Consider the following 141,525-nt stretch of genomic DNA (forward strand, 5'->3'; position numbering starts at 1 on the left):
AACATTTCATGTGAAATAAAATCACACACACAGAGACACCCATTTTCATGTGCAGACTCATGTTATGGGATTTATTATATGAAAAGTGGAGCTGTACAAGAATTGAAGTACCCCAATGGAAGGATGCAGGATGACGGTCTCAGCGGATTTTCTTCCTGTGTGAAGACAGAGTGAAGTGAGGACCTTAGCCTTTGATTTCAGCAACTGTTAACTAATGTAAACATGAAGAAAAGCTTCAGTGACTGTCAGCTCAGATTTATTGTGTTTTGGATGACTGTATATCCTGGTTTAAATGCTTTGACTTATTGACATATTAACACCTGGACACACACACACACACAAACAGCTAAAAAGAAACATGGTCTGACTCCTACCTAAATATATAAAGAGTAACTGAAAGTTAAATGCAGCTAACATGTCTTGTTTTAAGCCAGGCACTTACACCTCCCCTCCACTGCATCTCAGCCACCATCGCGCTGGCAGTAAGGGCGCTAGAGCCAGAGTAGGGGAGAGGCGAGGTGGAACAAACCATTTTGTTGGGGGGGGGGATATCTATACTTTTGTTGTTAAAATATTACCTCATATTTTTAACAGTGTGTCACACAAACAGCACATATGTCCAAAAAAAAGTAAGAAATCTTTGGGGATGCTTTGATTCATTTTGGGGGTGCTGAAGAACATCCAGGTGCTAAAAACGCCACTGGCTGAGAACCAGTGTCACGGCCTTTAAAGTTCTGGCATTTATTTCGTGGGAAAAAAAACAAAAAACAACCCAATAATTTCTTACAACTTAAACATAAACAAAAGTTAACTTAATCTGATTTAACAAGTTCTAAAAGTGGTCAAAAATCCTTTTAAACCCTCCCGTTGTCCTATCTGACATTTGGCAACTAAAACATTTCCACTACACCCCTCCAGGGTTCTCTTAATCCCTTAACTATTGGAAGGGTCCAAAAGTTAACAAACTAATCACTTTTACAAACCCTTTCCAAAAGCAAAATTAATTACAAATTTAGCAAAACTAGGTAAGCATAGTCTTACTGTTATAACAAACCCAACTTTTTAACAAATGTGTATTTTATTGCATGGAATAGGTAAGGTTAAAGTTTAACAACAAACACTGAGCCTCACTTTTGATATTCGCAGACAACATGAAAGAACGGGGATTCAAACACTGTCATGCAGCCTTTTCTATTAAAATACCTCATATAGCACTCAATCTGGTACCTGAACACAGTGAAATATCTTCATTTTTAACATATTTATGGCTGTGATGAACCAGCATCTCTCTCATGTGTTTTAGTACCTGTGACATGACGGTCATGAGTCTGCACACAGACGTCGTGTTGAACAGATGGTGCTGTGGTGAGGTCAGAATAACTAAGAGCTCATTACACTCAAAACTGAGACTTTTTTGTCTGATTGTAAACAGCCTTGAAAGTTACATGTTGCTATTAGGGGCGTCATAGTGGAGGCAAAAGTGATGCTCAGATAAAGACACCCAAGTAGCCAAAGGAAGGAGGCAGCCGCAAGTCTCTCTCTTAAGCATGTAACACAAGATGAGCTCATACAGTGGCAATTAAACGTATTTAAACAGCAAGTAGCTTTTATTGCTGTGGTTTGCTTTAAGGTGGATTTAAAAATTTGCATTATTTTCTAAACAGAAAAGAGTTCAGTTTATTTCAATATATAACACAGAAAACCAAGACATAATTTTTTCAATAATCTTGGAGTGGCCAAAAAGACGTGACAGGCCGTGACATCACAGTCAACACAAGTCCATAAAGCCAGGTGAAACTGCACACTGGACAAGCACATTTCTCACCTACAGTCACGATCAATTTACTGGATGAACTTTTGTTCTGCTACCCTCAGTCGTATCTGAATATCTGATTCATTGTAACACTGTAGCTTTGGTTTAAATGTCAAAAATGAGCAACCAGACAGGAAAACCAGAATTTGTGTGCACTCTGCCAAAAAGTACACTGGATGACCTTATTCAGGTTAGGGAAGTCTTCCAAAACACCCTGTCTGAAAATCAACTTTTAAAAGAGGATACAAAGTCAGCCAGACAGCAAATCAAACAGCTGATGCCCCAAATTTCACTGATGCGTGCCAAGCTGGACCAATATGAGATCCAAGCTGGAGAACTCACCGATGAATCAGTGTCATGCAAAGTGGAAATGAGCAGTGCCACCAAAGAAAAAGGGGATCAGACTTGTTCAGGTCAGGAAAAGTCCAGAAACTTTGAAGTTGAGATGAACCATCTGAAAGAGCAGCTTCAGCAGAGGGACAGCAAAATCCTGATCCTGAAACAGGAGAAGGACAGTCTGTCTGCCGAGCTCGCACAGCTTCAGAAAGACAAGAAACCAGAGTTTGTGTGCACTCTGCCAAAAAGTGCACTGGACGACCTTATTTGGGTTAGGATAGCCTTCCTAAAAACTCTGTCTGAAAATCAGCTTTTAAAAGAGGATTCATAGACAGCCAAAGAGCAAATCAAACAGCTGATGGCACAAATTTCACTGATGCGTGCTAAGCTGGATCAATATGAGATCCAACCTGGAGTAGAAAAGAGGAACAGACTTGTTCAGGTCAGGAAAAGACCATCACCTTTGACCTTGAGATGAACTGTCTGAAAGAGCAGCTTCGGCAAAGGGACAGTGAAATCCTGATCCTGAAACAGGAGAAGGAAAGTCTGTCTGCTGAGCTCACACAGCTTCAGAAACACAAGGCCTCTCTGAAAGAAACTATGTGGAATGAGAAAACACACAGAGAGAATCTGGAGCAGGAGAAGACAGTCCGTGAGGAAGAAAATAAGAAAGTCCTGGAAGAACAGAAAGTGGTGAAGGACACAAAAGAAATGCCGAAAAAACTGGATGAGCAGACAAAAGAATTTGCGGAGGCTAAGACAAAGACAGTAGAGACTCCAACCCCAGAATTGTCCTCATCAGAAGTCTATTACATGTCCTCGTGTATCAGAGCGCAGAGAAGAGCGGTTTCAAAACACCACCAACAGATGACCAAGTGGAAAAAGCACTCAAAAAACAGACAAACTATACTGAACTCGCAAACAAACAGTGCGAAGAAGCAAAAAAAAGCGCTGAATGAAGTGCAGACAGCACTGTCAGTGAAGAAGAAATATGTTTATGAGGCAAAAAAAGAAATGCAACAGTCAAAACAAGTGTTAGATGGAGTGCAGATAGTATTTAAAGATGAGATCAAGAAAATACTGGAGACAAAGGCTGAAATATCGACACTGGAGAAAACACTGAAAATGGGGGAAAGGTTGTGTGTCAACAGAGTGATTCAGTTGGTGGTTTCACAGGCCAAAGAAAAAGTCTCCTCTAAATACAAGCTCTTCACAGAGCGCCTCACTCTTGACTGCATCAGCGATCGTCTGATTGAGAAAATCTGGCCTGAAATTGAGCTAAAACATTTGGATCTGTCCCTAAAATGGCGGAAAAATCTAGACAAGGCCATTCTCAAGGATCTTTGCAAAACACACAACTGCAAGGAAAAATATTTGATTTTTAATCTGAGGGAACAGCTTGATATTATTACCGTCCCAACCTTCACCAAAAAGCTGTTGTCATTACCAAGAAGAGTCCTCAGTGTCTCTAAAAACAGGGAAGAGTACAAGGAAGTGGTGAAAAATGTCACTAAAGATCTGGTAATGCACGCTATGAGCCAAGAAAATGAAACGACAACATGGCATCCAGGAACATCAGATTTTATTATATGGAGGCTTTCCCAAAATTTTGTCCATAAACTACAAAATGTCCTTAGAGAACATTGAACAACTCAGCCTGACAGTATACAATGAACTCCATGACAGGTGGGATTCTCCAGTAGTCTTAATGAAGTCAAGCAACCCAGTAGTTGATGAAGCAATCGTCAAAACCTTCAAAAACCATGCCATGTGATTATGTGACAAAACTCTTAAACTGGCTTAAAATATTCATTTAAATTGGGCATCTAAATTTAATTTTAAAACCAGAGTGGTTAGAAATAACCCCTCTTGTTCTCCCAACTTCCTTCCCTCATTACCAACTGGCTGAGGCAGATGGCCACCCTATCCCAGAGCCTGGTTCTGCTGGCTCTCTTTTAAAAGTGAGTTTTTCCTTCCCACTGCCACCAAAGTGCTTGCTTGGAGTTTTTGTGCATTATTGTATGGTCTTAACCTTACAATATAAAGCACCATGAGGGAAGTGTTATTGGAGTTTGGTGCTGTTACTTAACTCAAAATGTCCAATTACATTTTGAGTTAAGAAACAGCACCAAACCACAAAATAAAATAAAATAAAAATTAATAATAAAAAAGATCAAATAAAAAATGAATTTGTTAGCTGGTTACATCTGTTTAAATATTCTATTTCCGTGTTCCAGATCCCCAGAATTTTCTGTCTGCCAGTGTGTCATGCAGTTTTCAAGATTAAAGACCTTGGCAAAGAAAATAAAAGTTCCCCACTCCAGCTCTTGGAAATGCAGATAACCTTCATCAGTGGCGGTCCTAGCCTGTTTGGCGCCCTGGGTGAACACTCCCTCTGACGTTCTTGTCAATTTTCTTGATATTTATTTATAATCCCCTCCTATAATCCTTGATATTTATAATTGAGTGATCTGTATATATTAGTGCTATTTCTTCAATGTGTAAAATCTGTAACCTAATGTATTGTTTGGAGTTTAGTCTGTTACTGTTACTATTTTTACAATTTCTTCTTGGAACAACTGTAACTCGTATTATAGTAGTATTCTGATTCTGATTGTTTCAGGATGACCTGCCATTATCCAATGACACATCTGCTTACCTGTATCATTTGCTGGTTTCTCCTCCTCTTCTTTTCTATTTTTTCTAAACTGAACCCCTGATGGCTTTGAACTTTTCTTGTCCATCTTCCATTGGTTTTAATTTTGCACTCCAGTATCAACACCCATCCTCCAACCCGAGGATCACCACAACATAACCTGTTAGTTCACAGATTCGCTTCTGGGATTTCACCCAACCCAGGAATCAAATCATGAATACATAATGGGCTTGGGTATATGGAATGCCAGGACTGCCATAATAAATTAATTAAATACACCATTAAATAATTAATTAAATGTGCCAATATCTAACTAAAATAGGAAATAATTAATTAAATAAATATTATTGACATATTTAATTAATTATTTATTTATTTCACATTTTAATTAATTATTGACACATTTAATTAATTATTTAATGGTGTATTTAATTAATTCATTATGTCAGTCCTGGCGTTCCACAGGATTTACAGCACTATGAATGAAATGTGCTCTATTTGGAAGCAGCCCCCCCCCCTACCCCCCTCCCCTTTCGATGGGTTGTGTGCCAGACTTTAAATCATCAAACTGTAAATTTTAAATTGTTATTGATCCCTTTACCCCTAGTTCTAAAGTGTATATTTATTTTCTTACTCTTCTTATATTTATTATTTGTTTGCTTGCACAGCTGTGTCTCGTCTCTATATAGCGGAGATGACAATAAAGTTTTCTTTGACTTCAGCACAGCAGCAAGAAGGCGCACAAATTATAAATCTGTATCATAATGCCTGGTGTTTTCGTGTTCGTTGGTTTGTTTTTATTTTGTTTTATTTTGCGAGTTGGTTATTAGATGCCGCTCCAGCCAGCCAGAGAATCCCCCGCCGCCCCGCCCTCTCCTACTTGTGCCGCAAGCAGCAGGCGCACCTCGTAAACGGAGGGCGCCCTTACTCCCAGCAAATGGGCGATAGAAAAGCGATCGGTGCCTGTGCCATCCCCAAAATGCGCTGGCATGATGTCGGGCCAGCAACCTGGTTTTATTTAGATTTATTTAGATTGTGTTCACCCTCAGACTGACACATCTGAATTAAAACTGATAAACAGGATTTAAAAGGAGGCGATGGACACAGCAGCAGATCAGTGCGTGTAGGAACAGGACATAAGTTTAAGTAAGAGGGGGGATAATCTGATTGTGATCATTTTTGATCTGACTCAGTGGTGCTGGCTTCTCTCCCGGACACATCTTTCCTTTACATGCGGGTCACTGATGTAGAATAGAATAGAATAGAATAGAATAGAATAGAATATAACTTTATTAATCTCTATGGGAAGGTCAATTTATTGTTCATTCTTGAGGATGTGGTTTCTGTGTCTGTTCTTCCCATCCTCACATACAGCTCAACTTTAAAAGCAGTGCAGCTGCATGGTTGCAGATGTTTGTTCCACATTGTGATGGCTGCAATTACAGTTTACAATTACACAAACATCACAGTGCTCCAATAGAGACTTATACATAACACTACACTAATATTTTGCTTTTCTTTAAACATAGGATTCAATTTACAGGGTAGTAAAGAATTGTTTTGGTTTAGAATTTATTTATTTATACAATCACGTGATCCTGTATTCTAAAATAAATGCACATATTTTACTTTACACTGTTATGATTTAACCTTTATTTGCTTTCTCAGTTACCTGGGTGGCAGTTCTTCTAGTCCCTTGGTTGATGAGCTAAGAGGTGGAAAAGGAGCGGAGCAAGCCTATATGGAGACTTGCAAACTGGGTCATATTACTCATATTTTCCTCACATCGCCCAGTCCTAATTTCTAGCACACACTACAACAGGCAATAGAGTATAGTATACAGAAACATCCGCTAACCAGCGGGACGTAGTCATACAAGCTAACCCTCCCGATTTTTCCGGGAGAATCTCGAATTTCAGTGCCCGTCCCGAAAATCTCCCGGTGTCACCATTCTACCGAATTTTTCCCGATTTTCCACCCGGACAACAAAATTGAAAAACCATATCCCAGATTGGCCCAGCTAATTCCAGCTTCCAACTACTACTACTACTACTGCAGCAACTCATTTTTAATATTACTCTTATTACTCTTTCTGGGTCGCAAAATAAACTATTAAGATATTTTCAGGCCAGAACGTAGACTTCAAATATGCTGGCGTCACCAGCAGGCCCCGCCCTTGAGCTGTGACACGTGACCTCTAACCTTCGGTTTCACGTGGTTGAATCGAGGAGGATAGAAACTCGTGGAGCGACCGGAGAGGAGCGATGAAGAAAGCGGCGGGGAAAAGAGCGTTGAAGAGGAGTAAAGAAGAGGAAGAGGAGCAGAACCAGGTGAGCCACACACACAGGAGGAAAGTGATGAAGATCTGGTAACATGCTAGTAACGAGCTAGCATGCTAACACGGGGCAGGCTGCTGTTTAGCTCTCAGAGCAGACACAGAGCCATGGGACCGGACCGGGGCGTTGCTGCTTCTATAATAAACACAGAACTATCCTCTGTGCACATGTGTGATGTCAGCCTCGGGTTAGCGCTCCATTATAATGTCGGAGTTTTAAAAGGAAGACCTTCTCAACTCAGATTTTAACTCGTATTGTCGGAGCAACCTCACCGACCCAGAGCTAACGATCCAACATGGAAGCAGTGACGTAAATGGCAGTAAAACTGTGACGGAACGAGTCAAAGGAGCTTGCAAAGAAAAGCGTCTGGACTTCTTTAAGTTGTTTGAAGACGTTTCACCTCTCATCCGAGACGCTTCTTCAGTTCTAAGGTCAAATGGTCAAATAGAACTGAAGAAGCTTCTCGGATGAGAGGTGAAACGTCTTCAAGCAACTTAAAGAAGTCCAGACGCTTTTCTTTGCAAGCTCCTTTGACTACGATCACCTGGATGACTGAGAACCTTCACAGACATACTGTGACGGAACGAGCACTGCAGCAGGTAGTGTGTCAGAGTGTACGGTTAGGGTTGCACAGAGTGACGTCAATCCTGAGTAGAGTACATAAGTTTATCCTGATTTGACATGTTTTGCTTTTAGTTGCTGGTTATTGTTTGATTTAAGTGTGTGTGATCACTCACAGAATCATTAGCACATGCTATTAGCTTGTGCGAATGATTCATAGGTTTTATTTTTCTGCTCTTTAATTACACTCTTCTTGGAAATCTCAGCAAAAAACTGATTTTTTTTTTTAATTGAGTAAATCTGTGTTTTCCTTCTCAGATCTTCAACTTTAACAGGAAACCTGCTGATGAAGATAAGGATGATGATTTATCAGATAGCGAGGACAGTATCTACTCAGGACTGGAGGATTCTGGGAGTGACTCTGAGGAGGAAGAGGGATCTGATGACGATGAGAAAGAGGGATCTGATGACGATGAGAAAGGGGGATCTGATGACGATGAGAAAGGGGGATCTGATGACGATGAGAAAGGGGGATCTGATGACGATGAGGAAGGGGGATCTGATGACGATGATGACAAGTTAAAGTGTAAGCAGGTAAGTCTCTTTGTTGGTCTGACTGCTGATTGGTTGCTGTTAAAAGTGTCCTCAGTGTTCTGCTGCAGAACATCACCTGAACTTTGTTCCATCTGTAGATGAAGGAAAAGAAAGAGGGAGAAGTGAGTGAAGAAAAGAAGAAAGATGAGTATGAACACGATTCTTCAGATGAAGAGGTGATCTAAACTTATTCATTTGTGTGCTTGTCATTACTTTTCTTATGCTTGTGTCTGGTGTATTGTATGCAATTTTAGCCACATGTACACTAATAAAAAGCTGGGAGATTTTTGCTCCTGGTCAAGCTCAGAGTTCTCTGTTTCACCCGATGTTGACCTTTATTAGCTTGAAAAAGCTGTGATGAGAATCAACGTCCAACGTCATGGCCCTCAGTCAGAAAAGGGTGGAGTACCCACTGTGGGTACTGCAGTTTGTGAGTGTGGCTAGGTCTGTGTCTCTGGCTCACTGAGCCTTGGTCCCTCTGGACATTGTTTTTTGGGAGGGGGACGGGCAGGCATTCCACTCCCTGTTGGTCATTGGAGGGGGGCTCTCTGTTGCACGGTGGGGGCTCCCCCAGGTGTCGTGCCGTTCTCAAGGGGTCTGGGATTTAGGGCCCACCCATAGCTTGTGCTGGGGGGGCCATCCACCCGCTGCCTCTAGCCCCTGTCACACCTACCCTTGACTGTGGGAGCTCTGTCCATAGTTCCTTGGTTGGAGTAGACACACGGTTGTCATCGGAATGTGTGGCCTTGGGTCTTCAGCAGCTTTCTTCTGTCTTTTACCAACCTGGCCTTGACCTAACATAATATCCATAAAAATAATACTATTAATACTAAAAGAAAAACGATTAACAAGAGAGCCTTCAGAGAATCCATAGTGCTATTTTTGTGAAAACAAATGTATTTGGTACAACAACGCATTCAGATCATGCCTGCCAGACAGGACCGGTGTTTTACCAAAACAAAAAAAAATTATGTCCTTCCTGCACATTAAACACTGCTTTATTCAATAGCTCTAACATTAGCAACATCCTGTCTCAGAGTGATGCTGAAAAACTAGTTCATGCATTTATTATTTCTAGGTTGGACTACTGTAATTCATTATTATCAGGATGTCCTAAAAACTCCCTGAAAAGCCTTCAATCGTTCCAAAATGCTACAGTAAGAAAACTGACAGGGACTAAAAAAAGAGAGTATATTTCTCCCGTACTGGCTTCTCTTCTTTAGCTCTTGTTAAATCCATAATCAAATTTAACATAATCAACATTTGCCTTGTGATATATGTGAGCATAACTAAGACAAACCCCTGTCAACGTTCCTGTTAAAGTGGCTACAATACAACATGTTTTGTACAGGATACATGTTTCTTTACACATGTTCTGATTGGTGCATTTGCTTCTTTTATGTTCCCCTCTTCATCCTGTGGTGGTTTCTCATGCTCACATTGTTCTTCAGGATATCAGGAACACAGTGGGGAACATTCCTATGGAGTGGTACAAAGATTTCCCTCACGTTGGGTACAATCTGGATGGGAAAAAAATCTACAAGCCAATAAGGAACAAGGATGAGCTTGATGACTTCTTGGATAAGATGGAGAACCCGGAGTACTGGTGAGCAGTTAGCATGATGCTAACTTCTTCATAGGTTTGATAGGGAATGCTGATGAAGCTAACGGGTTGCTGTCTGCAGGAGAACGGTGCATGACAAGCAGACAGGAAGTGATGTTGTGCTGTCCGATGATCAGGTGGAGCTGGTGAACCGTCTGCAGAGAGGACAGTTTGGAGATGTCAACTTCAATGAGTACGAGGTATGCCCTCACAGAGTGACACCGGGGTTCTGTTCACTAGCCTCGCATTTACCTGCTTGATCCACCCTTTAGTAACCACATGTCCCAGACCAGCTAGCAAGAAGTGAGTGTGGCTTAAAAATGTAGAACACGCTGGCTACCTGTCTCTTTACCCCTCTTCCGCAGCCAATGGCAGAATTCTTCAGCAGCAACATGATGATTCATCCCGTCACCAACAGACCTGCAGACAAACGCAGCTTTATCCCCTCGCTCACAGAGAAGGAGAAGGTAATGCACCTGACTCACTTGGCTTACCTGGCTGTTCTCAGCTGTCTGTAACTCACCTGTCTGACTTGCCTGTCTGCAGGTGTCCAAACTGGTCCATGCCATAAAAATGGGTTGGATCAAACCCAGGCGGGTAGAGGATGATGGCAGGGGGCGGTATTACGACTTGTGGACCAGCGAGGACTCTTCCATTCTGGCCAGACATAGGATGCACCTGCCTGCCCCCAAAATCCCTTTACCTGGTCACCATGAGTCCTACAACCCACCGCCCGAGTATCTGTTTACTGACGAGGAGGTTTGTCAATGCGTTGCCTCACCTGGTTTCTGTTCAGAGGATAGATAGAACTGCATTCAAAGACACATTTTTCTTCCCTCCCGTCTGTCTGTCCTCACTTGCCTCACCTGTCTGCAGCGAGCACTGTGGGAGCAACAGGATCCAGCAGACAGAAAGTTGCCGTTTGTTCCAAGGAAGTACTCGAGCCTCCGTCAGGTTCCAGCATTTTCTCATTTCATCCACGAGAGGTTTGAGCGCTGCCTGGACCTTTATCTGTGCCCACGACAGAGGAAGATGAGGGTAACCTTTCTCAGTCTGTCCTACTACCTAAAGCTGGAGCTTCTCTGTTAGGCATGCGGTTTAAATAATTTACTGTTTGTCTGCATGTAGGTGAATGTGAATCCAGAGGATCTGATTCCCCAACTTCCCAAACCAAAGGACCTTCAGCCATTTCCCACCACACAGTCGCTGGTACAGCACACACACCTGAACACATGCACACAAACAAAGTGGCGAACCCTTTCTCACATCTTTTATCTGTGTGTTCAGGTCTATCGAGGCCACAGCGGTCTGGTTCGCTCTATCAGTGTGTCTCCATCGGGACAGTGGCTTGCCTCAGGTAACCTCAGCTTGTCCCACTCACACATCAATAGAAACTGTTGACATCGTGACTGAGTGGTGTAAAGCTCACAGTGAGAGTCAAGTGTTTGATCCCAGGCAGGGTTGTTGACCGACCAGTCTACACACCTGCACCACAGAGTAGGGCTGCACGATTAATCGTTAGAAAATCGCGATCTCAATTCATAGTTATGTGCGATCTCATTTCCAAATGACAACGATTTAAAAAAAAAAAAAAAAAAAGATGACGACGATTGTACCGCATTTTGATCCGGGGCGGTATCTGCATGAAAACAAGCGCTCACTCTTCCTGCTCAACAAATGGGCGGAGCCTTATACCATGTGATGCAGAAGCTGTGCCGTGTGATGCTAAAATTGGCAGGGAAAAAACAACGGAGAGCACGTCAGGGATGACGAGAAAAGTGACTGGAGAAAATCCGTCCCCGTCAACCACCCAAACATCAATAACGGGAACCTTATACAGCGCTTCCCTATACCCGTCGATCTCCCGCAGGCACAATGAAATTACGGAGGCTATTACTTATCACCTGACCAAAGATATGGCTCCATCAACACTGTGCAAAACCAGGGATTTAGGAAAATGATCAACACCCTAGACAAACGCTACACAGTGCCGTCCCGCAACTATTTTTCTATTGTTGCACTACCTGCTCTATACACGCAGTGTCGAGCAACGGTGGAGACGGAATTTCAAGCAGTACAACATTTTGCGGCAACCACAAAACGTGAGACATTTGTTGTTTTTATGTTTATTTATTGTTTTTATGTTCAGTCTCAACTGTTACGAAGTTGATGTGCAGTTAATAAGTGCAATAAATATTTATACTGGAAAAGAAAATTGTGAGAGAATCGTGATCTCATTTCTAAGCAAAAAAATCGTGATTCTCATTTTATGCAAAATTGTGCAGCCCTACCACAGAGTGTGTGTAAAAGATGCAGGCAGCTTCATTGATTGAGTCTCAAGATGAGCATTCTGTTGTTACTGTTTTAAAACCAGACATGATGACAGTTCCACACAGAGACCTCAGCCTGATAATCTCAAATTGTGTCTGTGCACAAAGCAGCTTTATTCTGTGTGGTCTTATCCATTTACACTTTCCTTGGTGTATTTATTGGAAAGGCGGAGTCCAGTCGTCTTTGAATTAGTATCAGGAAATAAGTATTTGATTCAGGAGTCTGTGTTTTGTAAAGACTGACTGTACTGCCACAGAGTATCCATGATAATGCTTTCCACGACTCTGTCTTTGAAATTCTTCCTAAAAACAACCTGCTTTGGATATTTATTTATTTTTAAACTCCATATTCATTTTTATCTTCTTTTCTTTGACTTTTCTGTGTTGTGGTCAGAGAACTTACTGAAAACCCAGTTTGAAGGTGATGTTTAAATAAAACATGCATCCTTTGGATGAGTTCATTGAGTGTGGGCGGGACTGTAATCTCTCTCCTCCCTGTTCACAGGAAGTGATGATGGCTCTGTCAGATTCTGGGAGGTCTGTTCGTCTCGTTGTATGAAGACGGTCCAGGTGTGCGGAGCTGTGAAGAGTGTTGCCTGGAACCCAAATCCGTCTGTCTGTTTGCTGGCTGTTGCCCTGTGAGCACCTCTCTGACATCGCTTTGTCTCTTTGATATCTTCCCATCTCTGTCTCTCTCTCTTTCTCAGTCTGTCTGTGACATTCAGTTTTATTTGTATAGCACAACATCACAACAGCATTTGCCTCATGGTGCTGTACATTCTAAGGTAAAGATCCTACAGCAGCAGTGGGGGCAACTCCAGGTCCTGCAGGTTTTAGATATTACCCTGGGGCAGCACACCTGAATCACATGATTAGTTCGTTCTCAAGCCTCTGGAGAATTTAGCCATTTGAACCAACTGTGTTGGATCAAGGACACATCTAAAACCTGCAGGACACTGGCCTTCGAGGCCTGGAGTTGCCCACCCCTGTCCTACAGTAATACAAAGAATATCCCATCAATCACATAACCCCTGGAGCGAGATGGGGATAAATATGTCATATGAGGAAGAGAGCATGTATTAATAATTTAATTCAGTGATTTCTAATGATGGTTTAAACTAGGTTTTTTGTTGTTGTGGACATCCAACTTTATGAGCACGATTGCAGCGCAACTAAGGAAGGATTCAGGGTCACCTGATCCAGACTTAACTATATGCTTTATCAAGAAGAAAACTTTGAAGCCTAATGTTAAAAGTAGAGAGTGTTTCTCTCTCCTGAATCCAAACTGGGAGCTGGTTCCACAGAGGGAGATCTGAAAGCTTAAGGCTCTGCCTCCCATTATACTTTTAAATACTCTAGAAACAAGCAGGATTTTAAACTCATCCCTCCCCTCCCACTGATGTGATCCTGTCCCTCTGTTTCTCTCTGGTTTCAGGGACTCTGTGGTCTTGATCCTGTCTCCCTCTCTGGCAGATAAACAGGTCACCTTGTCGTCAGAACGACTCCTCAGTGCCCAGCAGGAGGGGGAGGAGCCAGCAGAAGGAAATGGGTCTGTTGTCTGGAGCGAGGCTGAGGGGGAAGAGCTAAACCAGGGGCTCCGCCTCAAAATCCAACACCCCAAAGTGAGAAAACCACCTGATTGGTTGATTTATTCATTTGTTTTTAAAACCCCCCACTCTGATCCACATCTGGCCTAATCGCTGTTGATCTCTGCAGGCTGTTCACCAGGTGGTGTGGCATGCTAAAGGAGACTACCTAGCATCAGTGATGCCAGATAACACAAGCCACCTGCAGGTGTATATCCACCAGCTGAGCCGGAGGCGGAGTCAGAACCCCTTCAGCAGGAACAAAGGCCTGGTCCAGTGCGTATCCTTCCACCCAATCAGGCCCTATTTCTTTGTGGCCACACAGCGCTCGATCCGCATCTACAACCTCGTCAAACAAGAGATGACTAAAAAACTCCAAACCAACTCCAAGTGGATCTCCAGCATGGCTGTCCATCCAGGAGGTAACCACACCCCAGTCCCCCACACACAAGTCTTAAAGGCTCCAATAAACCCGCCGCAATGGTCGTTTCGCTCACCGCAGTTGCTTTCGTCCTAAAGTCATCTGTATTTATACGAGCAGTATTCTCTTCACAGCTGTCCCACCTGTCTGTTCGTGTGTCTGCAGGTGATCATGTGATCTGTGGGGGTTATGACTGTAAGCTGAGCTGGTTTGACCTCGATCTGTCAACTAAACCCTACAAGATGCTCCGGTACGTACCTGCCAGTCACTCTGATCATCTGAGTTTAACCCTTTTAGACATGAGCTGTCAACATTACCGCTTTGTTAATTGTTACAATGGAAGCAATGTCTTGGTCAGCTACAGGTGACCTTGAGAGCTCCTGTCTTCGTTCAGACCTGATCTCCAGAATGGAGGTCAGGGTTTCTTCAAATGGTGGCTGTAACTCTCAAGGTTACAAATATTGCAGGTTTATGCAGTCCCCTACAGATGGTGGTGTTGTTAGAGTGATTATCTAACACAGCTAGACTAGACTTTGTCAGAAGTTATAAATTAAGTAGATTCACAGACAGCTGCATCAATGCTGAGTAAAGGGAAAGCACAGGTGGGTTAAGAGTTAACATGTGAATATTTATAAGATTAATCACAGATTTGGAGAGATTGTGGCTGAAGAGCCTTTTGGAGGAGGCTGATTTGGGTTTGGTTGGGCAGAGGTGGCAAAAGTACAGACATTCTGTACTTTAGGAGTACAGGTACTAGTATTTAAAAAAAGTACTCTTGTAAAAGTACTGATTCAACTTCTTTATTCAAGTAAAACAGAAAAAGTACAGGCTCTGAAAAGTAGCTCCTTAAAGAACATTTCGACAACCTATTTTTCTGCAAAACTAAATAAACCCTTTGCTATATTAATACAATACTAAAATAATATTACTAGATGGGAATACAAACTTCATGTTAGTCTCAATTTTAATAAATGCGCTCAGCTTGAATCAGTTAAATAGAACATAAGCAGAGGAATAAGAAGGGGGAAAATTGCTCTATTTTCTGTTGTCTACGTTGTAGAATGTGACTTTGTCTCTAAACAGAAAATGAGTAAGGAAGATGTTAAAGTGGGAGGCACATAGAAAGGCCCAAATTAGAGGACAACTAGCAAAGCGCTTCAAAGTAGTGCAAAGAAAAAGACTGAATAGAGTCCATGTTTGAGTGGCCTGAGTGATGGGGGTTACTGAGACCATAGCTCACATTGGTGAGGTGGGTGGTTAAAGGCTTGTTGCAGTAGTTCAAGTGAGAGGAAAACAATCACAGTTCACGATAATTTCTATTGAAAGCTCCAGTAGATTTTCTTAGTCCACAGGCTGTGATCAGCTGATCTGGGCTACTGCTGCTCTGAGGTTTACTGCTCTTTACACACCTAAATTTAACAAGTGTTTTGTGAGTTTGAGTTGTCCTGGGTAATTACCATCACTGTTTATGCTCTCTTTATATTAGACACTATACAGCTGGTATGAAAGTGGAATTCAGTGCATGAATCTAAAATAATTCATATCTGCTACATTTGATGTGCCTAACTCTGACAATGAAACCACAACCACTGCGCAACAGTCACACAAGCTGTGACTGTTATGAAAATCACAATGTCACATGTATAGACCTAAGCACTCAGCTGGCAGATGATACTACAGTTTTCCTCAAAAGGTCAGAACAAATCCCTCTTGTCATCAATGAAATCCACATATTTTCTGAAGTGTCTGGTTTACATTTAAACCCTAAGAAAAGTGTGAATTACTCTCTATTCAGAACTGCCATGTAGTTTATTTGTATGGTATCCCAGTTTTAAAATGATTATAGCTCTTTATTTTATTTTATAATGCTCCCTCTTGTGTTCAGCTTGTATTTTTCACATTTTATACATTGCTGCCAACAGAATTTTGCATAGCCAGAGCTGATTTGTACATAAAGCAGCATTGTTTAAATTGACAAAAAAAAAAAAAAAGAAAGATCTGCAGTGCCTTCACAGCCCAGCAGGTGCAGCAGTTCAGGAAATGAGATTTCAGTCAGACGTGCACCAGGAAGGTGAGGAGTTTAAATCCTGCTGAGCAAACAAAGACCTTACCTGAGTCTCACCTCAAACAAATCAGAGCTGTGATTGGTTCAGAGTGGTCTCCAAGCATGTTTACTCAATCATGACGCTGACATTGGTGTGTCATCATTGATTGTAGAATACTACATATTGATCAGATGTTGTTTTCTTTTGTTTGTTTTTAATCATTTATCATGTGGTATGGATTACCTTCTCTCTGCAGACACCATAAGAAAGCGGTGAGGGGTGTGGCCTATCACAGACTGTACCCGCTGTTTGCCTCGGCGTCTGATGATGGCTCAGTGATAGTCTGTCACGGGACTGTTTACAAGTAATACACACACACACACACACATTTATTTTTCCTCCTCTCAGTTACACTCTAACCCCTCCTTTCTACCTCCACAGTGACCTTTTGCAGAATCCACTCATCGTCCCAGTGAAAGTCCTCAGAGGTCATGTGATGACTCATGATCTTGGTGTTCTGGATGTGACCTTTCACCCCACGCAACCCTGGGTCTTCTCCTCTGGTGCTGATGCTACTATCTGCCTCTTCACATAGCAACATGCTTAGCAACCACAGATGCCGTTTTTCTAATGTTTTTACTTTCAGACACAATGTCTTAACATGTGACACCATGAGTCCTTGCCTCACTTTTCTCCTTGCTGTGATGTCAGTTCCTTTTTGAATAAACTGAACTGTTTTTGAGTGTATGCGTGTATGCTGTCAGTCTGGTGAAAGGAGCTGATATTGATTAGCAGTGTGACATCCCTTTCCTGTCTAGGGCCATTAAAGATTAATAAAAACATGCATAATTGGCTATTTGTGGGTGATCGATCAGGTTTAAGATGTTAAGTTCAGATATCAGATGTCATATCATGACAGCCATATTTACAGAGTTAGCTGAGGAGCCTGGACCCCCTGTAAACTCCGCCCATCTCACCACAGTTATTCTAGTTTTAGATTTGCTCGTTAGCTTGTTTTGAATTAGTTTCTGGAGTGATGATCCAGATCTGTCTGGGTTTTATTTATATTTCAGTGAGAAAATTTCACTCATGTAGTTTTTAGTTCACTGTATAATCAATTTGATATGAACAGATTTGTTCAGTTTGATAAAGTATTTTATCAAAAATCTAATTAAAACTTGCCAAATTTGCAGTGCAGATGTTTACAAAAATTAAAATTTCTAAGAGAATTAATGAAAAAAGTCTTTTCTGATGATTTATGGTGCTGAGCAGGAGGAGTTAAGCTGAGTGAATGGGGACTGTATACTGCTAAAGTAGTTATTCTCTGAAAATCTAAGCTAGCTAACAGGTTCAGAGGTCAGTTTGTTTCTCTCATAGTGCTTTGCTGTTTCCCTTTATGAAGGATGCAGCGTCTCTAATGTAGGAGGTAACTAAGGGAGCACTGAAGCTAATTTCTTGTGGCGGCAGCAAAGTGAAATTAGCAGTTGGACCCCAGTCTTACTGTTACTTTGTCGATGCTTTTAATTTGAAAGTCCCCTTTCCTTAGCGGATTTGGCGTCAGTCCGTTTCCCTTGGAGCTCTTTCAGTGTAACACCCGATCATGAATCGGAGACTCGTTCCGATGCGCGAGGACTGCTTGTACACGAGCTGCTACTGGTGAGTCCCGACATACCTGCAAGAGGTGACGTGCAGGCTCTGTGTCAGAACATTACTTGGCTCCTGAGAATTGTAAACACACGTCTGGTCAAAGCAGCTGCAACTACAATGATTGGCTAGTTCAGATTTCCGTTTAATTTTTAGCGCATTTTCTTTAAATTTGTCAGTGAGAGAATAAAAATCACAAGATCATTGTAAGGAATAATAATCCTCCTTTAAACAGTGTTAATATCAGGTTATCAACAAACATACAACCGAATTGTATCGAGGCTTCGAAAACATCTGAAACCCATGTCCACAGTGACATCTGCTGGTCAGTTTGACTATCGCCCCATCTTGTTTAAAGGCCCTTTCATTTATTTTTTATTTTTTTACAGGTCAGTGATCAAACCTTTATCAATATGATTGTTTTCTGCAGTAAATTGCTATGGTAACATACAAATCAATCAATTTACATTAAGAATGAATACAACAATCATACTAACAACTTTCTTCTTATATGTGTATCTGCTGCTGTGTGTTAGTTGCAGAGCTATTGCTGAGGTAAAAGACAATCAGCTGACTCCTAGCTGTTGGGGCTCCTGGTAGGCTGCTTCTTCTAAGATAGGCTGTGACTTCTTGGGCTTCTTTAAGAGAGCCAGCTGATCTTTGACGTCTTTAGCCTGAGTCCTGGCCAAATGCAGCTCCTTCCGCAGCTTGTTGATTGCAGCTATCAGAGTCATGTTTCCTTCATGATTTTGGTGTAGACCTTTTCGTGCTCCTCTGCAGATTTGACCAGCCTCATTTTGAGGCCATTTACTGTCCTCTCCTGTCGATCACACTGGTGACGCAGCGCCTTCTGAACAGTATCATCTGCATTGGTTCCCTTTCAGTCTGCTGGACATATCGAGCGTATATCATCTGTATGTTGTCCTTCAGGGTTTTAGGCTCCTGGATGAAGCCGACACAGTTGTCCAGGTCTGATTTCAATCGCTGGAGACGCGTCTCCAAATCTTTGACCTTCTGACTCTCTTTGCACATCTCTTTGTCTCTGGTCTTCAGTTTGAGCTTCAGCTCAGAGACAGTGAGCTTCAGCTGAGCATTGCTCATGTCGGTTTGTATCAGCTCTTCCTCCAGCTGACTGATCCGCTCCTTCTTCACACTGATGTTTCTGATTCTTTCTCTTCAAACACGAGATAATGTGATCCTTGTCCTGACTGGTCTTTTCATGTCCAGAGATCTGCCTCTTCAGGTCTTCAATGTCACTCTCCAGGGAGCGGATCAGCCCAAGCAGCCTCTGCCGCTCTTGCTTCAGTTTGTTTATATCAGCGCTCCTGTCATCTTAAAGGCCCTTTCATGCTAACTAGAGTGCTCACTGCGCTCACTGCTAACTAGAGTGAAGGACCCAAAATTTGTGTTGCGCTGGCTGGCCGCTGCGCTCTGCTTGTACGTCATTTTTGCGGCCGCCCTACGTGTACTAGATGCGCCTGTTCCTACTCTTTTCAAAACATGTATCTCTCTGACTTGTCCATATGAACATAATACAAGACAAACCTCACTATGCTTTTCACTAGACAGCAAGAGTCAACCATCTGGAAAATCTTGTCTTCGTTATCATTTCCCTCATACATTTTTATTACTCAGATTTCAGCGTTTTTGGCCTCACAACTAAAGCGTGCAGTTTACTTTGTGTGTACTCAAACAGAGTCGCGTCAGCTAGCGCCACCTGTGGCCAAGTACCATAGCCAAATCCAGAGTAACTTGTGACACGCATCTGCACCTGCCTCTATCACCACGTTTTAATTCCTGTTTCATGCACAATACGTTTGTAACTTTCAATGTTTTCTGTTCTTGTGTTTTGCACATAAACCATTACTCTAAATGAAATGGTATTGTGTGCTTACTGTCAGCCTACATCGATAAGAAATGTCAAATTATATACACAAAGTTCTAGAAATCATTGTTATATTGTTCTTGATAATTTTAATGTTTTTTTCCACTACAAAGACATATGTATTGAACAAATATTGCATCTTGTATAGACTGTATATGTCTACCAACTTTGCCAGCTCTGTCAAGCTATTATCTACTAGTGTTCATTTCGAGAGAAAAAACACAGGTGGGAGACAATCTATTTTATTGTCATACTCAGCATATGACAATATATTAAAAATTGCAGTAATATCGAATAGTGAACAAAGTATTGTAATAATAATAATGTATCATAAGGTGCCAGGTGATTTTGACTTCTAGCTGATATACAGTGAGGTCAAATATATTTGGTCACTGACAAAAGTTTTGGTTTTTTACCTGTTTACTCAAACATATTCCAGTTATAGTTATTTAATGGACATGGACATAATGTGTAGATTCCCAGCTGTCATTTGAGGGTGCCCACATTTAATTTGGATGAAGGGTTTTGGAGTTTTAGCTTCTTAACATGCGCCACCCTCTTTTCAAAGGGCCCAAAAGTGGAGTTGATCTAAGGTGTGGTGCTTCCGTTTAAAAGATTTTGCTGTGAACAGACAACATGTAAGAAAAGTGTCTGGACTTCTTTAGAATAGAATAGAATAATCCTTTAATTGTCCCACAAGGGGAAATTTGGTTGTAACAGCAGCCAAAAAGACAAATATACAAACAAACAGTACACAGGACACAGAACAGAAACATACACAATTTTTCTTACATATTTACATTAAGGACAACGGTTACTATAAACAGAGAGAACTGTACAGTTATTAAATTAAATAAAAATAATTACAGGTAAGAGGCAAACCAGGTTGTAGTGCGAATCGGTTAATTAACTTATTGCAGTTACAGCATTGATGTAAACATCTATGTTTGTTGGGAGCAGTTCTGATTGTACAGTCTGACAGCTGCAGGGAGGAAGGACCTGCGGAAACGCTCCTTCATGCATCGAGGATGCAGCAGTCTGTCACTGAACGAGCTCTGCAGTTCAGCAACATCTACATGCATGGGGTGGGAGACTCTGTCCATCAGAGATGTTATTTTGGCAGAGTCCTTCTGTCTCCCACCACCTGCACTGGGTCCAGGGTGCATCCCAGAACAGAGCTGGCCTTCCTGATGAGTTTATCCAGCCTCTTCCTCTCAGCTGCCGATAAACTGCTGCTCCAACATACCACACTGTAAAAAATGACAGATGCCACCACAGAGTCATAGAAGGTCTTTAAAAGCGCTCCCTGTACTCCAAATGACCTCAGCCGCCTCAGCAGGTCGAGTCTGCTCTGACCCTTCCTGTAAAGAGCATCAGTGTTGTGGCTCCGTTCAGTTTATTATTCAGGTGAACACCCAGGTACCTTCAAGCAACCTTTAAGTTGCTTGAAGACATTTGGTAAATGGTAAATGGACTGATTCTTACATAGAGTTTTTCTACTTTCCCAGAGTACTTAAAGTGCTGTATACAACATGCCAGATTCACCCAGTCACACAAGCACTTTCTCTATACTTAGTGCTTTCTAACTACATTGACACACAAATTTACAAATCTCAGCCTGGCTTTCGTAGAACCCATTCTACTGAAACAGCCCTTCTTAAGGTCTCCAGTGACATTTTGATGCAAAACAATGCAGGAAAATGTTCTGTTCTGGTGATGTTGGATCTCACATTGGCCCTTGACACTGTTGACCATCACATCCTACTTGAAAGGCTGAAATACTTGGTCGGTGTATCTGGATCTGCCTTAGAGTGGTTCTCATCATATCTGTATGAACATTACTTTTTTGTGGCAGTTTCTAAATACAGGTCATCTTCCACATCCCTGTCGTGTGGTGTGCCACAAGGCTCTGTGCTGGGTCCTTTATTGATCTTAATATATCTACTTCCCCTCCAGCATATTTTGAGCCCCTTTGAGGACATTTGCTACCATTGCTACGCCGACGATATTCAGTTATACATTTCTTTCAAGCCCCAAGATGTTTCTAAGCTGCAGATTTTGAATGAGTGCTTAGAATCTGTTAAAGTTTGGATGGCTGACAACTTCCTCCAACTTAACGAAGGAAAGACTGAAGTCCTTGTATGTGATCCTGACAGACATGTACCTAAGATAATGAATGCTCTTGGTCCTCTTGCAACATTTGTGAAATCATCTATCAGGAACCTAGGGGTAATCTTCGACCCAGCTCTCACTTTGGATGTTCACGTCAAATCTTTGGTTCGGTCCTGCTTTTATCACTTAAGAAACCTTTTTTCAAACTAAGCCCCATTGTATCTCTCACTGAACTGGAGATTGTCATTCATGCTTTCATTTCATCAAGACTGGACTACTGTAATTCACTGTTTACATGTTTAAACAAAAACTCTTTGGAGCGTCTGCAGATTGTTCAAAACGCTGCAGCAAGACTTCTGACCAAAACATCTAACTACTCACATGTGACACCGTTGCTCATACAGCTGCATTGGCTCTCTGTCGAATTCAGAGTCTACTTCAAGATTCTGGTACTGACATATAGAGCTCTTCATGGTCAAGCTCCTGCCTACATCATTGAACTTCTACAGCCTTATGTTCCTAGCAGGTCTCTTATGTCATGTGACCAGGGTCTACTTGTCATTCAGCATACAAGGCTGAGAACTAAGGGAGATAGAGTTTTTGCCACTGTGGCTCCCAGACTGTGGAACTCTCTCCCATTGAGCTTAAGGTCTCTGGACTCAGTAGCTTCTTTCAAAAAACAACTAAAAACACATCTTTTTAGAATTGCATTGCGTTAACTGTTGTCTGTTTTGTTATCCTTGTGTGAAGCACTTAGTGATCTTTTATCTAGAAAGGTACTATATAAATAAAGTTTTACTTACTTACACATTCATACTCCGATGGATGCATCGGAGAGCAACTTGGGGTTAGTATCTTGCCCAAGGATACTTGGCATGTAGACTGGCGGAGCCAGGGATTGAACCACCCACCTTCCGATCAGTAGGTGACCTGCTCTACCTCCTGAGCTACAGCCACTCCACCTCTCATCCGAGAAGCTTCTTCAGTTCTATGGAGAAATGGTGGAGAGTCCCAGATTTAAGCCCTATGGGAGTATCCCCCCCCGAGAGGGACAGTAGACCCCCTTGTGATCCTCTACCTAATCACATGAGCCAAGGTGTGAAAACGGCTGTAGGTCACAATCAGCCAAGGTTTTGGGTGAGCTCAATGTGAAACCTAGCCCCACCCTATCATGTGATTTCCTGAGGTCAGATGGCCCAGGATGTGAGTGGGCATTAAGGCGTCTGGGAAGGTCTCAAAACTTGATTATAGATGGCAAACAGTTGGTGTCGTAAACCACCGCCTCTGTTCGAAGACGGTCACTCACAGTGGACATAAATGGCTTGTGTTACTCCTCTTTCAAACCATCTGTCTTCTCTGTGCAAAATATGAACATTTGCATCCTTGAAAGAGTGACCTTTGTCCTCTTAGATGCCGAGTCTTGTCCCGTGGAGGTGGCTCTTCTATGTTGTGCCATGCGTTTATGTTAAGTGGCTGTTTGGTCTCTCCAATGTAGAGGTCTGGGCATTCCTCGCTACACTGTACAGCATACACCACATTGTTAAGTTTGTGTTTAGGAGTTTTGTCTTTGGGATGAACTAGTTTTTGTTTGAGTGTGTTGCTGGGTCTGAAGTAAACTGGGATGTCGTGCTTGGAGAAGACTCTCTGGAGTTTTTCTGATACACCGGCTACGTAGGGAATGACAATGTTGTTGCATTTTTCTTTCTTATCCTCCCTAGCTGGTGCCTGATCTTCTTTTTTGTGCATCTTTGCAGACCTTCTTCTTCTTTTTCCTTCAGGCTTAGAGGGAACATTTTCTCCCCGGTGGCGTAGGGTCCTGATTACTCCAAATTTGTGTTCCAGAGGGTGGTGGGAGTCAAAGAGGAGGTACTGGTCCGTGTGTGGGGGCTTCCGGTAAACTTCAATGTTGAGATTTCCATTCTCTTCAAAGCGCACGGCACAGTCCAGGAAAGGCAAACAGTCGTCCTTTGTGTCTTCCCTGGTGGACTTGATGTTTGTATCCACAGTGTTAATGTGCGCAGGGAACGATTCCACTTCTTGTGTTTTGATTTTGACCCAGGTGTCGTCTATATATCGGTACCAGTGGCTGGGTACTCTCCCTTTAAAAGAGCCAAGAGCCTTTCTTTCCACTTCCTCCATGTAAAGGTTGGCTACAATAGGTGACACCGGGGAGGTCATGGCACAGCCATGTTTTTGCCTGTAGAAACTAGGGGTGGGGGAAAAAATCGATACTGTGTAGTATTTTTAATATTTTGTTTGCTAATAATGTATCGATACAGGGACAGCAGAAATCGATATTTTGTTACAAAAAAAGTTTTTGTGGACTGGAACATGCTCTGACTTCAGAGCATGTTGATCCTTTTTCTGAGCAAGAATCCTGACATTCCTTCACTGTCCAAATGTGTTTAACTTTTTTTATGGCAGCAATAAACACGACAGTTTACTTATTTTCATTTAAGACATGTTTTATTTTAATTAAGTTTAAAACTTTTTTATTTAATGTAAAATTATATTTTGTTTTAATTTACTTTCAAATTCTTCAGTTGCTGAAGGGGCTGCATAGTTTTCACAAATTTCATAGTTCAGAATAGCTATAATAGTACCAGATGGTAAGTTGGACTAGACTGTAATACAAACCGTTCAGTTTGTCAACAATAAAACTGACTGAAATGAGAGAAAGACTGAGTGTGAGACTTTGATATTAGATAAAATGAATATTGATAAAGTTTACCTTTATGTACAGAATCTGAATATCGCAAAATATTTTTAAAAATTTCAATAATATTGGATTGTGCGTTAAGTATTGTGATAATATCGTATCGTGGGTTGTATGGTGATTCCCACCTCTAGTAGAAACCCTCGTTGTATTTAAAATATGTGGTGGTAAGGCAGAAGTCTAACACTGTGCAAATCTGATCGGGGGTGAAGTTGGTCCTGTCTTCCAAGGAGCTGTCTTCTTGTAGTCGTTTTCTGACAGTCTCCACTGCCTCCATGGTGGGTATGCATGTGAAGAGAGAGACTACATCAAAGGACACCATGGTTTCATCTGGGTCCAGGGTAAGTTTCTGGACCTTGTCGGTGAAGTTCTTGATGTGATATGGGGTGGTCCCCACCAGAGGTGCTAAGATGGTAGCTAGGTGTTTTGAAATGTTGTAAGTGGCTGAGTTTATGCTGCTAACAATGGGTCTGAGTGGGACACCTTCTTTGTGGATCTTAGGAAGTCCATAAATGCAGGGTATGGCATCCCCTGGGTATAGGCGATGATATAAAGGGCGGTCAATGATTTTGTCCTTTTCAAGGTCTTGAAGGCGAGCTATAACTTTCTTTTTGTAGCTGCTTGTGGGGTCTCGCTTTAAGGCGTCGTAGGTATTTTTGTCACTCAGGAGAGTAGTGATCTTTGTGTGGTAATCTGTTGTGTTTAGGACCACGGTGCACCTTCCTTTGTCAGCTGGTAATATGGTGATGTTGTGGTCTTTGCTCAGGGAAGCGACGGCCTTCTTTTCTTGTATTGTGAGGTTAGACGGAGGGACTTTGGCACTGGAGAGGGTGGCTGAAACTTTCATCTTGATTTGCTCTGCTTCTGTTTGTGATAATTTATTAATCCGTATGGCGGTTTCTGTGGCTGTGATGAGGTCCACTATGGGCAACTGTTGAGGAGAAATGGCAAAATGGAGTCCTTTGGCTAGCACTTTCTTTTCAGGTTCAGTGAGATTCCGGTCTGAAAAGTTCTTCATCCATTTTTCCTGACTGTCCTCAGGTGTGTGGAATTGGAATTGGAGTTAAAGACTTGGTGAAACATTTTCTATTAGCCATCAATAAAAACGATCAGATGGATCAGCAGGACACACTAATCCTTCAGAACTTTCAGGAAGTCCTACAGGCTGACTGTCTGTTGCCCTTCTGTCTGTTCTTGTTCTGCAGTGAAGAAAATGTCTGGAAACTCTGTGACTATGTCAGAAAACAGAGAACCGCACCGCTGGAACATCTGTTTGTGATCTTCATCTCCAATGAGACGAGAACGGTGAGAACCAAATGCCAGTATAATGTCAGATTTAAAATGAAGATGATGGATTTTGTAATTGTATCATCAGATCTGCTCCTCTATGTCAATTAATCACCGTCTGGTGGTGAGTTGGAGCAGGTGGTGGGGAAACATTTTATTACAGCGATTGGAACATGCTTGTAGGTATTAAACATAATGCGCAGCAGTGGTTTGAATCATATCTATGTAATAGATTCCAATTTGTTTATGTACATGGACAGTCCTCTCCACAGACGTCGCCAAGATTAATCATGGAGTTCCACGGGGTTATGTGATAGGAGCATTAAAAGGCATAGCATATATTTTCACTGCTATGCAGATCACACCTAACTTTATCTACCCATGAAGCCAGATAAAACAGACCAATTAGTTAAACTGCAGGAATGTCTTAAAGACCTGGATGACCTCTAACTTTTCTGCTTCTGAATTTAGATAAAACTGAGCTCATTGTACTTGCCCTAATAATAGAAATATGGTATCTAACAATATGCTTACTCTGGTTGGCATTACCTTGGTCTCCAACACTGTGAGGAATCTTGGAGTCGTTTTTGACCAGGATATATCCTTCAGCATGCATATTAAACCAATACGTAGGACTGCTGTCTTGCACTTCAAGAAGTGGCTAAACTAGCTGCTAAATGATGATCTAGAGTCTTGATTGACGCAACAGCATACGGATACACGGGATTTCTGAGGGGTCTGGAAGAAATGACAGCATAGGATTTGTGACAAACTTTTTTTGCTCATTGCTGAAGATTGCCAAGAATGTAAACACACACATTGAAAGGGCCCACTGAGCTATTATTGTTTGCTTCCTGGAGTACCAGGTTAAAAAGCACATAATATGGCAGGCATAGAAACAAAAAGTAACATATGAAGGCTGGACCGTCTTAAGTTAATCACGACTATACCAAAGAAATACAGAAAAAGAGGAAACCGGTCTGAGGGGTTATGAAGAAACTATTATTGTATATACTTTACAATATAAAGTGCCTTCAGGCAAATGTTGTTGGGATTTGTCACTATATAAATGAAACTGAATGAAATACGTCTCCTTCAAAGAGTTGCTGGGCTCTCTCTTAGAGATAGAGTTTGGTTATTCGTGAGGGACTCAGAATACAGCCAACTGCTCCTCCACATTGAAATGAGCCAGTTTGAGGTAGTCCGGGCATCCTGTAAGGATGCCTCCTGGATAACTCCCAGGTGAGTTATTCTGCGCATGAAATGTTAGGAGGAGGCAAATTACATTTCAGAGCTGGGTTAGAAACATCTCAGCATCCCCCTGGATAAGCTAAAGGGGGTGGCTTGGGTGAGGGCTTCTCTGTTCAGACTGCCGCACCATGACCCGAATGCGGATAAGTGGCAGAAAATGGATTAAAGGATGGTTCTGTGAAACACCTGTCATGTTCTTTCAGACATCTGTCATTTAAGTTTTACATATATAGCTCCAAATCGCAACAAAAGGTGCCTTCAGGTGCTTTATATTCTTAGGTAAAGACCCTACAATAACACATGAACTTCTGTCACATTCTAAAAACATCCACTTGGTTTTTTAGGTTTTTTGAAACATCTCAGGTCATGTTCTAAAGCTGATGTTCTGTATTTGTTCTCCTTTGAGGTTCCTCTGTGGAAGCAGAAGTCTGGACACGGAGACCTGCCGGTTATCTGGGTTTGTGATGTCACTGTTAATACTGTGAGAGCACAGACATAAACACAAATGTCAAAATGACATTAAAGATAACATCGTTGTGTTTCAGGACTACCATGTGATCCTGCTGCAGGCAGATCAATCGGACTCTCTAGTGTATGATCTGGATTCAACGCTCTCGTTTCCCTGCAGCCTGAAGCTTTACGCTGCCCAAGCCTTACGCTCAGAGAGTGACATCAAACCAGAATACCACAGGTAAGACACAGCTGAGCATCATGACAGGAAACTACACACACCTGAGTGACATCATAGTTACAATTTCCCCTTCTGTCTGCCAGGAAATTTCGTGTGGTTCCTGCTGACAGCTTCCTGTTGAACTTCGCATCTGATCGATCTCACATGAGGAACTCTGATGGATCGTGGAAGATGCCTCCCCCTACGTACGCCCCTATATGCACTGCAGGTCACATGACTTCCCAGTTATTAGCGTGTGTAATCGTGTGTACCATGTAGTTATGATGTCATCATACTGGACTGCGTTTTCCCCTCAGAGTGCCAGATGAACCTAGATGGTTTCATCAACATGGACCCTGCCATCGGCTGGGGTGTGGTCTTCAGCCTTAACCACTTCCTGCAGAGATACATTGGAAGCACCTCATCAGCCTCATCCTCTTCTTCATCAGCAGCAAGATCGTGGTAGTTGTGGTTTTGAGGGGTTTTTTTCGATTGTGGGCTCCAGATGTTTGAAGTGGAATGAAGAGTCCTCCTGCCAGTTGCTGTCCCACATGACCATGTGAAACGAAATTGGTTCTTGTAACTGTGTAAGTTCACCGTTGTCCCATCCCCTTATAAAATGCAAGATATTTTGATAGTTGTTCAGCCAAAAACCATTGATGTAATGAACATATTGATCATTTGATGACTTATTGGTGAACTTGTTGATCAGAAGAGTGCTTTCACCCCGATCAATAAAACTCTCCATAATGTCTTTGAGCATCTTCAATTCACTGTTAGAATTTAAAAATAAGGAAACACTAGTAGGGTTCTGTTTGTTTGGGGTACAGTTGGTATGTTTGGTTTAACATGATTGTCAGTTTCCAGAAATAACATCAGAGGTTTTTGACACCTGCTGCGCCGTTGTCAGGTAGACTAGTGCAGGATTTAGGGACAGCGTTGATGTAGTTCATCACTTGGGCCGCTACAACGAAAATCAGAAGTCAAGGTTGGTTATCATTCGGTTTTCAACAAGATCAGCTTGCGACCAGATCTGGAGAAAAGCTAAAAAACGACACCTTCCTGAAGAAAAAACTACCTGAGAGTCACTGAAGATGTGTCCTCTGCTGACAGAGCACTGCAAGGAAAGAAGGAAAAAGAGCTCACTTTGCCGGGGTCCGTGTGATTATTGAGGGAAAGGAGGTGCACCCAACGCTCACTTCGCCTGAGGATCAAGCAGCACCTGCGCTGATGAGGTATAAAGTTACAGCTGTCACATAAGGGATTATCTACAATTTTGAGGTTCAGGCTAAAAGTTGTTAATGTCAGTACTATGTTCACTAAGGGAAGTAAACTGTTCATTATTTTGTGTTAAGGCCACATTGTCTATATCATTTTTTTTGTCTCATTGTCAGGTGTTTAAGAGACACTGTTAAGCGTAAAGCTTTGTTTTTGTTTGCAAATCAACAGAATACTGTCTTTTTTTATTTATCTTTTTCAAGAATCACACTCTGTTTAAAAGGATACTGCTTTTTGGAAAATGCAATGGGACAATGACCTATGGTTTTCAAATGGATCAGAAAGATCGGCAGGAGTTATTACTCTTAAGAACAAATTTAATGGAGGGGGTAACTCCAGCCGGACAAAAACATCTTATTGGATTATTTGCTGATGATGTCATTGTTTTCTTACGAGATCCTGACAAGTGTTTTCCAATTTTGATGCAACTATTCCATACCTTCGAACACTTATCAGGCTACAAAATTAATGTATCCAAAACACAAATTCTATCATTCAACTATACACCTTCTCGAAAGATTAGAGATGAATATAAACTAAAGTGGCACTTGAATACCATGAAATATTTCATTATAATACAAAATCATTATCTGCTATGTTTGACACAAACTACAATCATGTGGAGGGTAACAAAAAAGACTTGACGGTGGTCAACAATACCTACAAATTTTTTACTCTAGAATCCAAATAATAAAGATGAACGTTCTCCCAAGATTGCTATACATGTATCAATCACTCCCACTTCCTATACCTCAAAGTAAATTTAAAATATGGGATAAGATGATGTCAAGGTTTATATGGGATGGGAAGAAGCCCAGAACAAGGTTAACAACATTGCAACTCCCGAAGTGTAAGGGAGGGATGGCTTTGCCTAACCTAAGGGAATACTTTTACGCAGCCCAGTTTAGACCTCTTGTTTGTTGGTGTAGACCAGATTATGAGGCACGGTGGAAGGAAATTGAGAAAGAAATTGAGGGAAACAAAATTCAAATTTTTATCTCTGACAAACAATTAATGACCTCTTACAAAAGTAGAATGAATCAAATTGTGAAATTTACATTAGACATATGGCACACAGTAATAGAAAAACATCAGTTAAAAGAACAATTATTTTTGCTGAGATGGTTTAGACACGATAAAAAATTTAAGACGGGACAAATGGACCAAACATTCAAACAATGGGAGTTAAAAGGGATTACAGCAGTTTTTACTCTAATGAAAAATGGAACACTAATGAGTTTCCAACAACTAAAAAATAAATACAAATTGGAAAATAGAGATTTTTTTTTAGATATCTGCAAGTAAGGGACTATTGTGTAAAGCAAATAAAGACTGACTGGCTTGAAAAACCATTGGGTGTTATTGGACTAGTAAAAAATTGCTATGAACATAAACAATTCAAAGCAATTTCCACCTTCTATAGATCATTAGAAGAAGATAGACAGGACACAACGTTTTACCTTAAAAAGAAATGGGAAGCTAAACTGGCCATAACTATAACAGAGAAGGAATGGGTCAGTATGTGTGAAATACAACACAGCACAACAAATTCGCCGTTGTGGAGGGAATTTTGCTGGAAAAATTTGACGCGTTTTTTCATTACATCCAAAATTAAAAGTAAACAGATCTCAAGTCCACAGAAATGTTGGAGACTGTGTGGAGAAACAGAAGCAGATCATTCACATGTATTCTGGAAGTGCAATAAAAGTATTGGGAAGACCTTAAAATGACCATAGATAATATTCTGGGTTATGCACTCCCAAACACCTGTCAAGTGATGTACCTTGGAAACATAAAGGAACAGATACAAAAGGAGGACTTATATCTAGTAAAAATAATTCTAGCCGGAATTAAAAAAGCAATCACAAAGAAGTGGTTACACCCAGACCCTCCTACTCAACAAGATTGGATTAGGATTGTAGAGGGTATCTCAGAGATGGAAAAAAATCACATTCAATATTAGACTGATGGGATGTAAATATGATAGACAATGGAGGAAGTGGAAAGCATTCCAAAGTGGCACCAAAAACACAACATAAAAAGAAATGTAAACTCCAGACTGCATATATGTTCGTTTGTTTGTAATTTTCTTTACTGTATCGTTTTCAATGTTAACTAAAACTAATAAAAATTAAAGTTGAAAAAAAAAGAAGAACAAATTTAATGAGAATGTTATACACTCTGAAGTATACCCCAGTAGGTCGTTATGTGTTAGAATTTACCATCAGTGTTGATAATGTCTTTCTTCTTGCCAATCTATACAGTTTTAACTCTAAGTCAGAAAAATACTTTTTGTTGGATGCCCCAGAAACATGTTTTTTTTTCTGATTATCAAATACCCTAATCTAATAATAATAATAACTCTCTGCTATAAATACATTTATGCAAAAAATTATTTTAATAGACATTTGGAGAGTTAAGAACCCTAAAGCCAAACTGTACATGGAATAATAAATCAAATCCCGTATTGATTTCTGGTTAGTCCCTGATTGCTTAGATAAGAATAACATAATAGTCAATATAATGCCAACTCTGCTTACAGAACACAAAGCGGTATCACTTCAGGTTTCTTTAAGTCTTCATGCTGCCCAAGCGCGTAGGAGCTGCTACTAGAAACGTAATAATTCCCTTCTAAAACATGAGACAGGGATTGAAGATATTCTGTTATTGATTAAATGTTTCTGGGATAAATCCCTAGCCAGTCATGTTTACTGTCAAAACTGGGAGCTTTTCAAATTTGAAGCCGCTAAATATTTAAGTGAGTATGGCTTTTCAACAGCAAAACAAAGGAAAACTGAAGAAATTAACTTAGTTACAAGGATAACTGGCCTGCATTTTGTATAGCGCTTTTCTAGTCCCTGAGGAACCCAAAGCGCTTCACACTACATTCAGTCATTCACCCATAGGCGATGGCAAGCTACATTGTAGCCACAGCTGCCCTCGTGCCCACTGACACAGCCGAGCCTGCCGGACACAGGCGCCACCGGGCCCTCTGGCCACCACCAGTAGGCAAACATGGGGTTAGTATCTTGCCCAAGGATATTTGGCATGCAGCCAGGAGGCAGCCTGGGATCGAACCACCGACCTTCTGATTAGTGGCTGACCTGCTACAGCCATCCAACTGCTCCAGAACCTATCGGAAGATGATGAGATTGATTTAGTTTTGCAACAGAATGAATTAAATGACATTTATAAATTGAATGCAGGAGGCTTTATGAGATCAAGGAGATAGATGGTGGTTAGAAGAAGGCAAACAACACTCATCTTATTTTTTTAAACTAGAGAAATCTCTGTTCGGAGACTTAATATTGTTCCAAATTTTATAAAGCTTTATACAAGTCAGATTATAATGAGAGTGCTGCTCTGAACTTCATGGGACAACTCTCTGATTCGCAAACTATAAAGGAAGATAAGACGAACTTCTGCGATAGGCCAATATCTGTTGGTGAAGTTCTACCTGCTATTCAACGTCTTAAACTTAATAATTCCCCAGAAACAGATGACTTAATCTCTGAATTCTACATTACTTTTGCAGATCAACTAGGCCCATTTCCTCTTAATGTGTACACTGAAAGACTCATAAATCAGTCTGTCCAACCCTCCACTTTATCAGAAGGTCTGTTAACACTGATTCAAAAGCTAAAGAAGGATCCTGTTTATTTTGACAACTGGAGACTGATCTGCCTTCTTAACAATGAGTATTAGATCCAGCACAGATCTTTGCCAAAAGACTGAAAGCTGTTTTGAATTATATTACTGATGAAACTCAGACTGGCTTTATGGCTAACAGACACATATCCAACAACATTAGACTTATTCTTGACCTCATTGATTATGCAGATTTTTGTAGGGGTGATAGTTTTATCTTATTTATAGATTTCTGTAAAGCGTTCAATACTATTGAACAGTTTTATTTTTTAAGCTTTGGACAAATTTGGTTTTGGCCCTTATGTTCAGATTGCTATTTAAACAATGTACAAAAATGCTAATTGTTCCATCAAATTACATGCAGGTACATCCTTTAGGTTTAAGTTGAACCGTAGTATCAGGCGAGGTTGCCCCATCTCCCTATATTTGTTTCTCATCTGTGCTCAGCTCCTCTCTGACTATATTAAACGTAGTCCCCTGAAAGGCATTACAATTGCAGAAAAGAAAAATTCATTAGTCAGCTTACTGATGATGCCACCCTCTTTTTAAAAAGTGCTTCACAGGTGAGATAGACATTAACACAACTGATGCTTTTTCTGTAGCTTCAGCACTCCACTTAAACATCGGTAAATGTGAACTGCTTGCCCTCAGAAACTCTACCAGTCCCTCTACTGCTGGCATTCCAGTGAAAGAGTCGATCACTTACCTTGGTAATTAATAAAAGTCAAACCACCAGATACTTCTTCAATTTCAATCCAGTTTGACATAAAACACAACAAAAAAACTAAATTCTTGGCTCCAACAGGATTTATCTCTGAAAGGCTGAGTTTTACACACCAAAGCGGGGGGATTATCTCGATTGACTTATGCTGCTTTGTCTCTTGATGTAAATAAAGAAACCCTGGTGGATATTGACAGACTCCTTTATAAGAATAGAATACATTATATTAAAGGAGCAGTTTATCCAACTCATACCAACATGGTGGCATAAACTTTCTTGACTTTTCTACAGTAAACAATGTGTTTAAACTGGATCAAACAATTTCTCAGGAACCCAACATCAATTTGGAACTTTATTCCAAATTAAAAAATAAATAAATAAATTTTAGTCTTTGTTTTATTTTGTAATTACAATATTGATAAAATCCCCTTAAAACTGTCCAACTTTGCCAACGACCAGATGCTTCTTTCCTGGTCGTTGCTTTATAAACACAACTTTTCTCTGCACAGATACTATATTTGGAACTACATCTATATCTATATATAGATAGATATAGATATATACACACATACATATCCTGTTACCTCTGTTACACAGATCTGTTTTCCCACTATAAAGAAGAAAAACAACCCTGGCATAAGAACTCTGTTTCAGAAAGACAGAACTTGTGTCCCAATGGCTGTTGCTTACTGGAATAATTTATACTAGGACCTGGAATGGAAGAAAATTTGGACCATACCACTGAAATTCCTGTTAACCAAGAAATTAAAGGAAGTATCTTTTAAAATTATTCATCGTTTTTAACCCACCAGAACCTTTCTTGTACGATATAAAAAGACATTGATGCTAACTTCATTTTTTTTTAACTGTCAGAAGAAAGATATTTCTCTCTTATTTTGATCCTACTTATGTGCTAATCTTTTCTGGCAAGATGTTTGTGCTTTTGTTGTTTCTTTTATCTTATCTTTGTTACGGAAAAATATTGTTTGGCTTTTTTGATTGCCCTGCAAATAGGGCAAACACATTTCATTTGATTAATTTACTAATCTTAATGGCTAAATTTCATATACATAAATCCAAAATTTCTAATGCAAAACCGTCTTTTCAATGCTTTATAAATGAAACCAGACAATATTTTAAAACTATACAACCTTCCCATAATATAAAAGCAATAAAACTATACATTTATGCTCCTTGTTTGGTATCTTGTGATTAGCCTGTGTCTAATTGTTATTACACGAAACCCCCTGACACTGTATTTTGCTCATTTATATCTGTAATGTTTGAATTGCTAATGAAGTTAAAAAAAAAAAAAAAATCCGCCTTACTGCTCATCACATCACAGCGCGACAGAACGTTAGGGTTACGTATTGTGCTGACGCCATCAGACCGCGCTGGGCAGCTATCTGCGCAGTTGTGTTTTATCGGATTTGCGGAGTTGTCGCTGCTCTAAGTGAAATAAAGTTCAGTACGTCTGTTTGCAGCCCTGCGGGGAACTCTGAGTTCAGCAGCGGGACCAAACCGGCACGGCCCGAGTCAGATCAGGGACCCGAGTCGTAGTTCGTTGTTTTCTTTCTGACGCAGCTAGCAGTTAGCGTCGTTAGCTCAGGTGTGTGCTCGATTTTCGTCTCTCAGATGGAATATCCCGGAGGAGGAGGGGCGGTGCTGAGCAGCGGGAACGTCCCGGCCTTCCTGACCAAATTGTGGACCCTGGTGGAGGACCCGGACACCGACCCGCTTATCTGTTGGAGTCCGGTACGCACGTTAATAGCTAACAGCTAACGCAGACAAGTTTAACTTTATTTACACAGCAGAAACAGACACAACTTTATTTAAACTGGAATGCAGACGGGTTTGTTGACAAACTTTATTTACTAAAAAAGGAAAAGAGGTCAGCTCAGTTAGCTTGGCTTCAGTGAGCTATTAAGGCTAACAGATCTCACGTCAGAGGTCAAATGATTTCAGACATCATCAGCTAGTCAGTAAATGATCAGTTGACGGTTGTTTTTCTGACAAACTGATCCCAGCAGCTGTTTTGGTGATTGGCATAAAGCCTGAATTCAAATAAGCTGATGACGGCCTATGATGTCACTGTAGTGTCATAGCCCGCACATTGTACAGCTGCAGGTGTTAACTACCAGTTGCACTGAAATCAGTCACTTATCACCAAGAGGTTTCCATCTTTATTTTCCTGATTTTTAGGTTTGTTTGTTTTTTGTTTATCTGTTTTTTTTTTATTGCATAACTATTAGGCTCCGCCCACAGCCGAAGGTCATGTAACACCAGATTAAAGATTCTCAAGTGTAATTTCCTAGTGTAGTTTAAAAAGGCAAATGAACCTTTAATCCATGGTTTTCATTACTGCCACACACCCACCTGGATGACAACCCTGGCTGTCAGTGCAGCTCACTGAAACCTTAGGAATGATTTAACTGGCATTAGAAAAATACTCGGACAACTTTACTGTTATGACATGATATTATTGTGACAAATTAATACTACCTGAACTTTTCTGGAACTACACTGTAAATATCCAAGTCAACAAAATGTAAGATTTACATTTGGTAGTTTGTGTTTAACCCTTTCACGCACAGTGGTCACTACAGTGGACACCTATTCAAAGGCTGTTTTCTTGTATTTGTGTCAGAGTTGATGGTATACTTGCACATAAACCACTACACTGGACACTGATGTGTCACCCCATACCCTGCCACCCATTCCAAATGTCCACCTAAGTGGACATGTAAAAAACTATTTGAAAAATACATGTTTAAGAAATGAAGTTCAAAGATATTTTTTTCATGCCTAAAGATCATTAAAAATACTGAAGAAAAAAAAAATCCTGATTGAGGTTGTCATAATTAAGCTAGCTATGTAGCACTTACTTTTGCTTTAACAACAAACATTTTCTTGTTCTTCACCTCCTTTAAATAAAGCTTCCGCGGCAGGATATGGATCACAAGTCCCCAAAATTAATGGTTTCTCTTTATATCGTTGTTTTTCTTCCATGGATAGCTGATCCAAATAAAGAGTTCACTTTGATCTGCAGTGTGTTCTGTTTAAATAAGAGTTATCAGTAATCAGTAATCTATTCATCAGTGCCTGATGTGCAAAAAAACAAAAAACAAAAATGTTGAAATAATCAATAAATTGTGAGCTGGTCAGACACAGTCTACAGGAGAGCAGACAGCTGAGATTAAAGTGTTAGCAGTGTGCTCTGACTGTCAGATCTGTTCCTAGAGATTCCTGAGAGCGTAAGAGCGTATATAGTCTCTGTTTTTATCGGTTGATTATAAGGTAAATGGAGTGGTTCTTATACATTCCTTAATACTCAAGTACTCAAAGTGCTTTATACACCATGTCTCATTCACACACATTCATACGACACTTTTTTCAACCTGCGCGCTTTCTGTCTAACAGTCACACACTAATGAACACATCGAAGAGCACCCGGACCTCAGGGTTCAGTATGTTGCCCAAGGAATGGAGCAGAGAGGAATTAAACCACTAACCTGATTAACAGATGACCTGCTTTGCATCCTGAATCACAGCCACCACAATAATACAGATTCTTTTTCTCTTGTTGTATAAGAGTGGTACCAGTTTCCATGTGTTCGACCAGGGGCGGTTTTCCAAAGAAGTTCTGCCAAAGTTCTTCAAGCACAACAACATGGCCTCTTTTATCCGCCAACTCAACATGTGTGAGTAACCAGCAAGGAATCATCAGTGTGTTAGCCCCACCTCTGAATGATAGCGTGTTCAGAGGTGGGGCTATCGCCACTGGTTTTTTTTTTTTTCATTGATTTATTTTTTGGGAAAGAAGATTCATCCAATCAGGTGTGCTTTGTGAAGAAACATTGAGATATGAGTCAAATGTCTGGTGTTTAGCGGGTTTTCTTTGCTGCTGTAATTGTCATAGCAGCAACAACCAGTCATCACAAGGCAAGGTAGCCTGCAGTTAACATAGCAGTTAATGAGAAGATAGCAGATAATGAGCTAAACCAGTGGTCCCCAACCTTTTTTGCGCCACAGACTAGTTTATGTCTGACAATATTTTCACGGACTGGTCTTAAAGGTGTCGTGGATAAATACAACAAATAAAACGAGTATCGGTACCCCCCCCAAAAAAAGAACATTTATTCATAACACATGGGAAAAGACCCAGGGAAACAGAGTTAACGATAAAAACAGATAAAAACCACAAATTTTACACCTGAGCCTCAACTCTCGTGGTCCGGTACCAAACGACTCACGGATTGGTACTGGTATGTGCCCTGGAGGTACCGGTTTGTGTATATCAAGCTGATCGTTCATCATGACAATCTTTGTGCATGAGCAACTTCTTTTTCTCCATGTCACTGAAGAAGTGCTAGTTGACTGGTATGCTGAAAAGCTGAACTTTTCTCAACACTCAGCAGAAGCATCTTTATAAAAAGTAGAATAGAAAGAAAGGACAGGCCCACCTGTGCATGCTCCACCTTTAGCACTGTGCATGCAAAGGCATCTGGACTATGGAAGAGCCAGAAAGAGCAGCTGTGATATTAGCGAGTGTAGCATTGTATTGATGGTGTCCACATCCTTTATTGATGGTGTAATGGTACTTCTCGCAGATGGTTTCCGTAAGGTGGTGCACATTGAGCAGGGTGGTCTGGTGAAACCAGAGAGAGATGACACAGAGTTTCAGCACCCATTCTTCATCAGAGGACAAGAACATCTGCTGGAGAACATCAAACGCAAAGTCACCAACGTATGTAGTGCCTCACACACCAGAAAATACCTAAAAATGCAGACAGGCGATAGACTTCCTCTGAAAGGTGATGATTCAGAGTGCTGTGTGACATCACAGGATACAGCTAATCAATCATAAATACTTTGTATAGCCCCCTTAATGTGGGGTCAGAGTGGCCTTTAATCTATCGCTGTGCATGTGGTACTACGAACTCAGAACCCAATCTGACCTGTCCTGTCCATCTCCTTGGTAACGGTATGCTGTGATTGGAACAGGTGTCATCAGTGCGTCAGGATGATGCGAAAATCTGTGCGGAGGAAGTGAATAAGATCCTGAACGATGTCCAGTTGATGAAGGGAAAACAAGAAACCATCGACTCCAGGATCGTCACAATGAAACAGTAAGTACCAAACCAGAATCGGGACTAGAAACCACTCGGCAGTGTTGACTAAAGGCTGATTTTGTATTTCAGTGAGAACGAGGCTCTGTGGAGAGAGGTGGCCAGTCTGAGACAGAAACACGCTCAGCAGCAGAAAGTTGTCAACAAGGTACCTGTTCTCACTGTCCACACCTTTCCAATTAGCAGAACTCTATAAGAATACACCTGATGTGATCCCTCTGAAAATATGAAAACCTCAGGGGAGAGTGATGCCACATAGTTGTCAGAACATTATCTTAACATTAATAAACTCTTTACCTGTCTTTCTCTCTCTCTCTCTCCAGCTCATACAGTTCCTGGTGTCTCTCATTCAGTCCAACAGACTGCTAGGAGTCAAGAGGAAGATGCAAGTGTTTTTTTGATACCATAGATACTACAACAAATGCTACACTGAACACCACAAAATGTTAAAATTGTGACTTAGACACTAGATAATTTCAAAGTGCAGATTGGATGCTGTGAGATTTTCTCTGCTAAGAACATTTTCAAGCAAATGTTCCCAGGTGATAAAATGAGGATCCAACTGCCCAAATTTCAGACTTTTGCTTTTATTTTGAAGTACCAGTTCCATTTCCTTCTCATACCTGACCTTAAATTCAGTTTTCCTCTGTACATGTTTTGCATTTTCGTTTATTCATTTTACCTCTCTCTGCAGTCCTCTGATGCTCAACGACTCTGGCAACACCCACTCAATGCCCAAATATAGCCGTCCCTTCTCATTGGAGCAGGTAACTTGTCTCTGATTTACATCTTTCACTCAGACCTGCACAGTCAGCAGTGATTATCTTTCAGAGTGACATTAGCTGATTGTCTAGCTTTAGTTTTGAAAACTAGACTCTTCATATCTACCTGTGCAGATCTTTGTTCTTACTTGGTCACTTGTGCTTTTGTGTTTCATTTTCAGGCTGCAGCCAATCTCTTCTCAGCTGACACCTCTGTGACTTCAGGACCCATCATTTCTGACATCACAGACATGGCCACATCTGGTTCAGATGAATTGGCTAGTGATTGGACGGACCAAGGGTGAGTACTGATCAGATTAGTCCTGCTTAGTCAGTAAGTGATTGAGCCTTCAGAAGTCAGAGTGCATAACCTCCTTGCAGAGAGAGCCAATCAGTCGATATCAAAGAGGAGCCGTCCAGTCCGGAGGTGGAGGTGTGTCCTGTTCTGGAGGAAGTGGCTGCACCAGTGGACACGCCCCTCTCCCCCACCACCTTCATTAACTCCATCCTAGAGGAGAATGAGCCACCCACCCCAGTCACCTCCACGAGCAGTGCTCCCACTGGTAGACATTAAGTTTGTGGTTAGCAGTTTGATTCCTGTTCAGAGCATTTCTGGTAAATAAAAACCTTTCTCTCAGCAGCCAGTCCCATTGTGGTGATGAGCCCTGTCTCCACTGGCCCCCTGACTTCTGCCTCATCCACCCAATCACTCACCTCTGTTACCACAGCAAACACAGCCCCCAGCACAACAACACCTCAGAAGAAATGTCAAGCCATCGCCTGTATTGACAGGTAAGTGTGACTACACCAGTATGCAGTTGTGAAACATTCATAGAGACTTCTAATAGTGTTAGTAACACCTGCGATGAACGATTATGAGCGTTTACCAAGAGTTAGCCCAAGTATTTCCCCAACAGTGGCCCTGCTCTGACTAAAGCTGAAACTCTTTTCGAGGTTGCAAAGAGCTGCCCAACAAACCGTCTCAGTAGACTGTCTATTAAACTGTCCTCAGTCCACCCTTACGCTGGGGAAGCCGTCACCCTTTGCTGACAGCTTCCCCAGCATCTCTCCAGAAACTGCCCCAACAAACACCTGCAGCTTCCCTGAACAGCTGCCCCACCCCCTGCATCCGTCACCTTGACATTCTGAGTGTCTTTCTGAAAAGTGGCTTACAGACAGGATACTGAAAGTGTTCTGCTGAATGCAGATTGCAAGCTTGTGTCAGGAGTGTGCGAGTTAGACCTCAGTCTGAAGTTTGTGCTACAAGTTTAGGAAACTCCTCCTATTCAGCCCACTTGAATGGCAAGTGCAGCGCTGCCTTATCTGAAAGCCTCTTAACTAACCATGGTGTGGTTTCAGTTTGTCTTACATTTTAGCTGATGGTCCTGTTGCAGGACAAGTGTGTCATTAAAACCCCTGTGCTTCCTTCAGACCCCGCCCCCTTCCCTCTGCAGGTGGACTCCCACCTGATGTTTGGCGGTTCCTCTCAGCACAACCTGACAAGTGAATCACTAATTCTACAAACAATTATTGATTTGTAAATATGAAAGTTTTGAATTCTTCTGGTGACATTCTGCATTTTCTTCTTGTCAAATGTGTGAGGTCCAGATCAGGTTCTTTAGCTGATCAGATGTCAGAGGTCATGAGCTAGTTAATTGGTTATATTTGGTCAATATTAAGTGCAGAAGTAAGTAATCCGGTCAGCAGGTCAAAAAAGGTTTCTTAGGTGGCTCACAGCAGGAAATGTTTCAGGCATGTTCTGACTACAGGAAATACTGTGTGTGGCCAGGGTGAGGGGTGGAGCCTTTGCTTAAGATTATTAACAGCAGAGAACTGGCATGTTCAAACTGAGCTCACCTGTATGGAACAGTTGAGATGCAGGTCATGTATTAGTTTGGATCTCTGCAGACATAAAGGAAAATGTAGAATAACGGCAGACATGCGACCTAACATCAGACCTGTCTCACCTGTGTGCCTCAGGTCTGAGCTTTTGGATCATGTGGATAGTATCGACAGCGGCTTAGAGAACCTGCAGAACATACTCAACACACAGACGTTCTCCTTCGATACAGTTCCACTTATTGAGGTTAGTCTGGCTTCTTGTTCCCACCTCACATTATTATCACTTGTGTTTGTGTGTCACTAACTGTGTGCGTGTGTGTGCTTAGTTTTTCAGTTCATCTGGCTCGCCTGCAGACTTTGACCTCGACAGTTTGGACAACGTGAGTTGCAAATTTCACGTTCTTTGGTCTGCTATTTCAAAAATAAGAGCGTACTGTTGCCGATGATGTCAGACCTGTCTCACTGATGTTACTGATTCCCACTAGCTGCTGTCTGATGAAGCTCCTAAGGGAAGTGAAGAAAGTGGAACAGGTGAGTCATGCCTTCAATAAGTTGCTGCTCCATCCACCTGTCCGTTGTCATGTCATGACACTGTGCTGCTCTCTGATTGGTGCAGGAAAGCAGCTGGTTCAGTATACACCTGTCCAAACGTCTGAATCTGACAGCGGGGCCGACCTGCCGGCGCTGCTGGAGTTGGAAACTGAGCCGTTTCTCAGCTCTGACCCCCACACCGAGGACCCAGGCACCACCTTGTTGAACCACGTCAATCTGGACTCCCACCTCTGACCTCTTGAGTAACCATAGCAATGTGACACCTGAGCACTGACTCAGTTGCAGCAATAGATGAGAACAGTCAATAGGTCAAAGGTTGTGTTTTTATTACACAGATGTTATTGATATTAATCTGTCTTCTTCTTCTACTCTTGTTCTTTTCTTCTTTGTTGAAGCTTAAATGGAAGCCTTTGTTGCTGTTGAATGCGTTTTGCATGTTGAAGTCAGATTTTATGGTCTTTATTTTCTTGTGTAAAATAGATTGAAAAGAATCAGAATATTTTTATCAACAAGTGCTGTGCGACCTGACTGACTGCCCACCCATATGAAAGAGCCATGTGGATCAGTATTATTTCTCATTAGTTTGTTTCCATCAGTTTATATTACTATTATATTCAGTTTGTTTCCAAAACATGAGTTCACATCACTGCTCACTGCTGTGTCCCCATGTTTCAGAAATACTGCAGAGACATGTCTGAGATGGTATGAGAGCCTTTTTTTGACTTGTATATTAGAGATGCTTTGGATCAGGTTTGAGATTCTTGTCTGCAGAAGCTTCATGGATGGAACTCTGAAGGTAACTGACAGAAACCAAATGATGGTCCGTGCTGCCAATTGTGTTTGTGTTTGCAAGGCCAGTTTAAGGAAACTTTGTTTGAATTTGTCAGGGTTGCACGTTGTTATGTCATCAGACACAGGGTTAACATTCCTCACAGCTTCAATTGGTTAAAGTTTAAACAAAGGCCGAGATCTCAACCACATCTCAGGCTCAGTGCTGTGATACAGGGCTCATCTGTGATGTCGTCAGCTTTTCTGTATGCTAAGTCACCTGTGGCTCACCTGAACCAGTCGTCTCTTTGATGGCTAAGAAACACCTGAAGTCCTGAGGATATTTTATTGGTCACATGGTCAGAGCTGAACAAACAGAAAGCTCCCTTCAGTATTAACACATCTGTTAATATAGTACAATTATATTTAAGGCAAGTGGTAAATCCACCCGAGTCCTCCAGGCTAACATGATGGCGCTCCACGTGTAGAGAGGACAAAGACGGGGTCAAAGGGCAGATGAAATGTTGATGTATTCTGACTGTAAAATTTTGATTCAATAAAATGTTTTTAAACAGCAGCATGTGAATGAATGACTGGTTGATTTAAATCAAACTGTGAGGATGTCATAAGGTTGGTAATACTGCGTTGTCTCTACAAAGTGAAATGAATGTGTCAGTAAGCTAAATCACCACGTTAACTGATGCTGAACATATCACCTGGTCAGGAGCAGGTAAAGTTCAGAGTTTCAGTTTAACATCAACTATGTTCATTTCCAGCATGTTTTCAGCCTGATAGATTATCTGTTAGGAAACCATGTTTTATAGTAAGCGCTACTTTTCTAACAACAGTCAATGAAGCTCAGCTGTAAAGTTAGCTCAGACCTTTTACCCCCTGCAGCTAGAATAGAATAGAATAATCCTTTAATTGTCCCACAAGGGGAAATTTGGTTGTAACAGCAGCCAAAAAGACAAATATACAAACAAACAGGACACGGAACAGAAACATACACAATTTTTCTTACATATTTACATTTAGGACAATGGTTACTATAAACAGAGAGTACTGTACAGTTATTAAATTAAATAAAAATAATTACAGGTAAGAGGCAAAGCAGGTTGTAGTGCGAATTGGTTAATTAACGAACTTATTGCAGTTACAGCATTGATGTAAACATCTATGTTTGTTGGGAGCAGTTTTGATTGTACAGTCTGACAGCTGCAGGGAGGAAGGACCTGCGGAAATGCTCCTTCATGCATCTAGGATGCAGCAGTCTGTCACTGAAGGAGCTCTGCAGTTCAGCAACATCTACATGCATGGGGTGGGAGACTCTGTCCATCAGAGATGTTATTTTGGCCAGAGTCCTTCTGTCTCCCACCACCTGTACTGGGTCCAGGGTGCATCCCAGAACAGAGCTGGCCTTCCTGATGAGTTTATCCAAACTCTTCTCCTCAGCTGCCGATAAACTGCTGCTCCAACATACAACACTGTAAAAAATGACAGATGCCACCACAGAGTCATAGAAGGTATTTAAAAGCGCTCCCTGTACTCCAAATGACCTCAGCCGCCTCAGCAGGTCGAGTCTGCTCTGACCCTTCCTGTAAAGAGCATCAGTGTTGTGGCTCCAGTCCAGTTTATTATTCAGGTGAACACCCAGGTACCTATAAGAGTCCACTATCTCAATGTCCACTCCCTGGATGTTCACCGGTGTCAGTGTGGTGGGTCTGCGTCTCCGGAAGTCCACCACCAACTCCTTCGTTTTCCCGGCGTTGATCAGCAGGAGGTTCTGCTGACACCAGTCAACAAAGTCCAGAGTCCACTGTCTGTACTCTGAGTCGTCCTCACCTGTGATGAGGCAGACTATGGCAGAGTCGTCAGAGAACTTCTGTAGGTGGCAGTGTGGGGAGTTGATGGAGAAGTCTGCAGTGTAGAGGGTGAAGAGGAACGGTGCCAGCACAGTTCCCTGTGGGGCCCCCGTACTGCTACTAGAATAGAACACACACAAAAAATATCTTTTCAGTCAGTCAAAATTAATTTGATTTCCATGTTTGCTATATCTGGCTGTGGAACAGGAAGCTTAAATGTATCAGTCCAGATCCAGTTTAAAGCATAGCTTTTTTAAATGTGCATATGTCTTTCACATTTGCACATTCTTTGACATACACAGCAGCACTGTGAGAAAATGATGTAAATGGATTTGGTGAACATTTACTTCATCAAGAGGGAGGAAGGTACTCACAGATGGACTGCATTGTATGCAGAGACTGCAATCTAAAAGGTGGTGAGAGGTGGTGTTAGAGGAGAATGTAGTTAGACATATGATGGTAATGTGTAGGATGCCCACTTTGAGCAGTTTGGATACAGAGAGGTGAGGTAAGATTGGGCACGTGCAGAGGAGGAAGAATGGATACACTGGACAAAGGAGGATGAAGATGGAGCTGCTAGGCACAAGGAGAATAGAAAGACCTCAGAGGAGGTTCATGGATGTAGAGAGGGAGGACTGTTGTGACAGGAGAATGCTGGGATAGGAGGACATTGAGGCAGATAATCCGCTGTTAAGACCCCTGGAGCAACTGAAATAAGAAGAATACAGCAAATTCATAGTTAAAATTTAAATAATTAAAGGTTCATTTTACTGTTCTCTGGTTCTTCTAAGGTTAATAAGTTTCAGTAGCATAGGGAGTAGCGTTAGCAAAAGTACAGACATGGTTTAAAAATAATATTCTGGTAAAAGTTAAAGAAGTGATTCAATGTCTTTACTCAAGTAAAAGTAAAAAAGAAATTCTGCAATGCTAACTGAACCTTGTGCTATAATAATACAATAAAATCATATTAGTTAGATGGAAATGCAAACTTAATTTCAGTCTAAATTCTAATAAAAAACAATTCTAATAAATGTACTCAGGTTGAATCAATTATGTAAGTAAGTAAGTAAAATTTTATTTATATAGCACATTTCTAGATAAAAGATCACAAAGTGCTTCACGAGGTATAAAACAAAAACAGTCAAAAGTTAACAAAATGCAATTCTAAAAAGATGTGTTTTTAGTTGTTTTTTAAAAGTGATCACTGAGTCCGCAGATCTTAAGTTCTGAGGAAGAGAGTTCCACAGTCTGGCGGCCACAGTGGCAAAAGCTCTATCTCCCTTGGTTTTCAGCCTTGTATGCTGAATAACAAGTAGGCCCTGATCACAAGACCTCAGGGACCTACTAGGGACATAGGGCTGTAAAAGGTCAATGATGTAGGCTGGTGTTTGTCCTTGAAGAGCTTTAAATGTCAGAACCAGTATCTTAAAATGGACTCTGAATTCAGCGGGGAGCCAGTGCAGCTGTATAAGCTACGGTGTTACATGAGAGTACTTAGATGTTTTTGTCAGAATCCATGCTGCAGTATTTTGGACAATCTGCAGACGCTCCAGGGAGTTTTTGTTTAGACATGTAAACAGTGAATTACAGTAGTCCAATTGCGATGAAATGAATGCATTGTAGAGGGTGACGTTGCCTCCAAACCTAAACAGGAAGATGAGTAAAGCAAATGGTTACAGTGGGATGAAAAACGTCTGGTGTTGTGGTGTTGTTCACGGGTCTAAAATCCTGTACCATTCATCTACCCTTACCTGGGCCCATAAAGACAGGAAGTATTGGCATATTCCATGATGACTGATATGGGATGATCACGCTGGCCTCCAGTAATCCGTTTATAGTGTTGTACTGGGGTCACCAGACCAGACCTTCACCAGGGTTCAGGGTGATGTGGACCCGGGCTGTGTCAACTAGACGGACATCATGTGGCGTGGTGGTCCAGATAGCAGAAGAAATGGAGTCTAAGAATCTTTGTGTGTCTGGAATGTCTGTCCTCTCTCATCCATTGAATCGGGGTAAACCCTTCCCCTTGGGCTTGGTGTACTCCTCCAAGGAAAAAGCAATGTGCTACATGTTTTCTTCTGCTACCTTCCAGAGGTTTGGTGTGTCTGTAGCCTCACAGGTCCAGCTCAGGTCTCTTTTTGACCATTGGGCCCAGTGTTCTAGCCTCATAGTTGCTTCCAACTGCCAGCGTGACATGAGGGTGTGAGGTGCTTGCATCTGCGCTCAAGTTCTACCAGGAGCTCTGTAGCTCATCCAAATCACATGAGGCTGCCACCCCTTCTTTCCCAGCAAAGATGTCAGTGATTTTCAAGGCTTGCTGTCTCCCCTCTATTTCTTCTAGCCATTCTTCCTTGTACACTGTCAGTGCGCCCCAGGGCGGCTGTGGCTACAATGTAGCTTGCCATCACCAGTGTGTGGATGTGTGTGTGAGTGGGTGGATGACTGAACGTGTAAAGCGCTTTGGGGTCCTTAGGGACTAAGTAAAGTGCTATAAAGGCCATTTACCATTTACCATTTACCATTTTACACCTCATCTGTTGTCAGAAAATATGCCAGTGTGCAGTGCAGGACATCCTCTCAAAGGGGAAACTTAAATAGTGGCTGACCAACCCACAAAAACCCAACTGAAACTAACATAACAATCCTCACTCCTAAAACTTTCCCCTCTCCCTAAACAACCAAATGTCATGTTGCCAAATCATTTTTGATTGGTCGACATGGTGCATTTTTCCACCAACACAGAAGGGCAGTTTTTTGTTTGTTTGTTTGTTTTTTATTTTTTGGTCATAAGCAGAGCTTGCGCTTGCTAGCGCTGTCCTTTGACAGTAAACGTGACAAAACTATTGAGGAAAAAACACCACGTATATATTGTTTACAATCACTACTATAATGAATGTTTTACGTGGGTTGCTTCCGTGCAACAGATATAAGATGCGGTAAGCTGAAGACAGCTTCAACTGTCTGTTTGTTGAAAAATGGTACGCGACCGCACCGTAACAGTAACGGCGCTGTAACAATAGAAATAGAAATTAGTTAGATTCCTCGTTATTGAAAAAGTAACACCGTTAGTAACCCCGTTATTCCCATCACTGAGCAGGACAAGCACAGAGATGAGTCCACTGTCAGAGGCCGTAAGAAGATCATTTGTAACCTTCACTGAAGCTGTTTCTGTGCTGTGATGAGCTCTGAAACCTGACTGAAACTCTTCAAATAAACCATTCCTCTGCAGATGATCTGTTAGCTGTTTGACAACAACTCTTTCAATAATTTTTGATATGAAAGGAAGGTTGGAGATTGGCCTATAATTAGCTAAGACTGCTGGATCTAGAGATGGTTTATTAAGTAACGGTTTAACTACAGCCAGCTTGAAGGCCTGTGGTACATAGCCAATTATTAGAGATAGGTGGATCATATTTAAGATTGAAGCATTAATTAATGGCAGGACTTCTTTGAGCAATTTTGTAGGAATGGGGTCTAAAAGACACGTTGATGGTTTGGAGGAAGAAATTATTGAAGTTAACTCAGAAAACTCAATTGGAGAAAAAGAGTCTAAATGAATATCAATGGTACTGAAAGTAGCTGTAGATAATATTACATCTGTGAGATGATTGAGTAATTTCTTTTCTAATGGTTAAAATTTTATTAATGAAGAAGTTCAGGAAGTCATTACTAGTTAACATTAAAGGAATAGTTGGCTCAACAGTGCTCTGACCTTTTGTCAGCCTGGCTACAGTACTTAAGAGAAATCTGGGGTTGTTCTTATTTTCTTCAATCAGTGACGAATAGTAAGATTTATTCAGAGCTCACAAAATCCAGGACGACAGTTTAGTGACCAGTTTGGACAAAAGACAAATTCTCAGTTTTGATGTTCAACAAACACATTTATTACAGAATTTTTAAACCATGTTTTACAATGAACATGTCACTTCCTTTTTGTCATCAGATCAAATCTGAATCAGCACACTGTTGAGACTAATTTTCTTTACTTTCCCTCCATGATTCTCTAAGACAAAATAAATGTCTATAAACCGACATTTTTAAATATTAAAAAAACAAACAAACAAAAAAACACCTGCTGCCATTCACTGGAGGGGCCTACAGCTAGTGGGAGGGGTCAGATTTCATTGGCCGTGCTGATTGGTCGGTACACTGGAAACGGTAACGCAGGAAGCGAACTCGCGGTTTGATGTGGAAGTCAGCAGGTATCCTCCAGTTCCACATTTTCTGTACCTGAACAAGAAACTAAGATTCAGTGAAAAGATTCACATGAGAACAGCATGTGTTTGCAAAGCTTCTCTGTTGCATGCTACAATAGACGGTTTAAATAATGGTTCATATTTTGGATCATTTTTATACCCTCTGGTATGAGTTAAAACACATAATGAATTTATGTGTGGGTTTTTACTATCTGCATCTGGAGGGACAGATCTAAAACATCCAGTACTGATGCTGCAGGGTTTTCATGACCCTGAAATAAGGTTCTTTTAAATAAAAATCAGATTCAGGGTTTGATGATCATTGAATACAAAGAAAGTGTAAACTAAACAGGAAACATCAGACTGCTCAGGACATCTTCAGTGATAGAGAAAATGTATTAAATGAAATATTGTAAAGATTCGAGTCAAGAGTGTGATGATAACAAACCTTCAGGACCCTGACCAGATGGGTTGTACTGTTCAGTAACTGAACCTGCAGAGAACAAGCAGAACCAAGAAAAGAGAAAGAACAAGCCTTCAGCACCTGATCTCATATCAGATACAAACAGCAAAATATCCTTTAACCAAAAAATGGGACCCCAAAACCGCATCCAGCACACCTTTGAACCTTCTGGGGCACAGATGCAAAGGAGAAAGTACACTTGGAGGGAAGAATTCTCTTCATCCAATCTGCAATTTATTTATTTATTTAATTTTACAAAAATACTGATATTAACAACCAAAGAAGAAACTTATCTTAGCATTACCTACCCCCCCCCCCCCCCCCCCCCAATGTGTGTGTGTTTTAACTACTTGGTAAGATTACAATTCCCCACTAGTACATAGAAGACATGGGCTGTGTCCCATTTCAGGGTCTGCACGCTTGAAGTACGCATTTTAAGTGTGGTTACGTCACCGCCACGCGACGACGGCTGTCCCAATTCGAAGTGTACTTGAAATGCATACTCCAAATGCGCCGTCGATTTCCCAAAATATCGAGCGTGGTCCGGTGCACGCTTCGTGGTCCCATATATCCCACAATTCATAGCGCGGCGGTGGGTGTGGATAATTTTGCCGCAAGAAGGGAGCAGCCGAAGAGTGAACTGTCAAAAGTAAGTACTGAATATGACGTCACTTATTCATGTGCGAATGTTTAATAACGAAGAACATTAAAACATTGCTGTTGGCCACATGCCGGCAAAGTTGTGTGACATTAGTGATGTTTGTACTTTCAGCGTTAACTTGGTTTTAAAGCCTCTACTTCTAAATATATATATAGTCGACCTTAATCTTACAGAGAATCTGATGATTTTATGGATAATTAAAGTCAGTCATAGATAGATAGATAGATAGATAGATAATAATCTGACAATACTATAATATTGGCCATATGATATTTACATTACCATAGTGAGATGACTTTAGTCTCATGAACAACATTAACAAATTGTTATTTACTAGCTAGTCTTAAATGACTATTCAGTACAGAAATGAAGCCCTTGAATCATGTTTTACAGTCCCGTGGTCTCAGCCTCAGATACTCAACTAATCAAAGTGATGTCATGACAAAAACTGAATGACCAACAAAACATTTTTCTCCTTCATTTATGTCAAACAAAGCTGTATGTAACGTGTCTCGTTAGTATCATGGTTGCTAGGCAACCTGAACAGCGCGACGAAGCATATACCGTCCCATTTCACAAGCCTCTCACTTCCGCACTTCTCGTACTGATAGTACGCACCGTACGTAGTACGCCTAGTGCGCGTACTTCAAGCGTGCAGACCCTGAAATGGGACACAGCTATTGAATACATGGAATTTTCCAATATGGTGGCAATGTGGAAAAGAGCATATGCAGTCTTAGTCCTCTAGAGGGCATAGTTTTCCACGTGACATACAGGCTCTGTCCGTATTTCAGGTATGTGTTCTAAACCTTTTAAAGCTGTGAACATTTTTAAGACTTACCAGCCATCTGTGTGTGATCTGTCACAGCTGGAGGATCTGCAAAAGAAAAAAACGACACACACATTGTGTATTCAGTGGGTGTTGACACACCCACAAAGAGACACAGACCTACAGCAGAATAAGAGCAGACACTCTGAAACATGAACTCAATCCCAGTCAGTCACAAACACTAAACCTCACAACTTGATCTTCTCCTGCGTTTGAATGTGAGTTTATTAACAGGAATGAGCCAGAACCTCGTGATAGACCACATGACACTGATCTACACCTTTCTCAGCGATGCTGCTTTGTTTCATGCTCACACTTTGAACTGCCTGATTTGTAAAGTTCTCACCCTTCAGAGTGTCTGTGAGGGTTCTCAGTCATCCAGGTCATCGTAATGGAAGGAGCTTGGAAAGAAAAGCGTCTGGACAGTGGGATACTCCTACTGGGTTTAAATCTGGGACTCTCCACCATTTGACCTTAGAACTGAAGAAGCTTCTCGGATGAGAGGTGAAACGTCTTCAAGCAACTTAAAGAAGTCCAGACGCTTTTCTTTCCAAGCTCCTTAGACCTCACCCTTCAGAGGCGACAAAGGACATCTAGGTTTTTTTTTAAACAGCATCAATAAGCAAAGATCAAAGAAATGATCAAAACATGATCAATAAACTTTTTTTTTTTTTTACTTTAAGCCCCCCCTCCACAAAACCATAAGTAAACACCATAGCCCTTGGAACTTTGATTAATTGCAGGCTCCCTCTAAGTGTGAGTTAGGGCAAGTTGCTGGAATTGGACTGTTTTTTTTTTTAGGTGGGAATAGGTATAGTAGAACTTACTAGAGTCGAGAAGCCTTCCTGTATGATCTGTTGCAACTGAAACACACAGAACATACATCTGACCTTTGACCTCTCACCTGTCTGTTAATTAACTGTTAGTATATTGAAGGGAGATGGACATACCTGTATCTGTCCCAGAGAAGTCTGCTGTCATGGTAACCAGATCTGTGTGAGGGTGAATGCCTGAAACTGAATCTGAGGAGAAGCAGACAGGAAAACGTAAACCCAGATATACAGACGAATGTACAGACAGGTGTACAGAAGCAGACAGATGCAAAGGCTGACCTACAGAAAGACAGGCAGATGTACAGATAGATTTACAGTCAGGCAGACAGAAAGACAGATGTAGAGGCAGACGGCCATACACAAAGATATACACACAAATGCACACAACTGTAAAGACAAATGTAAAGATATGTGTACCTGGGTTATGTGTCTGTGTGACATCGACAGACGCAGTTTGAATCATAATGGATGGAGACTCTGTAACACATGATCATGTGACAGAAAGTGGATAACCCCCCTCCCCCACACCGGATTATAAACCAATGAGCTTCATAGTCATAGTAAGTAGTAGTACCTGTGACATCATGCCCGAATCCAAGACCTGAAGCTAGAAATAACAGAACACAGAGCTTCATCCATTACTAACACTGTTTATCAGTAAACAGATTGTTTTGATCTGTTCACCTCACCTGTGAGATTGACGTTAATCCTGGTTACTGACTCTGCACCACCTGATGACATCATCAGCACATTTTTATTTATCGCATTATTTCACTGATCATTTAAAATACAATCCTGATTCCAGATTAACGACTGGCTAAGGTGACTCAGGTGTGGTTTCCAGTGATTCTGCACTTTGGCTGTTATCCTGTACTTCCTGTACGCCTTGTCTTTGACTGAAAATTGTATAACTTAAAATGTGAGGCTATTTTTGTAAGAAGTGTTCAAACCATTTAAAGAGCTTCATGTTGAGCAGTACCACTCCCTGACCTGGTGACGTGAACATTACATACTCCGGACTTTTAGCTTCTTTTAGCTCATAATGTTAACAGTTTACTAGTCTAACGATGGAACAATGGAGACACTGAGGCTACGTCCACACGTACACGGGTATTTTTGAAAACTGAGATTTTCCGTTTTCGTTTTAAAAAATAATCCCGTCCACACGTAAACGCAGAAATGAAGGAAAACGCTGCTAGGAACATGCCAAAGCAACAGGTGGCGATATATTCCTAACCGTGTAGAAATGTTGGCCAATCAGAAGTCCAGAAGCGTCGGTGGGAAATAGTAAACAAGGATGAGGCATAGAAGCAGAACCGAGTCGTATGTGTGGAGGGACAGTAACTGTGTGTGTATATGTAAGCATTTAAACACTGCAGAGAGTACAAGTAACAGTAACAGTATTGTAGAAATTCATTTCACCAAAACAATAACGTGGCGCACAGTGTGACGTCAAAAAAGGCACACACCTTTTGAAGCTGCGTTTTCTGCGTTTTTCTTGTCCACACGTAAATGCAAAAACGGAGTTTTCAAAAGTATCCACCCTGGCCGGAGTTTTTAAAAATCTCCGTTTTCAGTGACCGAAAACGCCGTTTACGTGTGGACGAAAGGTGCAAACGCATAGAAAAATCTGCGTTTTCAAAAATACCCGGGTACGTATGGACGTAGCCTGAATTCCAACATATGATCTGGTATAAATAATTAGCTTGATTAGACTGTACCTGTGAGATCAGTATAAAGATCGCTGAAGGAAACCAGTTTTTCTGTCTCTGCTGCAGAAACACAAACAGCAAAGTTAAACTGCAGAAACAAATGTTGCCGATGAAGGTGGTGTGAGGAGTATCTAAGGGGGTGATTTGAGCCAGGAATCCTTCTGAACCCACTATCTGACTTTTCAACAAATGTCTTATGTTCACCTGTGTTCAAATGAAGAATCACTAAATTAATACAGAGGGCTTTTGCTTTTTGAAGATGAGGTAGTACTGTTGTTTTTTTCAGAACATGACCATTATCTTACACCAGGGCCAAGCTGAGAATCAGCACCTCCTTCTCTGAAGCCATGGTCCTCTGCGAGAAGATGGTGGATTACTCCCTCCGTGTTGCTGCTCCAAGTGAGGAAGTTAAGTATTTCAGGATCTTAATCTTGAGTGATGATTGAGATGGACCAGTGGATGAGTGCAATTGCAGTTCTCTTCCACGTATCCTTATCAGGGTAACGGGGGGACATTCACACTTTAGCATCACCTATTAACTTAATCCTACTAATTGCATATCTTTGAACTGTGGGAAGAAGCGTGGGGAAAACACACACAAACACGGGAAAAACATACAACCAGCCAAATGGTGGAGTCGAATGCAGGCAACAGTGCTAACCACCATACTACTGTGCTGCCCAGTAAGTAACATTCACAGATCATTTTCTGTGGAACAAGAGTCACAAGACCTTTGTGATTGATCAGATACAGCCAACACTACCACTTTTATGTAAACATGCAGGGGAAACCCTGGGCTAATGTGACAGATAGTAAGCTTCATGTGAACGTTTATCCTGATCATAAATCTTATGGTAAGTGAATCCAGATAAGGGAAAGATACGTTGCTTCATAGCAACTGATCACAGTCAAGTAACGCGGGCCTTTAATGTATTCCCCCCCTTCACATATGACCTGTTGGAGTTTTTTCTTTTAAATTTTGCCTTTTGCATATGCAGAGTGTATGAATAATGCCTGTTTCCGATTAAAGATGGGATTTTCTCGGATGTTCTTAGCCGGAAAAGTGTGGAGTGCCCACTCCGGGTTGGGGATGAGTAGACCAGAGCGAAGCTCTGGTCTACTCATACCCTCACCTATGGCCACAAGCTGTGGGTAGTGACCGAAAGAACGAGATCGCGGATACAAGCGGCAGAAATGAGCTTCCTCCGAAGGGTGACTGGCCTCTCCCTTAGAGATAGGGTGAGAAGTTCGGCCATCCAGGAGGGGCTCAGAGTAGAGCCGCTGCTGCTCCACATCGAAAGGAGCCAGATGAGGTGGTTCGGGCATCTGACAAGGATGCCTCCTGGGCGCCTCCTGGGTGAGGTGTTCCGGGCATGTCCCACCGGGAGGAGGCCCCAGGGCAGACCCAGGACACGCTGGAGAGATTATATCTCTCGGCTGGCCTGGGAACGCCTTGGTGTTCCCCCGGATAAGCTGGAGGAGGTGGCTGGGGAGAGGGAGGTCTGGGCCTCTCTGCTTAGGCTGCTGCCCCCGCGACCCGGCCTCGGATAAAGCGGATGAAGATGAATGGATGGATTTTCTTCTTCCTTTGTTGGGGTCCTCTGTTCCATGATTCATTTATTTATGAAGAAAATCAAAGAGGTAATATATCTCATCTGGCCTGTGAGAGACTCTTAATTCTCAGGGAGGAACTGGAAGATACTGTTGAGGAGAATAATGTCTGGAGCTTAGCCTGCTGCTACCGTGAATGGACAAATCATCGAGGTGGGTGACAGATGGATAGTCTGGTCTACTCAGGTGTGTTCTGTTGCAGATCTGAATGTTTTTATCGAAGTGAACTAAAATGGTGAACGTTTACCTCCATTTGTGTCTGTCAACAGGGTCTGTCGACCGTTTCCTAAACAACACAAAGTAAATTCAGAAAATCAAACAATAATTAAATAGTTGAAGGTATTTTTATATGCAGTAAATTTAAGAGCATGACGCTCTGAGGAATTACCATCAGTATCCGCTGAATCAGCTGTATCTGTGAGGACAAATACAGCACCAATATGAAATATGGTTAACAGATAATGAAGGATCGGGACTATTGATGTTTAAGATATTTAAGTTTAGAAAAAAAGAAACAACATTGAAAACTCTACAGTGGAGCTAATGTAAAGTTTAAAACCTTTGGGATTACATTTATGCTACAGTGTGAGATCACCTTTCTGGTCTCTGAGAGCTTCAATGTGTGTTGAGGATGAAGACACTGCCCCTGAAAAGGAAAAAGATGCTGTTTTACTTTACTAAATAAGAGATGAAGGTAAACTTCAGAGTAAAAGTTAATCTGGTTTTCAGAGTAAAAGTGTTTCCTCTCACAACCTGCAGAGTGGGAGGAGCCAGAGACAGAGCTGGGTAATGATTGGTCAGGTCCTGAACTCAGGAAAGTTTGATCTGGTCCTGGCTGATCAACGTTGGTATCAGAATGATGAACAAGATCTTCAATACCAGGAAACAGGAGGTAGGAAAGATTAACAAGCAAGGAAAGGAAACCGCAGAGATACAAACACAGATGCTGTGTTTGAACTGCCACTAGCAGCTACATAATGCTTTTGGCTGAATAAAAACAATTGGACAGTTCAAAAACATCATGTGATATATTTGGATGACGTTAGTGGGGGAGGAGTCTGTACTCACCTGCAAGTGAGTTCAGACTGTTCTGATCTGCATGTGGATTTGCTGTCACACCTGAACCAAAAGAAAAACATCAACCAGTGTGATTTGTCCAATTTCAGACATTATTAAATGAAGAGGAAGTGATACCTGAAGGCTCCAGGTGAGAGGGTGCTGTCATGTTACCTGTGATAATTCAGAAACAAAAAGCAAAACAATAATTAACACCAATATCAAACAATCAAAAAAGAACAAACAACAACAACAACAAACCCTAAATCAGATCAGAGCCCTTTTCCCCAGCTTTAGTAGTCATGGTTAAGTTCACTAATCAAAGAATCACTTTAAGTGTTTGAGAAAGAAGTCAAACCTGGGGTGTTAACGTGACCATCTGGACCGAAAGCATCACCACCTAAAAACACAGAAACATTCCACTACAGTAAAATACAGAATTATGTTTATTGTGTTTCTTCTTGGCTCAGACATCTGACAGGTATACTACAAAGCGATATTAATGGCTTTTTATCTGTGTCTTGTCTTTATATCTCATGAAAGAGGCTCTCTTTTTATATGAAAATATCACCTGATCAGCAAAATGTTATATTCAGAGTTTTGGTTTGAATCAACCACATTGTCACTGTTCACTCTGATCTGATTTCCATGTCTCCTTCATCAGGCTGTGGGACAGGAAGCCTTTTTTTTAATATATAATTGTTTATTTTATTTTATTTTCACTTGCTACACACGGGACAGACATGACTGGGGGAAAGAAAAGGGAGAATGAAAGAGAGGTAGGGGAAGAGCGAACAGCGGGGAAGAGGAACGGTGATAAAGGGCAAAAAGCAAAACAAACAGACAAAAAATACATATATCAATCACCTGAATCACCTGTTGAGAAAGAAAAAAGAGAAAACAAGCAAAAAAAGGAGAGCTATATAATAAACAACATCATCGCAATAATCTATGTGAATATAACAGTAAATACTAAATATTGAATATTACTGTGCAGCACGTAAGATCGACAGCGCACAGTGTGCTTTGAGGTAGGAGCCAAAAAGAGTGTAGTTTGTGTGTGTGAGCACCAGTGTGTACACCTGTGAGCATGAGCGCGCTTGTATTCAAAAAGTTCCTTCATGTAATGATCTGCTAGAGGGTGTGGGGGTAGCGGGGGTGTGTGAAGACTCCAAACCTCCCTCCACCCACTCATATGTAGTGTTGATACATGTGTGTTCTAAGGTGCATTTAAAACCCAGGAGGGCATGGAGCTACCTGCCAGAGAGCAGCAGGTAGCAGGAAGCCTTAATAGATCCAATTTTAGATCTCACAACTAAGGTGCAGCTGTCACCGAGATGTATTTTGTTTTTTTCTTTATAATTGGTCTTATTCTGATTTTAGTGTTTATTTGTGAGTGTGGTTCTGATTATATTTGCATGATTTTATTCTGATATTTGTATTGCATGTTTTTAGTGGGGTTTTTTTTGGTTTTTTTGCTTGATATTGTTTTAATCCACTGTGGACTCTGGACAGTTAGCAAATAGCAGGCGTCTGTTGAGGTGTGGGTGTGGCCTATCAGCCGGGGAAAGGACTTGTTTAAAGAAAGTTGGCTGAGCAAGGGGAAGGGCCAGATATGACATGGCTATTAGCCAGGTCAGACGATGGTTCTGGCCAGTATGTTTATTTACAGGGCGATGCAACGAGCGAAAGACTCGAGTGCGGAGTACAAGCTGGGTTGTGATGTGGGAGTGCCCAGTGGAAGGATGAGACAGAGATGGGAGGTTTCTCCTAGGACTAGGCTGGGGTGGCCGCCACTTCAGAAGAGGAATTTCTCTCTTTAACTTTTACATATAAGGAACATTCGTATTGGGTTGTAGGACAATTGAATTGCTGGACTGTGTGGGATTTTACTGTACAAAGAACATTTTATTGTAGTTTTAAGAATTGTTTTTATTTATTCTTGGGGGATTTTAGGGTACCAAGAACATTTTATTGCATACATTTTTTTTAGAATTTTGTTTGCTTTTATTCCTGCTTTCCACCTCCATGAATAAACCTTTTCTTGTTAGACTTGTAGTCTCTGTGCCCTGGGAATCTGATCCCCTTTTATTTAAAGAACTTCCTGTAACACAATTTGGCTCACCAGTTTTAGTGTCTACACAAATAAACAGCAGCATTGACCATACTCATAGGTAAAATAATTAGCTGTAATTAAAATATTTTACTGCTCTGTGACATACATCCCCATCTTGCTCTATGTGATATTTTTATATTCTTCTTGACGTTTTAATCATCATCATCATCTGATAATGTGTCACTCACAAATGACCATGACCTGTGAAATAACCCATTTTGTCTGAGGGCTCTGAGGGAGTGAAGCAGAGAGCCTGGCCTAACAAAGAAGACTAATAATCTGATAATCATTATCTCTGACTGGGGTTTAAGGTTTTATTGAGCCCGCTACTGCAGAGAAAGCCTGTTTGTGTCGCCACATCCCTCTGTGAGTCAGAGCTGGAGCAAAAGACCAAAAGAGTCAGTGTGTATCTAGAATGACCTCAGATTTTATCATCAAATCAAGCTTCAGATTTAAGAAAATTATTGGTTTGTAAAATGAGAGCAGCTGAACTTACCCATCATGCCAAGCAGGAAGTCATGGCTAGATGGCTCTATGGATCCTAAAGGCGAAAAAGTCAATGACAGCTGCTTAGAGATTCCTCCTTAAAGCCATAGAAGTGTTCTTTGCATTTGTAGCACTTAAAAATCTGACTTGGATCTGATGAAGTAAAAGTGATGTCACAGACACCTCACCTGGACACTCACCTGTATAACCCAGGTGAGAAACGTCACCCTGAAAGAATCCCACACCATCTGGAAAAGAGAGTTGAACTTAATGTCTCTGAGCTTCTTAAAAAATAGGTTTCACCTGTCTCCCTTTTAGCCCCTCTCCATACCGCGTTACCTGTCTGACTGCCAACTCCACCCCCTCCTCCTCCATTCAGGAGCTTCTGTCCATTACCTCGAAAAAACAAAACAAAACAAGAATTGATCATTTTTTGAAGAGATTGTAAGATCTTTTGTCTGGACTTCTTTAAGTTGCTTGAAGATGTTTCACCTCTCATCCGAGAAGCTTCTTCTGTTCTAGAGTCAAATGGTGGAGAGTCCCAGATTTAAGCCCTGTGGGTGTTTCCCCATGAAAGGGACAATGGCATCTAAAGGACAAAGGTCACTCTTTTGAGGATGCCAATGCAATCTATGTCCACTGTGAACGACCATCCTTGAACAGAGGCGGTGGGTTACGACACCAACTGTCTACCATCTATAATCCAGATCGCTTCCCAGACGCCTTAACGCCCACTCACGTCCTTGGGCATTTGACCTCAGGAAATCACATAATAGGATGGAGCTTGGTTTCACAATGAGCTCACCAAAAACCTTGGCTGATTGTGACCTACACCCGTTTTCACACCTTGGTTCGTGTGATTAGGTAGAGGATCAATAGGGGGTCTGTTGTCCTTCTTGGGGGGACACTCCCACGGGGCTTAAATCTGGGGCTCTCCACCATTTGACCCAACTGAAGAAGCTTCTCGGATGAGAGGTGAAACCTCTTCAAGGAAACTTAAAGAAGTCCAGATGCTTTTCTTTCCAAGCTCCTTAGACTACAATGAACTGAGAATCTTCACAGACATATTGAAAGGTCTTCAACTCATTCATGTTTAATCAATGATCTATTGATTGGTCTCTATTTGAGGGATTTGAAAGCTACTTACTGTTGGTCTCTGAGCCAGCTCCTGCAGAACCTGCAGACAAAGACCAGGTTTAAAGATGTGAAGCTTTCTATGCTAAAGGGCTCGTACAGTCAGCTGTTGTGCTGAGCTTAATGAATCAATAATTCTCAAAATGTCAGCAGAGTAATAATTAGACTTACCATTTGTTTCTGTGTGAGATAAAGCAGAGGAATGCTTGTCTCCTTAAAACACAGAAATCATCGATTAACACACCTTGTCATTTAATGGACTTTCCTTATTTTTACTATTTTTGCCTGGTAGATACATACTGAAGACATCAAATATGTGAAGCAAGATATATGGAATTATTAAGCAAAGACAAAAATGATAAATAACTCTAAATATGTCTTATAGTTTAGATTCCTTTGCTTTGTTGACAATGCTGCAAACCCTTGACCTTCTCTCAGTGAGCTTCATGAGTAGTCACCTGATATGGGTTTCACTTCGCAGGTGTGCCTCGTCAGGGTTTATTTGTGGAATTTATTGCCTTCTTAATGGGGTTGGGACATTCAGTTATGTTATGCAGCACCTCAGATTAGAGCCCAGGTAAATGCCACAGTTCCAGTAGCAGACACATCTCTACATCAACTGTTCAGAGGAGACTGTACAAATGAGGTCTTTATGGTCAAAAAGCTGCTAAGAAACCACTACTAAGGAAAAGCAACAAGCAGAAAAGATTTGTTTCAGGTCATGAAACACAAGGAATGGACATCAGATGAGTAGAAATCTGCTTTCCTTTGATGAGTCCAAATTTTAGATCTTTAGTTCCACCTGCTGTGAAAGGATGGTCTCTACTACTACTACATGGTTACCACCATGAAAAGAGGTGTGATGGTGTGGTGGTGAACCGACCAAAATGACTCCAAGACCGCAGCAATGACTCATTCAAGAGGTCATAAGACCCCAGAACAGCTTTCAAAGAACTTCAGGCTTCACGTGCCACAACTAAGGTCAACGTTCATGACTCTACAAGACTGGGAAAAAAGAGAGTTCCGAGATGAAAACCTCTGCTCACAAATACTGTGGATTAATGAGACAAAAGTTGAACCTTTTGGAAAGGTGTATGTCCAGTACATCTGGCATAAAAGTAACAGAATTTCAGAGAAAGAACATCATGCCAACAGTAAAATATGATGCCGGTATGGTGATGGTCTGGGACTGTTTACTGCCTCAGGACCTGGAAGACTTGCTGTGGTAAATGGAACAATGAATTGTCTACCAAAGCTGTCTACCAAAACGACCTGAAGGAGGATGTCTGGCCATCTGCTTGTGATCTCAAGCCGAAGTGCAGTTGGGTTCTGCAGCAGGATAATGATCCAAAACACACCAGCAAATCCACCTCTGAATGGCTTAAGAAAAATAAAGCAAAGACTTTAGAGGGGCCTAGTCAAATTACTGACCTGAATCTGGTTGAGATGAGGGGTGACCTTAAAAAGGTGGTTCAGGCTTGAAAACCCTTCACTGTGGGTGAATTACAACAATTCTGCAAAGATGAGAGGGAAGTCCTCCACAGCATTTATTTCCAGTTATCGCAAACACTAGATTGCAGTTATTCCTGTTTAGGGTTTTCCAACCAGTTATTAGGTTTGGGGAGTAATCACTTTTTTCACACAGAGCCACATAGGCTTGGATTTGTTTCCCCCTTAATGATAAACACCTTAATTCTTGTGTTTACGTTTTTGTAATGTCATGATGCCATTTGACGATGATTTCAGTGTTTTGACATGAAGTTTTGTTCCATCCAAATGGATACAGGCCGCAAATAGTTATTGACTGCACCCTGTTTGTTCTTCAAAATAAAAGTCCACAATAAACAACATCACAATGATCTATGGGAATATGACAGTAAATACTAAATATTAAACATTATTGTGCAGCACGTAAGATCGACAGCACAGTGTGCATTGAGGTAGGAGCCAAAAAGGGTGTAGTTTGTGTGTGTGATCACCCGTGTGTACACCTGTGAGCATGGACGCGCTTGTTTTCTTAAAAGGTTCCCTCATGTAATGATCTGCTAGAGGGTGTGGGGGGCCACTGCCCCGTCCTCCAGGGCATGAAGCAGGTATGGAGGAGATCAAAACTCCAGACATCCAGAGGCCCCCAGAACACAAGAGACCAAGGAAGACCAACAGAGGGGCAGCCGTGCCACTGTCCCAGAAAGAGCTGAGGAGAGTCCCAGATGAGGGGTCACCCAGCAGCCACGGAGCAGAAGCCAGGGGGGGTTGCAGTGACGTGCCCGTGAGCTCCGCCGGCAGCCAGCTGTGCCTGAGTGACCGAGCCCCAGGCCGAGAGGCCGGGGGCACCCCACCTCCGAAGTGGCCCAAGCGAGCCCCAGGCTCCAGGCCCCGATAAGCAGCCGCCAAGGAGTGAGCCGGTGTGTACCCGGACGCCCACCCCATGACACAAAGAACCACCAACGCACCGATGTCTGAGGGAGTCCGCCCCCGGCAGGGGAAGTGGTGGGGGGAGATAGGCCTCCAAACCTTGGAGGGCCTGAGCTGTCCTCAGAGAGGTGGCGTCTGATACCCAACCTGACATATGGACACAGACATACAGGCACACACAGATACAAACATCCATTCCCACCCTCATGCTCTCATATGCACTTACTCCACACTCAACCAACGTGGAGACAGACATAAAGAGACGCTGTACACACAATCACACTCCCCAAGCGTACTCTACAAACCGGGTCTAGGTACCCTTGCCCCTGGAGGGGGGAACTGCACCCAGACCCAGATTGTGTTACCCTTTTCCCTGCGGTGGGGAGAAGCAGACCGCCCCGACTCCGCAGCAGCAGGGAGGCCCCACATTCCGGACCCCAGTCGGACGGCCAACTCCTCCTCCTAGCCCCCCTGCTCCAGCAGACCGCAGAGAATGAGGGTGAGAGAAGACTCCTAACCTCCCTCCACCCGCTCATTGTAGTGTTGATACATGTGTGTTCTAAGGTGCATTTAAAACCCAGGAGGGCATGGAGCTACCTGCCAGAGAGCAGCAGGTAAGCGCATAGTCCCTCCTGCTAGTTGTTCATTGTGATGTTGTTTATTGTATTACTCTCGTTTTCTTCTGCTTGTTTTCTTTTTTCTTTCTCAACAGGTGATCCAGGTGATCGATATATGTATTTTTTTTTTTTATTTTTTTTTCTGCTTATTCTGTTGGTTTTTGTTTTTTGCCCTTCTCCCCCGTCCCTCTTCTCAACTGTTTTTCTTTCCCTCTTTCTTTCTCCCTTTTCTTTCCCCCAGTCAAGTCTGTCCCGTATTCAGCAAGTGAAAATAAAATAAAGAATAAAAGGTGAATCAAATGGACCATTACGGCAAAGCTGGGATGGTCAATTTGGTAAAGAAAATCCGTTGGGCATCTTTCTTCGCCTTTAGACAATAATTCTGATGGCAAAAGAGCCAAACGGGACAGGCAAAAAAAACAAACAAAAAAAGACAAAAAAACCAAAAACAAAATAAAAGTCCACATATCTGCCATTTTTAAAAAAGCCCAGGCTGTTTACCTGCAGAATGGATCAAAGCTGTGGAGACATCAGAGATCTCAGCTGCTGCAGAACCTGTAACAACAGGAGCAGTTTTTAGCTTCTAAATACAAAAATCAGTGATTAAAAACAACAAAGTAAAATGGTCAGATGTTCAAAGCCCTTACAGACCATGCAATCGACTTATGTCTTGAGCACAGGAAGCATTGTCTAACACTTCCTTGTGAGATTGTTTTCAGTAATGGTGGCCAAGTGTGTATCAGAGCAAGACAAAGAGATCCTGGCCATGAATTCTGAGTAGAAAAAAACAACTGGTGTTGCAATATTAGTATTGAAAAATCCCAACACAGGATTGTGGAGAACCACTGATGGTGAGTACAGCCCAATTACATTCTGGATGATGGTGAAATGGTGTGGCCAGCCATGCGATTAGATTGTGGGAGATCTCTGAAGGGCTGAGTCAAGCTATTCCTTGGGATTCAGATGTTTTATTAGTCCTACCCGGGTAGTAGATGGGTAGTTGTGCTTTAAAGCACTGCTTTGAAGGGACTGCTTTTTGGGTCACAAGGAACATTAAAGGACAATTCAGACTGGACTTCCGTCATTCTACAACAAGAAGACTTTATTTTGTTTTATTAATTTCATTTAATTTCATTTCTCCTTTTATTTTGTTTGTTTTACACCTATGAAGAGCAGGTGTTATTTTCCAGGTTGTGTGACTGTGTACTCTGTATTGTTTATGAGCTTTCCTAAGGTAACAGGGTCCCAGTTGTTCACTTCAGTGATGACTTTTTTCCTGAGACGCTAAAATCAAAACCTCCTTCCAAACCTACCTAGATATTTGGAGTCTGTGTTGAAATTGATATTGCAGTACAATAAGAGGTGGCTGTAGCTCAGGAGATAGAGCAGGTCACCTACTAATAGGGAGGTTGGTCGTTTGAGCCTTGTCTGCTCCAGTCTGCATGCAAATACAGGCCAAAGACATTTGCCAAGATATTAACCCCACTTGAGAGCAACCAAGAGTATAAATATGTGTGAATGTTAGATAGAAACACTTACATAGGAATAGCATAAGCAAAAAGTGCTTATGCGAATGGATGAATGGGACAAGTTGTAGAACCTGCTTTGTGCTCAGAGTAGAAAAACGCTATAGAATCCATCTAGTATTTACTGGTCCTGAGTAGAGGCACTACACTGTATTGATGTAGCAAAACAACTGGATAGTTCAACCGTTGTTAAGAGGTTGGAGTGCAACATGTCTCTTAAAAGTATTAAATTGCCACACAGATTTCTGTGTGATCCTTTAAGTAGGGAGTGTTTCCACTCATGAGACTGTAACCTAACAAAAGTCAGAGAAGTGATCAGAGCAGAGTGACTGAAATCTGATTACCATTCAAATCAAACATTTTACTGTCTAAGATGTTCATATATGTCATCGCGTTTCTCTCTGGATGAGATTCACCTGGTTTACCTGCTGAGCTTCCGGCTGTTCCTTCATGTGTTCTTCCCCCTGCTGTTTGACCACTGGAAGCTGAAAATAAACATAATTTTTAAACAAGTATATTTGCTCTCAGACTGAAGAGTTAGAACGGAAGTAGAATAGAAGGCAGAGCCTTCAGCTTCCAGGCCCCTCGTCTGTGAAACCAGCAACCAGTTTGGATTCAGGAGACAGACACCCTGTCTATTTTTAAGATTAGGCTTAAAACTTTCCTCTTTGATAATGGATATAGTCAGGTGAGCCTGACTGCTAGTTATGTTATAATAGCCTCAGATTGCTGAGGGCTTCCCATGATGCAGTTTCTGGGATTTGACGTTGAGTGTTTTTTCTAATGATAATTCAATTCAATTCAATTCAATTCAATTTTATTTATATAGCGCCAAATCACAACAAATGTCGCCTCAAGGCGCTTCATAGATACAGAGAAAAGCCCAACAATCATATGACCCCCTATGAGCAAGCACTTTGGCGACAGTGGGAAGGAAAAACTCCCTTTTAACAGGAAGAAACCTCCGGCAGAACCAGGCTCAGGGAGGGGCGGCCATCTGCTGCGACCGGTTGGGGTGAGAGAAGGAAGACAGGATAAAGACATGCTGTGGAAGAGAGACAGAGATTAATAACAGATACGATTCAATACAGAGAGGTCTATTAACACATAGTGAGTGAGAAAGGTGACTGGAAAGGAAAAACTCAATGCATCATGGGAATCCCCCGGCAGCCTACATCTATTGCAGCATAACTAAGGGAGGATTCAGGGTCACCTGGTCCAGCCCTAACTATATGCTTTAGCAAAAAGGAAGGTTTTAAGCCTAATCTTAAAAGTAGAGATAGTGTCTGTCTCCTGAATCCAAACTGGAAGCTGGTTCCACAGAAGAGGGGCCTGAAAACTGAAGGCTCTCCCTCCCATTCTACTTTTAAATACTCTAGGAACAACAAGTAGGCCTGCAGAGCGAGAGCGAAGTGCTCTAATAGGGTGATATGGTACTACAAGGTCATTAAGATAAGATGGGGCCTGATTATTTAAGACCTTGTATGTGAGGAGCAGGATTTTGAATTCAATTCTGGATTTAACAGGAAGCCAATGAAGGGAAGCCAAAACAGGAGAAATATGCTCTCTCTTTCTAGTCCCTGTCAATACTCTTGCTGCAGCATTTTGGATTAACTGAAGGCTTTTCAGTGAGTTTTTTGGACATCCTGATAATAATGAATTGCAGTAGTCTAGCCTGGAAGTAATAAATGCATGAACTAGTTTTTCAGCGTCACTCTGAGACAGGATATTTCTAATTTTAGAGATGTTGCGCAAATGGAAGAACGCAGTCTTACATATTTGTTTAGTATGTGCGTTGAAGGACATATCCTGGTCAAAAATGACTCCAAGGTTCCTCACAGTGTTACTGGAGGCCAAGGTAATGCCATCCAGAGTAAGAATCTGGTTAGATACCATATTTCTAAGCTTTTCAGCGCCGAGTACAATGACCTCAGTTTTATCTGAGTTAAGAAGCAGAAAGTTAGTGGCCATCCAAGTCTTTATGTCTTTAAGACATTCCTGCAGTTTAACTAATTGGTGTGTGTTATCTGGCTTCATGGACAGATAGAGCTGGGTGTCATCTGCATAGCAGTGAAAATGTATGCTATGTCTTCTAATGATGCTGCCTAGGGGAAGCATGTATAATGTAAACAGAATTGGTCCTAGCACCGAACCCTGTGGAACTCCATAATTAACCTCAGTGTGTGAAGAGGACTCTCCATTTACATGCACAAATTGGAGTCTATTAGATAGATATGATACAAACCACTGCAGTGCAATACCTGTAATACCTACAGCATGTTCTAATCGCTCTAATAGAATATTATGGTCAACAGTATCGAATGCTGCACTAAGGTCAAGAAGGACAAGCACAGAGATGAGTCCACTGTCAGAGGCCATAAGAAGATCATTTGTAACCTTCAATAAAGCTGTTTCTGTGCTGTGATGAACTCTGAAACCTGACTGAAACTCTTCAAATAAACCATTCCTCTGCAGATGATCTGTTAGCTGTTTGACAACTACTCTTTCAAGGATTTTTGATATGAAAGGAAGGTTGGAGATTGGCCTATAATTAGCTAAGACTGCTGGGTCTAGAGATGGCTTTTTGAGTAAAGGTTTAACTGCAGCCACCTTGAAGGCCTGTGGTACATAGCCGATTATTAGAGATAGGTTGATCATATATAAGATCGAAGAATTAATCAATGGCAGGACTTCTTTGAGCAGTTTTGTAGGAATGGGGTCTAAAAGACACGTTGATGGTTTGGAGGAAGTAATTATTGAAGTTAACTCAGAAAGATCGATTGGAAAAAAAGAGTCTAACTTACCATCAATGGAACTAAGAGTAGCTGTAGATAATATTAGATCTGTGGGATGATTATTGGTAATTTTTTCTCTAATGATAAAAATTTTATTTGTGAAGAAGTTCATGAAGTCATCACTAGTTAACGTTAAAGGGATGGTTGGCTCAACAGAGCTCTGACTTTTTGTCAGCCTGGCTACAGTGCTGAAGAGAAACCTGGGGTTGTTCTTATTTTCTTCAATCAGTGATGAGTAGTAAGCTGTTCTGGCTTTGCGGAGGGCTTTCTTATAAAGCAACAAACTATTTCTCCAGGCTAAATGATGATCCTCTAAATTTGTGACACGCCATTTCCTCTCCAGATTACAAGTCATCTGCTTTAGGGTACGTGTTTGAGAATTATACCACGGGGTCAGGTACTTCTGATTAGAGACCTTAGTTTTCACTGGAGCTACAGTATCCAGAGTCGTACGTAGTGAGGAGGTGAAATTATTAACAAGATAATCGACCTCTGTTGGGGTAGCGTTCAGATAGCTGCTCTGCTCTGTGTTGGTACAGGGCATTGACGATGATAACAGTGGCTGGATTATATTCTTAAAATTAGTTACAGCGCTTTCAGAAAGACATCTACTTTGATAAAGTCCACTCTCCACTGCTGCGTAATCAATTATTGTAAATGTAAATGTTATCAAGAAATGATCAGACAGGAGAGGGTTTTCAGGAAACACTGTTAAATGTTCAGTTTCTATGCCATATGTTAAAACAAGATCTAGAGTGTGATTAAAGTGGTGGGTGGGTTCTTTTACATTTTGAGAGAAACCAATTGAGTCTAACAACAGATTAAATGCCATGTTGAGGCTGTCATTTTTAGCATCTACATGGATGTTAAAATCACCCACAATAATTATTTTATCTGAGCTCAGAACTAAATTAGATATAAAGTCTGAGAAATCAGACAGAAACTCTGTGTAAGGCCCAGGTGGACGATAGATGATAACAAGTAAGACTGGTTTCTGAGTTTCACAGCTGGGGTGGACAATGTTAAGCATCAGGCTTTCAAATGAATTAAAAGTCTGTCTTGGTCTTTCATTAATTAATAGACTGGTGTGAAAAATTGCTGCCACACCGCCCCCTCGACCTGTGCTTCGAGATTTCTGGTAGTTAGAATGACTCGGGGGTGTTGATTCATTTAAACTAACATAATCATCCTGCTGCAACCAGGTTTCTGTAAGGCAGAGTAAATCAATTTAAAGTCAGGGTGTACAGCAGGCTCTGAGAAAAACAGTAAACCGTCATGAATTTTCAACTCTTACTTATTTTGTTTCGTGAACCTTAGTTTAACAACTAAATGTCAGAGAAGCTCTGTTTTCTATGACTACACACGGTCCCAAAGCCAAAAGCCTAACACAGAACACACAGAACACAGAAATATCAGTAATATTTCAATCAAATAAGAGAATGTCTCTCAATAAAGTTGGGATAGACTCTGATAAGCTATCAGCGTTCTGTACTTTTCTCTAACATCTTCAAGAAACTATACATTTAGCTGAACTTACCACTTAGATCCTGAATGTCAGAGGACACACCTGCAGAGAAAATACACCTGAGTCAAACCACGCATGTCACCAAAAACTCATCTTCATGTTTCCTTGCTGAAAAACCTCCACATTTATAATCTTTACTTCCATAAAAAAGAAGCACAATTTTATCATCAAACATTTACATTTCTTGTAAATCGCTTGTGTGAAATACAAAAACTAAATATTATTTTTCAGTACTTTCTAACATAATGGTGATTTCATATTTCTTTTAAAAATGAACAGTCTGGGAGTGCTAGTTTTGCTCAATGCATGGAGCGGGCAACCACATGCCATACGACTGAGAGCGGCTGGCCTGGGTTTGAGTCCGACCCGCGGCCACATGCCTTCTTCCTTCTCTCTCTGTTCCTGCCTTCCTGTCTTCTCTCCACTGTGTTTATCAAATAAAGCTAAAAAATGAACAGGCAGTAGATTATTACAGTTAGCTGAAATTAGACTGTACACAGCTACATATGAATATAAGAAACACAAACTAAGAGTTTTAGTCTCTCAAAGACTTCAGAGACTTCACTGCTTGTGTTTAGTAACATATTTGCTACTTTTGCTTTTGCAGAGTTTGTCCTGTATGTGATGCCGTAGTTCTGGACATCCTGCAGTAACCTGAGGAGCTCAGGAAGTGGACTAGACCCATTCAGGGTAATCCTGGTCTGAAAAGCAGCCAGTTAATCTGGATTAAACCTGAGACCAGTTGGAACAAACAAAAAAACTATTCAGGAAGGAAAAACCTGATCAGGTCTACTCACCTGAACCCCCAGCAGCCCCCACTGCCACCACCGTTGCCGTGGTGGTTCGCTGCCCACCAAATGCTCCTGCAGCAGGGGGAGGAGCAAACTGTCAGGTGTTCGGCATGAATGAAGCTTGTGTTTCCAGAGATTATTAAAAACCTAAAGGCATTATTTGAGATTCATTCTGTGACACATTTAGATAAGACTGAAAAACATATATTACAGATTTTTAAAGAGATGTTTATAAGGTTCTCACGTCACGTTCATTTAAACAACAGTCTGATGTTTGAACTTTTCATTTCTTTGTGTTTATGCAGGTTTATAAGATAAAACTACAGGGCAAAGGTCACAGTGTGTTTTGCCTCTCACCCTCAATCTTATCTTGACTCTTGGAGTCATCATCATCTGGAAAGAGAAGACATCCAACATTTATGTCTAATTAGAAGTTTTAAACAAATGTCACACTTCTCTGTTTTAGTGTCTTTTTATTTCTGTTCTGACTTTTGACCTCTGACTCCTTCTACCTTTCCCTCTGGCTTCCTGAACTTTCCCCTATGCACGTATGTCACCTAGCTTAGCATTAACACATGTGCTGCACTCACTGCTTCACTAAGATTTATGATTTCTAATATTTCATTTACTGGACAGAGACCACTCATCCTACAGGAGTTACACTGAAATTAATTCAGTCAAACACAAACAAATTAACAATAAACAAAGAAAACCTATAATATCTTGACCTGGATGTGGTGGTTTGTGTCAGTAAAAACATTTTAGTACACAAATGAGAGATAGGTGATGTTCTGAGGACTGAGTACTGTGAAAAAGCTGTTGGATTTTGTCATTTTTCCCTCAAAAACAGAAAACACCACCTTCTCCAAACCTTCACTGTCAGCCCTACAGTCTCACACCCACTCTACTTTGAACAGGGACCCGAAGAGGGGTCATTGAGAATGTCTCACACACATTTACTCACCCAAACAAACCCCAAGAACCAACACCAGGTTATATTTGGCAAACACTGATTACCTAAGGTTATGTCATGGTTATATAGTGTATTATTAATAAAGAAAGAATCTCACTGCCTGAAGAGTTATTTTAAAAAGCTTTGTGACTGAAATGTGTGACATGTTTGTGTCTTTATGATACGTTTAAACCGGTTTGAAAAGATCACAGACGATGATGATGTTGTTCACTCTGAGGCTTGTGTGAGGGTCAGGTTCCATTCGTGTGACCTCAGTTTGGTTTCATTTTGTCATCAGTATAAACTCTGAGTTTATGCTTCATGAACAATTTGACACAAATCGGCTTTTCACAATAAAAGCTGGCTTCTCTCACACACACAAGGCCTACCCTCCTCCTCCTCGGACACCTCCCCCTCCTCTGTGGCCTCAACCTCCACCTCCTCCAGCTCCTTCTCTGGAAGACACACAGAAAGTCTTCTCTCCAAACAGAAATAATAAAATGAAATAAGATACAAAACATAGCTTCTCTTTTTTTACCCTCCAAGGGAGCGGTAGAAACTGCTGTTGTCAAAAAGACGGCCATGGACATGATCAATAGATTTCTGTTGTGACAGAGGAGATTAATCAGTACTGACCAACACTGTCAGAATCAGCCTCACATACACTCATCAATAAGACACAGGGACAATAAAGTAATCAGCACCAATAAACCTCATCAATGATCATTAGTAATGAGTCCATTTCTGCTGAAATCAATCAATACACAAACCGCTGTCAATATAATCAATACCATCACCACCACGTGGAATGATGATGGCTGAACTCTGATTGGATCAAAAAACAAGAAACCTTTTTAGTGATCTGATTGGACAAATGAGCTGACAGTCAAAAACAGTCAGTAATAATCTGCATCCAGTCAGGATGAAGTAATACCAATGATTTCAACTACATGAAGCACAGCAGAACTGCAAAAGTACTAAAGTATTACAACACTGACATGCAGCAGTGTTTGTTGTATAGTGCAGTTATAGTAGCACTAGTACAAGTCATATGAGTAACAGCAGTCTTCACAGTATAAAGTGTATTATTATTAGTAGTTGTAATAGTAGACTATTAATACTACTGCAGTAAAAATGCGGTGGTATTATTAGTGTTAGCAGTATAATGGTTGTGGCAATAGAAGCAGTTTAAAATGCAGTAGCATTAGTAGGTTTATCAATGTTAAGTGCATTATTATTATTATTATTAACAGTATTAATACTATTGTTAGTAGCAGTAGTATCAAAAGTATATAGTGCAGTAGAAACAGTTTTGGTAGTACAAGCACAGTAGGATAACAGTATAACAAGAATAAAATGTAGTCATCAATAGCTTTGTGTAGAGCAGTATTATTATTTTAAAATGCAGTAATATTAGTAGAATCACTCATGCTGGTATCTTTAGCAGTACATAGAGTAACATTTGTAGTAATAGTAGTATTACAAATACTCACGCTGGCAGCATGTTGCTGTGTGACAGGTGTGTGCTGAGCTAAAGAGACGCACCTGAAGAGCTGCAGCTCCTCCTTCAAACACTCGTATTTATACTCAGACAGGAAGGGAGGGGCTGCTCATGCTATCTATGAAAATACTGCAAATACGACCGAGACTAAAACTACTAGATCATGTACTGGTTCTTATATGAATGTTACTTTCCTGGTCCTCACTGGCCATCCCAGTTTGCACTGGAGTAGGGTTCACCAGCAGGTGACCCATCCTAACCAGGTGATGATGATGATGAGGTCTGCCCCTGGAGGTTACCTTAGATTAAACAGGTAGAAATTGTTGCTAACTTCCAGTCAAACATATTGATTACACAATCAAGTGAAAACAAGTGAACTGTAACTACTGTGACTCATGTGACCTGCTGGTCACCTGTTACCTGCAGAACCCACTTTCAAATCACTCCACTACATCTCAGGCTTGTTAGTTACTCTGAAGTCTGTGTTTGTGTTAACTGGCAGCTATAATGAGCCAATCAGAGCTTTGTAGGCAGGGTTAAGAGCAGGAATGACATCTTCCGGGGACACACGTCTGATCTGGGAGGATGTGTCATTCAATTTCGGATTCAATTATGAGTAGCTCAAAAAAATTACGACTAGCTCTGACATCATGTAGGAATCAAAAGCTGATTGGCCAAACCAGCTAACTTCACCTGGACCGCATAATGAACCATTCATCCATCCATTTTCCTCCACATATTCAACTCAAGATCATGGTGAACCAAAAAAAATTGTTATGAAGGGGGCTTCCACCCTGTCAATGTGTCACAAGGACGACAGAGATTCTGTCGTTAGTGTCTGTGCTTATTGCATTGTAATCATTATTACACAGGGAAACTCCTCTGTTAAAGAGGAGTAGTAAAAACATGCCATGAACTGGATTTTCAGCCTATTGTGGTCATGAACGCAAAACAATAAATTAAAGACATTAAACGGCTTTAAAAAGTCAGGGACCAATGTGCATGTCAAATCATTTTAAAGCAGCTGTGTTTTCTGTTTGTTTTCTATGTACAAATAAAGAAATGATAAAACTTTCCACAACTATAGACACTTTACAAAACCTTAAAGGCCATATAACCTTCAACCCCCCTTCTCCCAGGGTTTCAGCTTTCAACTCTAATTAATTTCTTGGTTAAAACAGACTTGTATTGTTGGACTGAAAGATGAGAGTGGTCTCTCTGCTGCCAAGCTGAGCTGAGACCCCGGCTGACCTGCAGTCTTACAGTTTTTCACCACCTCTAAGACACTTTTCAGAAACCATCCACTCTGTTCTTAAAACTGAACACAAATACAGATTTTGTATTCTGATTCTGAACACAATAGTTTTATCTGTTTTTAAGATCCTACAGCCCCCTTTGATTCGCTGCAGAAATGCAGCAGACAAAAAAAGTTTAAAAAGCGAGGTTCAATCTGGTCTCCTCTGTGAGCCCAGCTGTAGTTTGTAGAGGAAGTCCCTTTTAATGCAGATTTCTGGAAAAAAGCGGTATTCGTTTTTCACCGATGATAAGACACATTTTTAGAAACCTTTATACAAATAATATCAGATTTATGAAAGCACATTAAAAACAAAATCTCCTCAAACAAAGAAGCCATCAGCTCAAGCCATACAGAGTCTGTGAGAAACAGACAGACAGTTCTTAAACTGATTTTATATCACTGCATGTTGTTGTCCACAGCATGTCTTTTGTTTTTATTCCTCACCCCCAACTGGTTGTGGGAGATGGCTGCCCCTCCATAGCCTGCTGGAAGTATTTTTTTCTGTTAAAAGGGCATTTTTTTCTTCCCACTGTCGCCAAAGTGCTTCGTATTAGGGGATCTTATGATTGTTGGGTTTTTCTCTGTATGTATTATAGTAGGGTCTACCTTACAATATAAAGCACCTTGAGGCAACTGTTGAAATGTTGACCTGAGCTTCATCTGAATGACTGAGCCCCTGTCTTCACCACCAAGCCTCAGCCCAGACAAACAGAGCCAATGGCTACACCATCACAGACCAGTACCTCGTCCATATCACTGCACTTGCCACATGATCTACTTGTTAGTCTCCCGACCCTTAAAGTTCCTTAAAGTCCTTCAACTGGGGCAGCAAATAATGCCCGACCTAGTGTTGGGCATTATCAGGTTTTTCTACAGCCAATTACTATAGGAAAAAAGCAGAGACAAGCTCCTGTGGAGACTCTCCACCATGTAGTTATCCCCAGAAATTCTGTTCATAAAAGTTGTGAGCACACATAGTGGTGCCGTTTCAGTTTCTTCATTTTTTTTTCTCTATAGAAGTTAGCTTTGTGTTGATGAACACTGTTGGATGATGAAGGAATGCAAGATCTGAAAGTCACATTGCATTTCCTAAGTCACATATAGGCGTACTAAAAATTCTCTAATACCCTGTGTATTTTTAGACATAACTGTTCACCATGTTTACATGGATTTTATAATATTTGTTCTTCTGATGTGTGCCTATGTCCAGAAGAGTGCATTATAACCACTGAACAGTTGTCTTGTGTTGAAGAGCACCGACCCTGAAGTAGGAGCTACTCCACAAACAGGGTCTCTGGAAATTACAGTTCCTACCATGCAGACAAAAAAGGGGGGGAACTTCCTGTAAGTCTTATAAGGTCTTGTTCCTCCCATCCAAACAAGCCTATATGAAATATAAGGCTACAGGGGCTCCCTTCTTGGCGCAGAGCACAGCTTTGACCTAACCTTTGATCCTTCCTCACAGGGACCTCTGCAGACCTGTTCACAGAGCATGTCGGAGGAGACCGTGGATGGTGGAAACTGTGGACTATATGAACACTGAAAACCTATCTCTGCAGGGAGGATGTAGGAGTTACCCATCTTCCTTAATGAATCTCGTGCACGACAGCCACAGAAACTCTTTACACAACCTTTGCAATCCTTGGATTATTGGAGACAGATATAATTAAAATGCCTGCTACATGTCCCATTACTGTTCTTGATCTTTTCATCTTCTCTCTTCCCCCTCTTCATTTTCTTTCTCTTGTTTCCATACATGAACAGCTTCAACCATCTGCCATTCCTGCTACTTTTTGACTGAGTCTCAATTTAGAAAAAAAAAAGAAGAAGAAGAAGAAGAAGAAGAAAGAAATACATTTAAGGTTTTGAAGATACATTTTTCAGTTGTAGAGCTCATGAACTTCAAACAACATGTTTTCCAAACTGGACTCTGAGTCACTAACTTACAAGATGATACTGGTCCTGATGGAATCTGATAGTCATAATGTGAATAACCTGCTGAGGGATAAGAACTGGATGGATTTCTGTCTGAAATGCTGGAGATCAACTTTCCTTAAGAAAGAGAGCAGTTTGTTTTTTCATCTTCTCAGCTTGAAGTCTCTTTCTGTGTTCAGGCTCAGAGGATGTATAGAAAGGAGGCTTTATTGAAGCGATACAGAGCTGCAGAGAAAAGCTGCCAACATTCCTTCGAACTACATCTGTGACCTTCTCCTCCTCCTCCTGTGAAACTGACTCCATTCATTTATTTTTTGTGTGCATGAACACAGCAAGACAGTACAAACAAGCCTCATTCCAAAGATGTTGCAGGAAACAGACATCACATCACCTTATCCTGAAGTGACATAAAGCTGTAACAGTGTAAACTGCTCCCACCTTGTGGACAAATGACTTCTCGAGCCTGAAAAGAACAATTCTGAATAAAAGCAGCAGGACATCTGCAACTCTTCTAACACTTTCCCACTGAAACATGGAACAATTGGGTCTGCACAATGAAGATATTTGGTAGAGGTCACCGGCAATCCTCTCACGTCATGTCTTGCCTTAGTTTCTCTGATTGGGTTCACACTCTGTCAGCCCAAATTCAGGGAATAAAGATAAATATATTAATAATAAAACAGTGGGAAAAGTTAAATTGATCCACAGAGGATCTACTTGTTTAATACTCTGCAAAAATTTTTATTTAAACGTTTGATTTTGGGATATTTTGCTTCAGTGTATCAAAGTTTTCAAAGGTTCATCCATTTTTTGGATTCTAGGGTCATGGTGGGTGGTACCTGTCCCAGCTGTGATAGGGTGAAAGGTGGGGTACACCTGCATAGGCATTGGACTATGACAGGGGTTTCTGTGAAAAAATATTATTATTATTGTGACTACTATTAATATTTATCATGAAAATCAAATGTATCGGTATTTAAATACGTTTAATAAACTTTAATAAGTCTTCACAAGCTTTTTCTGCTGTGACATTAAGCAGCTTTGAAGTGATACAAGCTCAGCACAAGCAATACTCACTAGAACACACTAGAACAAATTAGGACTAGGGTTCTATTGGATCCATGATTTCATTTTTACACATTTTTGTATCTATGCATAAAAACAAAGCTGACCTCCTACTTCATAGGAGGTGTGAGCATCACGGCAGATGCCTTTGTGTCAAAGTAACTAAGGATAAAACACAGAAAAACACGAAGGAGATTTTCCTGGCCTGGCTTTTTATAATCATCTTAAAAGTAGAACAAAAAGGGAAGAAAACTGCGAATCAGCATACGAACATTACCTGATGCTGCTGAAATGAAGCAGGGCAAAGTTAAAGAGGTTTTATTAGAGACATAGTAAGCATTTTGCAATTTGGCAAGATTTGTAAAAGTTTAAATTTCTTCAGCATTGAACAGCATTTATGAAAAAACAAACAGAGGCTGACAGCTCTATACACAACGATGGTGCGTAACAAGCGAGCTAATAATGCAGAAAACTGAGATTTTTAGAACAAGAGAAGGAAAATGAAGTACAGAAAGAGCTGCATAGGAAGTGTGATTTTATTGTGGTGGAAGCAAGAATACCAAAGTAAGAGGGAATTATCTGTTTTAACTGTTTGACAGTTGTTGAAATAGTTTTGTGAGCTTTAACCTGAGATTAACCTGTGTTTGTGGCAAAATATATCTATATTTAAAAATGGATTCAGCCTTTAATGAATCAGTATCACATTATTCAAACTAAAATCAATTTGAATCAGGGAAATCAATTTTTCAAACCCAACTTTAACTCGGAGACAGAGAACAGAGTTTATTATAACTTATTACATGTTATTAAGGAACACAGAATTATTGTGTGGTCCAGAGAATTTCTGATAAAAAAAACAACAACAACAAAAACAAGCAGGAGATGCAATTGCTGTGTTACTGTGTGTTTTCTCATTCTCTCTCTCTCTCTCTCTCTCTCTCTCTCTCTCTGTCATACACACACACACACACACAGAAACCTACACACGAAGTTTATTTCCAAATCACAGTGACAATGTGTTCCACAGAAATATGCATACAGTTAAAAAAAATTAATTAAAGCAAAATAATGAAGAAGGAAACAGGACAACACTGAGAGGACGTTAAAGAAAAGCTGGTGTGTAGAGGCAGGTGTTTAAAGGTTGTGGACTGAACTGACTGAACTGATTTAAAGTGAGAGGAACCTTGTTATACAGAGTCGGAGATGAAACGAAACTTTCCCTCCACCTTTGTTTTAATTCTGAACTGTGAAGCCTGTCAAAGTGGCTGACTCCTTGGTCACATCGGAGCAGGTATCGCATAGGTACAGCAACATGACAGAGCTGAAGCTGTAGTTTATATCCTGAGTCTGATTCAATGTGACAGAACCCAATGACCTTCTGTGCTTTTATTTTGAAGTGAGCTTCCTGTTGTCTGTGGGAATCAGGGCAGAACAAGACTTTGAATCCATCTGCTGTAGGACATCCTGAAACTAGAACCAACTTGGAGCTGGGCTGGACTCTGGGATCAGGTCCAGAAGAGGAATTAGGGGCACTTTAAGCTATAGTCTAGGTCCAGCTTGGTTCTGAATGACTGGAGCTCACCTGCACCTTTGATCCTGATGTCTGACTGAAACTAAGAGCTGTGGGACCATCGAGCAACAGGAAGCCGGTGAGACCGCAGAAACTCCACAGCCAAAGTTTCCATCTGTAAACAACAACGATGCACTCCACCATGCGGGTCAAACTGATCTTCATCACACATACTTATCATCAGTGTGAACACTCAAAACCTACACACACACACACACACACACACACACACACACACACACACACACACACACACAGGTGTGGCAGGATCTATTGAGTTGCCCCCTGCTGTTGGCCTCTGTCCTGACCCCATTAACCAATCACAGGTTGAAACAAACACCCTTTATCTGGCAGGAAATGCCCCCCTACCCCTCTCTTCTTCTTTGGTATGTGCGACTCCTCTTAGGACCTGCAGGTCACCTTTCATTCATCATCACAAAGAAACTTCATCTCAGGAATCAGTGTTCCACACCAGTAACCGTGGCCCTAGGAAGCCTGACTTTTCCATCTCCCACACACCAGGCTATCTTAAAATGTCAGTATCCACAGGCCTCACTGCTGCAAATAGGAAATAAATAAACAGAGACTACCAGGTGAGACAGACAAAATACAGCTTCAGAAACAGGTGAAACCAAAACATGATACAAGGTGAAACAGATGGAAGTGAGCAAGCTCCCATACTACGAGGTCCCACATAGCCAAAGTCTCTTTCTGTTTTCTAGATTTAGCCTAACATCAGCGGTTGGGATGAACGGTCACATGATGCTGGTTATCAACTCATCAAGTTAACCCAGGATTTAACCTTTATGTTAATGCTTATGTCTATAAGCATTAACAGCTGATACTAAAACAGGACATCTGCACTGCACCCGCTGACCTCATATGAAATCTGTACTAAGTTTGAATTCTATTTTAAGATTTAATCTTTATTCTCAAACAATAAACAGCAGTGAGTCTGCAGCTGAGAGGAAAAGAACCGAGACTTTCAGGAGCAAGCTATGGGTTAGGCTGTGGCACAGGAAGCTTTATTGTTTCTATGAATAAATTTTCACAAAAAAGTCTCACAGCTCTAATGTGCAGCAATCACCTCAGCAGCATGTTTAGACTGCTTTATTTATTTATTCCACTTTGTGCCACAAATCACCAGTCATTATACTTTAGGGCTATAGCAGCAGCTATAAAGGTATGGTAGAAACGATGTAGGCTTCATAGATAATTGGCAAACCTTCTGGAGGAAACCTGGTCTTGTTAGGAGAGATGGCATCCATCCCACTTTGGATGGAGCAGCTCTCATTTCTAGAAATATCGACAAATTTATTAAACCCCTCAAAACATGACTATCCAGAGTTGGGACCAGGAAGCAGAGTTGCAGTCTTACACGCGTCTCTGCAGCTTCTCTCCTCCTGCTACCCCCCCAAAAACCCATCTCCATAGAGACTGTGTCTGCTTCCAAAAAGACAAAAAACAAACTAAAAACCAGCAACAAACAACTTAAACAATCACAAAGAAAGAACAATACAGTATCCACATCTGAACCAAAGAGTAAAACAGTGAAATGTGGATTATTAAATATTAGGTCTCTCTCCTCCAAGTCTCTGTTAGTACATGACTTAATAATTGATCAACAAATTGATTTACTCTGCCTTACAGAAACCTGGTTGCAGCAGGATGATTATGTTAGTTTAAATGAATCAACACCCCCGAGTCATTCTAACTACCAGAAATCTCGAAGCACAGGTCGAGGGGGCGGTGTGGCAGCAATTTTTCACACCAGTCTATTAATTAATGAAAGACCAAGACAGACTTTTAATTCATTTGAAAGCCTGATGCTTAACATTGTCCACCCCAGCTGTGAAACTCAGAAACCAGTCTTACTTGTTATCATCTATCGTCCACCTGGGCCTTACACAGAGTTTCTGTCTGATTTCTCAGACTTTATATCTAATTTAGTTCTGAGCTCAGATAAAATAATTATTGTGGGTGATTTTAACATCCATGTAGATGCTAAAAATGACAGCCTCAACATGGCATTTAATCTGTTGTTAGACTCAATTGGTTTCTCTCAAAATGTAAAAGAACCACCCACCACTTTAATCACACTCTAGATCTTGTTTTAACATATGGCATAGAAACTGAACATTTAACAGTGTTTCCTGAAAACCCTCTCCTGTCTGATCATTTCTTGATAACATTTACATTTACAATAATTGATTACGCAGCAGTGGAGAGTGGACTTTATCAAAGTAGATGTCTTTCTGAAAGCGCTGTAACTAAGTTTAAGAATATAATCCAGCCACTGTTATCATCGTCAATGCCCTGTACCAACACAGAGCAGAGCAGCTATCTGAACGCTACCCCAACAGAGGTCGATTATCTTGTTAATAATTTCACCTCCTCACTACGTACGACTCTGGATACTGTAGCTCCAGTGAAAACTAAGGTCTCTAATCAGAAGTACCTGACCCCGTGGTATAATTCTCAAACACGTACCCTAAAGCAGATGACTCGTAATCTGGAGAGGAAATGGCGTGTCACAAATTTAGAGGATCATCATTTAGCCTGGAGAAATAGTTTGTTGCTTTATAAGAAAGCCCTCCGCAAAGCCAGAACAGCTTACTACTCATCACTGATTGAAGAAAATAAGAACAACCCCAGGTTTCTCTTCAGCACTGTAGCCAGGCTGACAAAAAGTCAGAGCTCTTTTGAGCCAACCATCCCTTTAACGTTAACTAGTGATGACTTCATGAACTTCTTCACAAATAAAATTTTTATCATTAGAGAAAAAATTACCAATAATCATCCCACAGATCTAATATTATCTACAGCTACTCTTAGTTCCATTGATGTTAAGTTAGACTCTTTTTTTCCAATCGATCTTTCTGAGTTAACTTCAATAATTACTTCCTCCAAACCATCAACGTGTCTTTTAGACCCCATTCCTACAAAACTGCTCAAAGAAGTCCTGCCATTGATTAATTCTTCGATCTTATATATGATCAACCTATCTCTAATAATCGGCTATGTACCACAGGCCTTCAAGGTGGCTGCAGTTAAACCTTTACTCAAAAAGCCATCTCTAGACCCAGCAGTCTTACCTAATTATAGGCCAATCTCCAACCTTCCTTTCATATCAAAAATCCTTGAAAGAGTAGTTGTCAAACAGCTAACAGATCATCTGCAGAGGAATGGTTTATTTGAAGAGTTTCAGTCAGGTTTCAGAGTTCATCACAGCACAGAAACAGCTTTATTGAAGGTTACAAATGATCTTCTTATGGCCTCTGACAGTGGACTCATCTCTGTGCTTGTCCTTCTTGACCTTAGTGCAGCATTCGATACTGTTGACCATAATATTCTATTAGAGCGATTAGAACATGCTGTAGGTATTACAGGTATTGCACTGCAGTGGTTTGTATCATATCTATCTAATAGACTCCAATTTGTGCATGTAAATGGAGAGTCCTCTTCACACACTGAGGTTAATTATGGAGTTCCACAGGGTTCAGTGCTAGGACCAATTCTGTTTACATTATACATGCTTCCCCTAGGCAGCATCATTAGAAGACATAGCATACATTTTCACTGCTATGCAGATGACACCCAGCTCTATCTGTCCATGAAGCCAGATAACACGCACCAATTAGTTAAACTGCAGGATGGTAAATGGACTGGTTCTTATATAGCGCTTTTCTACTCTTCTGAGCACTCAAAGCGCTTTACACAACTTGTGCATTCACCCATTCACACCCATTCGCACAAGCACATTTCTCTAGGTGCTTTCTAGATAACATTCACACACATTCATACTCCGATGGATGCATCGGAGAGCAATTTGGGGTTAGTATCTTGCCCAAGGATATTTGGCATGCAGATTAGGGGAAGCCAGGAATCGAACCACCAACCTTCCGATCAGTAGATGACCTGCTCTACCACCTGAGCTACAGCCACCCCAGGAATGTCTTAAAGACATAAAGACTTGGATGGCCACTAACTTTCTGCTTCTTAACTCAGATAAAACTGAGGTCATTGTACTCGGCGCTGAAAAGCTTAGAAATATGGTATCTAACCAGATTCTTACTCTGGATGGCAATACCTTGGCCTCCAGTAACACTGTGAGGAACCTTGGAGTCATTTTTGACCAGGATATGTCCTTCAACGCACATATTAAACAAATATGTAAGACTGCGTTCTTCCATTTGCGCAACATCTCTAAAATTAGAAATATCCTGTCTCAGAGTGACGCTGAAAAACTAGTTCATGCATTTATTACTTCCAGGCTAGACTACTGCAATTCATTATTATCAGGATGTCCAAAAAACTCCCTGAAAAGCCTTCAGCTAATCCAAAATGCTGCAGCAAGAGTACTGACAGGGACTAGAAAGAGAGAGCATATTTCTCCTGTTTTGGCTTCCCTTCATTGGCTTCCTGTTAAATCCAGAATTGAATTCAAAATCCTGCTCCTCACATACAAGGTCTTAAATAATCAGGCCCCATCTTATCTTAATGACCTTGTAGTACCATATCACCCTATTAGAGCACTTCGCTCTCGCTCTGCAGGCCTACTTGTTGTTCCTAGAGTATTTAAAAGTAGAATGGAAGGGAGAGCCTTCAGTTTTCAGGCCCCTCTTCTGTGGAACCAGCTTCCAGTTTGGATTCAGGAGACAGACACTATCTCTACTTTTAAGATTAGGCTTAAAACCTTCCTTTTTGCTAAAGCATATAGTTAGGGCTGGACCAGGTGACCCTGAATCCTCCCTTAGTTATGCTGCAATAGATGTAGGCTGCCGGGGGATTCCCATGATGCATTGAGTTTTTCCTTTCCAGTCACCTTTCTCACTCACTATGTATTAACAGACCTCTCTGTATTGAATCGTATCTGTTATTAACCTCTGTCTCTCTTCCACAGCATGTCTTTATCCTGTCTTCCTTCTCTCACCCCAACCGGTCGCAGCAGATGGCCGCCCCTCCCTGAGCCTGGTTCTGCCGGAGGTTTCTTCCTGTTAAAAGGGAGTTTTTCCTTCCCACTGTCGCCAAAGTGCTTGCTCATAGGGGGTCATATGATTGTTGGGCTTTTCTCTGTATCTATGAAGCGCCTTGAGGCGACATTTGTTGTGATTTGGCGCTATATAAATTGAATTGAATTGAATTGAAATTGAATAGAGGGTGTGAATAGTGTTGAGGTGCTGCAGAGAGCAGCCTGAGGAATGTGGCCATGCAGCTAACTCCGGTCTGACTGCTCATTCCCAGCCACAGGGAATTCCTTATAAGTCAGTAAAGGTGATTTCAAACTTTTTCCGTGCAGAAGATTTAACCACAGTCAAGCTAAGACCTTACTGATGGTTCCCGTGGCTTACAGCTAGAGGAGACAGGGATCGATGCTTCAACCTTCTCACTGGTGGCCACCCTGCTCTACCACATGAGCCACCAGTCATCAGTTAATTTTCTAAATAATGAATAAAGCATACACTTGTTGGTCATTCCCGATCTCAGTTCTGCTCCAGCTTCTGAACAATAACATCACATTTTGTGATAAAAATGTGTGACTGAAATCAAGTCATTACTGGTTCAGAGAAGCATGCTGACTGTTGGAAGAAAGAGTCGATGAGGTTTCGACAATTCAAACTTTATTAGCAGTTCCTCTGTATACACCACTGACTGGTTTTTCATGTCCTTAAAAACATTCTCTGTAAATTAAAGAGGGACTTATGTACATGTTAATGTGTGAAATCAGACACACAAAACAGATCTGAGCTCAGCAGCTGATTTAATATTTCTGCAGACAAGAAGCCGGAAAGAGAGACACATGGCAGAAAAGAAGACAGTCAGCAGGTGAAAGACATTTCTTTTTTTTATCTGAGAAAACCAAAGAAGCCAGAGGTTAAAACAGACACTGCTAGAAAATGGGGAGAGGAAACAACAGTTGGCTGAACGATGAAATTCATGCAGTTTAGGTTGAAGTCATGGCAGCTGGATTCCACTGTGGAGGCTGTGGGCTTGGCTCTGTCAGGAAACAGTACAGAAAACCTCGGTTCACTTCATACTGCTTCACAGCTCATTGACTGATTCAAGTCTATCTGGGATGGACTCTTCACAGCAACAATTCTTATATATGGCCTGCAGCCACTCCACTCCCTTTTTCCTTCTCTATCAGGTGCTCATTCTCCTCCTATCCCTGTATCCTCCTCTGTCACATCAGCCCTCTGCATGCCCCAATTTACTACACCCACAAACCTCCTCTGAGGTCTTCCTCTTTTCTTCCTATAGCTTCATCTTCATCATCCTTTATCCGATATATCCACTCTCTCATTGATTTCTAGTCCATCCCGCTCATCCTAATATCTTTAACTCCAAACCATCCATCACAGCAGGTCTCACTACTATCTTCTAAACCTTCCCTTTCATTGCTGCTGCTATGCTCTGTCACAAACCGCCCCTGATGCTTGTCTCGACCCTATCTGCACTCTCTTCTTCACCTTTCTTTGGACCACTAAGCCCATATTTAAACTCATCTGCCTTCACTGTCTGTATTCCTTACATGTCTCCCTCTCATTCACATGTATTCTTGCCTTGCTTTTACTCACTTTCCTTCTCTCTCCAGAGGCATACCTGGAGAGAAGAGGCTCGAGGGAGCAGGTGGAGGATTGCATTGGGAGGTCCATGCTCTCATCCCTTAGTCTGTCCATCACCACAGTAAACAAGAAGGGCTCAGGGCAGACCTGATGTAATCCCATCCCTACCTTGAACTCACCTGTCACCCTCTGTCCTCATAAATGTCCTGCACCACCACCCTTCCCTACACATACTTCCTCATGCAGTACCATAGCTACTCTCAGCAGCTGGTGATCCACAAAGACACAGCGAACACCAACCTTCTCTATAGTTCTCTCCATCAACACTCTCAAAGCAAACATCACATCTATAGAAGCTGCAAACAGTCACACTTTCGTGAAAACAAAATTTAAAAAAAATGTTCCTTGAATTGGTGAAAAACAAGTCAGAGGTCTCCAAATGATGTCAGTAGAAAAGTAAAGTTTTTTTCTAATCTGTACACATTATCTTTGGAGTCAAAGGAAGTTAAATTTAGTACTAGTATAACTAGTATAAGACGTACTCTAGCACTTAGATTCTAATGAGCATTTAATAACTTTAGATTGACTACATGAAAGAAATAACACATTGTTGAAAATGCACTTATTTTTCTCAAGATATGTCACCATCTGGTTTGTTAATGTATGGTTCCTTTAGCATAAACATTTTCAGGATCTACTCCTATGTTTTATAGGAAAAGGATACTCTGGGCTTTGGAGAACTTAAATAGGTCCCATGAAAACAAAGACTGTGTTTTCCTATAATCTGTGATTATGGAGAGGTTTGTCTCCATCAGTGAAAACAATATGGTATGGTACCTGCAGTCGCTGAGCTCCCACAGCTCAGAGGCGAAGCATCTAACTGGTAGCTACAAGAAAACACAGATGTTCATTTTTACTTCAACAAGATGTGAAACACTTCATGTTTCCACTTTGTGCTTCTCAGAGAAGAAGTCGATTTGACTCAGTCTGAAATGTGATTGGCTGCGGATGTGATATGAAATTTACCCTGTTTGGTGACGGGGGTGGCATCATCTGATTGGTCCAGTTCACCAGCAGGTGTTGCTGTAACAAGAATAAGAATTAAGAACCTGAAGCTCAGTGATGCAAAGTCTGGTTCTACTGTGGCTCCCTTCATCTAAACTTTTAGTCTTATTGTCTGCTTCCTCTAATCCCAGTTAAGATTTTCAAATGAAACTCATCTAATATCTGTGTGAATGTTTTCCTTCATTAGCATCTTAAATCTTTGTCTATTAATGACTTCAAATTCTTTAAGTTAGTCTTTGAACTCTTCAAGAGTGTTTTCATTGTCAGCCTCTGATTTTTCACTCTGGATTTTCTGATTGTTGTTTGGGACCACATGGATTTGTGACATAAATGACACCATCATTTTTTACCTTCAGTGGAGTCCAGACCATCATCAATTTCATCAGGTTCTTCAGTATCTGCATTTTCAGATTCATCCTTGAAATCCTCCTCCTCCTCTTCCTCCTCCTTTATCTCTTGCTCCTCCTCATTTCCTTCCTCCAGTTCCTCCTGCTGCTCCTCCTTCTCATCCATATCTTCCTCTTTCTCTTCATTTTCATTATCTAACTCTTCCTTCTTCTCCTCTTCTGCCTCATCCTCCTCTTTATCCCCATCTAGCTCCTTCTCTTCATTTTCCTTCTCTAGCTCCTCCTCCTCTGGCTCGTCCTCCTCCTTATCCTCCTCTGGCTCATCCTCCTCCTCTTTCTCCTCCTCTAGCTCATCCTGCTTATCCTCCCCTAGCTCATCCTGATTATCGTTCTCTTTTTCCTCCTTCTCCTCCTTCTCCTCCTCCACTTCTTTGAACTCCTCCTCCTCCTCCTCTTCTGTTTCTTCCTCCTCAGCCTCTTTCTCCTTCTCCTCTATCTCCACCATGTCTTCAATCTCACTGTTATTCATTTGGCTGTCTTCTTCAGCTGGAGTTACACTTTCCTCTTTGCTGTCCTCTTCTATGATAGGCACCACCTCCCCCCCCTCCTCGTCACTGGTATCTTTTTCACTCGTTTCATCTCCCTTCTCCTTCACTTCCAGCTCTTCATCACTCAATGCCTCCCCCTCATCTTCTTTGTCACCATTAGGGGCTGGCTCAGACTCTGTGCTGGTGTCGGCGCTGTTTTCGGGCGCAGACTCTGCAGTCTCTGTGGATTGCAGATAATAATTATGTCTGTGATGAACATGAGGAATAAGCTCATTGTCCTACAACTGTGCTTACACAGAAAGTAAAAACAAACTTTGTTATGAATCATGGATTCTGCTTCAGTAAGAGCTGTAACACTCCTCATCATTTAACACACTTCCTGAGGACTTCACCCAAAGGTTGGAAGGAGGACACGTGCTGAACTGGTTTTGCTTCACGCTACACTCCCTCATTTCTTAATGATTGACAAACCTTCCTCTTTACTGAGGTCAGTTAATCGCTCCCTTTAATGTGTTTCAACACCAACTAAGCTCAACAGATAATCATCCCACCAGGTAATGTGTGCCAGCTCTGAGTTGTTAATTGCTCAGATATACTCATATTAATAATCATCATATTAAGAAATTAATAAATGAGATTTTTATTGCTGACTTCCTAAAATTGACGAGACTGCCATTTGGCTTAGAAGTAAAGTGAACCTTGACATGCACATTTCTGTGGCTTACATATCAATGACATAGTCGGCACAGACCGGGACCCCTTCAGAATTTTACTTGTTAACAACTTTCCAGCAGCTACAGATGCACTACACTACTCAAGTTCGTTAAATGGGAAAAAGTGTGGTTCTTATACAGCACTTTTCTACTCTACTAGAACACTCAAAGTGCTTTAGTCAACGCATATTGTTGGAGAGTAACGGAATCCAAGCTTTACGTTTTTAAATACAAAATATGAGTAACTGTTTTCCGTTACAGTTACTGCTTAAATAGGTGATAATTAGAACACAGTTACTTTGTTGAAATAAATGGATTACACAGCAGTCATTACCTGTTTCATATGTTAGGCTATCCCCTCTCTAATTTGGGTAATTCCACGCATTGCCCTAAACCCAAACAAAACACGCAATAAGAAGCTCTAATGTACGTGTCCTATTAATGTTGGTGGTGTCAGTTACACAGTGGACCTGGAGCCAGCACAACCGAACCAGCAGCGCACGGGCAGGAATGCATTTCTTACTTGGAAATTCTGACACCACTTCACATTTAAAGAAGAAAGGAATGGGTGAAATCTGGGCGTTCAATGCAACCCATATGGAAAAGATATATATAAATCTTATAAAGTTTTTATCTGTCTTCTGTGAAACTTGTATGAAAAGCATACAAGAGTGAAAAAAGATATAAGATCCCTTGAAGAATCTAAGTTTTTACTATTTCTTTTCCATATGGGAAACTCTGTTTGCCAACAACCAAACTGCTCTCAGCGTCAAAAGACTTCAACCTAAAGAAACATCTGGAAGTAAGTTCTTTTTAAAAAACTGATGTTAGCATACTGCAACTACCTTGTAGTATATTTGATGTACTATTGCTGTGTGATTTATTACTATTACTGAAGGCTGCATTATAACCTGCTAGCTGCAAGTAATCATGTGCAGCTCTGAAAGCAGACAGAAAAAAACCATTACTGATACAGACTTTTCTTTTTCTATATGAGATCACTGCAAAAAGTGCAGCCTTACCTAATGTCCACCCTACTGTTACTCATCTTATATTAGGATTTAAAAATCTAGTTGATATTCAATTCAATTCAATTCAATTCAATTTTATTTATATAGCGCCAAATCAAAAAAAATGTCGCCTCAAGGCGCTTCATAGATACAGAGAAAAGCCCAACAATCATATGACCCCCTATGAGCAAGCACTTTGGCGACAGTGGGAAGGAAAAACTCCCTTTTAACAGGAAGAAACCTCCGGCAGAACCAGGCTCAGGGAGGGGCGGCCATCTGCTGCGACCGGTTGGGGTGAGAGAAGGAAGACAGGATAAAGACATGCTGTGGAAGAGAGACAGAGATTAATAACAGATACGATTCAATACAGAGAGGTCTGTTAATACATAGTGAGTGAGAAAGGTGACTGGAAAGGAAAAACTCAATGCATCATGGGAATCCCCCGGCAGCCTACATCTATTGCAGCATAACTAAGGGAGGATTCAGGGTCACCTGGTCCAGCCCTAACTATATGCTTTAGCAAAAAGGAAGGTTTTAAGCCTAATCTTAAAAGTAGAGATAGTGTCTGTCTCCTGAATCCAAACTGGAAGCTGGTTCCACAGAAGAGGGGCCTGAAAACTGAAGGCTCTCCCTCCCATTCTACTTTTAAATACTCTAGGAACAACAAGTAGGCCTGCAGAGCGGGAGCGAAGTGCTCTAATAGGGTGATATGGTACTACAAGGTCATTAAGATAAGATGGGGCCTGATTATTTAAGACCTTGTATGTGAGGAGCAGGATTTTGAATTCAATTCTGGATTTAACAGGAAGCCAATGAAGGGAAGCCAAAACAGGAGAAATATGCTCTCTCCTTCTAGTCCCTGTCAGTACTCTTGCTGCAGCATTTTGGATTAACTGAAGGCTTTTCAGTGAGTTTTTTGGACATCCTGATAATAATGAATTGCAGTAGTCCAGCCTGGAAGTAATAAATGCATGAACTAGTTTTTCAGCGTCACTCTGAGACAGGATATTTCTAATTTTAGAGATGTTGCGCAAATGGAAGAACGCAGTCTTACATATTTGTTTAATATGTGCGTTGAAGGACATATCCTGGTCAAAAATGACTCCAAGGTTCCTCACAGTGTTACTGGAGGCCAAGGTAATGCCATCCAGAGTAAGAATCTGGTTAGATACCATATTTCTAAGCTTTTCAGCGCCGAGTACAATGACCTCAGTTTTATCTGAGTTAAGAAGCAGAAAGTTAGTGGCCATCCAAGTCTTTATGTCTTTAAGACATTCCTGCAGTTTAACTAATTGGTGTGTGTTATCTGGCTTCATGGACAGATAGAGCTGGGTGTCATCTGCATAGCAGTGAAAATGTATGCTATGTCTTCTAATGATGCTGCCTAGGGGAAGCATGTATAATGTAAACAGAATTGGTCCTAGCACCGAACCCTGTGGAACTCCATAATTAACCTCAGTGTGTGAAGAGGACTCTCCATTTACATGCACAAATTGGAGTCTATTAGATAGATATGATACAAACCACTGCAGTGCAATACCTGTAATACCTACAGCATGTTCTAATCGCTCTAATAGAATATTATGGTCAACAGTATCGAATGCTGCACTAAGGTCAAGAAGGACAAGCACAGAGATGAGTCCACTGTCAGAGGCCATAAGAAGATCATTTGTAACCTTCAATAAAGCTGTTTCTGTGCTGTGATGAACTCTGAAACCTGACTGAAACTCTTCAAATAAACCATTCCTCTGCAGATGATCTGTTAGCTGTTTGACAACTACTCTTTCAAGGATTTTTGATATGAAAGGAAGGTTGGAGATTGGCCTATAATTAGCTAAGACTGCTGGGTCTAGAGATGGCTTTTTGAGTAAAGGTTTAACTGCAGCCACCTTGAAGGCCTGTGGTACATAGCCGATTATTAGAGATAGGTTGATCATATATAAGATCGAAGAATTAATCAATGGCAGGACTTCTTTGAGCAGTTTTGTAGGAATGGGGTCTAAAAGACACGTTGATGGTTTGGAGGAAGTAATTATTGAAGTTAACTCAGAAAGATCGATTGGAAAAAAAGAGTCTAACTTAACATCAATGGAACTAAGAGTAGCTGTAGATAATATTACATCTGTGGGATGATTATTGGTAATTTTTTTCTCTAATGATAAAAATTTTATTTGTGAAGAAGTTCATGAAGTCATCACTAGTTAACGTTAAAGGGATGGTTGGCTCAACAGAGCTCTGACTTTTTGTCAGCCTGGCTACAGTGCTGAAGAGAAACCTGGGGTTGTTCTTATTTTCTTCAATCAGTGATGAGTAGTAAGCTGTTCTGGCTTCGCGGAGGGCTTTCTTATAAAGCAACAAACTATTTCTCCAGGCTAAATGATGATCCTCTAAATTTGTGACACGCCATTTCCTCTCCAGATTACGAGTCATCTGCTTTAGGGTACGTGTTTGAGAATTATACCACGGGGTCAGGTACTTCTGATTAGAGACCTTAGTTTTCACTGGAGCTACAGTATCCAGAGTCGTACGTAGTGAGGAGGTGAAATTATTAACAAGATAATCGACCTCTGTTGGGGTAGCGTTCAGATAGCTGCTCTGCTCTGTGTTGGTACAGGGCATTGACGATGATAACAGTGGCTGGATTATATTCTTAAACTTAGTTACAGCGCTTTCAGAAAGACATCTACTTTGATAAAGTCCACTCTCCACTGCTGCGTAATCAATTATTGTAAATGTAAATGTTATCAAGAAATGATCAGACAGGAGAGGGTTTTCAGGAAACACTGTTAAATGTTCAGTTTCTATGCCATATGTTAAAACAAGATCTAGAGTGTGATTAAAGTGGTGGGTGGGTTCTTTTACATTTTGAGAGAAACCAATTGAGTCTAACAACAGATTAAATGCCATGTTGAGGCTGTCATTTTTAGCATCTACATGGATGTTAAAATCACCCACAATAATTATTTTATCTGAGCTCAGAACTAAATTAGATATAAAGTCTGAGAAATCAGACAGAAACTCTGTGTAAGGCCCAGGTGGACGATAGATGATAACAAGTAAGACTGGTTTCAGAACTGCACACGATTACTTCCAGTTAGCAGGCTGTTAATGCTATCCATCAAGTCTAACAGTCTGCAGTTAGACTTGATGGATAGCATTGCAATAAATCACACAGCAATAGTACATTCATGTAGTTGTAAAAAGCATGACAACATATAAAGTAATCCATAATGTTGAGAATACTTTACTGATATTGAGTAACTTAATGGAATATGTCACAAACTACATTTTGGGCCTTGTATTCTGTAATCTGTAGTGGAATACATTTGAAAAGTAACTTTCCCAACACTCAACACAACTTATTCACCCATTCACATCCATTCTTACAAACTCTCATTTCTATGTCTAAGTGCTTTCACAGCAAAATTAATGAATACAGGAGCAGTGTTGGTCAAGTTACTTGAAAAAAGTAATCAGTAACTAATTACTGATTACTTCCCAAAAAAGGTAATCCCGTTACTTTACTGATTCCTTATTTTCAAAAGTAATTAATTACTCTGTTACTTAATTAGTTTACATATTTTTTTTTTGTGTTTACACTCACTCTTTCAAATAGATGCAAGTAAAACACAGCAGAAAATAAATAACATCAAAGACTAGCGGTCCTTTTGCTCTATTTTCACCTGTAAAACAGGGGTAGGGTAGGCGGAGGTTTGCTGTGAATTTCCCATTACGTCGTAGCTACTCGGTGCTTACTTGGAAGTTTAGGGTTTTTTTCGCTGTAAAAAGAAGTTTTCTTCCCACGCACAACGGATGCTAATGTTTTTGTCACTTTTTATGAAATCAAACTTAAAGTAAGGTCAGTACTTCCACACTTTAAACGCTGCACGCTCATACTCTCTCCCGCACTGATATATGATCCACTGTTGATCTGCACACAGCTGTTGTCACGAACGTCGCACTTGCTTACGTCACTGTCATGAGACGTTCTCGCAAAAAATCACGGTTTTAGTAACGCAGTAACGCAGCGTTCCTACGGGAAAGTAACGGTAATCTAATTACCGTTTTTGCAATAGCAATCCCTTACTTTACTTGTTACTTGAAAAAAGTAATCGGATTACACAGGTAATTGGATTACACAAGTAATCGGATTACATTTGTATTTGTAATGTCAGTACAAATACAGCTGCTCTGTGACGGCCTCAGAGGTTGTCTAAGAGAATATTGATGAATGGTAAATGGACTGGTTCTTATATAGCGCTTTTCTACTCTTCTGAGCACTCAAAGCACTTTACACAACTTGTGCATTCACCCATTCACACAAGCATATCGTTCTAAGTGCTTTCTAAGTAACATTCACACTGCATCGGAGAGCAATTTGGGGTTAATATCTTGCCCAAGGATATTACAAGGATGTTACAAGTCCAAAGGAGGTTTGACTTTGACTGGAACAGAGACGTGTGAAACATGTCCTGCTTTTAGGAGGAACAGTCACAAGAATCACATCAGTTTTCTATTTGTTCCTCATTCCTCCAGTGTGCTATTTTTAAAAACCAAACCACGCCCTAACCTTGTGTTTCAGTCTCCTCTGAAGGATCAGAAACAAAGGTAAAAAAAATTTTCCTTGTATGTTTTTAGAAAATTTAACTTCCTTCATCTCTCAGCTTGCTTGCTTGCTCTCAGTCTCAGTCCATCAAGTTTAAGAACGTTTAACTAAAGACAAGAAAATATTTACCATTTGGCTGTTCTGCAGCATCTATGGAGATAAACATGTGTAAAGATGTATACAAAGTAGATTCTTTGTGCTTTGTGACATTTTAAGCAACATTTCAAAACTAGCTCCTTCCTGCATGCTTAAACCAAACCCACCAACAAATATGAAGAGATTTCCATGCTTTACTGGGTTGTAGTCAGCTGGACAGAGAGGTGAAAAAATTACCTTCAGTTTCTTCAGGAGAATCTTTAACGTCACCTGAGCAAGATATAAATAAAACTTGAGTGATGCTTTGTGTGTGTTTCATCATTTGTGTCTCAGCATGAAACAACAGTCTCCTCTCACCTTCATTGCTGTCAGCTGTAACATCAGCTTCATCACTGATGTCTGGACCACCTTACATGAAAGAAACAGAGTGAGAACAAAATCTGGGTAATTATTTGATTAATTCAGACTTCAAAGTGGATTTTAAGTTAAAATCAGCTTTATTACACTCACTGACCTGGTGGCTCAGTGGCATCAACTGAAGGAGCTGAAACACACAGAATGTTAAATGGACTGATTCTTATATAGAGTCTTTCTACTCTCCTGGAACCCCTTAAAACATTCACATATTCACATAAACATGCTCATCCTTAAGTGCTTTGTATTGAACATTCACACACATTCATAATGCGAATGGAGAGCAACTAGGGGTTCGTATCTTGGATATAAGGATATTTGGCATAGAGACTGGAGCAGCCAGGGATCAAGCCACTGACCTTCCCATTAGTAGATGATCTGCTCTACCTCCTGCTACCGCAGTCCCATAGACAGATAGGTGAACACACACACAGTAATTAATGAGTTCCATCCCAGCAGGAGGTCTAGCCTTTCAAGCTTGAGTCCTCTACCAGAGGCCTTGGAGCTTGAGGGTCCTGCACAGTATCGTTCCTGTACCTAGGTTTGCACTCTTCTGGACAGAGATCTCAGATGTTGTTCCTGGGATCTGCTGGATCCACTTGCCTAGCTTTGATGTCACTATACAGAGTGCTATGATTACCACTGAGACCACAGTTACCTTCACCCTTCACATCTTCTAGAGTTCAGCCCAACTTTTTGTGTTCCTTCTTCCTGATGTTGCTTTTGTTTCATATAGCTACATCTGATTATTGCCATCTTCATCTGCTTCCTGCTTCTGCTTCCTCTGCTTCTCCACTATATCTATGTCCAGTTGGTTAGCTATCACCAGTTTGTCTGTCTGTACCTGGAAGACCCACCCCAGTGTCGCATTTTGACATCGGGACTTCAAAGCCATACTCAGCACAGATGTTTCTGTATACTATGCCAGCTACTTCGTTATGGCGCTCTATTTATGCACTGCCTGCTGGCATCTTACAGTGGCTTGCAAAAGTATTCGGCCACCTTGAACTTTTCCACATTTTGTCACATTACAGCCACAAACATGAATCAATGTTATTGGAATTCCACGTGAAAGACCAACACAAAGTGGTGTACACGTGAGAAGTGGAACGAAAATCATTCATGATTCCAAACATTTTTTACAAATAAATAACTGCAAAGTGGGGTGTGCGTAATTATTCAGCCGCCTTTGGTCTGAGTGCAGTCAGTTGCCCATAGACATTGCCTGATTAGCTAATGACTAAATAGAGTGCACCTGTGTGTAATCTAATGTCAGTACAAATACAGCTGCTCTGTGACGGCCTCAGAGGTTGTCTAAGAGAATATTGGTAAATGGACTGGTTCTTATATAGCGCTTTTCTACTCTTCTGAGCACTCAAAGCGCTTTACACAACTTGTGCATTCACCCATTCACCCAAGCACATTGTTCTAAATGCTTTCTAAGTAACATTCACACTGGATGCAATTTGGGGTTAATGTCTTGCCCAAGGGTATTTGGCATGCAGACTAGGTGAAGCCATGAATCAAACCACCAACCTTCCGACAGGTCAGGGATAAAGTTATTGAGAAATTTAAAGCAGGCTTAGGCTACAAAAAGATTTCCCAAGCCTTGAACATCCCACGGAGCACTGTTCAAGCCATCATTCAGAAATGGAAGGAGTATGGCACAACTGTAAACCTACCAAGACAAGGCCGTCCACCTAAACTCACAGGCCGAACAAGGAGAGCACTGATCAGAAATGCAGCCAAGAGGCCCATGGTGACTCTGGACGAGCTGCAGAGATCTACAGCTCAGGTGGGGGAATCTGTCCATAGGACAACTATTAGTCGTGCACTGCACAAAGTTGGCCTTTATGGAAGAGTGGCAAGAAGCCATTGTTAACAGAAAACCAGAAGAAGTCCCATTTGCAGTTTGCCACAAGCCATGTGGGGGACACAGCAAACATGTGGAAGAAGGTGCTCTGGTCAGATGAGACCAAAATGGAACTTTTGGGCCAAAATGCAAAACGCTATGTGTGGCGGAAAACTAACACTGCACATCGCTCTAAACACACCATCCCCACTGTCAAATATGGTGGTGGCAGCATCATGCTCTGGGGGTGCTTCTCTTCAGCAGGGACAGGGAAGCTGGTCAGAGTTGATGGGAAGATGGATGGAGCCAAATACAGGGCAATCTTGGAAGAAAACCTCTTGGAGTCTGCAAAAGACTTGAGACTGGGGCGGAGGTTCACCTTCCAGCAGGACAACGACCCTAAACATAAAGCCAGGACAACAATGGGATGGTTTAAAACAAAACACATCCATGTGTTAGAATGGCCCAGTCAAAGTCCAGATCTAAATCCAATCGAGAATCTGTGCAAGATCTGAAAACTGCTGTTCACAAACGCTGTCCATCTAATCTGACTGAGCTGGAGCTGTTTTGCAAAGAAGAATGGGCGAGGATTTCAGTGTCTAGATGTGCAAAGCTGGTAGAGACATACCCTAAAAGACTGGCAGCTGTAATTGCAGCAAAAGGTGGTTCTACAAAGTATTGACTCAGGGGGCTGAATAATTACACACACCCCACTTTGCAGTTATTTATTTGTAAAAAATGTTTGGAATCATGAATGATTTTCGTTCCACTTCTCACGTGTACACCACTTTGTATTGATCTTTTACGTGGAATTCCAATAAAATTGATTCATGTTTGTGGCTGTAATGTGACAAAATGTGGGGCCGAAAACTTTTGCAAGCCACTGTATGCCCCGCTGTGATGTGCAGGATTGGGCATATGAAGCTAGACTCTGTCACAGCTCTACGCTGAGCCAGAGGATCAGTCAGCTGCGTTTGTGTCTGACCAGATGTGCAGATGCTCATTCCTCCTTCTTTGTCTGGACATAAAACAGTAGACCTGCTCCTAAAACCTTCATCTCACCTTCATCGCTGTCAGTCATGGCCACACCTTCATCGCTGACATCTGAATCAATTTACAGAAAAAACATGGTAGAGTTTGGATTAAGCAATGCAATGATGAACTGAATCACAGCTGTAATCTGGATAAGATTTATTTGAAATTAAGAATGAAAAAACAATTACACTCCAGGCTCCACTGACCTGGTGACCCAGTGGCATCGACTGAAGGAGCTGAAGCACAGAGAGAGAGAGAGAAAGCGAAGGACAGGTGAGCACACGGACAGGTAAGCAGACAGGTAAGCAGAAAGATGAATAGAAAAGTTACCTTCAGTTTGCTCTTCACTTTCATGGACATCTGAGGAAACAGAAAAAGAATTATGTGTGTGTGTGTGTGTGTGTGTGTCTAGTGTGTGTGTGTCTAGTGTGTGTGTGTGTCTAGTGTGAAATGTAAACAATGTGAAGTGTGTGTTGTATTGTTACCTGGCTCTGTTGTGACAGGTTCACTTGTCCTGCCACCTAAAAACAAAATCAACAGAATAAACAATAGTGTGTGTGTGTGTGTGTGTGTGTGTGTGCGTGTGTGTGCGCACTACCATTCAGGTGCTCCAACAGAGGCACAATTCTCTCTGGAACAGAAAAAAAACCCACTTTCATATATCGACCTCTGAGGTCTGTAGGTGGTACTCCAGCCACCACTCACCACCTCGGACACAGACTGAACACTGATTTAAATTGAATTGTTTTTGAAACGGCAGGATCAAAGGTCAAATCTTTAACTAATGCAAGTGACCTTATATTTACCATCTTCTGAGTTTCTCTCTGGAAGGAAAAGAAATGATGACATCAGACACACTGACCACATGTTTCATATCAAACGTGCCACATGTAAAATCATAACTGATGACTACGGGCTTTTAATACTAATGACCCTTAATTAGGTCACTACAGTTAATACAATCTGTAAAATAAATCTGTAAAAACACTTGAATTGTTAAATAATTATAATTTCATATGAAAATACAGACTGATAAACGTGATTGATTAATGATATGATGATAATGATGTCATGGCTTACTCTGGACTGGAGCTGCAAGTGAAACAGCAACAAGCGCAAAGAGCAGCAACACAGTTGACCTGCAAAACACACACACACACACACACACACGATTTTCAATCCAAAGTGTTGCAAAGTGTGATTTGACTGCAGCCTGTTTGCATAATTTGACTATCTTGGTAAAAACATGAAGAACAAAAGCTTTTCGATGAATCGGTTGCTGTGATTTTGACATGTTTTCGATGTTTTTGCTAATAGTCTAAATGGAAATTTAAAGCTAAACGTAAATCTGAACCCAGAATAGGGTCAGATTTATCGGGAAATCTAATCAAAAACCATGACTTCTCTCTCAACAGAACTGCAGGAAAGAAACTAAAGAACATGAAGTGATGAATGCCAGGTGATCAATCTCAGATTAAATGACTGGGCTCCTTTGTGTCTCCTCCTCAGAAACACACAAAGCATCTATTCTTTACCAACATATAGCGAGCCAGCGCAGAGAACCTTTAAGGATCAGTGTGTTACTGTCGGTGAGAGGAAACAGGATTTATTCAGCCAGCAAACAACCCGAACACGGCCTGAACTCAGACAGCAGCACCACACAGAGCCAGACTTCACGCTGTAGTTTACTTTGAAATTATTTCACCTCTCTGTGTTACTGTACAATGTGAATCAGATCAAAGGTTGAAAAGGAGCTCTTGAAAAACTCTGAGAGTCATCGGCTTCATGATTTTCTCCAGGCAGAGAGCAGGAGTGCCTCTTGAGCTTTGTGAAACCATTTAAAGTGGTTCAAAGTTTGAAGACAGTCTTGACCCAGCAGGCTCATTTGTAGCTAAAGAATGAACTCACCGCTGCAGCATGTCTGTAATCCGCAGGTTGATGAAAGCTCTGATCAGGTGAAACTTAAGTGTATTTAAACTCGACTGAAAGAGAGCAGCAGCTTTTTATACTCCTCCTCTTCCTCCTCCTCCTCCTCTGCTCCCTCCTCCGATCACCTGGGCATCTGCACAGACTCACTTTGAGCTTCTTTAAAAGTGCCCTGTTTACATTCAGAGCACAGAATTAAATCCAAATTATTCTAGACCCTGTGGTGAATCAGCATGAAAAGCAAAGAGATGCAGGGTTAGAACAGAACAGCATTCACTTATTGTTCATAATGAAACCAAAGTGGTGGTCTCAGAGCTTCTGCTTCCTGTGTGTTTTCCTTTAAATGACCCTTGACCTCTCGCACCAGCATGACTTTGTTCAACATTAAACTGAACTCCAGTTAATGAAGTCTTTAACTCGTTTCTCCTTGCAGAATGTTTTTTCATGTTTTCTCAACTTCAACTCCTCGTGCTTTCGTCTGATCAGTATTAAATTACTCTGAGCTGATTGTTATCGCAGCACCAACGTTTGAAACGTGACGCTGAGACAAAGCATTGTAACCACGTCTAATTGTTCCACCAGGAAATGTACAGAGATGTGTGTGTGAGCATGTGAGTGTCTGGAATGAATATGTCCTCAGACATGAACCGGTTGGACCACAAAAACAAAGAGCGTCTTCTTTTCCTCTTCACGTCTGTATGTTGATATTTTGTTTTTAGATTATTTATAAATCTGTTTTTCCATTTCTGACCTCAGGAATTCGCATGATAAGGTGGGGCCAGGTTTCACAATGAGCTCACCTGAAACCCTGGCTGATTGGGACCCACACCCAGTTTCACACCTTGGCTCAGGCGATTAGAGGATCATCAGGGGGTCCTTTTGTCCCTCTGTGGGGGGATATTCTCCCACTAGGTTTAAATCTGGGACTCCCCACCATTTGACCTTAGAACTGAAGAAGCTTCTCGGATGAGAGGTGAAACGTCTTCAGGCAACTTAAAGAAGTCCAGACACTTTTCTTTGCAAGCTCCTTTGACTATGAATCTGTATAGATACTATTTTTTTGGCTGGACTGGTACTTGTATAGCAAGTGTCTAAGCAAGGTATCTTACATTCACGCACACTCAGAGTTCAGTAGTTGCCCTTCAATATTCATATTGGAGTAGCTGGAGATCAAACTACCAACCTTTCAATTGTTAGATGACCTGCTCTCCCTCTATCCAAAAGTTGTTTTATAATTTTAAATGGTTACAATGAGTTCTGAGTTCCAGTGTTCAAAAGAAGTGAAAGAATGAACTTGTTTGACTTTGAGACACTCCTTGTGAGCTTTAACATGACCTCTGACCACTGTTGCAGCATGAAAGAGTGCTAGCTTTGTTTAAACAAAGAGCAGGCGCTCACAGTGTGGGTGAACAAATATAGTTATCCTGCAGTGGTGATTATGCAAACATGATGTCAGACTAGCTGACTACAGATTTGGCAATCTGTGTGGTAGGCGTGGTCTCTGTGAAAACATTTTATTTACTGTAAATTATCCTCATGAGTCATGAATTCATCCATGCAGCCAGCCATTCACACTTCTGGAACCTAGTTGCACCAGATTCCAGACGAGCTTACAGTCAGCACACCAGGACTGAAAAACGTGAGCTTTTTAATTCAGAAACTTTCTAGTGAAAACTGGGTCTAATTAAGCAGAAACATTCCAACTTTGATGGAGCAGCTGCTATTTCTAGAAATCTGGCCAAATATATAATTACACAGGGTACAGGCTTCATTCTTAATACTGACAATGGTTTGCCCAATCAAATCTCTTACCACAACTGGCTCCTTACCTAACTTCCCGGTGTACTTGTGTACTTTGTACAACAGACTGTAGAGTTGAAGTGGTTGAAAAGCTGAAAAGCTGAGAGAAAGAAAGAAACGAGAAACAGATGCAGAAACATGTAACTTTAGCAGCTGCATAGTCAACAGTAGCACCAACAACAACTAATATAAAGCCCTTGCCATCATAAGAGGCAGCTGTTGCTAACATTAGCTATGAAGAAGTGCTGGATGAGGAACAGCAGTCCCAATAAAAGAGTGAGGAAAAGACAGAGGAAGGTATAATTAATATGGTAAGAAAATAGATGAAGGGACATAATTAGGAAGAAAGGAATTCATGTAAAATAAATGGCCAATAGCACTCTAGCCAGGCTGACAAAAAGTCAGAACACTATTGAGAGAACCATTCTTTTAACATTAACTAGAAATGGCTTCACAAATAAAATTTTAAGCATTAGAGAAAACTCATAACAATCTCACAGACACAACATAATGTACAGCTGCTTTCAATGCCATTGATATTTATTTAGATTTTTTTTTTCTCCAGTTGATCTTTCTGTCACACACTGTTTCAGGTTTAATTAATATTCTTTGATTTATTGTTGTTCATGGTTCTGCTTGTGCTTTAATAGTTTCTAATCCCTAGGCTTCTGTTACTGTTCTTCCTCTGTATTCTACGTTTCACGTCTAGTCTCTTTTGTCTTAATGTTCATTTGTCTCCTCATTTCTAGTTTCCCAGGTTCTAGTTTCCTACACTCTTAGATCTTAGTTTCTAGTTTCCTGTGTTAGGTTTTTGTTTCCTCTCTTAGTTTACCCCTCTTGTGTTCTGAGTCCAGCAATTGGGTCCTCGGCCTGCTTGCCACAGCACTAACCCTGACACTTCTGAATTAACTTCAGTAATTCCTTCCTCCAAACCATCAACATGTCTGTTAGACCCCTACCTTTATCAGTCCTACCATTAATTAATGCTTCAATCTTAAATATGATCAACCTACCTCTATTAATCGGCTAAGTACCGCAGACCTTCAAGCTAGCAGTAGTTAGAATAGCTAAAGTTATTCTAGTACTTTGGCCACCCTTTCCAGCGCAACACCTTGACACACAGCAGATGAGTGTGTTTTCTCTTTCACACTTTTTATTCTTATTTTTGTGACTCTACATTTAATCGGCGTGTACACTCAGCTCAAGTCTTTCCCATCCGACACTTTCTCTGCCTTGGACAGATCCGCCTTCTCCAGGCCCCCAGCATCTGCTAAAATAAGGAGAGAAAAAACATTCTGTGTTGCGTCAAGGTGCTTTAAATTAGTAAAGACCCCGTTATAATACAGAGAAAACCCTAATGATCATTTGGCCCTCTACCAGCAGGCACTTTGGCAACAGTGAGGAGCGAAAAACTCCCTTTTAACAGAGAGGAACCTGACAGTGTTAGTCATGTACAGTAAAATACAGGGGTGAAAGTCTGATTTCAGCATAGTCAGATTTATTTATTGAAGTTAAAAAGAGAAGATTTTTTTATATATTTGTGTTGTTTCTTTAACCTTTGTTTAGTGGCCACGATGAGCTTTGAAAATTAAAACAGAAAACCAAAAATCTGGCTTTTCAGATTCAGTCGAGTTCAACTGAGGACAAAAAACAGCGAAACACAAAGAAAGCCATAAATCTGCTACTGCAGACTGTGTATCTGTGTATGTGTGTCTGTGTATGTGTGTGTCTGTGTGTGGGCGTGTCTGTGTGTATCTGTGTGTGTATATTTGTGTGTGTATGTGCAAGGGCATGCTAACAGCCTCTAATGAGCTCTGTGTTCACTTCACTTTGATAATCAACTGAACAGCACCAGAAACTGTTTTAAACCAAACAATGAAGTTCAAATAAACTTTATTAACACAACACGTTTGTTCCAAAATAAAACAAGAATGTAATTTACCAGATTAATTGTAAATAAATCCATGTACGTTTTATTGGTATCAGGTCATAGTGTCACTGACATCCTGATTGACACATTAAATATTACATTAAATGATAAATGTGCACGTGAACTGTTTACTCACATTACAGGCAGAGCTGCACATCCTCAATCTCAAGGTTTGACTGGAAAGTTCCATCAGGCACCTGAGTCCCTTGGTCTCCACCCCTGGGTGGAGCCATCATCCCTCCTGCAGTCCTGCACACCTTAGGCTGATTCTGGGTAATCAGGTTGAGGATTTAAGCTCCACTGAGGCTCTTCTTCAACACCAGTTTGTCAATGACCTCGCATTGTTTTCCAGGACCTTCTTTACCACTACCTTCAGCCCCCAGGTCTCCTCGGATTATCATCGCATTCTGGGGCAATACAAAGGACCTCACCTGCTTGCCCTCCAGCCACCACTCACCACCTCGGACACAGCAGAACTCAGGTCAGCCAGCCTTTGCCACTACTCACCTGGATCCTCACCACCTCTCCCTCAAAGCCAAGGTTACCCCAACTATCCATAAGCATTATCAGTCATAACCACCTCTGCTAAATACCCTATGCTTGCCGCCTTCTTAACCCCGTTCTTTTTTCTTCCCAGACGCACTCCGTCCCCATCGCTACCTGCCAATTCCCCGTTCACCCCACTGACCCACGGCTACACCATTAGCAACACTTTGCCACAAATTCACCTGTTGATCTAATTAACAAACACTGTAAAACGTGTGAGCCGTCTCTGTTGTGGTTATCTGCATTTGAGTCCAATTTTAGCTATCGGCCTGTGGCCATTGTGACAAGTCTCACCTAAAAACCAAATGTTTTGGTAGTGACCTCTGAACTTTTCCAAGTCAAAGACTGATCTTGTTTTAGAAATATGTTAAACAATGCCAGCTTTACAAAATGGAAGGTATTACTTTGAAGATGAAGCTTCATACTGTCTGTGTCATGAAGTCTTCTTGCTGGGAAGCACCAAATAAAGTACACTAAATGAACACCAAATAAGACCTGTTTATGGTAACATGTTAATGCAAGGTGTCCAAATCCAATATAAGTAAAGTAAGCACTGACAGACAGGTAGAACTGAGTTGTTTCTGTGCCAATAAAGGTCAGTTTGTTTCATGTATTTAGATTTCAGCAGGAGCCTGTAGGCATTATCTCTGGCTCTCTTCCACAGCATGTTGTTTGTCATGTCTTCCTTCTCTCACCCCAACCGGTCACTCCCTAAACCTGGTTTTGCCAAAGGTTCTTTCCTGTTAAAAGGGAGGTTTCCTTTCCCACTGTCGCCAAAGTGCTTACTGATAGGGGGTCATATGATTGTTGGGTTTTTCTCTTCATGTAGCATTTCAGGCTCTACCTTAAAATATAGGCTGTGGTGGACCACTAGAGAGCTCCACTCACACCCAGTGTTGAGGAAGTGTGTTGCTGTGTTTTATGGCGCAATGTGTTCAGTCGATGTGAGGAGAGTAATAAAGCAGGAGTGAGAACTAAGAGCTCCGTGTCGTCTGTGCTTACCTCCACATTGGTGACCCCAGACTCGAACATGCTACAGGTCAAGGATGATGCTGGCTCCGCTCTGGATGCATCAGCAGCCGTCGGTCCACCACCTCCTGCTGCAGCTGCTTTTGCTGTGGCGCTGAAGCTGCCGGACTTTTGGCTCCACGATCCCCCGTCGTGGTTCGTGCATGTGGAGGCTCAGTTTGCCCTTCACGGCATCTCGGCTGACCACACGAAGTATCACCATGTGGTGGCCTCGCTGGACCCACTAGCCACCCGTCGTGCGATGACCCTCCTCTGGGACTCACCCGCTCAAGGGAAATACGCTGTCCTTAAGGGGCTGCTTCTTTGGCATATGCCCTCTCCGACACAGAGCGTGCCGAAAAGCTTCTCTCCTTCTCAGGCCTGGGTGGTGGCACGGCTCTGGAGCTCATGGAAAACATGTTGTCCTTACTCGGACCGGATGATGGAGGATACCTCTTCGCCCACCTCTTCCTCCAACAGCTGCCGACTGCCGTGAGAGCCTTTCTTCTCTGTATATTACTGTACATGACTAACACTGTCAGGTTCCTCTCTGTTAAAAGGGAGCTTTTTCCTCCTCACTGTTGTCAAAGTGCTAGAGGGTCAAATGATCGTTGGGGTTTTCTCTGTATTATTGCAGGGTGAACAGTTTGTGTTGGGGGTGTGTGGGGTCTTTGGGGATGGAGGCAGCTCTCCTCTGGACTCTGTGATGGCAGATGCTCTGCAGAGAGGGCAGCAGAGTCCTGATGATCTTCTCTGCGGTTGTTATCACTCTCTGCAGGCGTTTGCGGTCTATAGCAGTAGTGCTGCCATACCATGCAGTGATGCAGCTGGTCAGTGTGCTCTCCACAGTGCAGCTGTAGAAGCTGCTGAGGATCTTGGCAGACATACCAAATTTCCTCACCCTACTCAGGAAATACAGCCGCTGCTGAGCCTTCTTGACCAGCTGTGTGGTGTTCAGTGTCCAGGTGAGGTCCTCAAAAATGTAGACGCCCAGGTACCTAAAGCTGCTCACCCGCTCCACTTCAAGGCAGCGGATAGACAGCGGTGGGTGAGGCCTCCTCTTCTTCCTCGTGTCCACTATAATCTCTTTTGTCTTGTCAGTGTTGAGGGTGAGGTTGTTGTCCTCACACCAGACCGGCCACCTCTCTCCTATAAGCCGCTTCGTCCCCTCCAGTGATGCGACCGATCACTGCAGTGTCGTCCGCGAACTTCAAAAGGATGTTGTCTTTGTTGGAGGCGACACAGTCATGGGTGTACAGGGTGTAGAGGATGGGGCTGAGGACGCAACCTTGTGGGATGCCAGTGTTTGTAATAATGCTGGCTGAAGTCTTGTTGCCGATCCTGACAGACTGAGGCCTCTCAGTCAAAAAGTCCTGTAGCCAGTCACATAGGGCGGGGTGCAGGCCGAGTGTTGCCAGCTTGTGAGTGAGTTTGTGTGGGATAACAGTATTGAAAGCGGCGCTGTAATCAACACAAAGTACCCTAAGTCTTTGTTTTCCAGGTGGGAGAATGAATAGTGAAGGGCAGCAGCGATAGTGTCTGACGTGGACCTATTGGACCGGTAGGCATACTGCAGGAGGTCCAGCGTGTCTGTGATGTTGCTCTGGATGTAGGCCAGCACCACTCTCTCAAAACACTTCACAATGATTGGAGTGAGTGCAACTGGTCTATAGTCGTTCAGGCAGGTGGCTGGGCTTTTCTTGGGGAGAGGGATGATGGTTGTAGTCTTGAAGCATCCTCCTCAGGGCTTTGTGCAGCTCGTCTATTGTGACCGCTGGCGGGGGTGGGTAGTCTGGGGGGTCGAGGAGGTCTGGGGGGTCTGAAGGGTCTGGGAGGTCTCGAAGCGGGTGTAGAATGTATTGAGATCATCCAGAAGACTGCCTGTAGAGCTGATGGTGCTGGTGGTGACCCTATACTCTGTGATGTGCTGCAGGCCTTGCCACATCCGCCTGGGGTCAGCAGAAGAGTAGAAGCCATCCAGCTTCTCTCTGTACTCCGATGCACATAGGACTCCATTGCGTTCATTGTATGACGGGTCGTACAGGGTTATTAAACCGGGCCAAAAACATTTCCTTTTGGACTTTGGAGGTCGGCAGGAGGTTGTCTCTGTTGAAACACTTAAGCCTGCACATGTTCTGCAGGATGATCAGGTGGTTCCGGCCCAGGCCCCCCGCCGCGGCCGCCCACCTACCACCAGACTGATGGATTCTGTTTTTTCCTTTAGGAGAACCCCACACTCACACCCAGTGTTGAGGAAGTGTGTTGCTGTGTTTTGTGGCGCGATATGTTCAGTTGATGTGAGGAGAGTAATAAAGCAGGAGTGAGAACTAAGAGCTCCATGTCATCTGTGCTTACCTCCACAAGGCGACTGTTGTTGTGATTTGGCACTGTATGTATAAAATTTAATTCAACTGAAGAGCTGAGAAAAATATCTTACATGTAGCAAGTGAAAAGAAAACATGTTAGAACCAACACAGGAAACAGATGTATCAGGTAGAGTGGTCAGAGGCTGCCCAATAAGAGAACCAAAAACAGAGCGAATAGGAGAGAAGCATGTATAGCTCAGAGAGGACCTACAGAAACAAAGCCTTCAGTCAAGGAATTCAAAGGCTGAGAGACCAACAGGAACCAAAGCAATGAAGAGAGACAGGAAGACAGAAAGGAAACAAAAAACAACTTTTGTCACTTTCCAAAGACTCCTTCTGTCTGTCCTCAGTAGTTCATAGTGAATCTGGAAAGTTTGCAGCTCTGTCCTCCTGAGCTGTTCTCAGAAAAATTATTTATTCAATTTATTCTAGTGATCTCGAGGCTGCAGACAGTATAACTGTGAATTATTCTGGTGCATTAAATTTCTTTCACCTTTAAGTTTTGGAATTTTTATTTTAGTTTTGATGTCAGATATCTGTGTAAACTTATTTTGTGCTGTTTGCTGTGGGTACTTGTGTGTATTATTAGTCTGTATAAACACTGCTGATTGTACTGCTGTGTGTCTTAGCCAAGACCCACTTATCAAGAGATTTTTAATCTCCGGAGATAAAAAAAAAAAAAAAAAAAAAAAAAAAGAGTCTTGTAACTGAGAAGCCTGAGCATGTTTTGAAAAACCCTGTAGATCTGAAATGATGTTAGAAACCCAGATCACAGCCAGACTCTCCCTGTCTGTTGCTACCTTCACTGATAACACACTGCAAGCATGTGGAGAGGCTATTGATTCGTTTCTGCAGCAACAACCATCAAGCAAACAAGCATGTTTAAAAACCAGCACACAGACACACAGTGTAAACCCCCATTTGCCACGTGAGACTCCCTGAATCCTTCCATTTTCATTTTTCCTCCCCTGGGAGGTGCTGCAGGTCGCCTCAGGGACTGTATGAAAGAGGTAATATCTTGTTAAACAACCCATGAGTACAAACCATGAACCTCTGATATATCTATATACATATAACTGCAGAACATACCACACATTAATTATTTTCTATTTCCTTGCGTCTCATGGGGAATGTCCCTCCTCCAATGAATTCCCTTTTTTAGCTCTGGTTATAATACAGTGCTTTTCTGCGACTGAGCACACTACACAACTTGTCTCATTCACACAAACACTTTTTGCTATGCTTTTTCAATGCATCAGGGATCAACTTGGGGTAAGTATCTTGCCAAAGGAGATGTGGCATGTAGAGCAGCCAAGGGTCGAACCACCTTCCAGTTAGCAGATGACCTGCTCTACCTCCTGAACATGCCACCAGTAACACTGTGAGGAACACCTCTTCAGGATTTTTTTATGTCTGGTAACTCAATACATAACATAAATATATAAAACTAACTAACTGTTAAATAATCATCTTTGCTTTCAACTCTAATGGGGTGATACCGTACAATGAGGTCATTAAGATAAAATGATTATTGAAGACCTTGTATGTAATGAGAAGGATTTTAAATTTGATTGTGACTGTGGATTTAACAGGGAGCTAATGAACAAAAGAAATTATAGGAGAAATATGCTCTGTCTTTCTAGTCCCTGTCAGTACTCTTGCTGCAGCTGTAGCTGCAGATTTTGGATCAACTGAAGGCTTTTCAGGGAGATTTCTATGACATACTGATAATAACGTGCTACAATAGCCCAGTAGCCTAGAAGTAATAAATGCATGAACTTCTAATTTTAGAAATATAAACACAATAAAGCAGACTTACCTATTTATTTAATATGCGCATTGAAGGACATATTCTGGTCACAAATGACTCCAAGATTCCTCACCGTGTTACTGGAGGCCAAGGTAATGCTATCCAGAGTAAGTATTTGGTTAGGTACTATGTTTCTGAGAGGGCTAGGTACAATATCCTCAGTTTTAATTGCATTTAGAAGCAAAAAATATGAGGTCACCCAGGTCTTTATATCTTTAAAATATTTCTGTAGTTAAACTAATCGGTATGTGTTATCTGGCTTCATGGATAAATAAAGTTGGGTATCATCGGCATAGCAGTGAAAATTTATGCCATGCCTTCTAATGATGCTGCCTAAGGGAAGCATGTATAATGTAAACAGAATTGATCCTAGCACAGAACCCTGTAGAACACCATAATTAACCTTAGTGTGTGAAGAGGACTCTCCATTTACATGCACAAATTGGAGTCTGTTAGATAAATCTTATTCAAACCACTGTAGCACAGTACCTTTAATAGCTACAGCATCACAAGGTCCACAGTTCATGTTCAGTTTAACTTTATTTAAATCTGATAAATGAAACAATCAAAAGAAATTACCATCACAAATGTTTAAATGTTTCAGGAACACACATATAAAAGAAAGAATAAAAACAGCAAAGAGCAGGTTTAATACTCCGAGGTCTGCTTGATCCAGGGGTCAAAGCTAATGAAATACATTAGGGCCAAAGATAAAACTTGGTCTGACACTTCATGGTTGACCTGCTGTGGTTCTTAAATGCTTCCACTTTGCAATAACAGTAGTACATTACAGATGACACAGAACATCTAAAGGGAAGAAATTCTACGAACTAACTTGTTGCAAATGTGGTATCCTGATGTAGTGGTATACTTAAATTCAGTTAGTTCTTTGGAATGAGCCATTCTTTCACAAATGTTTGTAAAGGCAGACTGCATGGCTAGATGTTAGATTACATACACCTGTGATAACGGAATTGAAAACACCTGAATTAAAAAGATGAAGATTTTCACACCTGCTGTGTTCATTCCAGTTAAATTGCGCTCTGTTTCGTTTCCTCCTTACACAAAGTAAACATACAGTCAATCTAGCACCTAGCTGTAAAATTAATCCAAGTTCCCCATGTTAATCATTGGGCAAGAACCCAAAACCTTCTTCCTGTTCTTACATTTCTTGCTCCTGCCCCAAACATCTGGCAGACAAGCAGACTGCCAAGGTTGTCACGCGGTTTGTAGTGACAAATTTTGGTTTGCTCTGAATTTTTTCTGTGTGAAAAGAAAAGACATCGTGTCTTTTGTGTATTTGTTTTTTGTAAGCCAAATTTTTACAACTTCTGATTCAGAGCAGAATAATAATGTTAAATATGTTAAAACACCTTAAGAGTCTAAGTGGACCAATACTTTTTTCCGTGGAGTTTACCTGTAGTATATAACGAATATGACCCCTGGATTCTGGACAGCAGTTTCACTCAACCCTGGAATAAATCAATGGCTTGGTGATTCTACCGAATTGGAGGTAAATGTCAACCTGCTGTGAGTGTTCAGCTGAGTTCATGTGTGGTATGAGTCTGCGTTAATCATGTGACAGATCTGTGTGCGTTTGGGTTTTATTTGGTTTAACATTGTGTTCTAACTGTGACTGCTGATGTTCTATATCTGGCGGCGGTTGTTCCTGGATCGTCTCTTAGACGTTCGGCTCCTCACCGGGGTTTTGGGCTGAAGGATGATGGGCTGAGGGATTACCGGCTGAGGGATTACCGGCTGTGGTGGGAGGGCGGGGCTGTCAATGGCATGGTCGGGTCTCTGGTGGTTGAAGGCAGAGTTCCGCGGTTTAGCCAAACGAGAGCTGGACTTTTTCTTCCCTGATTCTTCAGAGTCATCTGTAAAAACAAAAAAAAAACAAAAAAAAAAACAAAGTTTGAAACTGTTTAAAGAAAAAGAAGGCGCACAACTTCACAGAAAAAAAATTCTGCTCAACTGATACTAAAAAAACAATCAGAAAGAAGTTTCAAAAGTCACAAAGTTTTCACCTCCAATGGACTCTGGCTGCTGGGTAAACAAGTTAGATATTAATTTATTTGCTAACGTATTGGTGGTTCACAATATGAAAACTGTTCTTTGGTCTAGAGAATCAGAGTATTATTGTCTCACCATCTTCCTCTTCCACACTGTTTAGAGCAGCTACAGCAGGTTCTGCAATCAATCAATCAATTAATTAATCAATCAAGCAATCAATCATCTTTTAATTTCAGCTGATGAATTCAAAATCCAGCAGCTATCCATGCAGTCTGCATATCTAGACATTTGTAAAAGAATGGCTGGTTCCAAAGATGTCACTGAATTTAAGTATAGCACAGAAGGTTGACCAGTACTTTGTCCATATAATATATATATATATAGGGACATACCAGGTGCTGTTATACGATTGATTACTGGAACTGAAAATAAAAAGCATACATTTATATGTACAGTAGTTATTTTTAAAAGTTTTCACATTGTAGCTACAAACTGAAGACATCAAATATATGAAGCAAGATATATGGAATAATGTAGCAAAGAAAAAATTGATGAATAACTGAAGAATCCTCAAAGTAGCCACCCATTGCATTGATTACTTCTTTGCACACTCTTGGCCTTCTCTCAATGAGCTTTATGGTGCAGTCACCTGAAATAGTTTTCACTACACAGGTGAGCCTTTTCAGGGTTCATTTGTGGAATTTCTTGCCTTCTTAACACTGTTAGGGACCATCAGTTGTGTTGTGCATAAGTCAGCTTGGTACACAGCTGACAGCCCTATTTGAAAACTGTTAGAATTCAAATTATGGCAAGGACCAATCAGCTAAGTAAAGAAATGTACAATCGCAAAAAACATCAATCACTACGATGAAACTGGCACACATGAGGATTGCCCCAGGAAGACCAAGAGTCACCCCTGCTGCTGAGGATAAATTTATCCAAATCATCATCCCCAGAAATCACAAAATAACAGCACCTCTAGTTCCAGTAGCATACACATCTGTACATCAACTCTTCAGAGGAGACTGCATGAATTGGGCCTTTATGGGGACATAGCTGCTGAGAATCCACTATTAATGAAAAGAAACAAGCTAAAGAGATTTGTTTGGGTCAAGAAACACAAGGAATTGACATTAGACCAGTGAAAATCTGTGCTTTGGTCTGATGAGTCTAAATTTAAGATATCTGTGTCCACCTGCAGTGTCTTTATGCAATGCAGGTAAATGGATGGTCCTTCACTGTGGAACTTAGATGAATGGTTCCCACAGTGAAGCATGGAGGAGGAGGTGTGTGGGTGTGGGGATGCTTTAGTGGTGATGCTATTGGGCATTTATTAAAACTGAAGGCACACTGAACCAGTGTTGCTACCACAGCATCCTGCGGCAACATGCCACCCCATCATTTATTTTTTACCCCATCACACCTCCAGGCTGTGTATGGGGCTATTTGACCAAGATGGAGAATGATGGAGTGCTGCGCCAGATGGGCTGGCCTCCACAGTCACCTGACCTAAACCCAATCAAGAGGATTTGGAATGAGATATATCACAGAGCAAAGGCAAAAGGGCCAAGGAGTGCTCAGTATCTCTGGGAACTCCTTCAAGAATTTTGAAAAACCATTTCAGGTGACAACCTCATGAAGCTCAACAAGAGAATGCTAAGAGTGTGCAAAGAAGTAATCAAAGCAAAGAGTGGCTATTTTGAAGAATCTAAAATATAAAACATGTTTTCAGTTATTTCACACTTTTTTGTTTACAACTTAATTCCATATATGTTCATTCATAGTTTTGATGCCTTCGGTGAGAATCTACTAGAGATGGCACGATACCACTTTTTTATGTCTGATACCGATACCGATATCATAAATTTGGATATCTGCCGATACCGATATGAATCCGATATAGTGTGTTTTTTAATCAATAAAACGGTTTTTTAATATCTTGCTGCATTTTGTATAAGTTAATAAATAACAACACTAAAGCTATTCTGTTATACCTGTATGTAAAAAATACACTGCGCCCAAAATATTTCATAGTTCAGCAACACTGATCAATCTAATAAACGTAAACCTGCTCCATCCTCCCTATTCTGGTATTTTAAAGAGTACTTAGCAGAAATATCAAGCAACCTAACTAATAGGGTTGCAAACTCCCAGCAAAAAAAAAAATAGGGAACCACCCCCCACCCTCCAGCTCATGATGCTTAATCGATGTAATCAAATTTAATTTGATGCAGGGGGAAAATGCACAGAAAGAAATTATTTTTCAAGAATAATTAAATAGATTCAACATCTTTCTTCAACAGAATTGCAGACTGCACAGATGGTATCTTCCCAAAGGAAAAAGTAGTATAGCTTACTAGGGTATATTAGACTTAACAGTTACTATATACAGACTTCTATATATTTTACATCAGATTAAAACTTTGGGTGTAAGAGTCAGATAATTATTTATTAAAAGCTAGATATTTTAAATGAGAACAAGAAAGAAAAGTATGTCTTTGTGCCCCCTTTTACCTGTTCATGCCCTATCGGCCCCCCTGGCTAAACTTTGCTAGATCCGCCCCTGCACAGTTACCAGCCGTCAGCTACGTAGAAAAAGATCCTGGTGTAGAAAGTATTAATAAATAAATTCTAACAACAGCTTATCAAGCTGAATAGTGCTGCTGTTGTTCAGCCGCTGGTTTCCTCTTTCTGGTGAGAAGTGGGCCAAAAACTAAGAAGAGAGACGGACTCTCGACAGAAAAGCCGATCAGCTGATCATTAAGCAGTTTCACGACTGAAGTAGCAGCAGGAGAGGGAGGGAGAGAGAGGCAGTCGCTCCATATATCTGTTGTTAAGCTTAAGGTGGGAATGCTTTACAAACATTCAGAGATGAACTTACACACTTGCTTTACTTCTCTCTGGGAAAACTTCCTCGGAGATGAAATGCTGGTTTGCTAGCAAGGCTACAAATACACACAGCGGCTCTATCACTTGACGCATACTGCTGCGACGTGCTACGGTTATGAGCCGAGTTACGCCGTGTAGCAAGCTTTGTGAGGTGCTTTTTGATATTTAATGGATCGGATTACATTTTTTATTTCTCGCCGATATCCGATCCAGTCATTTGGGTCAGTATCGGACCGATACCGATACGTAATATCGGATCGGTCCATCTCTAGAATCTACATTGTAAATAGTCATGAAAATAAAGAAAAACCATTAAATTAGAAGGTTTGCCCAAACCTTTGACCAGTAGTGTATGTGCAATAAGACCAGAGAGCTATGGGTTACTGTCCCTTTTTGTATCACTACATGAGGCAGATTATTATGTTTCTTACATAAATAGCCGGGCACCAAATCACCACATAAACTGCCAAATCAGATTCTGATTCTGCTTGCAGTAAATCCTGTTGTCTCTCCTCCTAACCTCCTCCTGCCACTGGGTGGAGCTGTATTCCCTGGGGTGTGTTACCTATGAATAATTAATGTTATTATACATCACTTTTCGGCTCTGATTAGTCAGAAGGTATGTTTCTTCGAACACTAACTCAACCTCTGATCTAAAGCAAGTTAAGGTAAAAATCGTTCTCACTGTCTGCTGCCTGTGAACTTGAGCTGCTGACGTCTGAAACACATTGACACACAGAAAAAAACATTAAACAGGTAAATAGGTGAGATACAGCATCAGGTCTGACCAACCACCTTACAGTACTATTGTCATGTAATCATGAATGTCAGAAGCAAAACATCTGTGAGGAGTTCACGTGATTATTGTCGCCTTATATCTTCATCATCACTATCATGATCGTTGTGTACCTACCTGAAGGTTCTCCTCCGTAATAATGTGATTCATCTGGAATCAGAACAGAATTTTTGTGTTAGATGTGTTTTGGTCTTGATTTAAATTCAACTTGTTATTTCTAGTCAGAAATCTCCAGTTCCAGTGCTTAACCTTCAAATCAAATATGTTTCAAACAATGAGGTCCGTTTATGTTTTTGAGACAGAAGCTCATGCTGCAGACTGCTTTGTTCTAATCTTGCATGTCTATATCAGACAGAGGTTCTGCCAGCATGTTGTTCAGTCCTTCCGTTTGTGAGGGAGAGCCAATCAAAGGGAAGTCGTCTCAAAGGGAGAGGGTTACATAAGCTTATTTTAGACATATGATAAAGTGATGAAACATGATTTACTGTGACATGTTACTGTTCCAGTAACTTTTAGATACACCTGAGATTGACCTGCTGAAGCAATTTTAAACTATTGCTCACATCAGTTGTTAAATGTCAGAGAAGCACAGGACAATGAGCTCAGGCCTGTGCCTGAGCTCATAGTTCTGTGGAGAACTATGAGCTCAGGTGTACTATGAAGGCAGTTCAGTATACTCAGTATACTTTCTGTTGTCTAGATTCACTCACCCTAACATTGTCGATCAGGATACACAAAGTTGGTGGAGTCTGACCATTTCTGTTCTCACCGAGACTTTAACACTCCGTACACTGATATCATGAGCTTAAAGGTGTTTTCCAGCTGTGTCTGAGTTCAAAATAACAGAGATTCTTACCAGGGTGATCAGGAGAGATGGCGTTTATGCTCTCTGAAACAACAACAACACTTCATTCAGAAAATCTTCAACAGAAATGATGCCGATGATCAGCCCTGCTGGGGGGCACTAATTCTGCCATGTCAGGGTTAGACTTTGTGTTTGCACACCTGTTCCCTGATTCATCACCTGTCTCTACATGCATTCTCTTCCACTTATCCTTATCAGGGTCATTAGGGAGCCTATTCCAGCTGTCATAGTGTGAGAGGCGATATAAACCCTGGACAGGTCGCCAATCTGTTTCAGGACTAACACATAGAGGCAGACAACCATTCGCACTCACATTCCCACAATCATCAATAAACCCAACTAATGCATGTCTTTGGACTGTAGGAGGAAGCTGGAGTACCCAGAGAGACAAACATGGGGAAAACATGCAAACTCCACACAGAAACTCAGGAGTCAAACTCAGGATCCTCTTGCTGTGAGGCAAGAGTGCCAACCACCACCTCCTGGTGTTACAATATTTTAAATAATAAATATTCTTCACATAAAACCAAAGAACTGAGCCATTTTATTCGAGAAATTATTCAAACCCGAACCCCACACATACTAACCTGTAGGAGCTTCATCAGATGTAGAATCTTTGTCTGACAGAGAGAGGTAAAATATTATACATGTGAGACAAAAACAGGTGAGAAGGCGAACAGGTGAGATAGTACAGAGATGAAATAGAGACAGGTGAGAAAGCACAGAGGTATTTACCTGTCGATGTGGCGTGTATTCCAGCATCTGCAAAGTGAAGAAACACTTTCATGAGGACAGGCAGGTTCATCAGTGACATTTTACTCAGATTGTCATTCAGAAGAGACAGATGACTTTTAACCCCACCGCTGGAGTCGATATCTCCCTCAACCAGCACGATGAACAGAGAGAACAGAAGAACAACGTTCCTGCAACAAAAACACAACATTCAGTTTGACTTCCTGAGGCAAAAAAGGCATTTAAGCCTCATTTTGGTGCAAAGTCAGAAACCTTTAAATCTGGGATGAATCTGTTTAAGTTTCACATCAATGTGACCTCTGAAATTTAATGCTTCAAAATAACTGGCCTAAAAGCTGCCCTGATTTGTTTTGAATGTGGCACTGGGGATAAATGAGTCTGATTCTGCTGTTTTCATTGTTTTTACTGGGATCAGATTAGCTTCAGGAAAAATATACATGTATTGGTTTAACATTTGAAGAACAAAAACACAAATCAGGGAAAAAAAATTTCTTACAGGTCAAACTAAGAAATGCATCTATTTTAAGCTTTCAGCTGATCAGCTGTCAGACCATGATTATCTGTGATGTAACACGAGTGATTTGAATACATTCTTTAAATGCTTGTTTTAAATTAAGCTAACTGTAATTGAGTTTTCTTTAGTGCAGTAAAAATCCCTTTAGAAGTTTATAAGCTCAGCTTTTACAATTAAAATGAAAACAAGAAACAAAAAAAATTAAAACTCATTTTCAATATAATATTTTTTAATGTAAATTTTATAACACATTCTTTTATTTTATTTTGGATGTACAGGTGCAGAAAAAATGTTTTCTTCTTGCATTCTGAAATTTTAAAAAGCAATAAAAGTTGTTAACCCTGTTATACACTCTATATAATAATTACATGTTAATTTATATTAAAATTGTTTTATGTAATTTGTAGAAATGCAATTTAAAACTCAAATAAGAACATTAACACAGAGTAATGAAGAGCTGAAACAAGCAGGAAGCTTGTTTCAAGATATATTCAAGAATATATCCTGATTTTATTGATTAATGTTTCACTCTGTAGAATAAACAATAAAAACACACTGAGACGAGAGGATGGACGTACCTGTTGAGCATAGTGATGTGATGTCAGACAGGGGATCAGTACAGGTAGGCAGACGGTTGACTGTTTACAGTACTTCAGTGTTTCCCTGCAGGAATCGTCAGGTTCTGAGATTCTGCAGCAGTTTATATATCGACCTAAATGTCAGAGTGTGTGTGCGAGAGTTTCAGGTTACTGCGTTAAAGACAGGAAGAGGAAGACTCCCAACCAGGTGAGTTTTTCTGAATGTATGAGGACCATGAGTCTGACACTGGTGACCAAAACTCTGGAAATGTTGATTTGACTGAAATTTGACAACCTTTATTAATTCACATTATTTCAAAGAGACAGTGTGTTTGTGTGTGTGCGTGTGTGTGCGTGTGTGTGCGTGTGTGTGCGTGTGTGTGCGTGTGTGTGTGTGCGTGCGTGTGCGTGTGTGTGTGTAGAGAGAGAGTGAGTGAGAGACAGAGGGACACACACACTGGCCACATTTCACTCAGACACTGAGATCCTCCAGTAGAACCTGAACAATAGTGAGAGCAGAACAACAATGCTTCACTTGAAACCTGGCCCACTACAGACCAGGACCCCCTCAGTCTTGACCCACTACATATGAGAACCCCCTTAAATGTAACCCATTACAGACCAGGACCATCTTAAACCTAACCAACTATAGACAAGGAACCCCCTCAGACTTAACCCATTACAGTCCAAGACCTCCTCAATTCAATTCAGTTATCTGAGAAGCTTCTTCAGTTCTAACAGTTGATGTAAAGTCCCATTTCACCTCACTTCACTATTTCACCTCAAGTTGGGCTGTCATGATGGTCATGTGAGCCATTAGGGTTACATGGATGCGGCAGTTTAATCATCTGGATAACCCTCTAATGTATCCACCACCCCCTCAAGTGTCCTCACAAGGACAGCTACAGAAACGTGTGTGTGTGTGTGTGTGCGTGTGTGTGTGTGTGTGTGTGTGTGTGTGTGTGTGTGTGTGTGTGTGTGTGTGTGTGCGTGCGTGCGTGCGTGCGTGCGTGCGTGCGTGCGTGCGTGCGTGCGTGTGGTATTTGGCTATCAAAGGTTCTTCTGTCTGAAAATGTCTTTCTTTGTAAATGGAGACTTGGCTGAGGGGCCGAAGAGGCTTTTTAAAGCAGCACTGCTTCTTTCAGCCTCTGCTGCAGCTTTGAAACACTGTAAGGTCAGATTTACATGTTTATAGAGCCTCCATCCATTAATCAGTCCACCTATCCTTTCTTTTATTCATCTCTCCATCCTCTGTCTTTCTAACAGCATCCCACAGGAGAGAGGACGACCTGATAGAAAGAGAAAGGAGCTGTAGGAAGCACATTGTACTCTAAACACAGGCATATATCTGAGAATTAGTTTGAGCCACTTTAACCCAAAGTGTGGGCATCAGAACCACTAGAAACCAGCAGAGACAGAAACTGATTGAAACTGTCACTAAAAGTCCAGCTAAACCCTCACAGATCTCAATTCACACTCAGTTATTTATCTATACAAGTTTCACACAGCGACTTATCATGTGTAGCCCACATGTGCTTAATCAGAAGTACCTGCCTATTATATTCACGGTATTCATTCCTTTTGTCTTTAAGGATTTGCTAGCTTAAGATAGCTATTAGCTTAGCTCCTTATATTCCTTCGACCTGCAGGAACATACAGAAACTGTCATTGCCTATATCTCAAAGTGTACTGATGATGTCACAGCGACCAAGACTATCACTGTCTGGGCCAACCAGAAACCATGGCTCACAGGTGAGGTCTACAGGCTTCTGAGGGTGAGAAATGTGACCTACAGAGTCAGGGATGAGGTGAGCCTAAAAATAGCAAGGGTAAACCTGTCACGTGACATCAGAGAGATGAAAAGGCAGTACTACAGGACCATTTTAATTTCCAGTGATTGCAATTTTCAACTGCCCTTCACTCAGGCCTCACACATCGGGACACAAGAGACTCATATGTTAGAATGCTGTTCATAGACTTCAGTTCAGCATTCAACACGATCATTCCCCACCAACTCATTCACAAACTGGATCTGGTGGGGATCAGCACCTCACTTTATACACACATCCTAGGGGAGTATTCAGTGTTCTTATGCTGGAGGTGCTGCTGCCCACCCGTACTGGCTGCTGGATTTCCTGACAGGAAAACCGCAAATTTGCCAATGACACAACTGTGGTAGGTCACATCAGCAACAACAGTTGTTCATTGCAGTTTTTTTTCCAACTCAGGAGCATTGCTAAACTCAAAAATGTAATCTAAAGACCTGGAAACAGTTATCCATGCCTTCATATCATCACGTCTTGACTACTGTAACTCTCTCTATTTAGGCATCTGTCACTGAGGATTGTCCCGCTTGCAACTCATTCAAAATGCAGCCGCAAGGATCCTGACGGGGACCAGAAAGAGAGAGAATATTACTCCGATACTCTCCATGGCTCCATGGCTTGGCTCCTGGTTACATTTCAGATCTCCTTAGCCTGCACCTACCCACTATAACTCTGTTCCTCCAGTCAGATGCTTTTATTGGTTCCACGCTCCCAGTTAAAATCTAGAGGTGACGCTCCGAGACTCTGGAACAGTCTTCCCTCTTTTATAAAGTCCTCTTCCTCTTTGGAAATCTACAAAACAAATTTGAAGACCTACATATTTTCAAAGGCTTTTGTATCTCTGTACCACTTTTATTCAGTTTTAGCTATTCCAGTGTTTTATCTCATTGGATGATATATGCATGTGTATACGTATACATATACTTTAAGTTCACGTATGTGTGCTTGTGTGTGAATGTGTACACTTTTGTATATGTATGTGCGTGTACATATATATTTCTACAAACAAGTTTATATAAGCGTCTGCCTCTGTGTGTGTGTGTATATGGATGTCTCACATACATTTTTACAATGTTTTTTTTATCTTATCTATTTTAATTCTTTTTTTATCTGATTATATTATCCCTCTGTTCAGCGCTTTGGGCGACACTTAATGTCTTTTAAATGTGGTGGCTGAGTGGTGCAGGGACAACAACCTTTCCCTGGATGTGGAGAATACTAAGGAGATCATCATAGACTTCAGGAGAGTTTACACTCTGCACACCCCACTAACTAATGGTGCTGCTTTGGAGAGGATAAGCAGCACCAACTTCCTGGGTGTGCACATCTCAGAAGATCTCTCCTGGTCAAAGAACACGGCATCACTGGTCAGTAAAGCACAACAACAACTCTAGTCCCTTCGCAGACTAAAGAGCCTCCGGGCTAGAACCAGCAGACAGAGAGACAACTTCATCCATCAGGCTGTCAGGATGCTGAAAATTCTCTCCTGCTCTATCCCTTTTGAATGGCCACTCCCGAGAACCCTCAATGTCTAGATGTATTTAAAATTAAGAGGTGGACACCAGCACCAGAGGTGAGGCTGGATAAACGGACCATCCTCTGAATGCCAGGCCCTTTATGTATGTGATCATTTTTTGCTTTTTTTGCTGTTTTCTTTCCACGCAGAGTGTACAGTGGACGCCAATGTTTTGTCACTTTTTCGGAATCAAACTAAAAGTAATGTCAGTACTTCCAAGCTTTTCATGCTTTTGCTAAGATGCTTTCTTTCATTATCAGTAGTTCTCATCGCGCTGATTTATGTTCAAGGGGTCTCCTTTCTCATAAGTTTAATTCTATTTACTACCATAATGCTGTTAAATTGGGGTGCAACATCATCATAACTTGACAGACTGGCAGCTGCAGTCACGGAGAAACTTGTGTATCTCTGTTCGGGAATGGCAGATTGAGCAGGGATGCTGAGAGGTCCAGGGTTTACGTTACAAAACCACGACCAACTGTTTCAAACTGAGAGCCTGAAGTGTTCGTCAAAAAGTGTGCACTTTTTCAGTAAGTTAAATGTGTTTGTAAGCTAATCCATAACTAAGGTCCTTAGCTAGGTCATGAGACCTAGCTAGCTATCCAATATCTTCACCCATTGTAATAACTCCAAAACGAACTGATGAAAACAGTACAAATGTACTGAGTACCACAAAAGTACTGTTAGGATGCCTGGGTCATTGACCCAGGGTTTTGAGTTTATTGTATTATTTATCTTTTCTATTCTTTGGTTTCTTCGTTAGAGTTATGTCTTATGGTTTGTCTCTGTGTAATCCTTACTTGCTGTCTCCCCTGTTTGCTATATCCCCGTGTCCAGTCAGTGTCTGTGTCTGCCCTGGTCCCACGTCTCTGTTCCCTCTGCAGTGCGTGCGTGTTAGTCTGTGTCTTTAGTTCAGTCTGTGTCATGTTTCCTGTTTTATTTTGAAGGTCCTTGTCTGATGTTAATGTATCTGGTTTCGCTTCCCTTTGTCTCGTTAGGCCTGATTTGCCCCAGCTGTGTTTCCCTCCTGTTACCCATTCCCTGATTGCTCCCTCTGTGTATTTAAGCCCTGTGTTTCTCTGTGTCCGTGTCGTGATCTACCGTTTATCTAGCTGTGTGTTCTGTCAGTCTTCCGGTGTAAGTTTATTTTGATATTTCCAGTTATGTTATATTTGAGTTAAACATTAAAGCTGTTTTGAGTTTAAGTTTTGCCTCCGAGTGTCTGCACCTTGGGTCCTATTCCTGTCTGCACACAGCCGTTCCATAACAAGTACCACATGATGTGCTGTCAGTGAAAGCTGCAGCTGTTTCATTGATAAAGTTAAAGACAAAAAGTCAAAGGGATTAATCATCAATGTAACTATGTTACTTTAAGTCAGCATTAACAGTACCTCAGTTTAGTGTTTCAGAAAGCTCCTGATCTCAGACCTGCAGAGCTTCTGTTTTAAACACTGAATGTAGTCGCATGAAGAGCACATGAGATTTTCTCTGACACAATTAAATAAAACCCGATGAAGGTCAAAGGTTGTCACTTGTATGGTGCGCTCAAAACTTGTGATCTGGAATTATATCACTGTTTTTTTTCCAATATTGTGTTATTTACCATAAAGTAATTTAGAGTCATGGTGATGAAGATGGAGAGTCCTGCTTGATCCCTGCGATGAGCTTCAGTCTTCCTGATGTTTCTGGAGTGATGCCTTTCTCAGTGGGTCAACAGAACATCTGGCACAGGACAGGTGTAATGAAAGAAAGGGAAGAAGTTTCTCCAAACCCCTGGACCCACAAAACCCAGCTTGGTCTTCATGGTCCCCCTCACTAGTTTTCCCCCAGGGTGGATGTAGCTATTGATAATAATGTGCACTCAATTATTAAATGAAAAGAACAAATTACACTTCTATGAAACCTGCTGCTGTTGTTTTAATTTAAAGTTACCAGACTATAGAGTGCTCTGTAAGTGTAATAGATCTAAAACAGTTTAAATCTTCAGTTTTAAATCATCCTCACTCTTATGTTAAAATCTAAAAGAACCACATTACATTTTTGATCTTAACAGTAACTCCGGGCCTCTGTGGAGTGTACTTTGTCTAAAAATGGAAAACAAAAACGAATGAGTGCCGAATCATTCCTCAGGCATGGGATTCTGGTAACCACATTGTTCTGGTCTTGCTTTCTCAAGTCAAAGCTGCTTTCTTTGACACAGTAGACCACAATATTGTAATATCTCGATTAAATGATGTAGTGTCATGGTCCTGAGTCTGTGACTCAGTGGTTTTGGTTATTATTATCTTGTGTTTAGGGTTAATTCTTGTTTTCATGTTCTTTGGGGTTGGGTTTTGGTTATATTTTGAGCTCCTTCTGTGTCTCTGTGCCTGCCCTGGTCCCATGTCTCTGTGTTTCCCCCTTAGTCTGTGTCTGTAAGTCCATTCTGTGCATTTCAATGTTTTACTTTGAAAGTCTGTGTCTCAGGTTAATGTATTCTGTTTTGTTTCCCTCAGTCTCGTCAGATTTGATTGCTCCCCTTGTGTGTCTCATTTCCTTGTTACTGCCTTTTGCATTTAAGCCCTGTGTTCTGTGCTTAGTTTCGGGTCGTCGGTGTCTCATCCCTGGAACTTTGTGATTTTCGCTGTTTTTCTTCGTGTCTCAGTTTATCATTCCTCAGTTTAGTGTAATACTTTGTATCGCCGTTAAGTCTGCAATAAAGCAGTTATTTTTGAGTTTAGTTCTGTTTCTGTGAGTCTGCACTTGGGTCTTTTCCTGTCTGCACATAGCAATTACGTGGCATGTAGTGGGTATTGGATTAGATCTTATTTGGTAAATAAAACTTTCTCTGTCAGCCTTCTCAGTTCCGAATCATCTTCTGCTTCTCTGTCATGCGGCATCCCACATGGCTCAATTTTAGGGCCACTGCTGTTTTTACTGTATTTATTGCCTCTGGGTTCCATCCTTAGAAGGCATGGGATCTTTTTTCATTGTTATGCTGATGACTGCTAAATTTATTTTTCCACCAAAGCAAAAGTTTAGCATCTCCATAAAACCTCTCTTGACATCTAGATGACATTAAAGCTTGGTTGGGTTTAACTTTTTTATTTAATTTTAATGAGGAGAACACAAGGACAGACATAAAGAGGACAGATCAGGAGGGTCTGGTTGCTTGGCCAAAAGTAATACATTTCAAACAAAAGGGGGAGACATAGAAGGGGGAGACACCACAGGAGGATTGGAGGATTTTCCAGTGCATTCAACACCATCAGGCCAACCCTCCTGTTTGATAAGCTGACAGCAATGCAGGTGGATGCTTCTCTGGTGTCCTGGATTGTGGATTACCTGACAGGAAGACCACAACATGTGTGTCTTCCACATTGTGGATCTGACAAGGTACTCAGTAACACAGGGGCACCACAAGGGACCCGTCCTCTCCCCCTTCCTCTTCACCCTCTACACCACAGACTTCTGCCACTGCACAGAGAAATGTGGCAAAGACCAAGGAATTGATTGTGGACTTTAGGAAGACCAGGAAAACCTTGACCCCTGTTTCAATCCACAGGGTCAATGTGGACATTGTGAAGGACTATAAATATTTTGGAGTATACAGATAATAAACTGGACTGCGTTAAAAACACCACTGCGTTTTACAGGAAGGGCCAGAGTCGTCTCTATTAAAGGCAAAAATACCAAAAACATAATATTCCGAAGGCTCCTGGAGTCACAGGAGCACACAAACTCTGCCACTATGACAAGGTGTTTTTTTGTTTTTTGTAAGTTTGTTATTTTTCTTATATCGTAGGGTCTTTACCTTATAATATGAAACACATTGAAGCAAATGCTGTTATGAATTGAGGCTATTTAAATAAAACTGAATTGCACTCAATTTCAGCTTTGGTAAACTCTACTGCTATCTGTATTTTCAATAGTCCTTTCAATAGATGTTTCCTGTGTATCAGACCTTTCTCCACAAAACTGTCCCTCTTCTGTCTCATTGTGAGGTTACATTTCTGTCTCATTGTGAGGTTACATGTAGCTAGATGGAGCTGGATGTTGGGGCTAACTTGTGTGTCACAGGACAAAAGCAGACTGACCTTATAAGGATGTGTGTTCTTTTCATTAGGGTGAAGAATTCAGACTGTTATTAGTCTCCTGGATTACTGCTAACTGATCTTTAAAGTTCAGGTGGATGACAGAGAGCCAGCACAGCAATAAGTCTCACCTCTCAGATCGCCATCAGCAGGATGAATTACAGGCATACCAGACAGGATCACTACATGAAACTGATCCCAGATCAGCTGATATAAACCCGAAGCACACTGTGTCTGTCTGCGTCAATTCATCCAACCTGAAAGTCATGTTCAAAACACAAGCTGCATCAGTAACACACATTAGCATAGACACAGGTTGATATGAGCTACTCAGTGAAGGTGACCTCTGACCTTTTACATGTGTCGTCATCACTGCAGCATTTGTGTGAAAATAAGTTTTGAATAGTGCATTCTCCGAGAGGCCAAGACGCTTTCACCACATCTGAATAAATTCCCTGAGGATGTTCCTGAGGTAGTTTATTCAAGAAAGAAAGCTCTAATGTCATATAATTTGCTGTGTGATAATCCATTAATATTGGATTGTGGGTAATTTTGTGTGGTTTGATCCAAAAAGGCTTGTGTGGACATTTGAACTGACCTCTGTTCGAAAACACATCTGATCTTTCTGATTCCGTCTTTGTGCACACGTTTCTCTGTAAACAAGCAGACAAAAGATTCAAATGTCACAATGACAGTTTTTAAGGCAGTTTGTGTTTTCACGCTGCAACAAATACAAATGTCCAAAACATCACATCGTTGACGGAGGATGCCATGATAACAACTCTTCATAATAACAGCTAACACCTCTTCATACAACCCTCACACATTCAATTCAATTCAATTTTATTTATATGGCGCCAAATCACAGCAACAGTTGTCTCAAGGCACTTCATATTGTACAGTAGATCCAACAATAATAGATACAGAGAAAAAAACCAACAATCATATGACCCCCTATGAGCAAGCACTTTGGCAACAGTGGGAAGGAAAAACTTCCTTTTAACAGGAAGAAACCTCCGGCAGAACCAGGCTCAGGGAGGGGCGGCCATCTGCTGCGACCGGTTGGTGTGAGAGAAGGAAGACAGGATAAAAGGCATGCTGTGGAAGAGAGACAGAGGTTAACAGGTATGAGTCAGTGCAGAGAGGTCTATTAACACATAGTGAGTGAGAAAGGTGACTGGAAAGGAAAAACTCAATGCATCATGGGAATCCCCCGGCAGCCTACGTCTATTGCAGCATAACTAAGGGAGGATTCAGGGTCACCTGGTCCAGCCCTAACTATATGCTTTAGCAAAAAGGAAAGTTTTAAGCCTAATCTTAAAAGTAGAGATAGTGTCTGTCTCCCGAATCCAAACTGGAAGCTGGTTCCACAGAAGAGGGGCCTGAAAACTGAGGGCTCTCCCTCCCATTCTACTTTTAAATACTCTACAAACAACAAGTAGACCTGCAGTGTGAGAGCGAAGTGCTCTAATAGGGTGATATGGTACTACAAGGTCATTAAGATAAGATGGGGCCTGATTATTTAAGATCTTGCATGTGAGGAGCAGGATTTTGAATTCAATTCTGGATTTAACAGGAAGCCAATGAAGGGAAGCCAAAACAGGAGAAATATGCTCTCTCTTTCTAGTCCCTGTCAGTACTCTTGCTGCAGCATTTTGGATTAACTGAAGGTTTTTCAGGGAGTTTTTAGGACATCCTGATAATAATGAATTACAGTCGTCCAGCCTGGAAGTAAGAAATGCATGAACTAGTTTTTCAGCGTCACTCTGAGACAGGATATTTCTAACTTTAGAGATGTTGCGCAAATGGAAGAAAGCAGTCTTACATATTTGTTTAATATGTGCATTGAAGGACATGTCTTGGTCAAAAATCACTCCAAGGTTCCTCACAGTGTTACTGGAGGCCAAGGTATTGCCATCCAGGGTAAGAATCTGCTTAGATGCCATATTTCTAAGCTTTTCAGCGCCGAGTACAATGACCTCAGTTTTATCTGAATTAAGAAGCAGAAAGTTAGCAGCCATCCAGGTCTTTATGTCTTCAAGACTTTCCTGCAGTTTAACTAATTGGTGTGTGTTATCTGGCTTCATAGATAGATAGAGCTGGGTGTCATCTGCATAGCAGGGAAAATGTATGCTATGTCTTCTAATGATGCTGCCTAAGGGAAGCATGTATAGTGTAAACAGAATTGGTCCTAGCACTGAACCCTGTGGAATTCCATAATTGACCTTGGTGTGTGAAGAGGACTCTCCATTTACATGTACAAATTGGACTCTATTAGATAGATATGATACAAACCACTGCAGCACAGTACCTGTAATACCTACAGCATGCTCTAATCGCTCTAATAGGATATTATGGTCAACAGTATCGAACGCTGCACTGAGGTCTAGCAGGACAAGCACAGAGATGAGTCCACTGTCAGAGGCCATAAGAAGATCATTTGTAACCTTCACTAAAGCTGTTTCTGTGCTGTGATGAGCTCTGAAACCTGACTGAAACTCTTCAAATAAACCATTCCTCTGCAGATGATCTGTTAGCTGTTTGACAACTACTCTTTCAAGGATTTCTGATATGAAAGGAAGGTTGGAGATTGGCCTATAATTAGCTAAGACTGCTGGGTCTAGAGATGCTTTTTGAGTAAAGGGATTAACTACAGCCAGCTTGAAGGCCTGTGGTACATAGCCGATTATTAGAGATAGGTGGATCATATTTAAGATTGAAGCATTAATTGGCAGGACTTCTTTGTGCAGTTTTGTAGGAATGGGGTCTAAAAGACACGTTGATGGTTTGAAGGAAGTAATTATTGAAGTTAACTCAGAAAGATCGATTGGAAAAAAAAGAGTCTAACTTAACATCAATGGTACTAAGAGTAGCTGTAGATAATATTACATCTGTGGGATTATTATTGGTAATTTTTTCTCTAATGATAAAAATTTTATTTGTGAAGAAGTTCATGAAGTCATTACTACTTAACGTTAAAGGGATGGTCGGCTCAACAGTGCTCTGACTTTTTGTCAGCCTGGCTACAGTGCTGAGAAACCTGGGGTTGTTCTTATTTTCTTCAATCAGTGATGAATAGTAAGATGTTCTGGCTTTGCGGAGGGCTTTCTTATAAAGCGACAAACTATTTCTCCAGGCTAAATGATGATCTTCTAAATTTGTGACACGCCATTTCCTCTCCAGCTTACGAGTTATCTGCTTTAGGCTACGTGTTTGAGAATTATACCACGGAGTCAAGTACTTCTTCTCTTTTTTTGACATTTACGTTTTTATTGATTTTGCAGTTTTTTTGGAAACGTATACTTAAACCTGTATAATAGGGAAAGAAAGAAAAAACAACAAAAAAGTTCCAGTGCCTAAGGATAATCCTCGATGTGGTTACTAGTTCAACCATAACAACCGTGAAAATATTATTATAAATTCTTGGAATATGAGAACGGTCTCCTAACAAACACAATTCAGGAGTTAAGGTCACTTCTAATCCGGACCAACCTTTTAAAAGTGTGATGACTTCCTTCCAAAAAGGAGCTATAAGGAAACATTCCCAAAAACAATGTAGGAAAGTCCCCGCCTCAACTTTTGCATTTCCAACAGAGATTGTCAGGCATAAGCTTCATACGGTGTAATCTTGTTGGAGTATGATAATATCTATGCAGAATTTTATATTGTATGCATTTGCTCCTCGCTTCCTTAGCATAAGTCCCATTTTTCGCCAAAATCCCCATCCATTTTTCGATTGGAATTAGTGTATTTAAATCTTTCTGCCACAAAGTTTTAATATTCGAACATTCCCCACTTCTATTATCATTTACCAACCTATAAAAACATGATGCTGTGTGGCGCTCCTGAGGCATATTTATAAAATTTAGAACAAGATTTTCATGTCCCCTTCTGAACTTCGACATCACACAGTGTCTAATTTGCAAATATCTCCAAAAATTTTCCTTCCTACCTCTAGTCATACCTCTTACTCAATGTGCACTACCACTGATCACTTGCTCGTTATATAGCACCTGCTCCCTTATATGGCATATATAATTTGTATATAACTTGTACATACCTGTGTAGATTCTATGTTATTACATAACATTCCCTGTGTAGGCACCTCTTAAACTGTATTTTTCTTCTCCTTCTAAAGGAACTTTAATGTTTTCATTCTATTCTATTCATCGGTCTTTCATGAGCAGCATTCAGAGCCAACAGATCATTATCAGATATTTAAATTAATACTTTCATTTTCTAAGTAAATTCAATTTAAATTAATCACATAACAAGATGTTTTAACTCTTTAACTCAATGGAGCTCCTAAGGATGAGACAATTGATTCTCAACAGCTGTGAAGGGTTCACTGCACCACCTACTGGAGGTTTGCAGTCACTACACCAGAGTGTGAAAAATACACAAAAAATTGTCACATCAGCTTTAGTGTTTAAATTTTAAGTTTTACAGAGTAAATATGTCCATATGGAACAACTCCAGCAGTAAAATGAGGCCAGCACAAAATGATAAGGCTGCAGACTGCTCTAAACCCTAATTTCATCATTTTTTTCTACTCTTGGACCTGTATGATGTCGTACAGAAGACACAGATCATCCACCTGTTTTTTAAACCTGTATGTAAGGAGCAACCAACTGTCTTAAAAGCAGAGGTGCTAAAATTGCTTTTAACTGAGTGGACACAGCTATGCCCAATGTGAGATAAACTTGCCCTTGTACATTAGAGAGACCCCTTCACTGCCAAATTTTATAACATGTCTTACAACCCATTTTTATTCTTTGGCTTTCTACCTCAGCAAGACTCTGTTTTTCTCTTAGTTATTTTACCTTTTTAACTGGCTATCATTTGTATTTTATGCATTTTTATTATTCAGCTTCAGTGTGCAGTACCATGTAGCTGTGGCTGTGATAAAGTGCTTTATGAATAAAAATTGTATGGTATGGTACCAGTACCAGAGTGTCATGGCTGAGTAGCTCCTGTAAGTGTAGCTGTAAATGGCCCAGTACTTTCGTTCATATGTTATAGATTCAGGTCCAGGTTGTTAGGTGAGAATAAACTGATCCTTAACAAATCTGTGCCTGTCATAAACTTAACAGAGGTTCAATGAATACCAGAGGTATCACAAAGGGGAAGGAAACGGGCTTTAATCTGCCAGTTACATTTTGCACTTTGGAAATGCAACAGAACAAATTTCAGAGTTACATCAGACAATGAAAAAAAAATTAAATTTTAAGCCAAACTAAAAGATTAACAAATCAAAAATAACCAATTTACCCATCAACATAAGTAGAGCTACAGTATAATAATCTGTTTGCATTAAATGGCTGTAAATTCTCTGTTTACTGTAACTATCCTGTAATCCAGGGAAATACACGCTTTAAACATTTCCATAATTCAGAAGAACAAAACACAAAAACGTTTGACAGAAGTTTTATTTCATTTGCAAACAAAACAATCATTTCTTATCAAAAATGACTTAAAGCAACAGAAACACAAATATGAGCTGAAGAACAGTGAGACAAACAGCAGCAGACGAGCGCAGCATCAGGACATCTTCTGGAACACAAACACCAGGTAGATACCTGCAGAGCAAAGACAGATGAGGGTTTTAGTGATCAACAGTTTGTAGATCAAATATGAATACATATTTTAAAAGTAGATCAAAGACAACAATACTGAAATGTTTTTACAAGCATCAGTTTAATTGTGTCATGTAAACAGCTGATGGAGATGATCAGAAAGACTTACTGGTAGCTTCCCACTCAGATCTGCTCAGCGTTCCCTGCACACATGGAAATACAGACAAATGTTGTAAAACTGGGCCGAACACCTGAAACTGTTTTGGGGTTGTTGTTTTTTTTAAACTGAGCTTTGAGGGTAGATGTGGTCGCTCATCTACTAAGAGAGTAAGTAAGTAAACTTTATTAAGCGCTTTTCACAGACAGACAATCACAAAGCGCTGTACACAAATATTAAAATAAACAATAAAATCAATAGACATTATATACAATGTAAAAGATCAAATGTAAATAATGTAAAAAATATAAAATATGTCGATCAACAAAAGGCTTGTTTGAACAGAAGAGTTTTTAACTGTTTTTAAAAGAATCCACAGAGTCAAGCAAACGTAATTGTAGTGGTAAACTGTTCCACAGCCTTGGTGCAACAGACTGAAAGGCTCTGTCCCCTTTTGTCTTCAGTCGTGTACGGGGAACAACTAAGAGACTCTGAGTCTGTGAGCGGAGATGACGAGCAGCAGTGTATTTTATAAGAAGCTTGGATAAGTAATCTGGAGCCTGGCCATTTAGTGCTCTGTATGTTAAAACAAGAATTTTAAAGTGAATTCTAAACTCTATTGGGAGCCAATGTAAAGAATATAAGATGGGAGTGATGTGAACACGCTTGGTAGAGCGAGTTAGTAGCCTGGCTGCTGCGTTTTGTATTGCCTGGAGGCGAGAGAGAGATGATTTATCCAAGCTAGTAAACAGGGAATTACAGTAATCTAAGCGTGATGACACAAATGCATGAATGAGTTTTTCCAGTTCAGCTGAGGAAACCATATGTCGCAGTTTAGATATGTTTCTTAAATGATAGAAACAGGAACGAGACAAAGATTTTACATGAGAGTCAAGGCCCAGAGAAGAGTCAAATATTACTCCAAGATTTCGAATATTTGACTTGACAGATGGACAGAAAGAGGCAAGAACCTGACTGATTTTAGAATGTAGCTCAGGAGGAGCTATGATCATGGTCTTGGTCTTGTTAGTATTTAGAACAAGGTAGTTGCTTGAAAGCCAATCAGAAACCTGAGTTAAGCACTGGACTAGGGTGGACAGCCTATCCAGCTGATGAGGCTTAAAGGACATATGGAGCTGAATGTCATCAGCATAAAAATGATAAGACAGGTCGCTAAAAGATTGAATGATACCAGCTAAAGGAAGCATATAAAAAGAAAATAGTAATGGACCTAAAACTGAACCCTGTGGGACACAGGAGGTTGGTTGTTCAATCGCATGCTATATATACACTTGGGCAAAATACTGAAACCGAAGCTGCTCCTGATGCATCCATGTGTTAATGTTAAAAAGTGCTTGAATGCATGTGTGTGAATGAGACATGTGGCATTAAGCACTTGAGTGCTCAAGTAGAGTAGAAAAATGCTATAAAAACCGGTCCATTTAACATTTACCATCTGAGCACGCTTACCAGGGGAGTTCTGACGTCAGCTCGGTCACAGTGCTCTTTAGCATGACAGTATTCCTCTGCACTGTCTGAGGCTTGAAGACCATCCTCACTGGGAAAAGGCTGAAAGCAAAACAAACTCTTAAAAAGACAGTAAGTGGTGACAGGTTAAAAGAAAAACCTGGACCTCTGAGCTACAGTGACAGATTCTGCTGGTTCTGATGTGTTTTCTTTATCCTCTGATCAAACGCTACTATTAGATGAATCGTTCTATTTATCCACAAGACACAGGACCACACTAATGTGTATGTGGATTTATTGGAGCAAAATATCACCACACATCTAGCAAAACAGTAAAGCAGTGAACTTTTTTTTAACAAAGCAAACAGATAAGAAAAGAAAAAACAGTTCATCCACTGTGTGCAGAGGAGTGAAGCTATTCTTAAGGCTTGAGAAGGTGAAATGCCTCACTGGAAGGATAAGTTTGTCCTTTCCTTTAATTTGTCACGATTTGGATCTGTGTCCAAAAATAACATGCTTAAATGTTGTGTTAACTCCATATCTAGTTTATCTTCTGGTCACATCATTATTGTTAAAATAAGAAAAATGAACTGAGAAATCATAGTCAGTATTTTAGTTTCAATTAATATTCTACCTCCAGAGCCATCATCTTCATCATGAGGCTGCGATGATTCTCCTTCTTCACCTTCTCCTCAAAGAAATCTGCAAATCTTTGTTTCTGCACAAGCTGCATATTGTACTGCTTCGCCATGCTGGGATATAAGAAGTGGAAACAGAGTATCATGAAATATTTTTATAGGAAATTCAGAGTACACAAGCAGATGTTACTGTGAGTACTCTTACTGTTCAAAGAGAGGAAAGTAGACGAGGAACTCTGGAACGTTGACGACTTCCTCGAGGTTAAAGTGATACTGACATCCGAACAGAGGGTAGGAACCTTTGGACTGAAAGGTCACTTTGAAAACCTCGTTACCAAATGACAGCGAATCAGATGCCTCCAAACGTTTACTGTTGAGGGGGGGGCAAGGAGCATAGTGAAGATGAAGCAGATACTGACTCAGTGATTCAGTCTTTACATCTGAACATTTCAAAATGTCTAATAGGGTCGGCTCAGCACAGCTTGACTCAGTTTTAAGGTTTTTCATTAGGTGGTCGTACCTGGCACCAGGTACCTTTTTAGTACCTATTTGACTGAGGTTCAGGGCGATCTGAGGCGATCCAGCCTCAGATCCTTGCTGTAATGACCCCACGCACATTACATGGTACTCGTTTATAATGAAAAGTGACAGAATATAAGTCCGGTTGAGCCAAGCTACACAGAGAAGGTACTAATGGAAATAGGCTATAAAAACTCCAAGTATTAAGCTTATCTTAATACTTGGAGTTTTCATAGCTCCAACGCCAGGTGGACAACCTGCTTCACCTAATAGGATCATGTGGCTTAGGTGAAGAAGGTTGTCCACCTGACATGTGGACAGATGTGACTATAAACAATTTACCATAAAAAAGCGCCTTTCATTACACTTAATTGTTTATCTTACACAAGTTCAAAGGCATCTGGCGTTGTACCGATGAAGTACCCTCCAGGTTTAAGACGCTCACAGGCATTTCTCAGCATCATATTAGCCTTCTGCTCACTCTCAAATGAGTAATGATACACAAACTGACAGCTGCAGATGTCGAACATGAGCTCAGCATCATCCAGTTTCTCTGACAACAACTCCTGCAGGTAGAGATAAAAGGTCAGTAACAAATCAAACAATCCAGACTGAGAAAAACCTCACTTTAATTTTCTACTTAATCCTGATTTTATACGTTCACTTTTATCACCGAATACTCGACTTATTTTTTGTGTGCTGCAGGTCTACCTTTGAACAGTCTGCTGTGATGAATTGAGCAGTGAAGATTTTCTCGTTACGGTGGCTCTTTTTTTTCATCTCGTCATAACGAATCTGACATTGTTCCACAGAAACCCCTGCAATATCTGAAAATAAACATCTATGTTTAATCATCAAAATTCTCCAGCAACATCCAACAATTCATCTCAGTTGTAATGCCTTTTGAGCAGTTATAGAGGCAAGAGATGATATGGGACACCCTCCAGTCGATCCACCGCCCCCAGGAGGTACGGTTGCAGCAGTGTGCAGGGGTGGGTATTTTTGTATCCCCTCAATTTGTTTCCAGTATGTTTTCGGTGGTGGATGAGAAGGTTCTGACTGTCGTTTGTGCTTATGAACTGAATAACAGTACATAAGCTTAGAGTATACAGCAGGGGTGTCCATCTCCAGGCCTCAGGGGTTGGTGTCCTTCAGGTTTAAGATCTCAACCTGGGTCAACACATCTGAATCAAATGATTAGTTCATTATCAGGCCAAGCTGTGTTTATCAAGGACACATCTAAAACCTGGTATACAGCCTTCTTGGAATCATTGAGTGGATTGCTCCATTTCATGTGACATTTCATGTCAATGGCATCTGTAGAAATATATTTACTTAGAAAAAATTCTAAGTAAATATAAAACGCGTTCAATACTCCTTTTTTTTTTTTTTAATCCAATGTAAATAACACTGAACTGAATTGACGTGATGACCAGTTATAGAGGACCGAGAGCCAGTTAAGTCAAAAGTGAAGCACAAGTATTAGCTCATACATAGGTGAGATTTTGTGGCAGGTGCTCTCATTTGATCTCTGTGATGTTTGACATAATTCATTTCAATTCAATGCCACCACTTTACTGCTATGGAGAGGTTTGTGTGCCCCAGTAGTCCCAGCAGCTATCCTTTTCTTTGTCCCCTGGTAGGTCTCTCCCAAGGCAAATTGGTCCTGGATGAAAGCAATTCATTGGACCCCCATGAGAAATAAAAGAGCAAGACACCTGAGTAACCTGCGCAAGACTGGGTTACTCCAGGGTTATTTCTCCCCACCCTGAAGCCAGGCTTGGTAGGGAGCTTGACAAAGAGCAACTGGTGGCCACGCCTTGGGCCCACTACCTGTAGCAGATACCGTCGGGGTCAGGTATATTGTGTGTCAGGTGGCAGTCAAGGGCGAGGGCCCTGATAGCCCGATACCCAGCTATCAAAGCTGGCTACAGGGATGTGGAACCTGTCCTCTCTAGTTTGGAAGGAGCCTGAGCTAGAGTGTGAGGTTTAGGGACACTGACTAGATATAGTTGGGGTCACGTCATTTCACAGTTTGGGAACTGGAACCAGTGTCCTGGAGAGAATCTGGACTCTGTCCCAGTCAGTGAGGGACGGCAGGCAGGCAGTGGGTGGGTATTTTTGTATGCCCTCAGTTTGCTCCTGTCACCCGGGGGTTTTTGTGAGCGAGAGTGTTGTTTCCCTACGCCTTCAGATTGGGGAAAGGGTCCTGACTGTCGTCTGTGCTCATGCGAAGAACGACCCAGTCAGACAGAGGATGGATGGATGGATGGATGGATGGATGGATGGATGGATGGATGGATGGATGGATGGATGGATGGATGGATGGATGGATGGATGGATGGATGGATGGATGGATGGATGGATGGATGGATGGATGGATGGATGGATGGATGGATGGATGGATGGATGGATGGATGGATGGATGGATGGATGGATGGATGGATGGATGGATGGATGGATGGATGGATGGATGGATTTTACACAAAGTTAACATTGACTGTTTCAAGTTAAACAGCGGGATGAGGTGCGTCTTTAGAGGAAGATTTCACTGCTGGTCCTTTACAGTCCTTAAAGCTGTATATGCATGAAAAGAGTCTGTAGAAATGTGATGTCGAGTTTCATAAACCATAAAAATCAATGAATCAATACCTGCACAGACCAGGTGATCGATTCCTCCTCTTCTCCACTTCAGTAGGTCTCCTCCTTTTCCACAACCAAGGTCCAACACAGACACCTGCTGAGATCCCGCCCCTCTTACCTGCTCCAACATCTCACCTGTCAATAGAAAAAGACACTAAACTGTAAGAGGAGGTAAATATTTTATTTATAAAGTTGCTTCCACACAAGGTGCTGCAGAAAGAAAATAGGTAAAATCAGAAAAAAAATATAATTATTAAATGGTGAAAGAATAAAAAGTAAAAAGTTTATAAAAAATGGTTAAAATACAGTCCAGTAGACTCGGAATAAAAATTATTCTTCCCCCAGTGTTGGACTGTAGCTGGTGATGGTAGTCCTAGTTCAGTTCAAGAGGATCACTCAGACCAGAGATCTGGTTCATGAGCAGAACCAAAAAACCAAAAACCACCATGGAGGAGAGACTCAGAGGAGGTGAAGGTAATAATTATTTATTATCATCACAAAGGATGACTTTTATTATTTACCTTAAAAAAAAAAAAACTAGGCTACACCTCCTTTACTGAGAGGGTGGTTTGTGGCTCAGCTGCAATGGAGGGGTGGAACAGCGGGTTCAAATAGTGGGGGGTTGTTCATGACTCACACACTAAGAGAACTGTACTAATTACTGGGTATTAAGTTTTGTTTGGCCAGCGTCTATGACCTTCAGACTGACAGGCTGGTGGAACTGCTAAGTAAGACAGAATCCATGATTCGTAAGTTAATTCATGAGGATAAGGAGGAGGTTATCATGAGAGAATTTGCTCCAGGCACGTCAGCAGTGCCTAAATCTAAGATTTATCACCTCAACCTGCTCAAAGATAGGCTGAAATTACTTCTCTGGTGAGCCTGGTGAAGGAAAGAGATGAGTTGGGACCAGCGGTATCAAATTCTATCATTTCCACCTGCTTCCGTTGTGATGACCATCTTGCACAGGCCCAGAGAGTGGATGGTGCTGCAGTGCAACATCGTTTTGTCTGGTTGTACCAGTCTCACAGAGCATCGTTTTGTAGCACACTCTAGTGTGATGGTGCATTCACTACCAGATACTTGAACACACAAGACAAATTGCTCAGAAGGAATTGGCTGAAATGCTGAAAATGGGAGTAATAGAAGAGTCATACCAAAAGCAAAAAAAGACTACTAAAAATAAAACAATCACTCAACTTACAATGCTGTCTGCGTAGGTCCTTTGTGTTACAGGATGGCAAATAGAAAAGTGTTCTTTTATAGTCTTTTTCTACTCAAGCACTCAAAGTGTTTCATATAACATGTCTTATCCATTCACACCAATCATAGACATAGAAAAAAGTGCTTGTAAGTGCATTTAATCTAACATTCATACACAGCGTCAGACTCCCATGAAAGTCATGGTTCAGCATCTTGCCCAAGGACACCTTGGCACACAAACTGGAGCAGCCAGTTTTGGAATCAACAGCCTTATGATTAGTAGATGACCTGCTCGACCTCCTAAACTACAGTCACCTCTATGTTCATACAAGGCACAGGTGAAACATAAAGGCAAACCTTTTTAAATAAAATAATCAGTCCCTTTCTCTGCTCGATAAAACTGTAGAAAATGGACGAGTTCTCTGGTCCATGTGAAAATAAAAACAATAAACTGGCTTCCTGTAAAAAGTTTACACCAGCCCCTTTGCAAGGTTTAACCATTTATTTTAGTTAAATCTATTAAATCTGTTTTTTTAAAGTTTCTGATAATTTATAAAACACTTTTTTAAAGGATGAAGGTCATTAATCAGCATGAAGACAACAGGCTGCCAAATGAAACATAAAAGGCCAATAATCTGTATTAGTGACTGGTATTATACTCGCTGGATAAATATCACTGCATTGTCATTTTGTTCTGATAATCAGCTTTCTAAATGTTGGATCTGATGTTTCGCCCCAGAGACAATTTATAGCAAAAAATAAACAAAAACAAAACTACGCTCTCATGTTATTATGCATGCAATTGCCGGATGGGTGTTAATTGCTTACAGATCACTATGGATATGTTAAAACTGAGGAAGTGTGGTGTGTTGATCAGAAGCCAGTTACCAATTAGAACACTCTTCAGCCAGTTGTTGAAGTTCCTCATGAAGAAGATTCGGCTTCTGCTACGAGCTGCCAGGCCAACTTCCTGCAGCTGGTTGTAGTGACTTGCCACCTTCACACTGTGATCAAGCACCTGAGAGATCAATTATAGGGATCACTAATAAGGATGACAGCCTCACAGCAGCTTTAATACCTGCTGATAAATATTTAGATTGTTTTTGTCTGCCTGATCTTTCCGAATTAACTTCAATAATAACTTCCTCCAAATCAACGACGTGTCAATCAAACCTCATTCCTACAACACTGCTCAAAGAAGTCCAAAATTATGAATCTTAAATATGATCAACCCATCTCTTCGAGCTGGCAGTAGTTAAACTGTTACTTAAAGCCACCACTTGACCGTCCTTTTATCTCAAACATTTGTGAAAGAGTAGTTGTAAAACAGCTAACTGATCATCTGCAGAGGGATGGTTTAACTAAAAGTTTCAGAGATCATCACAGTACAGAAACAGCTTTAGTGAAAGTTACAAACTTTGTGTCTTATGGCCTCTGAGGATGGACTCATTCTGTGCCTTTCCTGCTAGGCCTCAATCCTTTATTCAATATTGTTGACAATAATATTTTATTACAGCGATTAGAGCATGCTGTAGGTGTTAAAGGTACTGCGCTGTAGTGGTTTGAATCAATTCAATCTAACAGAGTCCTCTTCACACACTAAGGTTAACTGATTCTCTTAACATTATGCATGTTTTCCCTCAGGCAGTATCATAGAATAGCATAGAAAGTTCAGTCCAATTTTATTTTCATAGCGCCAAATCACAGCAAAAGTTGCTTCAAGGTGCTTTATATTGTAAACTACAGACCGTAAAACTCTGAAGACATTTGAGTTTTAAAATATGTTAGGCTGTTCGCTGGGTTTACAAATGTTTTCCAAATTATCCTAAACTTCTAAACTATATATATTTTTAGTAAATAGTTTTAAAAGTGCTGTCTGATCCTCTCACATTAAACCAAGACTTCATCTCACAACATGAAGAGCCTTCAGACAACTGCTTTAAAGAAATATAAAAGAAAATGAACTTGACAACCTGCTTCTTGCTAGGTGACATCTTCTCCTCTTCATCTTCAACATGCTTCCTCTTCATCCCCGAGTTCTCTTCTTGCTGAGCTCCTCTGCTCTGTGTTGCCTCCTCCGTCGTTTCTGTCTGACGAGACTGAAGCTCCATCTAAGAAAAAAAAGAGGAGGAAGAGAAGGAGAGAGAAAAACAATATCAGTTTGATCTGATGAAGCTTTATGTTGTGTTTATTGAGAATTAGAGATGTCAGCTTGACTGAACAATGCCGAACGTGATCCATTTACCTTTTTTAATAACCCATTATATCCGAAAGGGAGAGTAATACATTATGATGTCAAAAACTACAATGTATTAATCACTGCTTATGCACTACAGCCTGATGGTCCTGATTGGTATCGGAGTTTTCTATAATGAAATTTCTCATAAATAACTACACATAATAAATATTAGAGATATGTTAAAGAATGTTAAAAAAAAGAAAACATCAATTGACTAAAATTTTCAGATCACCAAATAGAGGTATCTGTCTTAACAATCTGATATCATTTGGAATTTGATTTAACATTTTTTAATGTAAAAACTGCTCAGTGACCTTTCAGAAATCGGAAATTTAAAGCCTACATGTTGGGTCAATCAAACTAATTAAAAACAAAAATGTCAAAGGTTACATAGAACTGTAAGTGCAGGTTAAACTGGGTTGTCACCACGTTGTAATGCAGTTTACAGTGATGGATGCAGGACTGTTTCAGGGCAGACTGTTGTATGACCACTGGGCCACAGATTGATGCTACCCTGGGCCTGACCTAAGTTAAATTGATGGGTGTAGTTTGCAACAGTTAAAATGGTGGTGGAAGCTGAGGATGTTCTTTGGTGATGTGTGCTTACTTACACCTTTGTACTAATTTGGTTTGGAAAACTGTAGGATGCAGTAAGCCTGCCGCCTTCTTTTTTCGCTGCTCCCCAGGAGACTCTACAGCGGCTCATCTGCCTTAATCTCCTTATATCTCAGAATCCATCTCTGTCACACCAACCCTCTGCATGTCCTCCTTCATTACATCTATGAACCTCCTTTGAGGTTTTCCTGCCTTCCACCCCCGGCCTCTGTGCAAAAAAGACGAGTATTTGTGCAGTGTGCCGTCACAGGATTTAATATTGCAGAGTCACAAACAGGACTCGAGTGTTTACTGAAGCGATGAGACTAAAGGGGTCTAGGATGCGTTTCCTTCTGACACTTTAGGGCGCTATTTGACTCTTTTTACTCTGTGGATGAAACGGGTTAAATCTGGATGTGACCAGGTTAAAATCGGATACGACCCAAAGCTGCTCACTCTCACCTTCCATCAGTAACCGGAAGCTGCTACTGACTGTAAACTGATCGTTAGCCGCGGCTGCTAACAGCTAACAGATGTCTGTGTGTGTTCAGAGATGAACCGGAAACAGCTAGCACAGTGGCTGAATGTGATATTCCAGTCGACACTAATATAATGGATAACACCGAGACTAACTTGAGTTAACGACCAAAGTTTTAGAGAAAAATAACTCACTGTGCTCCGCGAGAAAGACGCGTGCGCTTTCAGCCGCTTCCGGGTTTGCGCACGTCATATTTGCGTCACACCAGAGAGTCGGTGGGTTTTGTGTTTTTGTTTTTTTTAAATTGAAAGTGTTTGTTAAACATTACATGAATACATATACCTGATGTGTGAATGAGTGTAGTATTTGGGTCACATTAACACAAAAATATTATTGATCATTTTGAGAATAAAGTCGAAATTTTGAGATTAAACTCAAAGCGTGGAGATCGCTGTTGTTGTTTCAGGACAAACTGTTACAGCTTCTCCTATGACCTCTACAAAATGTATGGAGTTATAGTTATGCCTTAATAAATGCGCAAAAAAAAAATTATCCGAAAATAATTACATTTCGCGGTGCGATTAATTTCCTCGCGCTTAAATCCAACGAGCGCACAAAGAAGCCATCGCGCATGGAAAGTGTCTGCTTTGCATGTGCTGGTACAACACTCTTGCATGTAGTTTTTTTTGTTTGTTTGTTTTTTCAAACGTACTTGATTTCAAACAACATTACAGAACAAAGATGTTGTACACATCCCAATAATTAGCAGGTGAGAGTAAGCTAAATATAATAAACAGAGAAATAAAGGTATATAAATTGTATAGTAATGTAAGTAATGACAACAAAAATTGCAATTTTTGGTAATACTCGAGAATGTTGCAATCTGCTTAGTAAAAACAAGTCAAACAAAAATTAATAAAATTCAGTCAGTCGACTGTCTAGACAGAGAAAAAGGATTTGAAGCAGGTTAGATTGAAATGTACAATTTTGGCCAAAAGTTTTGAGAATGACAAATATTAGTTTTCACAAGATAACTGGATGTGTAAAGCACTTTGGGGTCCTTAGGGACTAGTAAAGCACTATACAAATACAGGCCATTGCCATTTCCTTTTTTCATCTCCCTAATGATGCCACTTTTTTCCTTTGAATAGTTCCCTGTACTTCCTTATTCCTCCACCAGTTCTCCTTGCCCTCTTTCTTCTGTCCAAAGGATACTACAAACACCTTCATAGCAGTTTCCCTCAGCACTTTATCTGTACTTACCCAGCCATCTGTTAAGCACCATCATTAGGACACGGAAGTCTCTGACTGTAGTTAAGCTCCGTTAAATTAATAAGAAAAAAATGTATATGGTTTGTGACACGCTTTACTCTTTAAGCTGCAGCCCTGATATCTCCAAAAGTTGATTCTGTTCATCTGGACGTACCGTTTTGTGGGAGAAACGTTTCGTCACTCATCCAAGTGACTTCTTCAGTCTCAGCTGACTGCAGGTTTCCCCAAACTTATAAACAGTACATTTGCATAATGACTGAAACCAGCCTACTGAAGGAACAATGGGCTGTGAGGTCAGTTCCTTAATCTTAATTATGCAAATTCTCATGACCATTGATCAACAACCACTGACCAAAACCCACTGATCAAAGACGACTGATCAATGGCCATGAGAACCATTCACAGAGAGTTGGGGAATGGCTGCAATCACAGTATTGTAAGATGGTGAAAGATGTACCCTTAGGCCCCCTCCTCGATTCAGAGAGGGTCTTTCCCTTTTCATGTAAATGGCCTCCTTGACTCCGCACTCAAACCAGCGTTCCTCCCTGTCCAAGATGTGTACATCCTCATCCTTGAAAGAGTGTCCACTGGCCTGTAGGTGTAAATAGACTGCAGAGTCCTGGCCTGACGAGGTAGCTCTTCTGTGTTGTGCCATCTGCTTTGCCAAAGGTTGTTTGGTTTCCCCAATGTATAAATCCTGGCAATCCTCCTGGCACTTATGTTTATAGGATTGGGGAAACCTGCAGTCAGCTGAGACTGAAGAAGTCACTTGGATGATTGACGAAACGTTTCTCCCACAAAACGCTACGTCCAGATGAACAGAATCAATTTTGGAGATTTACTTACCTGGATGATTGAGTATGCATCAAGATGATGCAGCCCTGATAGTGTTCAAAAACTGCTCCCAAAAACAACATCCATTCCAGGAAGATCCAGGCTATTTGTGAGCAGTAGGAAAGTCTGAAATTTTTCCAAACCATCTGAAGTCTTTGTGTTGATTTGACGACACTTAGACACAGCTCTGTGTTTCTTTGCACTGTAAACCATTTTTATTGTTCCATAAGCATTATTTAACCATTTGTTCTACACTGGATGGCATTAAATTGGCCTCCAGTAACACTGTGAGGAATTTTGGAGTTGTTTTTGACCAGGCTATGTCCTTCAGTGTGCACATTAAATAAATAATAGTTGCACTGAGAAAGAGAGCCATATGTCTCCCATACCAGCTTCTCTTCGTTGGCTCAATGTTAAATCCAGAATCAAATTTAAAATTGTTCCTTACATACAAAGGTCTAAAATAATCAGGCTCCACCTTATCATAATGGTTAATGTACAGGTTCTTATATGGCACTTGTCTACTGTACCTGAGCACACCAAGTGCTTTACCCAACTTGCCTCATTCACCCAAGCACTTTTTAATGCTGTTTTTAAGTGCTTTCTAATGTTCACTCATTCATCCTCAGATGGATGCTTCAGGGAGCAACAAGATATTTGGCATGCAGATTGTAATCAAACCACCAACCTTCCAGTTAGTAGGTGACCTGCTCTTCCACCACCCGAGCTACAGCCACCGCAAATGGACATTTAAAAAGTAGAATGGGAAACAGAGCTTTCAGCTTCTTCTGTGGAAGAATCCAGTAGATGACCGCTCCTCCCTGAGCCTGTTTCTGCTGAAAATTTCTTCCTGTTAAAAGGGAGTTTTTCCTTTCCACTGCCACACCAAGCGCTTGCTCAAGGATCATCTGATTGTTTAGGTTTTCTCTATTTTATCGAAGGGTCTTTACC

At 41.1% G+C, this 141,525-nt stretch overlaps 8 protein-coding genes, 1 long non-coding RNA gene and 1 pseudogene across 17 annotated transcripts in view; 4 read left to right on the forward strand and 6 right to left on the reverse strand.

Moving 5' to 3' along the window:
* Positions 1-6,970: 6,970 nt before the first annotated feature.
* Positions 6,971-17,026, forward strand: bop1 (BOP1 ribosomal biogenesis factor). Of its 2 annotated transcripts, none has more exons than XM_085149502.1 (16): positions 6,971-7,135; positions 8,021-8,296; positions 8,401-8,472; positions 9,748-9,902; positions 9,982-10,099; positions 10,265-10,366; positions 10,446-10,658; positions 10,776-10,937; positions 11,028-11,108; positions 11,187-11,256; positions 12,735-12,867; positions 13,665-13,851; positions 13,946-14,237; positions 14,402-14,486; positions 16,538-16,645; positions 16,723-17,026. In XM_085149502.1, the coding sequence occupies exons 1-16, from the start codon at positions 7,070-7,072 to the stop codon at positions 16,874-16,876; spliced, it is 2,274 nt and encodes a 757-aa protein (XP_085005628.1). In that variant the 5' UTR covers positions 6,971-7,069; the 3' UTR covers positions 16,877-17,026. The 2 variants fall into 2 exon arrangements, with proteins under 2 accessions (XP_085005628.1, XP_085005627.1); XM_085149501.1 differs by having other exon boundaries at positions 6,972-7,135; positions 8,395-8,472.
* Positions 17,027-17,162: 136 nt separating this feature from the next.
* ntaq1 (N-terminal glutamine amidase 1) lies at positions 17,163-28,600 on the forward strand. 3 transcript variants are annotated; one of them, XM_085149516.1, is made up of 6 exons: positions 17,163-17,937; positions 25,844-25,943; positions 27,583-27,657; positions 27,722-27,867; positions 27,951-28,075; positions 28,164-28,600. In XM_085149516.1, exons 1-6 carry the CDS (start codon positions 17,882-17,884, stop codon positions 28,310-28,312), a joined length of 651 nt encoding a protein of 216 aa, XP_085005642.1. In that variant the 5' UTR covers positions 17,163-17,881; the 3' UTR covers positions 28,313-28,600. The 3 variants fall into 3 exon arrangements, with proteins under 3 accessions (XP_085005642.1, XP_085005644.1, XP_085005643.1); XM_085149518.1 differs by having other exon boundaries at positions 27,951-28,052; XM_085149517.1 differs by having other exon boundaries at positions 17,433-17,937; positions 27,583-27,633.
* LOC146493584 (uncharacterized) lies at positions 21,980-24,100 on the reverse strand (annotated as a pseudogene).
* LOC146493585 (uncharacterized) lies at positions 24,456-25,844 on the reverse strand. Its single transcript, XM_085149514.1, has one exon. It carries the CDS (start codon positions 25,654-25,656, stop codon positions 24,769-24,771), a length of 888 nt encoding a protein of 295 aa, XP_085005640.1. The 5' UTR covers positions 25,657-25,844; the 3' UTR covers positions 24,456-24,768.
* Positions 28,601-34,890: 6,290 nt separating the features above from the next.
* hsf1 (heat shock transcription factor 1) lies at positions 34,891-43,122 on the forward strand. 3 transcript variants are annotated; one of them, XM_085149505.1, is made up of 15 exons: positions 34,891-35,248; positions 37,086-37,194; positions 38,104-38,240; positions 38,498-38,622; positions 38,695-38,770; positions 38,946-39,007; positions 39,317-39,389; positions 39,566-39,684; positions 39,765-39,946; positions 40,025-40,175; positions 40,815-40,886; positions 41,364-41,469; positions 41,552-41,605; positions 41,711-41,756; positions 41,842-43,122. In XM_085149505.1, exons 1-15 carry the CDS (start codon positions 35,129-35,131, stop codon positions 42,009-42,011), a joined length of 1,602 nt encoding a protein of 533 aa, XP_085005631.1. In that variant the 5' UTR covers positions 34,891-35,128; the 3' UTR covers positions 42,012-43,122. The 3 variants fall into 3 exon arrangements, with proteins under 3 accessions (XP_085005631.1, XP_085005630.1, XP_085005632.1); XM_085149504.1 differs by having other exon boundaries at positions 34,892-35,248; positions 40,022-40,175; XM_085149506.1 differs by lacking the exon at positions 40,815-40,886 and having other exon boundaries at positions 34,893-35,248; positions 40,022-40,175.
* A 3,936-nt stretch (positions 43,123-47,058) lies between these two features.
* Positions 47,059-76,002, reverse strand: LOC146493587 (uncharacterized). Its single transcript, XM_085149507.1, has 29 exons — positions 71,619-76,002; positions 70,664-70,728; positions 70,515-70,580; positions 69,531-69,566; positions 69,180-69,245; positions 68,395-68,424; positions 64,488-64,547; positions 63,038-63,091; positions 59,676-59,717; positions 59,518-59,547; positions 58,710-58,766; positions 58,571-58,618; positions 58,381-58,425; positions 56,127-56,168; positions 55,907-55,942; positions 55,781-55,831; positions 55,466-55,582; positions 55,308-55,358; positions 55,101-55,127; positions 54,960-54,998; positions 53,111-53,161; positions 52,079-52,120; positions 51,964-51,996; positions 51,807-51,866; positions 51,507-51,578; positions 51,384-51,419; positions 50,569-50,604; positions 49,052-49,096; positions 47,059-48,637 (listed from the first exon to the last, which is right to left on the reverse strand). The coding sequence occupies exons 1-29, from the start codon at positions 71,627-71,629 to the stop codon at positions 48,603-48,605; spliced, it is 1,383 nt and encodes a 460-aa protein (XP_085005633.1). The 5' UTR covers positions 71,630-76,002; the 3' UTR covers positions 47,059-48,602.
* A 7,094-nt stretch (positions 76,003-83,096) lies between these two features.
* LOC146493588 (uncharacterized) lies at positions 83,097-97,808 on the reverse strand. Of its 3 annotated transcripts, XM_085149508.1 has the most exons (16): positions 97,654-97,808; positions 96,826-96,884; positions 96,552-96,569; positions 96,344-96,376; positions 96,231-96,266; positions 96,076-96,105; positions 95,952-95,981; positions 95,773-95,814; positions 92,959-92,988; positions 92,802-92,852; positions 92,682-92,714; positions 92,478-92,498; positions 85,475-86,239; positions 85,086-85,142; positions 84,897-84,946; positions 83,097-83,490 (listed from the first exon to the last, which is right to left on the reverse strand). In XM_085149508.1, exons 1-15 carry the CDS (start codon positions 97,662-97,664, stop codon positions 84,936-84,938), a joined length of 1,227 nt encoding a protein of 408 aa, XP_085005634.1. In that variant the 5' UTR covers positions 97,665-97,808; the 3' UTR covers positions 83,097-83,490; positions 84,897-84,935. The 3 variants fall into 3 exon arrangements, with proteins under 3 accessions (XP_085005634.1, XP_085005636.1, XP_085005635.1); XM_085149510.1 differs by lacking the exon at positions 92,959-92,988; XM_085149509.1 differs by lacking the exon at positions 92,478-92,498.
* A 9,039-nt stretch (positions 97,809-106,847) lies between these two features.
* On the reverse strand, positions 106,848-117,638 carry LOC146493589 (uncharacterized). Its single transcript, XM_085149661.1, has 9 exons — positions 115,540-117,638; positions 114,556-114,617; positions 114,430-114,456; positions 114,282-114,314; positions 113,686-113,718; positions 112,947-112,979; positions 112,719-112,751; positions 109,280-109,321; positions 106,848-109,008 (listed from the first exon to the last, which is right to left on the reverse strand). The coding sequence occupies exons 1-9, from the start codon at positions 115,548-115,550 to the stop codon at positions 108,779-108,781; spliced, it is 504 nt and encodes a 167-aa protein (XP_085005787.1). The 5' UTR covers positions 115,551-117,638; the 3' UTR covers positions 106,848-108,778.
* A 6,200-nt stretch (positions 117,639-123,838) lies between these two features.
* LOC146493590 (uncharacterized) overlaps positions 123,839-141,525 on the forward strand; it is a 24,629-nt gene continuing 6,942 nt past the window's right edge. The window contains exon 1 of the long non-coding RNA XR_014871963.1: positions 123,839-124,862. This is a non-coding gene — a long non-coding RNA (uncharacterized LOC146493590). The remainder of the gene's footprint in view (positions 124,863-141,525) is intronic.
* Positions 128,366-138,772, reverse strand: rnmt (RNA (guanine-7-) methyltransferase). Of its 2 annotated transcripts, none has more exons than XM_085148833.1 (11): positions 138,663-138,772; positions 137,131-137,268; positions 136,046-136,175; positions 133,964-134,089; positions 132,023-132,138; positions 131,696-131,877; positions 130,998-131,162; positions 130,789-130,906; positions 130,158-130,256; positions 128,700-128,733; positions 128,366-128,533 (listed from the first exon to the last, which is right to left on the reverse strand). In XM_085148833.1, the coding sequence occupies exons 2-11, from the start codon at positions 137,266-137,268 to the stop codon at positions 128,496-128,498; spliced, it is 1,146 nt and encodes a 381-aa protein (XP_085004959.1). In that variant the 5' UTR covers positions 138,663-138,772; the 3' UTR covers positions 128,366-128,495. The 2 variants fall into 2 exon arrangements, with proteins under 2 accessions (XP_085004959.1, XP_085004960.1); XM_085148834.1 differs by lacking the exon at positions 138,663-138,772 and adding an exon at positions 138,453-138,652.

This window comes from Neolamprologus multifasciatus, chromosome 22 (genome assembly GCF_963576455.1).
Source record: "Neolamprologus multifasciatus chromosome 22, fNeoMul1.2, whole genome shotgun sequence".
In the NCBI taxonomy this organism is placed as follows: Eukaryota; Metazoa; Chordata; class Actinopteri; order Cichliformes; family Cichlidae; genus Neolamprologus; species Neolamprologus multifasciatus.

Coding starts and splice junctions, on each gene's coding strand:
- bop1 (XM_085149501.1), top strand. CDS start 7,070: ATGAAGAAAGCGGCGGGGAAAAGAGCGTTGAAGAGGAGTAAAGAAGAG. Junction 8,297..8,394: donor ACAAGTTAAAGTGTAAGCAG/GTAAGTCTCTTT, acceptor TTCCATCTGTAG/ATGAAGGAAAAGAAAGAGGG. Junction 10,938..11,027: donor CACGACAGAGGAAGATGAGG/GTAACCTTTCTC, acceptor GTCTGCATGTAG/GTGAATGTGAATCCAGAGGA.
- ntaq1 (XM_085149516.1), top strand. CDS start 17,882: ATGAATCGGAGACTCGTTCCGATGCGCGAGGACTGCTTGTACACGAGC. Junction 27,868..27,950: donor ATCAAACCAGAATACCACAG/GTAAGACACAGC, acceptor TCTGTCTGCCAG/GAAATTTCGTGTGGTTCCTG. Junction 28,076..28,163: donor CGCCCCTATATGCACTGCAG/GTCACATGACTT, acceptor TTTTCCCCTCAG/AGTGCCAGATGAACCTAGAT.
- LOC146493585 (XM_085149514.1), bottom strand. CDS start 25,656: ATGAAGAACTTTTCAGACCGGAATCTCACTGAACCTGAAAAGAAAGTG.
- hsf1 (XM_085149504.1), top strand. CDS start 35,129: ATGGAATATCCCGGAGGAGGAGGGGCGGTGCTGAGCAGCGGGAACGTC. Junction 35,249..37,085: donor CGCTTATCTGTTGGAGTCCG/GTACGCACGTTA, acceptor TTGTTGTATAAG/AGTGGTACCAGTTTCCATGT. Junction 38,241..38,497: donor TCAAACGCAAAGTCACCAAC/GTATGTAGTGCC, acceptor TGATTGGAACAG/GTGTCATCAGTGCGTCAGGA.
- LOC146493587 (XM_085149507.1), bottom strand. Junction 55,128..55,307: donor AGCTCTCAGAGACCAGAAAG/GTGATCTCACAC, acceptor TTGTCCTCACAG/ATACAGCTGATTCAGCGGAT. Junction 51,579..51,806: donor CACACAGACACATAACCCAG/GTACACATATCT, acceptor GCTTCTCCTCAG/ATTCAGTTTCAGGCATTCAC.
- LOC146493588 (XM_085149508.1), bottom strand. Junction 96,106..96,230: donor ACCTGTCACAACAGAGCCAG/GTAACAATACAA, acceptor CTGTTTCCTCAG/ATGTCCATGAAAGTGAAGAG. Junction 92,715..92,801: donor TACAGCTGACAGCAATGAAG/GTGAGAGGAGAC, acceptor TATCTTGCTCAG/GTGACGTTAAAGATTCTCCT.
- LOC146493589 (XM_085149661.1), bottom strand. Junction 114,457..114,555: donor GGGAGATATCGACTCCAGCG/GTGGGGTTAAAA, acceptor TTCACTTTGCAG/ATGCTGGAATACACGCCACA. Junction 113,719..114,281: donor ATCTGATGAAGCTCCTACAG/GTTAGTATGTGT, acceptor TTGTTGTTTCAG/AGAGCATAAACGCCATCTCT.
- rnmt (XM_085148833.1), bottom strand. CDS start 137,268: ATGGAGCTTCAGTCTCGTCAGACAGAAACGACGGAGGAGGCAACACAG. Junction 134,090..136,045: donor GCTGAAGAGTGTTCTAATTG/GTAACTGGCTTC, acceptor TTCTATTGACAG/GTGAGATGTTGGAGCAGGTA. Junction 131,163..131,695: donor CCAGATGCCTTTGAACTTGT/GTAAGATAAACA, acceptor CCCCCTCAACAG/TAAACGTTTGGAGGCATCTG.